This window comes from Sinohyriopsis cumingii, chromosome 4, assembly GCF_028554795.1.
Source record: "Sinohyriopsis cumingii isolate HCF-2022 chromosome 4, ASM2855479v2, whole genome shotgun sequence".
NCBI classification, from domain to species: domain Eukaryota; kingdom Metazoa; phylum Mollusca; class Bivalvia; order Unionida; family Unionidae; genus Sinohyriopsis; species Sinohyriopsis cumingii.
The window spans coordinates 95,048,451-95,192,629 of NC_142964.1; the positions used below are offsets into that span (position 1 = coordinate 95,048,451).

Below are 144,179 nucleotides of genomic sequence, written 5' to 3' on the forward strand. Positions count from 1 at the left end.
GTGAAAAGTAAAATATGCTATAAAAACAATTGTGGGGCCACATTGAGGCTTTCTTCAACAAAGTTAACTGGAATTGTCTTGGTGTGGCTGACCCAAACACAGCTTAATCAGCTTAATGTGGCCAGACAAAATAATACCTCAGTGACATTAAAATTATCTAAATCAGAGGTGATGCATATGCAAAACTGGTGGAATATTTTCCATAACTTGAAGTAATTCCAATGCTATCAGCAGTAGCGGCTATGTGATTGTAAAAGAGCTAGGGGATATCAGAACAGCATAAAGAATGGCTTAGGAAAAGGCGGTTTGGGTTCACATATGAAAAAAGGAAAAGGCCTTCAATTGGCTTGCCAGGAACAAGTCATTGAATACCATCAGGCAGAGGTCTTTGAGTACGCAAAATGCCACATGTTGATTAACCAATCTTGATTCACTCATGATGGTAAAATCAATCAAGCATTTTAGTGGTGTCTTTATGCAAAATGAACTTGCATTGATTGTGCCATGTACTTGTGAAATTGGCATTGTTCACCTGGATTTGACAAGAGGACCTGGTGCTTATTGGGTTGCATATATGGTGACACCTAATCTCTTAAAAGAAGGTCACAGTGACATTATTTGGATGCACTGGTGTGATATAAATTGAGCTTTATACATATGCGTGTGTGTGTGTATATATATATATATATATATATATATATATATATATATATATATATATATATATATATATATATATATATATATATATAATAAACTGGTCATGAACTATAGAAAAAAATTAACCCAGGTCAGTAAAATATGAAATGTAGGTCACATTGAACATTGTTTTTGGTAAGGGTGTTGCTTTAGCCTGCTATAATGAACACCTGTTGAAAAATAACCCATTAACCAGAAAATTTCACTAAATTCATTGCAACATAAAAAATCAGTTACAGTGATGTATATTTGGAAGGAGGCTGTGGTATTAGCAGTGCCTACATAGAGATAATCCAATGTTGTTTTATTATAGATGTGACCACAAATACATTATTTTAACACATAACATCAACCCGTGTCTAAATAAAGGAAGTAACACATTATAAACAGTCTGCTTCTCACTAATATTTTTGCTTAATTTTGGGAACTGATTAAGAGAAAATTTGCAATAGAGAAGCGATTTTAATTTATTCACATCTTTGTACAAAAGGCAATACATTTGCTACTTTAATATTTAACCTTCTTTGCAAAGTAATTTCCTGACAAAACACAAATATGTCTTTTTCAATTCTGTCCAACATGCATCAGTTTTCAAAAATGGGTTATTTGGCAAGATACCAACTGATTCCTGAGGAACAACTTTTTTATTCTTCAGCATGAAAGTCATTTAGAATGAAGAGTTGTCAATGTTGTTCAATACAAGAAAAGATAAACCCTGTAAGAACAATAATTCAAATTAACAAGTTAAACACATATTACAACTGAAGCTGTTATTTAACATTTAATCACTGCTTAGAACAAAACATCATAGAAGCTAGTTATCACATGCGGACTGCTCCAATGACTGTGGCCCAGTGGATAGAGAGTCTGCCTCAGATGCAGGAGGTTGCAGGTTCAAACCCTGGCCAAATTATACCAAAGACTTTAACAAAATGGTACCAATGGCTGTCTCGCTAGGTGCTCAGCATTAAGAGGTTAGCGTTAGGACTGGTTGGCCTGGTATCGGAATAATGTGACAGGGTGGGACAACATGCTACATGTCTGTGGCATGATGCCCCAGTGCTAAACACCAATATAAACTGCCACACTGCAGACATTATAGCGATATGACTGAAAAATTGTTAAAGCTATGTTACATATCCTGATCATACACATGCAGTTATCACATGCCAGTTTAATATATATGCAAAAGTACCAGGGAAGTATTAATGAAAAGTAGATTTTTGTGGTATGATTGTCATATAAAAGATTAAAAAATAACATTATCTGCATTTCAATAATATTATAAAACTCTGTTCCTGTATATGCATTATGATTCAGCAGATAAAGGTTTCTGTTACTGTATAAAATGTTCAATGTGAACAAGTATTGTTTCTTCTTTTTTTCCCTGACGAAGTGTCCTTTTCAATACAGAAACACATCCCTCAATGCCACAAGTCTTCCAGGTATTCCCAATAATCTCTGTCATATCCTTCATGTACATGCTCTAGCACAGCATTTCTTCTTTGCTCACAGTACCTAAAATTTCAAATTTTTTCATTATAGTACATATATGTATTTATACATAAAAATGGTGTAAGATGAAAGAATACATAAGAACACGAATCAGGACTAATATATACCACTCCTTCACTCTAGGGAACTTCATTGTAAGGCATTTTAACTATAGTGTGATGTACAGTTCAATTCTATGGTTCCACTGAAAGTACAATAATGAGGGAGTGCTAAATATAGACACTATGAATTAATTTATTTTTGGGGTATAAGTTTTCATGGAATTGCCAATACAAGTCTTCAATGGGATTAATGCTCTTTTGGTAGGAAAGAATTTTGGTGAATTTAAAATAAGACTGTTTCTTCTTTTTGCCAGAGTGTTTAAACCATGATCTCACACATTCTTGTGTAGTAACACCATCTACAAGATGGTGGATATAAGATTGGTATAAATTTCATTTAGGACCACCTAGACATCATAAAAAACCTTTATGCGAATGTCCAGCATAGATCTGGCTATCCATTCAGGACAAGATGTTCAAGATGATTTCTGTGGTGATAATATTGGATGGACTATTGGCATTGTTTTCATTTAGGACCAACTTATCATCATAAGAAGTATACTGGTCAAAACCACATGTAGAGAAGACAATCCATTCAGGAAGAGTAGTTTTAACAAGAATTGTTTGTCAGATTGATGCCATTTTATAACCGACTAGACATCTTAAGAAATCTACTGGTGATCTGTCAACGTATATATGATTTTCTGTTCTGGAGAACCAGTGATTAGATTGTCAAGATGGCTGCAATGGTGGCCATGTTTAATAGGGTTAGTATGATCCTCATCTTTCACCAACCAGACATCATCAGAAGGCTTTTATTTAAAATTTCATGTTGGAAAGAAGTAGCTGTAACATTATCTTATGTTGTGATGGCTATAGTGGATGTCAGATTGGCACCAGATGCATTTAGGGATAACTAGACATCACAATAGAAGTCTTTTGGGCAAAACCCCATGCTGATATGACCATCTGTTCAGAAGGAGCAAATATATGAAGATTTGTTTTATGTTGGCAGCAGTGGTAACCATATCTGGCAGCACCATTTCCACTCGGATGAATGTGTGTGTAATCCTCATGGCAATCCTCCAAGTACATTAGGAGGACTAGTGACAAAAACCTTATGTAAACAAATGGACGATGAATAGGCCATTCCATAGGCTGTTCTGGTCAATTGTTCAAGTCATGCCCATTTAAAAAAGTTCTACAATATTATGGCCTTCATCTAACTTCAAACTATATCTTATTCCAATTTGCTGAAATTTGATTGTTCTGAACAGAAAGATAACAGCTTCAGCTGATATCATTCTTAACCTATATCCATGATCACTCTATACATGTATTTAACTTTGCTCACATGTAAAAGTTCACATTATCAATATACATGTATATATGGGAGCTAAGTGCCCTTCACAAGGACAAAGAGAGATAAGAACCATTGGATTCTGAGTCCAAAACTCTGCTAAATGTGGTATCATGGTGCTCCAAACTTCAACAAACATGGTTTTACTTTAAAAGACCAAATCCTAGAGTTATTAGTCATAGATTGATTGCATTATTTTCTACATCATACAATTTGGACAGTAGTGCTTTTATAAAAAAAAAAAGAATGTGTGGAAACAAATGGGATGTATGCAATATTTATGGGTTATAACTCTAGTAAATGATAATGTAAAATGCTACCTGGCTGCATAAGTTGAACAACCTGAAGGTGGACATAAAAAATCTGTTTGAATTAAATAATTCCTCATAAAGTGCAAACAGCAAAGTTTTAAAAAGAAATGTTTTAAGATACATTTTAAATGTTATCAATTAGAAGCCTTTGTAAGAAGTCCCCTGGTGAAAACCCCTTTATGACTTCCATTCAGAAGCAGTAGCGATAACAAGATCTTCAAGATGGCTGCCCTGCTGGCCATATTGTATGTCAGATCAGCACAAGTTTCATTTATTACCATCTAGACACCCTTAAGATGTGTTTTAGTGAAACCATTTATTCAGGAAAAGTAGGAAAACAATATATTTAGTTGTTAAAAATTTATACTCAAGATAAGGATAAAAATCAGAGTTACATGTTCCCTTGCCATAGCCATCACTTTGTGATGGGAGGGCATGGCTAGTACATATGACACATCACCGATATACATAATATATAATTGGCTAATGTTTCATTAAAATATATTTTTGGTTCAAAACTTAAAATTCTTGAGGAGGAATATATATATTAAAAAATTACATCTCCCATTACCTTGACTTTGAGGTGATGTTCGACGTGGGCATGGTGGTGGAGGTGAGTGTCTTTACTATGTGACATGCAGTTATGATATATACTGGGGCAAAGTTTAATGAAAATCTCCCCTGCCATTACAAAGTATGAGGCAGACAAGCAAATGAGGACAGATGGACATAGGATGCCATAAGATACTACTCTTGACTTTAGATGGGCATATGACAAGCTTCCTACTTTTTGACCACATAGGCCTTACACAGAAACAGAACAAAATGGTAATCACTGTTATGGAGCAAAAGGCTTAAGAGATCCTATACAATTTCTAATGTGAATTGACTTGGATGAGAAGTTAGTAAAATGTATGGCATTTGTTGTGTAGGATAATAATACATTTAATAATAATAATGATGATAATAATAATAATAATAATAATAATAATAATAATAATAAAAACGTAATGTTAACTGGATGATGTTTTCCTAATATATAAGTTATGGAATTTAAACTGTAATTAAAGCATGTCCTACATATTGATCCCATTACCCCACCCTGGGACATGACCTACATATTGATCCCGTTACCCCACCCTGGGACATGTCCTACATATTGATCCCATTACCCCACCCTGGGACATGACCTACATATTGATCCTGTTACCCCACCCTGGGACATGACCTACATATTGATCCCATTACCCCACCCTGGGACATAACCTACATATTGATCCCATTACCCCACCCTGGGACATGACCTACATATTGATCCCATTACCCCACCCTGGGACATGACCTACATATTGATCCTGTTACCCCACCCTGGGACATGTCCTACATATTGATCCCATTACCCCACCCTGGGACATGACCTACATATTGATCCTGTTACCCCACCCTGGGACATGACCTACATATTGATCCCATTACCCCACCCTGGGACATGACCTACATATTGATCCTGTTACCCCACCCTGGGACATGACCTACATATTAATCCCATTACCCCACCCTGGGACATGACCTACATATTGATCCCATTACCCCACCCTGGGACATGACCTACATATTGATCCCATTACCCCACCCTGGGACATGACCTAAGGGCAGGATAGTTAACTAAAGAAGGAAATATAGTTTGGGATGATGTTGCATTCCTAACACATTGTAAATTCAGTAAGGGCTTAAAGAAATGTAAAGTTATTAGAAGATGTGGAGAAAAGTTCAAGTTACTAGTGCTATTAGCAATGGTTGCATTGTCAAGGGTCCCCACTCATCACAGTTTACTTGTCAGGGTCTTAAACAAAGAGATATGTGCTGGGGAAATGAAGTTAGGAGCATGTCTATTTAGGAGGCATAACTCCTCTAAATGATGATGTGTAATACTTGAAATTGAATTAATTTAAGGTCTCATCAAAATAAAGAAACAGCAAATTTTTTAACCATTATGCTCCAGAAACCAAACCTGGAGGATGGCTATCATGGGCATAAATAATGTTAATGATGTCAAGGGATGCAGGAAATCAACCTCAGTTAAGGCCTGATCAATATAAAGTATGTGCCAAACTTGGCTGACAATTAACCAACCATGGTAAAAACTGTGCTATGGAAACCAAAGCCGGTTGGGCAATCTGGACTCAGAACACCAATAAACAATCTCATGGAAAGCTTAGAATTAATTAGAATTAAACCAATATCTCATCAATCTTAGGAAAACATCACACACAATTTGACTGAAATCCAATTATGCACAGTCTGGAGGTCAGGTATTGCAAAAGCTGCATGGGTCATGTGTGCACATTTACTCATTTCAAATTAAATACAAATTGTTCTTTTAAAATGTAACACTAATTTTTCTTAACCAAAGTCTATTCAATCTTGATTACTGAATGCTTTGCACCTTAACTGCCACCAAGAAACTTCCAGACGAAAATTATCTATCGCTATGGACTTTTACAATGGTGGCCGTGTACTACACTTAGGTCAAAATAAGAGCATATTGAGTGGAATCATCACAATCAAGGATAGTACGAATTTGTTTATCAATATGCATAGCTTTCACTGTGATGTTACAGTGCTCGATGTGCAATCTGGATTGTACTGGATCACACCTTTAAGTTCATTTTGTCCAAAAATGTCTACATACTTGAACATTGATTTTGCCGTATGCACTTCTCAGGGTGTCTAAAAAATGACCTTTCAAAGGAATATGAATGCCACTTAAAGGTAATCAAATTCTAAAACATGACACCCATTACTGAAATAGTCACTGTTGAATGCCTACAAGACCTGTGTGACTCGTACTATAATCAAGGGGCATAACCCCTGTAAATGGCACTTTGAAATGTTGGACATCAAACTTATTCAAGCTTTCATCATTATAAAGCTGCATGCTAAATTTGTTTGAAATCCGGCAAACGTGGCTAAAGTCGTATTGTGTAAAGCAAAGTTGGATAGTTAGGCAAGCAGGGGCATAACTCCTGCAAATGCTGCCATGTTGTGAAAATGAAAGTCTAGACAAATGGATGGATGTAATTACTATAGGGCTATCTTGAAATAATGGAGTTGGACTTTACAGAACTATCCTACATATTGACCACACAGCTGATTCTAACGGTCTGAACCGGGGCTGGAGTGGTAAAACTAGGACAGAAAATATGTGACTCTGTCAAATTTAAAACACAAACTGAGATAGCCATTACTGTCATAATGAGGAGGAGAAAATAAAGAATTTAAGCAAATTATATCCATATTACTTTACATTTTTGAACTCAGATTCCACCCTGGGGCATGATACACACTGCAGGAGTGATAAAATGCATAAGGTTAGTATCTGATGATATTTTATACCAGACATTCAAGCATGAAAGGAATTGGTTAAAGGGTTATGGAAATAAAAGAAATGAAAAATGTTAACCAAATTTGTTACCACAAATATGTCCACAGTATATTTCCCAACTATATATTCCTACTTAAGCGCAGTTGTTCTCAGGACCATCAATGACAAGACATGGACAGAAATGATCTGTTTTAAATCGGATCAGCTTCTCTGCTTTGCTAACATTCCAGCAGAAACAGCTGAGAATATAAAATGCCAAAGAATCGCTCAAATGATGTGAATTTGGTATTTGCAAGGCATCAAAATGGAACACACTTTTAACCATGAGCTAAGGTATTTAACTGACAACTATTGGGATTGCCATCAATCCCTCTCAACATGGTCACTCTAGTCTGACATCCACCATTGCAAGCAGATATCTTTTCAGCATTTTTATTGCTAAAACAAGCAAACCAATAAAGTAAATGTCTTTTTCCAGTTTGAAAGGACTGGATTTCATTATGTATGTATATAGTTTTTGTAAATTTTATTTATGATTGAAAATTGCAGTGATTGTCTGTAGCTGGATTTGGCATACGTGCATTGGGTCTTTTGTAATTTATTTTTTCTGGTTTGGAAGTTTATATGGAACTTTTATTTTTTTTTTTACTTTAATAGAATTTTTTCAGGATTATTTGGATTCATAATACTGTTAAGTTCCTCTCACATTTTCATTTATAAATTAATAATTAAATTGTTAAGTTACTAAACTTGCTGATTCTGCTTTTTTCTGTTACTTAGTTTGTGACGTAAGAATTTACAATGTAGTGCAAGTAAGTAGCAACTCCTAAGACAGAAGGATCAGGTAAAATATTTGAAGAAGAAATCAAAAACAGAAGATCTGCAAATCAAGGGATGGAATCCTGGAAATCAAACTTAGTCAAGGTTTCATCAACATAAATTTACTGGCCAAATCTGCATGAAGGTCAACAATCTGTTAGTTAAATTATGCTGCAGAATCCCAAGTGAACAGGAAGTGCAATCAGGGGCTATAACTCCCATAAAGGATTCTATGAAATTCATGAAAAAAGTGCTAATTCAAGGTCTTATTTTTGCCTGCCAAACTAGTATGAAATCCAACAATCCTTGGTTAGAGTATGATATGGAAAATTAAGTATTGCTATGACTAGGTCTAAAAAATGTAACAGAAACAGCAATTTATGTAACAAGCAAGAAACAATCCATTTCCATAACATGCAAAAATGAAACTTTAAAAGACAGTATTGTAAATTAAATAAAAAATAATACTACATGTCCTATCACAAAATCAAAGAAAATAGAATGTTCCAAATGAATTCTAAATTCTTGAATGACCTGATATGCCATTATTCTTGAATATTCTCATGAAAGTGGTCTTAAATGTCTTGATAAATCAATGGTATAATTTTAAAATTTCTGTAAATGTATACACTATAATCCCAAAAGTATTATACTAATCCAAAAGTCAATGAGCACGTTGTATTTTCCAATGAATAATTTAAATAATTCCACCCAAATTATATTCTGATACAACTTTAAGCTTAATAAATTCTCAGATACTGATCAAAAGACAGGAATGAATACTTTTTTTTTTTTTACCAAATGACTATATATACATATTTTCACTTGACCTAGGACGCAATAGAATTTGTGGGAAACCCAAATATCGTATGGAATTTTCCTCTCAATTGCAAATAAATTTTCTCTCCAGAACCTTCAAAGCATGTAAACAAGGCTAGAATTTGAACTGAAATATCAGTTAACTTGTTTTAAAACTTACACAAATGACAAATATCAGGTATAAAAAAATTTATCCTCATGCAATTATGGAAAAAAAGACAAGAATACAACAGTATAACAATATATTACTATGGAGAAGGGAAATCAGGAGATACAACCCGTCATAATGGTGACACAGAACACTGAAAATGTAAGACTTCTCAGAGGTCATGTCCATATAAAGCTGCAAAACAAATCTAAGCAAGATCCAGTTGCTCCAAATACAGTTATCTTGCATAACCCAAATTTTTATTTGATGGATAACCCGATGGATTGATGTGAATCAGTCTACTGAAATTGTTGAGCAGGGACCAAGTTAACCATATACAAAACCCCCCAAAAATGATTAAGACCTTGACAAAAAAGAAATCAACTGTACTCTTGTTCAAAACTACAGTCTGGTTATCCAGGGTTGATCCTGACTGGTATCAGCTGTGCCATCTATTAAGTACCAATCTGGTTAAAACCAGTCAGGTGCAACCATCAGTGAATGTAATAGGCATCACTAAACTAATTAAACCAATCAGTTAATATTGCATCCTACTGTAGTGTAATGGAAAGCAGCATTTAAGCCTAAACAGAAAATAAAATCCTGATTGATTCAATCAATTCCAGGAACATCACTTGCACTGAACATTACCATCCAGTCTTTCCAGTTCTTAGAACAAAGAGCCATTGAAATAAAATCATTTTCAGAAAATGCAAGAAAATAATAAATAAATTCTCACTCACAAACTTAAATAAAATTTGGATGTTTTCTTAGCTATTAAGACAAATTGGAGTTTAGACTTTAGATTTTAGTCTGCAAGAATTCTCATAAGGGACTGATGCCTGGAGTTAAGATCAGTTAGTGATATTGTGCCAAGTATAAAGTATTTTAACCAGAGTTACCTAGTCTTCTTCTCCACTTTCTCTTTTAAATCCAGAAACGGGAGACCCTTAGAAGAAATAAATCCCTCCAGATACTCAGATAGCAGTTCTGTTGCATACTCGAGGTCTTTCTGGTTATTCTGCAATTGATATAATACTATCTTATAAAATAAGAGATAGTGTCATCCTTTGAGATCAAACAAGGGTTATTCTAGTCAATATATGATATCCACTGAAATGCAAATACATGATTATCACAAAAACTTAAACACAACAAAATCTTGTTTATGTCACTGCCATAGTTGTTACCTCCCTCCATAATGACATCTGCAGATGCCAAAGACAAATAAAAAAATATCTGGAATGGACCGATACTGTACTGGTCACCATTACCGAAAAGATTTTCTGAGATTTCAATATTTAAGACCATTTCTTATCTTTAATTGCTTTTGAGTTGAAAGCAACCCTGATATCACAGAGTGAAAAGGTTTTCAAACTGACTACAATGAGACCATATTTGATATAAGATCAGTTTTATTTTCATTTAGAACATGGAGTCTCCATGAAGTTATGGGTTCAAAAGATCCAATTTAACAAGCGGAAGCCTATGACCAGCTGAAAATTGGGAACAAGGATATGTATGACCTCGTCAATCTGCCCACGAAAGAGAAGATTGGACAAAAGCAACTGTACTCTCCAAGCCATTTTATTAAGCTATTTTAAAACAGTAAATGTTGATATAAAGGCATTCATTTGCATTAGTTGAATATTAAAGGAAGGCACCATGGTGTTAGAAGATTGTGCTGCATTGTTGTCAAAAGGTTTGTACACATACTTATTCATGATAATGACTCCCAGTTAAGATTTTTATAAGGGTTCTTGAGTGGGAGATTAAGGATATGTTCAGATTGCTGGAAAATGGTCCAGGTCAGAATCGATCACTGTAACATTTCTATTCAGTTCCAGCATGTCTAGAAAAGACTTTATCTACATGACAATGGGAAACATATTCATTTCCAGTTCTGCAATGTTCTTTGGACTTCTATCTGGAAGACTGATGAACCAGTTAAATAGAAAACCCGACTGAAATTGAATTTTAGGCTGCCCTGGCCAGTTGACACTTGGATCATGGAACTATCTTTCCAAGCAATGTAGGATTTGGTCTGTGAGCTACAATCTTCTAAACCTGATGAATTGGATACCACTGATACCTGTGGCAATGGTTGTTACAAGGGTAGCATGGAGCAGACTGAATGGGCAATGAACATAGCCAGGATTCCATCTTTGCATCCAGGGCAGAGCCAGGGTTATTGTTACCATTGCTGGGCACTGTCTGTGTCTAGCTGTCAGGATTGGGTATAATAGGAACTATGATCACTGTACTTGGTCCTGGAAGTTGAAAATGTTCATTCAGGCTGCAGAAAGTCCAAAGCCAATTAGACTCTTAAATCTAGGGCTAGAACAAGCCATTCAGGCCAGACTAGGATTGCCAATAGTGCAGTTTCTTGATGGTCAAGGTATCAAAGCTGGAGAGTGAGCAATTATAGGCTGGGTGATGTCTGAGGCATATGTCCTGACTATACTATGATAGCTAGTTGCTGGGGAAGATTCACAGCTGGTTCAGCTAGGTTAGTGTATCATGCTAATACTGGTCCCAGAGTATGTGCCATGATATACAAGTTTGGCTACAGTGCCAGGGGTAATGATGCAGTTGAGACTATGAGACACCCATGATGATTGTGCTATTCAGTCAAGAGAAAGTTGTCTCCAGAGGTGGTGTCAGTGGTAATACTAATTTCATGAATCCTTGTCATTCACCTGGCAAATTTGTTTGGATGAAATGATTGTCCATCTTTCCTCCACCCATTGTGTACAAATTATGCACTCTTATCCCTAATTGCACCCAATCTAATAATGCTGACAATGGCGATGATTATCCTCGGAATCTGTTGATAGCAAAAAAACTGGATGTAGAAATAAATGCACTGTCATCTGTACATGTCATGTCTCATTAGTTATATCTACATGATATCTTGATACATTCAAGTCAAATATACCATAAGACAGACATTTAAGTCAAATATACCATAAGACAGACATTTAAGTCAAATATACCATAAGACAGACATTTATGTCAAATATACCATAAGACATACATTTAAGTCAAATATACCATAAGACAGACATTTATGTCAAATATACCATAAGACATACATTTAAGTCAAATATACCATAAGATAGACATTTAAGTCAAATATACCATAAGACAGACATTTGTGTCAAATATACCATAATACACACATTTAAGTCAAATATACCATAAGACATACATTTAAGTCAAATATACCATAAGACATACATTTAAGTCAAATATACCATAAGACATACATTTATGTCAAATATACCATAAGACAGACATTTATGTCAAATATACCAAAAGACAGACATTTAAGTCAAATATACCATAAGACACATTTATGTCATATATACCATAAAAAACCTGCACATATTTTGAAAAGAGCTCAATGTAACACCAAAGGTCGTGCAGTGTAACCTACCTTAAAGAAAATAGACTGGTTGTTTGTTTTCAGGTAAAATGCAAAGACATAGCTGTACATGAGAGTCTGGCGACAGCTAAAAAGAACATTCAAAACTTTCTTCAGAAACCGAACTCCAATCCAGGACATGTTAAGCTGCTGCAACTTTTCTATTTGTATCTGCACAGCATCATACAGCTGCAGAAAGACATGATAAAGAAATTTAATACTACAAATGTATTGAGAGAGGATATTGGTGCTCCTACCGATATGGAATAATTGAACAAGGGTGATTTTCTGTCAAAAAGGGATTAATAAATGAATGAAATTTTAAGGGTTACATTTATCTTCTAGTGCTAAATATTTAGTTCTACAACAAGTTTGGTTCAAATCAATCAAGTTCTTCAAATGTTATTTGGATACAGGATAGAGAGATGGACAAGAGTAATGCTATATACCTACTTGATAGCACTACCTTACATACTCAAGTATAAGATGAGTCCAGCTGCAAGCATTAAAGACCATGATCTGCCACAACATAATGTGCAGGTAGCTCAGGATTTATGTTCTACTAATTACTCCTAATTACTCTGGGTCCATGCATTTTTCAGCTGAACTCTATTTATAAGCAAATATACATATTATTGCGGGGCACAATGAAAAAAAAAAATGAAAAGGAAATACAGATCTGTTGACTCTGACAGATATCTATCAACAGTTTGGCAAAGAAGTGTACATAATTATAACCACCATTCGATAGTTTATCCAACTTACATGAGCAGTTTGTCTCACATTAACAAACCTTGCCAGTAATAATAAGTATTTGGCTGTATGTATGGTCACTGATGTGTTGATTTCACCATCCACTTTCTGTACCAACTACAGTTTGCATGAATTGGTTGATGCAAGTTCACAATATATCTTTTTTCTGTTACACACTGTGATCATAAATCCTAATGCTTTTTGTCACTTGTCAACATTTCATTCACAACGTCATACTCTTGGACTATGCTCTTATAGTCTGAAGTACATCAGTGAGTGAGTTGAAGGGTCTCATAAATGGACAGAATTCTGATATTCTGTTTCTTTCTAGAAAAAATAGTTTGTCATTACACTTATTTCTGTGACATTTTCCATAGAAATTATGGTGAAATTGTAGCAATAAAAATCTCTGCAAATAAAGCCATAGCAGGAAAAATTAATTTCCCATGGAAATTAAAGAGTTAAACTTTCTTCCAGCCAGGAACACATGTTTCTAATACATCTTTAATGCATCAAAGTATGTTTCCATTTACCCAACAAACATCTTGTTTTTCTCACTATATTTAGAATATTTACAGGGAATATATTAATTTTTAAAAAAAATCAATATATTAGTGGAGATTTGATTTGTTGCCCCCACCCTTTTTGGAACACTTAATGACATAGGATAGGAGAATTCCATGCAAGGGTCAGAATTTTGAGAAGACATGAAGTTTTGCAGAGTGTCTGATGTACAATTCTAGTCACAAGTCCAACACTGATGCCATAATGTAAGATTATTTGTCTCACATTTCTGAATGAAAATAGAGGGTCAAAGCCAAATGGTGTATTGCACACCATTTGTCACACAGTCATATGTAGAAGGTAGATGTACCTATATGTCATCTTTTCACAGACAACAAGTATGCAAAATATCAGAATGGGGTGGGAGGAGGGTATTTGGCAATAGCAACAGGTAAGTATTGCATAATTAAAATTATTTTTACCCCCTTAAAAAAAAATACATTTTAATAGCAGCAATTACTTATCCTGTTGCTATTGCTTAGCTGAATTTGTCAGTAAGGTGAGTAGGCTGATGTCAAAATGATCAAAAACAGAGAAATTAAATGCACTCACCATAGAGGGAGAGGTACACTTCTATAGAATGTTCACGTCTCTTTTGAGTAACATGTTGTGGCATAACAATGGGACCCTTCGAAAAAATGCCTGCGCTCTGTTGTGCTAATGAGCAGAGGTAAAAGGAGGAAAAGGTATTATGAGACAGACAAAAAGCTGCTTTCATAATATCCTCCAGAGAGGAATGAATAAAGTAGGCCCATGAGGTAGCAACAGCTCAAACCTCATGGGCTTTAAGTTTCATAAAGGTGAGATCTTGATCGGTGAGAGATTTATATGCTCGTTTGATTGTCATGACAGTGGTAGTCAAAATGTCTATGGAGCCCTTAAAAGGGAGAAAGAGACATTTCCTACCCTTTCTTTTTGCTTTGGTGACATTAAGATGGAAGTGAAATGCATGCTAAGGGCATATCTTGATCATCCTCTGCACATATTTACTGAGACTGGGAATCTCTATGGTAAGGGTATAAGACAACCATAGTCAATGGACAAGGTATGAATTTCACTTCTTTGTCTCACTGAGGCAAGGGTGAGAAGGAACACAATTCTGAGTGTGAGATCCAAAAAGGAAGCTTCACTCAGTGGTTCATAAGGTGCTTTGGTTAGTGACCAAAGAACACAGGCAGCTCAACAGCCTTTAATAGTGGATACTGAGCATCTTTTGGCCTCAAGAGGAACAAAAGGACACCAGCAATGGATGTTACAGAAGAGCAGATAGGATCAATGTGTTTCCTACTGCACCAATCACGAAAGATTCTCCACATGGCATCATAAACTTTGGATGTAGAAGCTCTCCTGGCTTGAATGATGCAACTGGTGACTCTGTCCGAAAACTTGTTCTGGCAGAGAGATCGTTTGAGACGAGCCAGGTGTGAAGGTGGAGAAGGTCTGGGCTGATGTAGAGAAGGGATCCCCAGTGTTGTGACAGGAGATCCCTCCTGTGTGGTACAGACCTGGGTCGATCTTTCAAGAGGTCTAGGAGAACACTGAACCATGGTTTTGGGTCCACAGTGGGGCAATAAGAATGATCTAAGCAGTGGAAGTTCAGACTCTTTGCAGAATTTGTGTTAGCAGTTGGAAAGGTGGGAAGGCATAAGAGAATAGGCAATCCCACAGGAAGATGAATGCATCAACTGCCCATGCTTTCTGATCCGTGACAGGAGACATGTAAAAGGGATGTTTGCTGTTGAGCTTGGTCACAAACAGGTCCACCAGAGGTCTTCCCCAAAGTGAAAACAGGGACTCTGTTATTGAGTGGTGAAGAGACCATTCTGTAATGATGGCTTGGTCTGTTCTGGACAGGCTGTCTGCTAATACATTCATCTTGCCCAGAATATGGCAAACTCATATTGTGACATTCTCTGAGACAGCCCAGAGGAAAAGGTTCCAGACCTCTACGCAAAGAGAAGGAGCATGTGTGCCTCCTTGATGTTGTAGGTAGGCTACAACAGATGTGTTGTCTGAGGAGACCATGACAAATCAGCCCCTTATGTAATGCTAGAAATACTGCTTTCGTTTCTAGGTTGTTGATGTGGTGGGACAATTTGGCCCAAGTACAGGAACTGTATAGAATTATGCCCTCAGGCAACAAACTCAGAATATCTTATGAATGATTATGGATTGGATCTTGGTCATTATCAGACTTATTTGATCATATATATTCCAAGTCCAATTGAATTCATGTCAGAAATATGACCTCGAGATTGGTAACAATATAAGATTACATGACTCATATTCATGACTCTCATTAATTATCAAATTCATCCATGATTTTAGTGAAATAAACCCAAATCCAAGTTTGATCGAAATTACTGCAAAACAATGTTAAAGTGATGAAGTAAACCAGGTTGTTTCAATCATCCTGTCCAAGTTATGCACCTTTTTCCAACCCTGTTACTCCCATTAACATGGCCACTGAGTGGGCAGTTCAGGATGTGGTAGGGATATTTAACATTAGCATTACGTCTTGTTTTTCATATTATGTGTGATATTTATTAAGTAAAGTGAAAATCGTTCCATCCAGAGGCTTTTTGTTTCTACTCCCTTCGTTTCAATTAACAAGAGTATTACATATTCGAAATTCAAGGGAACATGTGGAAACAAATATATCCAATAGTTATTTGGATTAAGAAACATTAAGACAAAGATAATCTCTATGAACAAGACTTAAATATACATAATATAATCAGTAGAGAACCATGATATGGACTGTATTATTACACATCATTGACAGTGTCAAGACACAAATCAAACATAGTCTTAGTATTGTATTATCTGTATCTCATTTAAATAAATTACATGTAAGTCAATGATCCATATCAACTTATTCATATCAATGTATACTTATCACCTTATACTTATTTTTATGCTGACCTTGTTTTCAAACTTCAGACTCTGCATTTGGTTCATATATCTGCTCCAGTAGAAACGGTAACGCTCTAGGGCAGCACGAGACCTCTGAAAATAAACAAGAAAGAAATCATCATTGCACAAGAGAAAAATACAGGTGAAGTGAATTCTATGCTCTGATAGCATTAAATACCAAAAACTCCCAACTATCTACATGCCCTAAGAACAACCTAAAATTGCTGCTGATTTTCAAAGAAACTAGATCTGTGTTTATTATATATATATATATATATATATATATATATATATATATATATATATATATATATATATATATATATATATATATATATATATATATATATATATATATATATATATATATATATATATATATTACGTATTTGTTGGGACATCATTAATTAATTTTCAATGTAATTATTTTTTGTACTGTATGTTCTGGGATAGACAGAAGTTGTGGGGGACACCTTTTAAATCATTTGAAAATTACATTAAAAATATGCACTCCAACTGCAATTTTTATTTTAAAAAATATAAAACTGTGTACTTAAGATAAAACTTTAATCCACTGCAGCAGCATCTCATCAATACAACCTTTCTCCTACACACATATGATCCGTTCTTTCAGTGCATGAATATTTTTTTAAGCTTTCTCATGCCGTGAAAGATTATCATTATATGCAACATATCTCCTGAAGTGGAAACTGCAAGGACTAAAGTCAGATTTCTTTAAATCTGTACCAGTCATGCTAATTCTCACACTTTTAACACCAATCTTATCATCAGTCCAGCAGGAATGAGATTAAATTACACTAGAATTTCATCCATGTAATGAGCAATGTAGAACAGAACAATTTAGAAATTCTTTCTTTCTTTGATTTCCTGGCAGTAAGTCTAAACAATGTGTTTACTGCTTGCTACCAGTTGTGTTTATTCCCCACCCAGGCTTCTGTACTTATAATAAAAACAGGCATTGATTTTTGTGCATAAAAATAACTTGCTTTGATAGTACTTTTTATAACCCATGTTATCAAAAAGATAGTCACTTGCTCTTAAGTGAATGTTTCTTCAAATAATGATTTTATTTGCAAGATACTATCATATAGTTGACCTTGATATAAGTCAATCTTGGTTATTTTGCACCTAACACTATGTGATGAGTGAATGGCAGTTGTCTTCAAGCAATCAGTTGATAATTTTTCTCTCATTTGCAATTTTATTGGATCCAGTTTTCAGTCAAATAATATATTCAAGCCTTGGAATACCACCAAAAGATGTAAATGAACAATGTGTGGTATGTTATCGGACACAAGCGATACATGCTAAAGTATGGATGCCTATGCTACATACATGGAGTTCATGATATATTTCATTCTTTATTGCTAAAGATGAAACAAATGGAATAAATAACAATACAAGGTTAGTTTCTTTCATTTTGTTCTCAAACAAGCATTTTGTTTATCTATTTTATTGCAACATTCAATAGAGGGGGCACAAATTCAACACAAATTTATTTCTTTTCATAAGTTCTGGGACAGGAAAACTTTTTATTTTATCATGTCCCAATATATACGGTATATAAATATGTGTGTGTGTGTGTGTGTCCTTTATTGCAGGTCAAAAAAGTCATTCAGAAAGATAAAAACGATACCAAGTGGGCCTGATATCTTTCATTTAGCATATATAGCTCAACCAAGAGGCAGGTTTATGTAACATTATAAGAATACAACCTATTTAAAATATCTCCCAAAGTTTACATCATGTCAGCTGTATCTATTTAACGACAGTCTTATATAAATTCTTTCCAAAGATAAGAGATAATCAATATGCAAGGTCTCTGCTCATAATCAAAGTTATCCAAGATATTTAAATCATTGGTTTAAAGTTGAAGATTTAATTTGCAGTTTACTGAGTCAAATAACTTTCACATGAACTGGAATAATAAATCACGTTTTGTTTTCTGGTTTCTTATAAGGTCGTGGGTTTCTTTGCTCATAATAATTAAATTGGAAGATTTTCATACTATTGGCATATTTTGAATTAAAGGCTAAAAAGCAAACTGTAAATTCAAATAATCTGCAAATGATAAGAAAAAATATATGAAAGACTAATCCACAACATTTGTGACATACAAATTGTAATTGTTTCAGGTACTTTAACGTTGCAATACCAGCAACTGTGAAACTCTATTTCACTAAACATATAAATATTGCTTCCAAATATTTCATAAAATCAGGAGTAACAAAATCCTTTTAGAAATAATTCTCTACCAATAAATTTATAAACATAGACATCTTGTTTTTTTATGAAAAATGTGTTTATTAGAATAAAATCAGCATTAGTAATCAGCGCTAAAATATAAGGCAGCCCATTGCCCCTTTTAACCTTGTTCAGGCCACTCTTGCAGTGTATGTTGCCCATCGGGCTTATTTAAAACAAGTGTTGGGGTCCAGGGTGGCTGAGTGGTCTAATTGCTTGCCTTTACATATCACTGCAATCTCACCACTGTCTGCGCGGGTTCGAGTCGGAGGCTTGGCCAGTATAGGTACATGAGAAAGCTTCCTACTGGGATTTTCCTGGTTTCATCCTCATCAAATTATACTGGCTGCCTTATATGGCCTATCTTGCACTGAGAAATGGCATTAACCCATCCCCTCCCAAAAAAAAAAAACACAAGCGTTTTAGTGCTGCCTTTAAAGACACCAGTAAATCATTCATATTTAGTCCCCATTTGTAGGTCTGTCTACTTTATCAAGATCATCTGATTAGTTGTATCTCAAGCAACGAACTCTGTGTACAACACTAGGCTTGTGAACTCTAAATGAGGGAACAGTACAATTATTATATTTGCCACAATTTCATTCATTACATATTGTCCATTGCTCATGCTGACTAGTAGTGCTAATGTATCACTGGTTAAAGTAACTGAGCCATACATACATGACTGATTACATGTTAATTAAGCTAAGCTAGGGGATTAACTACTTATAAAAGCATCCAATTCATTTTTCGCCCTAAATGAGTAGAGTTAATTACATTGCATTTTAATCCATTTAGTGCAAAGAGCTGGTAGCTTACGATTCTATTGATAGGTAGAATTTTCTGTAATTATGAACCATCCACAAGTATATCCTTCTGTGACATGAGGTAATTACAAAACTTGAACTAACTGTTGCTACTGACTAATAAAAAAGACCTATGGCTCTCCAACATTTGGTCTACCAGATTTTATTGAACAGCACCTGCAAATATTTGCAGGATTAAGAAAACAAACTACTCTAAGGTCTGCACCAAATCATTAAAAAGAACATATTGTTCTTTGACCACAGTCTGAAATTGCAGGAGCAGATGTGATAGGAATTCCATGCTTCAATGTACAAAAATTGTAAAATTGCTGGAAATCACCTATGTGATGAGCCCCTCTACCGCAGAATGTGCACAAGGATTCAGTGTCAGGAACAATATAAAAAATACATGGGACCAACCACTTAATTTTTGCAGGGGGTCAGGTTGGTGGATGAACTAGGAATAACTTTCTAACCATAATATATTTTCTCTTTCATCTGAAATTTGTTTTCAACAAATGTAATGGATATAATTAGTTCTTTTCTTCCACAAATCATAGCAGTAATTTTAAAAAAAAATCCCAGTTACTACTCCCTCTGAAAATAAAAAGAGAATCTGTTTAAAACAGGATACAATTGAAATGTTATTGAATATCAACTTTACTGATCCGGTTCTTAAAGAAAATATTTATTGAGCATTTGAACATTAGTGAAATGTGCAAGTAAATTATTTTTCTCTGAGAATATTTACTCAGTCAGATTAATGTTAAGAATGTAAGCTTGTTACCTCAGAGAATCCAGCCCTACAAAAAGACAAGAATAGTCATTTCTGTCGATATCACATTCACAAAGGGCAGTAGCTCATGCCCAGTACCTTCCCTTGCCAGTGCCAGGTGTCACTTGTTTTAAGCTGAATAATATTGAAATGTGGAAAATCGCATGGTGGCTTTTAAGTAATATGATTGGGTAAATATTCTCTGAGAAACACAAATTTTACTGAAAGTTTGTTTTCTCTTTCGAATAAGTTCCTCAACTGAATTAATGTTAAGAGAATGGGTAACAGTAGGAGGGAGTGCTTAGCATCCTACCTATATATCGAGCATCCTTATATGGAAAGAAGGCTGGATTCCCTAATGAAAGATAGCCTGTTTTGGAAACAACATGGATGATGGTGACACAATCCATAACAATTATACCTGGTTATTAAAATGTTTATTGAACACATCTTTTCCTGGTGAATCCAGTGAAGTGCTGGCTATACATTTTGTAAGGCTGCATAGAATTTCACTGAGTCTGGCAGTCTTCTAGGGAGCAAACTTTAGTAACAAGATTCAAATTTTGTCTCTGTGAAGCAAAATCCCAGGGATAAAAGCTTGAGAAGTTTATTCCACATGCGAGCCAACATCTTATTTGATGTCTTGGATCAAAGCTTTACATTTTAACATGAGACTTGAAGAGATTGGTCTAATTTTAGTTTTAATTTTTTGGTTTAATTATAGCCCACTTCAGCCACATGATAGGACCTCAGGTATAATATCCTCTTCCCAGCCTTCACTGGAAGAACAAGTTAGTCATTTTCTTGTGCCATGACTTCTCTCTGTGTGCCTTAGGTAATGCTTGATATCTTACATAGTAGCTTATCGTGATGTGTCTATGGAAAAAAAAGGAATGTATAACAACCCTCTAATTGCCAACTGATGGCAGCCTGTTCTTGGCAAAACCCTAATGATCAATTATCAAATCAATCTGAAGTTAGTTTGGGTCAAATGAAAAGAGCATGTAACTTTTTCACAGTGCGTGCTAAAGTTAAAGACATCAGGAAACACATTTTGCATGACAGTCATTTTTCAGCACAATTATGGACAAAGGCTAAAATTTATCTGAACTGAGCCATGTGAGAGCCCCTGGCAGGTACCATTTCAGAGTGGAGGAGGTTTAACTTCTTTCTTTTGCATGGCTCTCCTGAAGGAGAGGACAGTCATGCTAGAGGTGAAACACCCATGACCACAGTTATTGAGAAGATTCGGCTTGGCCAGAAGCTTCCTGGACAGACTGAATGCCAGATTGAGTAGATCAATGACCAAGGACTTGACCCATTTTGGTAGGGCTATGAGAATCATATTGCAATTATGACTCATCAACTTTTGTGTTATTTGTGGTGCCAAGAATATAGCGGGTAAACAAAGGCTTGCAACCCTACCCAGCTAACTGACAGTGCAATCATTGCCCAAATTTCTGGGTCCAGAAATCGGAGAGGCAATGGTAGGCAATTTGTGATTCCACTATGTCATGAAAGGTTAATTATTGGATGCCCCCAACAAGGTAGTGTTCTAATCTGATGAAAAACCAATTGATGGAGACACCATTCCAAATGCACAACTCGATATGTTCTTGACAGAGAATTAGCCAGGACAATGAGTCTGCAGGGAAGGTGTTAGAACATTGATTCTGCTGGGAATGAGTATGATTTATAGTGATATTGATTTGGAAGAAACAATGGGGAAAATGCCAAACCAAATCATTGGTTAATTTGGTTCCCCCATTTGAAAAGGTAGGTTGCCACCATCGGGTAGTCTGATATAATCAAGACTGTTTTCTCAAAGCGGTGGTTCTTCCAAAACTAAACGGCACTGATGACAGACTTCATATCTGAAAGACAGATGTGCAAAGGTATTTATTCTGGTCCCCATATATCATTTGACCATATCAAAGCATGGCAATAGGTGGGCTCCCCTACCATAGGTGAGGATATCTGTGCACACTGTCACTTCTGACTGGGGTTTCTCCAGAGGGATTCCTGTCATGAGCCAAGCATGGTTTTGCCAATGATGCAGGAATGATCATAATTTGTTTGTGAACCTGACCTGTAGATCAAGAGTACTGACAATGGGTGCCATTAAATTAAGGTCATCTGTAATAACCATGTGAAGATACTGCCAAATGGGATTAAATCTGCTGACACATTGAATAATCTGAGGAGCTGTAATCCTGGGCATGTTGGAAAAAGACTTAATGAGTCTGACAATCCTTACCATGAAACATGGGGACTCATAATAGGTTGAGATCAGTTATAAACTCCATACCCAGATGAACAATAATGGAATGAACGGGGGTCTGACTTTTCCCATTTTACAATAAAACCAGAGATGATACAAACTCAACAGGAGATCATTTCTCCCTTGACAAAAATAAAACTTACTGGGTACCTTATGTTTCTGCAGGTTGCCATCCAAATACACAATTGCTGTAGATGAAGTCAGCCAGAACAGGTGGACAATTAATTCATGATTTTTGCAAAAGCCCAGGGGCTCATATTTAGATCAAGCAGGTGAATTCAAAACTGATAAATATTCATGTGGTATATTGCAAAACGAAAAGTGTTTGTGCAATGCCTGGTTGATAGGGATGAGAGAGCATTCATTGATCAAATCTAGACTGATAGCATGCTTGACCCTCCTGATAAAGAGTAAGATCGATTTCATCATCTTCATCTTAAATTTCAGAAGTATGTAGTGATGGAAGCAACCTAGGTCAGCCACAAGTTGCTGTTGGCATTTAGTATAAAGAAGAACCTGGGGAAAAATCTCTAAGAGATTGCAACTTTTTTAACAATCTCCACCTCCTACTTGTCAATTAAAGACAATTAGATCTCCTGACTCAGAATTTCATCCTTTTTATCTGATCTGATGGTGCTGCCATTAGAAGGGGAAAGCAAGACAGAGGAGGGGGTTGGATAAATGAAGTCTGAAACCCCATCCACGGTTACTTGGATCACCTGCTCATTTGGTTGAAATTGGTTGGTCCAGCATGAAAGTGTAGGAGACTGGCATCCACTGGTAGGTTGTCTGCAGGCAGTGGTGATGGTGAGTCAACTGCATGAATCAACAAGATAGATGGAGAAGAAACCTTGGAGAGGCAATTCTTGAGCTGCCTTTGTCTCAACTTCTTCACTCCAATGCTTCAAAAAAGTAATGGCAACCCAAACAGTGTCATCCATAATGCCAGGGTATGATGTGGTTAGAGTGACATGGAACTCAAATATGCATTAAGCCATATCAGAATTAGATTCACAGAGGCAGTCAGCATATATGGTATTGAATGGTGAGCTGTCCTGTAAACAAATCAGATGATTAGGGCCAATACTTCTCATAGCCAGGCTCATTGTCAATTTTTCAGAAACTGAGAAAATCACTAATGATGCCAAGTCCAACATCAAAGAGGTGGCAATTAAATTCCTGACCAGCCTTGATGTCAACTAAATTTAGTAAAAGAGTGGGCCAGACATGCTGACAGCTGCTAATTTTGTGTCTAATGCTGGGAGTTCAATGTGGATAGCATCCATGGTGGTTTGTACCAGCATGATGAAAACGTTGCAAGTACTTGACTTTCTGAAATAAACACCTTATAATTACCTGAAACATGGTGGTATAGTGAGAGGTGCTTCCCTATAGCAGAGGTAAAGAGTTTAAGCCATGAACAGTAGGGTAAATTTTTCATTCTGGCACATCTTGTTAGCCGATAGACTCGTCAGTATGGTTGCTGACCATGCAGAAGGTTGCATGGACAGCTTTGGAACTTACTTTAATATTGTCAAGTCGAGATGGACAGACCCATCAGTTAGAGTCCATAATTGTAGTTTCAGTGTACCAGTATGTGTTACTGACATGACCAAGCTACAGGCACTAAGTAGGTGATATGGATAAACAGATGACTGGACAGTCTAGGACAGTGTTAGTGTATTATATGATGGATCCACTCGATCCATCAAAAAGCTCATGTGTCTAGATAAACAGGCCCCAAGCTAATCATCAGACATGATCAGACACATTGGAGGACTTACATGACCAGACATGTTGGAGGACTTACTTTCACCACTACTCAGTACCAAATGTATTTATTCCTGATACATGTTACAGTGTTTCAGATAACACCATGTGAACTCTTATTTTTATCATTTCACTTACAATTAACTGAGTTATTTTCTTCAAATATGTTATCTGATCGTATTAGCAGTAGGCATATAATAATTCTGACTGTAACATGTATAAGGAATAAATACATTTGGTACTGAGTACTGGTGAAAGTACTGCATTTAATTTTTTTGTAATGTAAATATGGTCACATACAATTGTTTCATAAATCCACCATTTTGAGAGACGAACAGAAAAATATTCAGTTTAAATTATATATATATATATATATATATATATATATATATATATATATATATATATATATATATATATATATATATATATATATATATATATATATATATATATATATATATATATATATATAAAGCACTGTGTCAAAATTGTAGTTATAAATGTATGACTCTCCTTCAGACAAATACAGTTTCAATTTGGATTTATGAAATGTATTTTCTTTGAGCACTGAATTAGAACAATTATGAACAAAGAGTATTTATAATTGTGTCAGCAGAATTAGATCCTTAATCACACCATTGTACATAGTTTATCCTATCATACATCTGAAAAATCAGGTCAGATATACAGTCTCTGGAACTGGCCGGTAACATATTCAGATTACCAGAATGCAAAATTACTTGATTAATTCATGCGACTCTTATCAATGTGTGGTCTGGATCTTATAAACATTATTTGTTATGACTCTGTGGTATTAAACTATGCAACAGAAAAATTCAGAGTAATTTACAAGCGTCTCAAAATTTAAAGGAAAGTAAAGGATCATGAATTAAGTCCCAAATAGTACACTAATTTTATAATAAATCCAAAAGTATATACAGGTGTACCAATCAGGCATGAGATCGCCTTACCAATCAGGCATGAGATCACCTTACCAATCAGGCATGAGATCACCTTATAGTTTGTGTGGATCTCACTCATTGCTGAACTTGTCTGAGTCCATGATAGAAGCATATAATCCAAGTTTGATAATATCAGATCACATTTATGGCCTCCATCAAGGTTAGCCATTCCAATGAACGATCACCTCATTTATATGCACCTCGTTCATTATCAAGCTTCTCCAAGATTTTGATGGCATAAACCAATATTCCTATTCTGATTAAGCCGAATCAAATTATGATAACAAGCAACTGCTGATGCCATAGAATGGATGCTGGGCTATTCCATAATCTAATTTAAACTTATGGCTAGGTTAAAAATTGGTGGAGGACACCTTCCAAGAGGCAAGAAAACTCTAAAGAATTTCTTAATTGATGATGTTTTGAATTTGCCCTATACTGTGGAATAGTTTGCATCCAATCACATGTGGAACTAGTTACATATAACTAATGAGATTTTGTGACAATCCATCTAAGGGAAGAATAATCTAATCTGACTTCCACATTTTGGCAAACTGATGTTTAAGCCCTTCTCCTGCTAAACAAACCAAATGTAATGAAAAACAAAACTGTTTTGAGCTTGGGAGGGCTGGATTTATGAGGTAGTGGATAAACAGAATTATCTGGTCACATGTTCATATACTGATGGTGCTGATAACAATGTTGATAGTGGATGCATAATTTGGTCAGATAATATACTTTAAGTGCAATACTAGTTCTACTAAATCATCAATAGTTGTAAAAACAGATGCGTAGCAACCACTCATCAGATAAGTTAAAAGTGGTTATATTATTTACGGTTTTTATGTAACTGTAGTCTTTGTGTACATGTAGGTACACTGCGAGAGAAAAAAACGATAAATAAATGAATGATTGACTGATGAATAGTAGTTACAAGAGCGATTTTTAGTTGCACTAGGCAGGTGGTCATTTTATGCAGGCAAACTACAAAAGAAAATGGGATGGGGCATAATAACCAGGTTATCTATGAACATGTTCTTGCTATAGATGTATACAGGTGGTTACTAAATCAGATTCTGACAGCAATCTAAATGTATTTACCTCTTGAGCATCTGTAATGTGTTCTGCAGGATCGTTATCACGTCGACTGCAGTCATGCCTAAAAAATATTACACATCTATCTGTAATGTGTTCTGCAGGATCGTTATCATGTCTGCTGCAGTCATGCCTTAAAAATATTACACATCTATCTGTAATGTGTTCTGCAGAATCGTTATCATGTCTGCTGCAGTCATGCCTTAAAAATATTACACATCTATCAGTAATGTGTTCTGCAGGATCGTTATCACGTCTGCTGCAGTCATGCCTTAAAAATATTACACATCTATCAGTAACGTTTTTCTGCCTGCTGTGAATAGTGCTGACACTGAAATCAATTAAATCTATGATTTACTTTGATGATCAAGGGAAAAAAGAGTAACTAATAAACTGATGGAAGTCCAGAACAACTATTGTAATGCCCACGTATATATGACTAGAAGCCAAATTTCAAGTAGTGTTTCATCCAGACCTATCATTTTTGTGGGTAGTAATTTTTTAGCATGCTGAAAATAAACTGTTAGAAATTACCTGTAAAAGATATGAAAGCACAAGAGTTTAAATTCACTCTTTTAGATGAACATATGTACATGCCAACAATTATGATGTCATGAAACTATAACAATTACAATTATGAACACTTATAATAAAGCATTCCATTAATGGGAGATTTTAACAAGCAGTATTTTTGTATTTTGTGAACAAGGTGCTAATGTTTAGTGATTGACCTTGACCTAGCCTTGGAGACAGAAGCATGCACAGTTTAACTTTTACTGAAATTCAGCAGTGAATTGGAAAAGGGAAGTAAGTTTTGAAGTATTTTCTTACCTACTGCTGAATATAAGATTGATTAAATGCTCAGGACCACTAATTAGTGAGAGTTTTCAAATTTACTGACAAAATAAAGCTTCTCAACAGGATTAAAAAAGTTATTTGAGTAGTGCAGAACATTCAAGTGACTGACGTTAGAGCTATCAAAGTTTTATTATAGTTATATTAATTCACAAGGCAGACAAGAAAATTCTCACTCTCAAATCTCATAATCTACTCCTTTATCATCAGCTGCACCTACCATGATGACCCATGAGGCTTCCATGGTGCTAGGCAAACCCAGCAGAAGTCGGCCTTGCAGTTCTGATTCATGCATATCATGTGATTACAGCCTCCATCCTTCTCAATGGTAACATGACATTTGGGGCACTTCTGAACATAAACAAGAATTCTATGAAATGCTGTCTAGCAGCAGGGAGGGTGAACAGAGTAGTTATGGAGCAAGTCTTCTTTGAAAATAAAGCTTCTTACGGAAAAAATGAAAATACAAAGTCAATAACGTCAAACTGAAGTCTCTAACTAACCAAGATTTTCTCTAATTGGGTTAGCTCATTTTGTTGCTTTATCTTTGTCGCTTGTGTTTTCAAGTTTGTAGGTGTCTTTGTTTACCCACCCAGACACTCAGTGTTGGTCGTCACCCTCCCTGCTGCTGTTTCTTAACCAAATTTTTTATCAAGACCTACACGATATCGCGACTGAGGATCATGCAAATTTATTGTGATAAATCAGTGTGGGGTAGGTAGCTTGTGCACATGAAAAGAAGTTTTTGAACTTAATCGTATCTATATCCCCTGAACACCAAGTCTGATGAATATTTCAGCTTCATGAAACACAACTAAAATATTACAGTTATCTCTGATCACTTTAGGTATTTGTGTATATCGCTGAGTAACACATAACATCAGTATTTTTGTGCTAGCCTTGTGAAAATATCCTAGCTGGATTTGATTGTTTGTCCAGTATCACATCATTGTATACTATGAGATTAATAATAAATCCATCGAGGTCATCCACAGATGGGGCTTCATCAATATCGGTGATAAAATCAAGAATATCATTGCTGTCCTCATCCAACAATTTTGATTTTCATTAAAATCTTTAAGCACATCATAGCAACTCTGATCATCTACAGATGATGCCAATGAATATAACTTATCCCACATGAGCCATCTCATTGTCAGATTAAGTAACAATTGCGTCTTACCAGACCCAGATTGACCTATGATAATTGCTCTGAAAGAATTTGATATAGCGTGTATGATGCTTGACTGGCTCTTGCTTTCATGTCACTGAGAAATCAATGACATCAATGTTAAACAATCATAATAAATAATATGAATTTATATTGTTTGGTGCAGAGCATCCACCCCTACAAGTGGATTAACAACAAAAATAACAAAAATAAAGATCGTGCGCTTTTCAGGCAAATGTATCAAATGTGGTACAAAAAATAAAAATTTATCTCCCCTGACAAGTCAAGGAAAACAGGTGGTGATATTGCTGCTTCACTGGGAAAATTATCGGGAGCGCCATGGGCTAAGTCTTCAGGAGAAAAACATCTTCCTGGATATAATTATTGTGGTCCTGGAACCAGACTTGATATCCAACTTAACGAGCGAGATCAACCGAGACATAAAGAATATCTAATAAATGTAATTGATTAAGCATGTCACATTCATGATGTAATAAGGATTTATAATAATGACACATTGCAGATGTGAAGTTGATTCACTTGTTAAATTCCATAACAAATAAATCTCTCAGAGAAAAACTTGCTAGTTTCCTAGTAAAGTCTGTGATGAAAGGTAAACTAGTATTAGGGCTGGCAATTAATCAACCGATTATTATTTTTATTATAATGGAATCGATCTATTATAGCCCAAGAGAATATTGGAGGGTTACATCAGCAATTAGTAAACTCACTGATGCAGCAAATATCACATGTTCTGTTGCTGTAAATCAGTTAGCATGACAGGCGATATGGCAAATTCTCTAACACCACCTAAACAAATTTCGTACACACGTACTCCCAATGAAGTTCATCAAGGAGATATTTTGTTTTTACCACACGATACCATTAAAACTGGTTGACATCAATCATGTACATATAAATATTAATTGACTGTCATTGATGTTACAATTAGGTATAAAGAAGGAGAACCACTATCAACTAATACAGCAACTGCAGTTGCATCTGCGTTTCAATGAATTTATGAGTGTGGTGGTCTACAATGGCCACAGTTGCTACAGGTTAATCCTGGCAAGGAATTTCTTGGTGCAGTATCATCTCTGATGAAAAAACATAACATCAAATCAGATGAGGACATACCACAATTCATCGCCATCAGGCAATTGTTGAACAATTTAATCAAACAATTGCTGAGTTGTTATTTGGATATCAATATGTAAATGATATATCCACTAACCTCAAGTCTGGGGATAAGAGATCTTGTGAATAGGTTGCAAGACTACCAAGTGTAATAGCTGCATTAAATAATAAAATTACTTGTGAAATTTCTATGAAACCCATTAATGCAATCACAAAAAGACACATACCAATGCAATGACATGATTCCTTCTCAAAACAACCAGTACTAGGTAATTTGACTGTAAGGTATTTATATGAATCTAGTGAACTTGAAGGGGGGTAAAAAACAAGAGCAACTGATCCTATTTGGAGTGTGATGATGCATACAATTTTCAGTGTGGTAAGATCCACAGGTTGACCCACAATCTACAGACTAGATTCAGCTGCTCCTCAATGTGGATTTTTACAAGTAATTCCTTAAGATTCAAAATTACCACTGCATTCACTTTTGTGAACTAGTGCCTCGACATCAATTACATTCAAGACAGGTCAGCATCACATTTTTGCCTGTGCAACCAAGATTACTATTAATTCTATCTACGGTAAACTGTCTTGGATTATTATCTGAATATTGCCACAACATTACAGTGTTACAGCTTGCACAATGATTATTCTGTAGTTGTTTTAATGTCATGATAAATTCAGCATCAAGATCAAAATCGTGTTTATTTTTTTTGTTGCACTGTTTATACCTAATTTTTTCTCATCGTTCATTTCCCGAGTTTGATTATTATTTGCTGTGAAGTCTATGATAACCCTCCACAGCTGAGGTACTCTTCTGACTCAAGACACTACAAGATAAATTAAATCTGACCATTTAATATGATCATCAACAATCAACAATCAAAATATTAGTATCCGGAATAGTTAATCCTTGTGATGAATGAATTGTTATAGCATATCCTAGTGTCCATGGAGTTTTGTCCATCGTTAACACACTCTCAACAACACTTACAGGAGCTAAAACAATATCATTTAACACAAGATTTTGTTTACTACTGCAACCTAGAACCTCAATGCTGATATTTTGCCGTCGAGTATCTGCTGGGTGATAACACAATCATATGGATAGATTTGAAAACTTTACTTTATGTGACAGAACTAATTGTTGTTGAAGTGTATAACGAACTATCTTTCTACTTGAAACTATCAAATCATCTGGTCTCCACATATTCCAACAATTGTTCATAGGAGTTTCTGAAATTATCTCACGCATTATTTCACACTGAACTTTATTTGGTTGTAGTTTTATTAATTTCTTAAGCTCTCTTAATTCTGGATCAAGCGCTCTATGATCATCAGTTATCTCTTCATAATAATCTACGAACTTTTTCAGACATTTATTCATAGACAATCCAACAAAAGGTGGTGGCTGACCATGATCACCGCACATTATCACAGCAGTCATTTTTGTCAATAACCAATCAAGAAATATTTGTAATGTCTCCAATGACATTCTACATTTATCATCCCAGATAATAATGTTTGGAATATATTTCTCACCCATTCATTCAGGAGTCCATGTATCTCCCTTCCATCAGAAGAAGCTGTGATAAGTATGAGATTTAACTCCTTGTTCGTTCATTTCTCTGGTGAGTCTATGTGTAGGGGTTAACACAGTTATATCAAATCCATGAAATAATTCAATCACACATGTTGTTTTACCAAAACCTCCCATTCCATTAAGATAAACAGTATTATATCTGGTCACAGGATCATATACTGATGGTTCTGATAACAATTTTAATATTTGATTATTTTTGTAATAAATATACTTAATTTCAACGTTGGCAGATTCAGAATAACTAAGTATCTTTTCTTATTTTATTCTCCGTTTGCCCCATGGTGCATCAGCACCAACATGTAGTTGTTCTAGCAATCCTGTATTTTTTTATTGATATAAAATGAATCTGTGGTAATAAATTTATCGAAATGTACGCGAGCATTGATGATCTTAAATGAGTAAACTACAGTGACTCACCATCAGTGTAACTCACAATTGTATTTAATTTAGTTCCGTCCGATAAATTAACATTACTTTGACTTATAAATGTGTTTCTCTCTGTTGTATCAGTAATTTTAAAATCAAGTTCAGCATCAGCTATAATTAATCTTGTACAATGTCGTTTATGATCATATGATCTTCCTTGGGTAAATTTAGCAATTATCTTTCTGCCAAGATCTTTTGCGATTTTATTCTCAAAATCAGTTATATCAGGATTTTCATCATCAGAATATTTCTTTTGTTGTGGTAACCAAACTTGCCTCTGTAGACTGTATGATATAATTGCTTCACTTACAATTAACGATATCAATATTTTTTACATCAAGCATATATCGTGATAAAACTACTGGAGTCCAAAAGCGTTTGCTAAAATGTTTTAGAAACCAAACAGCAACAATCGGATGAAGGTTTTTTGGTGCAAACTCGAATGACTCAATACAAGCAAATCCAGTCAAGTCAAAATCTGGTAAAGGTCTGTTTTTGCAACTCTGGTCATCTCGTGTGTTTGATGTCCAAATCTCTTAAAATATGCAGAACACTCTCCCATCCCAAGAAAACGTCTTGGAAAACATGCAACCATATCAAGCAAGATAACATCTTTATAATCATATTTAATATTGCACAATCCACTGTGTCCATATTCAACACAACTGCATTGTATATCTTCAAGAAATTCCAACATTGATGGTTTCCATGAATTTTCCTTCTGAACAAAATGAATAGCAACTGATGGAACAGTAAAACAATTACTCAGTAATTGTTTAGCATCGTCATGGGTATATTTCAACACAAAATTTTTCATTTCTTCATGGAGAGATTCTGTCTCGATAAATATCTCCATTAGGTCATACAAACTGATCATAGTTTCCATCATCGGAACTTTGAAACAGCCATATGGATACAGGATTGTTTTTACTGATATTTCTGATAAAATCAAACATATCACTGTTATAGAACTTAACAGTTTAATTTCATGGAAATATTGTTTTAGCAGAAGTCCTATCATGCGCTTTATGGTCAATGATATTTGTTGGAGCTCCTTTCGATAAATATTTTGGCTCCCTCCTATAATACTTCTCCTGTTATTGTTTTTACCACTATTGGGAATTTTAGTATTTTTTCTAATTTAGCAACATCTTTATTGTAGTTCCTTTATCTTTGACAGATTCAGCACATTTGTTTATTTTTTTTTTCACGTCATAGATCTGTTAGTTTATTTCCACATGCTGCATTTGTAAAATCTTCCATTACTCATTCGGCTACACAATTTATTTCTAAAAATTTCCTGGGTTTGAGACCATAGATGCTAGTTTTATTAATCAGCGGATATATTGCATAAATAACTGCAGTCGCAGGATACGCTTGTTTATAATATGGTTTTTCAGTACCAGTCAACATTCCTGGTTTGGAAGTTTTATTTAACGTAACAATATTTCCAGTGTGACGTAATTGAACAGGGTCACGTTTGTCACAGATAATCCAAGTATTGTCTTCTGCGGTATCTGCAGCTACAATAAATTTTACTCTAAAAAGTAGCTTTGATGGTCGAGATAATTAATAGATGTTGCTGCTCATCGGTCATTCATTGTAGTGCATGATTCTGAATGTTGACCACACATGAGATGCACCATCATCGCGAAATTCTTTCTTGGTGTCATGAATAATTTTAATCAGCTTTCATCAGATCAGCTAGAGCTTGCCTCGGCAAGTCAGGGGTTCTTCTGTCAAGATCAAATCTAGCTTTAAAAGGTTTTATTGTAGATAATCTCTCAAACTCCTCCATATTATAATTAAGACAAATATATAATGATTCAAACAAAAAATAACTATAAATGGTTAATGATAGGCTCTACAACTCCCTGTAACAATGCCTGCGTAAATGAATTCTGTGGACTTTACCTACAAAGCATGCAAAGAAGGACTCTAGGACCAAAACCGTGTTTGAAGTGTAGTGTTGGGGTTAGAGAAGAAACGCAGTTGTGTGAGCAATGTGGTGGTAAAAAATACAGAGAGCTAAAATGACAATATGATTATAAAAAAAATAACGCTGGCAATGAGAAAGTTATTTTTAAAAAACGATGAAGACTATCTCGCCAGATTTTCAAAATAATTATTTAGACAATATAATTATATAAGATGGAGCAAAATGAATTTGTAAAACATCCCATCATCAAGAATTATAAAGCATCTCGAGATGGTGTAATCAGGAACTGTCAACTAAATAAAAAAAAAAACAGTCGGTAATGTCATTAATACTGGTTATCTCATATTCAATGCCAGAAGGAAAAAATGTATCTTTGTCATAAATTTATCTGTTAATGTTTTCATAGATTAATCGAAAAAGGTTTTGTGATCGATCATATTAATTCAGATCCGAAAGATAATTCCTTAGTCAAAATAGCAAAGTCGATGATACTGGGAAATATAAAAAATTTCCCAGGGTGGTTTAATCAACAAATGTAGACACTGGCGAAGAAATAACATTTCAATCAATAAATGCAGCTGGTAAATATTTTTATATTTTTCCAGCTTTGGTACACTTTATCGCAAATAATAATATCAAATTGGCATATTCAAAGAATATAAACAAAAACATTTCAGTATCTCCCAATTGTTTTAGAAACAAACACTTCAGATGAAGGGAGATACCTCTTTTGGGTATAAGATAGAGCGATTAAAAAGATATTTCGCCTGTATTTTACAATAGTATCCGCTTATTAAAAAAGATTGGGGTTCATTTTTTTCCCCATCGTGTTGCCAATAATGTAACCAAATCGGTATTTTCAAAGAAATACAATTAAAGGTATCTTACATCTAAAGTATAGTTCTATTGTAAGACAGAGAAATTCAATGTCAATGACTTTGTCATTGGACAAAGTCAAAGGATATAACTCTGTCAGCTAAAGGTAGAGCCTGTATCTTATAAATAATTTTTATTTACTGATGAATAATCTTTTTTTGATTCGTTATCAAAGAAACATTATCCTTATTCTTCTGAATCTGTCAGGTTTCTTGCTTCCTCTAGATTTTGTCAGCGATAATAATTGAAAGAAAAAGAAAACGACAGTGAATAAGCCAAGTCTGTTATGTGAGCTACTTTTGGATTTCTAAGTATTTGTTAGGTTATATAGCATAGGACCCGTTTTATCATTGGGGTTCACCCCATGCTCGATTTTCAATAAACAAGTACACCTTCCCACCATGACAGCACGTGTTGAGTTCCCTTTTGCACTCCCCGGGGTTGATTATGGTGCAAGTGTGCCGTTTGATGAACGTAGAGAAGACCCATTTGTATTTTGTGCCGTCCTTAGAACTAAGATTGTATATAATGCTGTAAATGGTTTGATATATGTTGTGCCATCTTTAGAGCTAAAATTTTGTATACTGTAAATATTTCGTATATATGTACCTTCTGGACATGCTGGAATGTCGTTTGGCAATCTAGGTATTCACATTCTGGTTGTGCCATCTTTAGATCTAAGATTGTAAATATTTCGTATCACCATATGAACCTGCTAGAATATCGTTCGATAATCTAGGAGTTCTCAAGGGTGCTGTGTTGTGTAAATATTTCGTATCACCCTCTGGACTTGCTAGAATATCACTTGGTAATCCAGAGTTTCACACGGGAGTTGTGCTGTCTATAGAATTAAGTTAGCGTTGTGTAAATAAATTTTATTTTAGATTCATGTTTATTAAATACTGAACTTCAAAAATATTAATGCTATTGTTTCTGCAATTCAAAACTTACAACTTGACGGTATAAAATTATCTGATCAACTTAATCCTGAAAAAAAAAATTTATTTGTGATTTTGAATTAAAATTTGAAGATAGATATATATATTACCAGCAGAATACAGATTCATTAAGCTGATTCAGCAGTCTATGTGGCAATCTTTGGCGACAGTCAATGATACAGAAGTTGAATTCGAAGAATTCGCTTCTCTCACACACGCGATTGAAAAAATTAAATCAGAATTATCTCATGGATACGAAACAAAAAAATTTTGAATATGTGTGTAAGGCAGTTTGGAAAGATTATGTGAGATCGTGAAACGATCCATTGTAAAAGTGAAAATGAAACTAGTGACAAAGTCACTAGTGATTGTGAGAGTGAAAGAAGTGAAAACTTCAATAAAGGGGATTATGAAAGTGAAATTTATGACAGCAGTGAGCGTTTCAGCTTTGTCTGGGGTAACGGATTGTGAAAATCAAAACAATGACAAAGTAACTAGTGATTGTGAAAGTGAAAGTGTTAACACCAAATATTAACAAATGTAATTTTTATTCTGATTAAAATATTTATTCCGATTCAGATTTATTTTTATTCTGATAGTGATCTTTATTTTTATTCAGAATTTTTTAAATTTTATTTTGTGAAGTTATTATTTGTGTAATTTTCTGTTTTAGTAGGATTTTTATTATTTTGTGTAACATTTACCTCAGCAAATTATGAAATCAGTCTCATAATTATTACTATAAGTACCATTTACCCCAACAAATTATGAAATGTGATCGATGATCACAACTTTGAGTACCAGTTAGCCCAGCCAATTCGATAATCAGTGAAGAATAAGATTTTTATTTTTAGTCTGATAATATTTATTCTGATAATCATTTTTATTCAGATGATGATATTTATTCTGATAATACTATTTATTCAGATTATATTTGTTTTTATTCTGATAATAGTATTATGTAATTTTCTGTTTTCAGTAGGATTTTCACAATTTTGAGTACAATTTACCCATCAAATTATAAAATCGAACAGATTTTTTCAATTCTGAGCACCATATACCCCATCAAATTATAAAACCTAACTGATTTTCGTTATTTTGAGTTTCATTTACCTCATCAAACCATAAAATCTGACTGATTTTCGTTATTTTGAGTACTATTTACCTGAAATCTTGATGAGAATCAGTATTTAAAAAAATTCCATTATAACATATTTTATTTCCTCTGATTAGGAATCAGGATTGAAAATCAATCACGAACGTGAAGATCTTAGAAATAATCTTTACGATTTTATAGACAGATTTATATTTAGAACTTCATTTCCAAATCAAGCAAGTGTCTGGTCTGGTCAGTAAACTTGAAATGTATCCTTGATAATAGCAGACTATGACATCACAGATAAACCAGATTAATGGGTTCTAATACAATAAAAAATCCATGCGGTGCTTGAGGTGTGAATGTATATAAAATATGTCCCTGTTGACTAGGACTGGATTTTTCAAGATCTGCTTGATAACTGCCATCAATGGCATCACATAATAGACTGACTGCAAGCATCGATGTGATATTTACAATTCCTGGTGAAAATGCCTGCCGCAGCCATATGGATCATTGTTATACTTGGGAATAGAGGAGGGTCTATTTTTCTCCACCATTCAAGTATTTTTTGGAAAATATTCACTGATGAGATCGCCAGCTGATTTTTTAGCTCATCTGTGTTAAATGTTGGTAATTTAAATGCTGGGAATTCTGTTTTGGTTATTTTATAATGATTGAGAAACAACTGTTTAAGGGTTGTTGCTTGGGTTTTTTCATCATTGAGTTGAATCATATTTCCAATGATAGCTTTATCGATATAATTAAGATCTGATCTAACTTGGTTTTAGATGTTATATTGTTTCAATGATCTGTTAGGTTTTAATTTGCAGCTTGATTTATTATTTTACTAACATTTAAAGGCATAACTTCAGTGCTGGGTAATTTTACTGGCTGTGGTTTTCATTGTATTAATCGTGCTAGTCTATCCTTGATTGCTGAGAATGGCTTTTTGGCAATATCAACAATACCTTTATCACAAACAACATCAATAGATTTCATTGATAATTATTTTGCAATCAGTATTGCTTTTGGGGCTATCCTTCTAAATAGACCTTGAACAACATCACTGAGTCCATCACTGTAGATCACTTTATATGTAGGTAGTCAAGAATTTATCACCCTGACCATTACAGGTTCACGTTGAGCATTATGTATGATCATCTTATTTTCTTGTCACTGATCTAATTGCATACCCTTAATCACTGTGGTGATCATCGGTGATTTCATCAATGAGGGACCGATAAACAGTAATGTCCATGATACTGCCTTTAAATAATCATTGACAAATATCAGCTGCTTCATTGGTGATTTCTGGGGAATTATTACCAGCTTGTTTTCCACCAAACAGAATTTCTAATTATTCAACATCGGCAAGAATGTTGCTAGCATGTGGAGTAACAAAACCAGTTCCACATTTAGTATTACCACTTCCAGTGGAGCCGGTGGTAGAACTACCCCCTGCCATTCTTCTTTCTCATTTGTTGTTTGGACTGGTTGCTGTGATTGTTGTTTTTGTCATTGTTGTGTTGTTTGTTTTTGCTGTTTTTAATTGTTAATTGTTGCTGTGTTTCTTTTGTGTTTTGTTGCTGTTGTAATTGTAGTTGTCATTGTTGTAACAGTGCAAGATAATTACTTATTCCATCAATAATTGTATCATATCTTGGACCATTACTTCAGACCCAATCAACTCCGTAGTGTAAGTGGAATATCCATTTGTACCAGTTATTACGATTTACAGTATCATTAATGTACTCAGGTTTCAAATGTCTTTTTCTTTGATCAAAACTGCACACGGCAAACAAAGATAATTCTCCAGTGTCACTAAGTTTTTTTTATGATGGTAATACTTTCTTTGGTAAATTTATCAGTTATTTCAGTTCTCTTTCTTGCTTGCTCTGATTCTGGTATACAATCTTTTATATCACTATTTCAGCATGAGCTTGGTCAATACCTTGAAGTATTTCTTCCTTGACTTTGTCAAGGGGTTGATCAGGAGCTATTTCACCTGGAAGCTCTTGCAAAATCTTTTTTGTTTTTAGTTCTTTCTGCTATTTATCCAGTTGCTTTAGCGGTTTGCTCCAACGTGGGAAGACGACCTTTGGTAGCCTTTGTAACAGGTTCAAATAATTGTTCTGCACTCTCTGCAAATTCAATCTGAGACTCCTGACACTCCTGTAGTTGTTGCTTGACAGAATCACGGATGGAGAGATATTTCTTAATTGATTCAAATCACTAATCGAGCTAATTTACCTGTGTGAGATTGCATTATTGATATAATAATGATTTAATTACTCACACACTACAGCAGCAGGGAGGGTGATGACCAACATGTCCAGAGGGGTAAACAAACACACGTATAAATTTGAAAACACAAGCGACGTAGATAAAGTAACAAAATGATCTAACCCAATTAGAGAAAATCTAGGTCAGTTAGAGGTTTCAGTTTGATGTTATTAATCTTGTATTTTCATTTTTTTTGTATGAAGCTTTATTTTCAAAGAAGACTTGCTCCAAAACTGGTCTGTTCACCCTCCCTGCTGCTTGTCTCGGCTGCCCAAGAGTGGTATGCTACAAAAAAACATGACAAAAATATAAAGTGTGAAATGAAACTCTCTGTACATACTGTTGATCGTGGTGATAGTACTGTCCAAAATGAATACACCAATCAAGTTTCATGGCTGCATATACAGCTGTGTCAGAAGCCTCAGCTTAATACAAAATTTTATCAGCAAGCAAAAACATTAGTCACTAAAAACTAAAGATTGCCTCTGGTGAGTTGTATTCTCTAAGAAAGACACATACTTTAAGTTCCATGACTACGTATACAAGTGTCAGAAAAACTGAGCTAAATGTAAAACTTTACAAAGATACTTACAACAACAATGAAACTATCATCCCTATATCTTACCTTCACAGGTCAGACATGATATGCCATTATGTACCTGCCGATGTATAAATTTCCAACACTTTCAACTAAAGGTTTTGAAACAAATTCTTAAGATTGTTGATGTCAACACCAAATTCTCTGCCATCATTTTCAAAATGTTCCTGCTAACACATACATTATTATAACAAAAGAAAAAAATCCTACTCTCTATGTTGGACCCACATTCAAAACATTGATTACCTAAAATGTGACTTTGACCCCAAAGTCAAAAGACTGAGCTAGCATGTCATTTTGTCTTAGCTTTTAGGGCATTTAGATGCATCTATTGATCATCCCTCAAAAGCATTATTTACAGAACTCAAATGGTTCACAATATATGACTGGACAGATTTTCACAAGGCATTTCTTTTATATAAATGTCTACATGGAACTGCACCAGAGTATCTTCAAGACTTATTCAGGCTTTTTTCAACACAATACCAGTTGAGATCATATTAATATCACATGGAAACCATCTAGCACCAAATCCAAGAACAGAGCAATTTAAAATGAGCTTCCAATACTCTGGTACAGTTCTGTGGAACAAGCTTCCACTGCATGTAAAATCTACTGAAAATATTAGAGAATTTAAGAAGAGATATCGTGAGCATGTATGTGTTTCTAATAGATAATGGAATTTAGTATTTTAATACTAAACATGCTAAAATAAATAGTAATTTTTGCTCTCTTCATATAATGTGTATTGTTATACTCTCCTTAAGAGGGACTCAAGGGAGAATAGTCCTTAACTATTGAGTCACCCTCTATAAATAAACCATTATTATTATTATCATTATTATTATTATTATTATTATCATTAAAAAATTTAAGAAAATGTAAGAATCTGAACCAAAACCTTGACACAAATGTGCCATGACTTTACCCTGTTCCCAAGATCAGAGAGAAGAAATGAGTATGTTACAAAATACATGGTCTTACCTTCAAAATGATTCATCACAGGTGTGAACAAATTCATATATGGTGTTGTAGGAAATCTAAGAGACAATCCCCAATAAATCTTTCATCTGATATGGATTTCTTTTTTCCATGGTCAAAGAAGCAAGCAAGCAAATCAGAGAATGAATTCTCTTACCTTCATAATGATTAACCCAAAGTTTGAGGGAAATTCATCAGTGAGCTTTTGTTATAAAAGTAATGACAAAACTTTAATACAAACACTAATACAATATCCTATAACTATGATCCTGTGAAAACCCCATGTTGGCAAGGAAATACATTGTGGAGTAGCCATTGGCACCATCCTGACCATATTGCAGGTTAGACTGGCATCATTTTCATGTAGGACCCATTTCATATTGTAATAAGTTTATGTTGATAACCCCATGTAGCTACATCCATTCATTTCAGAGAAGTGGCAATAACAAGAATAAGTAGCTATGTTGGACATCTGATCAGCACCATTATCAATTAGTACCAAGCAGAGATATTGTCTTAAAGTGAAAACCACATGTAGATATGATCATCCATTCAAACATGTTGGTGATAACATGATTTTTAAGATGGCATAATGGTTGCAATATCTGATGCCAGATCAGCGCCATCTGTCTAATGGACCAACCAGATATCATGAGAAGTCTTTTGTTGAGAACCCAATGTTGTTATGAACATCCATTCAGAATCAGTTGTTATAACTTTAAAGATGGCCAGAGTGGCAGCCCTATTGGAAGTCTAAGGAATGTCTGTTGGGCACCATTGTCTTTTAAGATAAAGCAGACATGATGACAAGTCTCAACACAATTTTCAGCTAGTATCAAGTATACACTATGAGTCTTTCAATGAAAACTCCTTGAAGATATGATCATCTATCTATTCAGAAGGATTGATGATACAGTTTACATAATGACCACAGTGGATGCCATATTGGCTACCAGTTTGATATCAATTTTATTTAGGACCAGCTAGACATCATAATATATCTGTTAGTAAGAACCCCAAGTCAATATGATCACCTGTTCAAAATCAGCAGTGAAAAGAGTTTCAACATGACCATGATGATGGTCCCATTGAATACGGAAGAGCATGTCTGATGGACATCATTTTCATCTAAGATCAACTAGGCATCAAACGAAGTCTTGTGAAGCCTCCTGTTGATGCTACTATTTATACATGAAAACTGATAACACTATCTTGAAGATGATGCCCTATCTGCCATATTGGTTATCCAAGAGGCACCATCATCACTATGTATCCAAACATTGGGATGAATGTGTGTTTAAAGGTTTATAATATTCCAGTCGACTAAAACTAACAAATTTGTCCCAACGAATGGATGACAGGCCATCACATAAGCTCTTCCAGTATATCGATGTATGACCAGCAGAGTTAAAAAAGCATGGTGTAATTAAGACACCATCCCTCATAAAATGGTGTTGCAAATCAGAACCATGGGTTTATATTGCTCCATTAAATTAGACTTACATATAAAAGCACAGTGGTGTAAACTGACTTGCCCAAAGAAAAGAAAAGCAACAAAAGTCACTTATTTGGAGTATGTCTGTTACCTTTGTGTTAGTAGTCATCCAATTTAAAGTTTTAACATCATCAACAGATTTTTTCCTCCTTTCACTCGGTCTATCCAATTTGACAGGGCGATGCCAATTCTCACCGCAAGCAAAACTGGAAGCAACAAGAAAGTGATAATATTAACTGACTTCCATAGCATTTAAAAAACCAAAACAGAAGTCACCTGTACACTTTTATATAAATGTGAATCACTTTAAAATTACTCTTTCCTACAACACGATGGCAAAGTATTGAAGTTTTGTTTCTTGTCTATGTGTCCACAAATGAAAGATTTTAATTAAAACAAGGAAATAACTGCAAGTGGGCTTGAATTCTTTCATCTGGTTGACATTAGCCTTTCAGTCACATATTATAGTACAGGCATGTGCAACTTCTCCATGTGCGAACTGGATAAGCAAGTTTTAAGGCCACATCCTGTGATGTAATTAAGCAGATCAAGCCCAATATCAGCATTACCTGATAATCTTAGTCAAATTGTGATGGAAAGAAGTAGTTTAATGTTTTTCTTGCTAAACGTTTTAATAAATGATTAGCGACCATGTTTATCAAATTGGAACAATTGGTACATATAATGTGACCCCTGCAGTAACACAGTAGTTAGGAGCCATAGAACCCAACCGTGTTATAGACTGAACCGTGTTATAAGTAACCAGGTCAGTTAGCTGATTGTATATGCACTACTCCCTCGATAATTTGCACCCTGATAACTCATGAGCCACTTATAATGAAGTGTCAGGCTTGAATCCCATTTTTTTAAATCAGAAAATGACCCCCCAAAAATTGATCTCTATTTACTAAACTTGAAGAAAATCACAATCAAAATGGCTAACTGAAATGTTGGTAGGACCTGGAAATTTTAATCAGCATTTTGAAATTATGTACTTTTAATAAGAAGTCCTATAATTGGTTACATTTTCTTTCCAAACGACAATCTCAGTACACAGCAATTAAGGATATTCAAATTTCGATCAATGAAAATGTGTCTTACAACTAGTGTAGTCACTACATTAATATTTAAATGCCAATTAAATACTTTTTATTAAGTGAAATTTGTGTTTTAATTCTATCTTTTAATTCCTCTTAAGTGTAATCATCATAAATGCAATGTGTATTTAAGCATAAAATGTGTCAGTATGTCTACATGTGTTTCTCTGAGAACCCAATTAAATCCCGACCATGTTTTGACAACTGACTTGCAGAAGTATTTGTTGTATTTTTGCACTGAATTAAAATCTGGCCTCCTTTGTATTATCATGTTAATTATGTCTTTTGAATCAAATAAAGGAGGTGGGACAAAAGAAAAGTTAAAAAGCACACGAATCCATCCTACTTGAAATCTAGCGGCCTTGGTCATATGTCGGGTGAACTCACTTCAGTTGATCAATTGAACGCTCATTATAAATGTTATTGTGTATGTAACCTAAACTACCTTAAATTAACCAATTCTTTCATAACTGTGATCAAAGATAGCAAGGCAGCCAAGCAAAATGAATACTTTGCAAAATAAAGAGCTTGGTTTCACAGATAAAGACCAGTGTGGGCAAGCGATGTTTCAGAGAATTCCTGTACTGGCACTTAGAGATATCCTCAAGGATGATAAGAAGTTCCACTATTACTTCCAATGAAATTATGACATCAATAGTATACTAACTGAACAATACAAAATTTGAGTTTCAGTGTCGATGATCGTGTCACGAAATAAATATCACTAGTTTAAAAGAAAAAGAAATCTTGTTTGCTGGTTTATCAAAAGTTAGTCTTGTTCCCTGCTACTCCAACTCCTAACTTGGCAGTATACTATTAAATAACACTCCAGGAACCAGACTATTTAACAAAACACAAAAGCAGGGACATTAATACACAGATGTTTTTGCATTCATTTGATGATTGTTGAAACCAATTGGAACCACATGTTGGACATTTTGAAAATAAATGTTATTTATACAGAATAACAAACAACACCATTAGAAAAAGTGCATTATTAACAATTATTATCGACACGGTTGTAAAATGAGGATTCAGTCATTAAACAGCCCAGTTCCCTACCCCCACCCGCCCCGGTTTTCTCAAAGTATATAGCCTAAGCAGATTTTTTTTCAATATTTGGAGGTCCCTCGGTAACTCACACCCTTGCTTATAGTGTGGTCTATGTTTGTGAACCTTTTGTGCGTGAGTTATCAAGGGAGAGGTGTACAAGTTTAAACTGCCAACAATGTCAACAATAAAAAAATCACCAGATAGTATATTTTGCCACCAATAAGGAAAATAAAGCACAATTTGTGACATTGGCAAAGCCATGCTGAATAAACTTTTTACATGTTATTTTTCGTACTTTAAAGAAGAAAAACTATTTATTGTGTATGAGAAAAATGCATATAAAATTTCAGGAGCCATTCCATGATCATCTTGTATTATTCATACGCGATCTCTTCCCCAAAATGACAATAAACTTTATATGTTTTTTTGTGTACTTTTATGAAATTTTGGTAGCCACACAACAACCATGCTATATATGAATTTGTGTTATAATGGAGTGTGGTCACACTGTATTTTGAAAACTGTTCATACTACGACAGCACTTCCCAAATGCAGTTAAATCTGGCACAGAATTGAGTTTTAATAAGTTCTATAAAAACAAAAACACAACACCAAAAAACAAGGATGAGTGGTATCATGAAATCATTTGATTTTACAGCCGGGTGAGTTATAATGAACGATCAAAATGTCAAGTGCCTACCATAAAAGTGAGAAATATGACAACCTAGATGATATTACATACATACAATTCTATGATTTACGTAAATCACTAAGCTGCCTTATGTCATAGCATTAGAAGAATACCTTATGTAAACTACCTCCCAAACTTTACATCATGCTTGTTTTACCTATTTTACTGTATCCTAATAATGCTTCCTAGTCATAAATTTGCTGTGTCAGTGACTTGGAATCTCAGGCCAAAGAGAAACCCCACATCAAAACAATGGCTGTACTTGGATTATCAAGGAATATGTGTCTTCAAATTATCATAATTTGGCTGATACTGTGATATTATTTTTAACGTTAGGAGTTCTTCTATAAATATAAAGCAAAGACTGTATCCTTTTCAAAGATGAAAAGACTCACAACAATTAATAACAGCTTAGGAGGAGGTAGTTCACTCACCAGAAAGTATGTCCACACCTTGACGTTATTGGCTTGGTATCTTGAATGGCATGGCTACAGTCAAGTGCTGGACAGAAACGTAATAGACTATTACACTGAAATATTAACAAGACATACATGTACATTGTAGTCACATCCACTATGAACCGTCTAAATGGCATGTATGTATATATATTTGTATAGTGTTTTTATGACATTTAAACTTAATCCTGGCTAAATAGTGCTGACTGAAAGTTTACTTCTTAAAATATAAAGGGAACAATATAGTACCTCAGATGTATCTACACTGTATTGTCTGCAAAGGATTTCCAGGACCATTTCTTTCTTTTAGCTGCAGCGTTGAAACAATCATTGATATTCATCAGCAAAATCAAGATTTTCGAAATAAGTACTATGGTAAACATACTGGGTGTCAACTTGGCAAGATGGATGGTCATATTCTATATCCGACTGGAACTATTTATTACCAGCTAGACATCAAAAGAGGTTTTTTGGTGAAAACACAATGTCGATATGATTTTCAAGATGATCTTTTGTGGCAGTCATATTAGATGATACCATTTTCATTTATGAACAACTAGACATCACAAGAAGTATTTCAGTGAACACTGCATGATGATATGTCCTTCCATCCAGGACTATGAGGATCTGTTTTCGTTTAAACAACAATTCAGTTGTTCTAGTTCAGTCTGTGGATTATCAGTAACTATCTTGTCAGGCAATGACATCACTTTCAAAATCGTGTTTATATAGCCAAAATGCAAAACTGGGCCGCTTCATAAAATTTGCGATTTATAATCTTACTAGGTAGCTGTCAGTTGTCTTTAAAAATTTTCTTTCTGGAATGGCGGTTTTTGCATTTGTGGTCCCCTTCACATTCTTTAGCATCATCTGGCATGTTAAAGATACTGCACATGATTTGTTTGGATGCAATAATGACATCAACAATCTCCAATTACAACTTCTTAATGAGATCATTTACTATCATGACATCAACAATCTCTGATTACAACTTCTTAATGAGATCATTTACTATAATGCCATCAACAATCTCTGATTACAACTTCTTAATGAGATCATTTACTATCATGACATCAACAATCTCCGATTACACCTTCTTAATGAGATCATTTACCATCATGACATCAACAATCTCTGATAACAACTTCTTAATGAGATCACTTACTATCATGACATCAACAATCTCCAATAACAACTTCTTAATGAGATCATTTACTATCATCTCTGTTTTCCAAGTGCATCTTAAACTTTGTCATTACAGAATTTTTGGAACACTTCATATTATTCAATTTCTGACTCCAACACTGTATCCAAAATGAAAAACTTTGAGTATTAACTAGCAAATGCCAACTCCTCACCAAATGAGCTAAGTGGGGTCACATGGTCAGTAAATGTATAACATTCTTTTCAGTTAACACCACAGTTTAATGATGATGTCACCAAAACCCCATTTCTGCAAGTGATGTTGTTTGTTATCAGTGGAATAAAGCCAGCATTATTTCTTACTTGCTTGGGATCAATTTATAATTTTGTTGTGGCATTTTAGGTATTTGCAGGAGCACCTAGATATTTGATTTGAGCAAACGTCATGTTGACTCCAGTGTTAGTGGCTTCAAATATGGTCTAATTCACATTTTGATTATAAAACTTCTTGTGCTTATACGATAATGGGTGTGGCATTAGAGGACCAATGAACAAATAATCTTCTTAATTGCGAACTAAACATTACAGAGAATTTTCCACAGCAATATCACTCAGGATTCTGATGTTACTATTATCTGCAGTAGCTGGCAAATTCAACTGCTATCTGACAGGTCCAAATTTACCACTAGTGTTGTCATGGATATGTTCTTATGTATCTGCATCATTACTTGTAATTTTGGGGAATTCATGTTCATATCACCAATCATTGTGCCGCCCATGTTTAGCAAATTGGCAGGTCCTTATGTCATCGTATTACAAATCAAGTGCAATGACAGAAGATGATCCAGTGCCTGCAGAAAGGATATTTGCATTTGGAAACTCCTGTGAGTAGTTTATAGTTACCAGAACTTGCACATCAGAATTTGTGTCTGCATAATTTTTGTTAGCTGCGTTTGTATGCCTATTGTGTGTAGCTACATTTGTGATTTTTTGGGAATTCATGTACATGTTGCCAGTCATTGTGATGCACTTTAGCGACAGTAAACCTGGCATAGATAATTCAAGAGCAATCTGACTTAATGTAAACATTTTGCAGTCCAAAATTTTCAACACCAAAAACATATTAGCATTTGTAAAACAAGAATGAACAATAGTTAAACAAAAAAAACTCATGCCATGGAATGTTTATCAGCATAATCATTGTTGACCACAATGGTGCTGTCTGTGGATGTGGCCAGATTTGTGACCTTTATGACAGCCATACCAAGTGGCTCAGTCATTGTAAAGCATTCTTTTTGCCCTTGCCTGTCAAATTCTTCTTTGCAAACAACAGATGGTTCTTCAGTATTTCTGTTAGTTAGAACAATAATCAAGGCAATTTACAAATAAAAAACATGATAAGCAAATTCAAGATAAAAAAATTAATGATGCAGTTGTAGCAAATTGATTTTTGCCGCTAAATACCAAACAGAAAAAAAAAACAAGGTAGATATCACAAGAGTAATCTGAAGTGTTGAAAGAACTAATCAGATGAAGTGAACAACACTCTGTGCTTATCAAATGCACCATCATCTGAACCCGAATAAGAAAGTTTTGAGAAAGTGATGACAGAAGTGTCTGGTGGTCTCATAATGACCTCAGAACTTGCAAACTCAAATGAGAAAGATTACAACAATGTATTATGCAAGCACATATTACACTTGAAAAACTCAATAAGGCTTAGACTGATCAACAATATCCTTGGACAAAACAACTATGCTACACAATAAAAAAAAATTCTTCAGAAAAGCAGAATGTTCTCAATTTCTTCGCTAAGAAACTTGTTATGGAAGGCACATATGTGAGAAATGCTCTTGATATTTTTATTTTTGGAAATTTGGAGGAAAAATAACAATCTGCAAAAATAAAGCATGGACTGGCATTAAACATAGCAGTGGTAACTTTGTTATAAAAATGAAAGGTTCTATCGTCTAAGTGACAAAAGTCCAGCAGAATTAGTGTTGTGGATAAAGTTGTGAGCCAACAGTAAACATGCAGGAAATGATATAGTGCACATGGACAACCATATCATTGAGATCATAAACAGAGTGCATCAGAAAATTTTCTTGGCACTGATGACATCAAAATTTTAGAAAACATCTAAATTGGGATTTAAAAAATACAACATGAGTACCAAAAATTCTGTGCAAATAGTTTCACATTCATGCTTCTCCCACAGCTATCTGATAACTCAATCCTGGTATCATTAGATGTAACATCACCATATACCAACATTCCACATGCAGATGGTATTGAAGCGTGTAAATATTTTCTTGATAACAATCCTAATAATAGCACACTCTCTAGTGAAGATATTTATAAAACAATAAAACTTATCTTGAAAAATAATTATTTTCAATTTAATAATACGAATTACATCCAAATAATGGCTATGGCAATGGGTAGTCCTATGGCTCCTTCATACGCTTCCCTTTTCATGGGTAAATTAGAAAGGATTTTCCTCAAAACGAAAAGTTTAATCCATCTGTTTGATTCTGATTTTTAGATGACATATTTATGATCTGGAACTATTCAACTGAAGAACTGAAAAAAATTAATGATCGCCTAAATCATTTTCACCTGATGATGAAATTTACTTATACTGCATCTAATACGCATGTTTCATTTTTAGATGTAAATGTAATAAAAATTATTGATAACACTATCTCTACAAATATTCATATAAAGGAAACTAATATCCACCAATATGTAGAATATTCTTCATGTCATCCCATGTAATGTAAAAATGGTATACCATATAGCCAGGCTAAAAGATACCGACACATTATTTCAGATGATTGTCAATTACAAAATTTGTTGAATAAATTACAAACACATTTCTAAAATAGAAATTATCCTACACATATAATTTATTCTGTGCTGAACAAAGCCCGTAATCTTACTCAACATAAGGCTTAAACACAGCAGAATATAAAATAGAGAAAAATATAATTCCTTTCACAATACAATATAATTCTTCATTAACTAATATAGATTGTATAATTAATAAATATTATAGTGTCCTAAATTTATCAAATAAAACCAGCATAAAATAACTTTACAAAAATAAAGCAATTCTCGCTTATAGAAGACTCAAGAATTTGCAAGATTTTCTAATTAAAACTAAACAGACAGAAAATAAATAAAGACAATTTTTGCCATCTAAATGTAACAGACACCGGTGCTCTCAATGTGCAAACATAAGAAAAAGTACTTCTTTCAGTAGTGCTAATACAAAACAGGTATCTTCTCTATATGATAACACTAACTGCATACCAACTGATGTGATTTATTTGATAACCTGTAAAAAATGTAGCATGCAATATGTTCGGCAAACACTTCAACAAGTTTCTAAGAGAATGAATAGTCGTTGCTTTCATATAAAAAATTATAGAGATCCTCAGTTTTCCTCTAATATTTAAACACACTTTAACACCAATAATCACTCTCTACTTGATTTTTCTTTTTTAAGTTTTGACACACATCATGCTAGAGGTAATAGCAAAAATGTTACTGTGACCTACATGATGCCAATTTAACTGCCCCATTGATTAACCCATGTGGAGTTACTTGTGCAACATGGTCTAGACTGAATTAATACCACAAGAGCTGCAATGCTGATCTTCAAGCTGATCTGTTGTTGTTGAGTTTAATTATAGTGGCGTGTGCACAATTGTGCATGTGCCACTTTTTTCTGACTGCACCGCAGCCTGCTAGTTGTTCCTGGGGAAGGGGATGGTGCCACCTCCCCAAGGCTTTTATGGATTCAAGGAACCCTGATAGTTTGGCCTCAATCTGTGGGTCAATAAAGGTCCCTACAGTTGAATGGTTGGCTGTCATTAGTGGGAAGGAGAGCTCGGGAATGGTCCTGCTTGCTTTACATCGCTGGTTTCTTGTTGCATTTGCCTGGTGTTTCTTGCAATTGTTTTTTTTTTTTTTTTTTTTTTGATTTTTTTTTTTTCTTCTTCAAAATGTTCTAAAAGGATGTTCTATGCTGTTTATAGAGGTTCTTAGTAGAAATCATGTATGAAGAGAGATTTTCAAGGTTATTATGGTATTACTAGTCGAGGTGTTTAGGGTGTGTTTCCTACGTTATGTTATTTATAAGTTTTTAGATATTACCTCTTTAAGTTATTTATTAATTAATGTTTTTAGAGATTGAATGTTATTTATACTTTATTTAGCAAGAGACCGGAGTCCTAGCTGATTACTCAGTTCGTTAAGGACATCTAGGACATCCGATTTTGCGGTTTCCTTAGTTTTTTAAAGGTGCTTCGTAAGTGAATTATTTATTAATACTTTTATAAAATTGAATGATATGTTATGGGTTTTTATGTGGTGGCTTCTAAATTTATTTAGCTAGTTACTGGGTCTTTTGGTTTTGTGGGGATAGTAATTATATTTTGTTCCTAAGTCCTGCTGAGTCTATGAATTGATTTATATTTTTATATGCTGATTGTTTATTTTTATTAGAGTCCATAAGTAACTCTGGGTATGTGTGTGGTGATCCAATCTCTTTTTGGTTTTTGATAAATATTTTCCGAGCGGGTTGATATTTTGGGCATATATTGAATATGTGGTGTAGATCTTCGGTGGCGTGGCAGTTAAAGCAGGTAATGGTTGCTGGTTTGGGTCCTATAAACCTTCCAAAACTGCTTGCTAGTTTAGTTTTTCCAGTTATAATCCTGTTTATGGTTTTCTGTTCTAAATAGGTACCCTTAGGTAGCTGTATGTTCCTATCTACGTTTTTTGGGGTTTCATGGTGCTTTTTACCTTTTGTGAAGGAGTTCCAAAAATCTTGCCATGTTTGGTCTATATATGTTTGTGCGAAGCTTATTGCTTCTGTAGAGCTATAGTTAAGCTTGATAGTGTTTTGATCTCCTAGTTTGGTTTTTGCAACTTTGTCTGCTGTTTCATTGCCAGAGATTCCAATGTGCAACGGTATCCACATGAGCTCGACTAATTCATGTGCTGTGGTGATATCGTCGATTAATTGACATGCTCTGTCGAGGAATTGTTCCCTAGAGTGTGTATTGTGATTTTGGATCGATTTGATTATCGCTTATAATGAATGCTTTAGGTATTTGGTTATCTTTGATCCATTGTAGTGATTCAAGTATAGCCCAGAATTCAGTGGTGTAAATGGAGCAATAGTCAGGTAATCTGGATCCCATTTGTATATTGAATTCAGGGATGACTATTGCTGCTGCTGTTCTTGGTGGGTTGTTTGTTTTTGATCCATTGGTATATATTTTAACATAGTCCGGGTATTTTTGGTTGATTTCGTTTACCAGTACAGGTTTTAGTAAGTTTTCTTGTCCTTCTTTATTGCCTAATTTGGTAGCTTCAATGTTAATCCTTGGTGGTTTTTGTAACCATGGTGATTTGTTCTGGTCTGTATTGTTTGTTACCTGTTTTTTTAGAAGAGGTATCTTTTCTCTTAGTTCAAGGATAACTTTGCCACTTCGTGTGGTGGGTATGATTTTGGGTTTGAAGACAACTTTACACTTGTTTATAGCTATTTTGGTGGGATGGTTGTCTGGATGGGTATCTAATCGAATGGAGTATCAGAGGAGCAGTTCTTGCCTATGTAATTTTAAGGCTAGTTCTCCTGTTAGTGTTTGTAGTTCTTCTAATGATGTTGAGGGGAGTGTTCCTGTGCATAATAGTAAGGCTTTTCTCTGGATAGTGTCAAGTTTTTGTAGTACAGGTTGCTTAGCCGAGTTATATGCTTGGCAACCATAATCCAGTTTTGATCTAATTAGGCTTTTATATATCGTGAGGAGGGTTTCCTGGTTGGATCCCCAGTCAGTCCCTGTGATGTTCCTGAGTAAATTGAGATCTTTGTTACAATTCCAGGTGAGTTGTTCAATGTGCTGATTCCATGTGAGGTAGTTGTCAAAGAACATTCCTAGGAATTTTACTACTGTTACGTATTTGATTAATTGATGTTGTATATAGAAGTTTGGATAGACTAGGTTGTTATTTCATTTGGGGGTGAATATGATTGCCACAGTTTTTTCATGAGATATTTTGAAACCCCATTTGTCCGCCCATCTCCCTATGTTGTCTAGGCTCTGCTGCATTTCTTTAACTACTGTGTTATTGGCAGGATTTCCATTCCTCCATATGCCACTATCATCTGCAAATTGTGACAAGTTTATTTTTGCAGAGGCTGCATTGAGGTCAAGGTCGTTTACCATTAGGTTAAATAGTAAGGGACTTATTACACTGCCTTGCGGTGTTCCATTTTCAAGTGAAAATTCTTCTGAATGGGTGTTGCCTATTCTTGTGGTAATCTTCCGGCCTGTGAGGAAATCGCCAATCCAGTTGAACAAGTGTCCAGTTATTCCAAATTGGTTTAATTTGGCCATTAGTCCATTGGTCCATACTAGGTCGAACGCTTTTTCTAGGTCTAAAAAAAACGCTATGAGATTGCGATCGGTTTTTCTACGTGCATTGAAAACAAGTTTGATGTCTGTTTCCAATCTGAGAAGTTGGTCAGTGGTGGACCGTTTGTTCCGAAAGCCACACTGATTTATGGAGAGTAGTTTATTGGTTTCTAGGTGGTGTTTTAACCTATTTGCGATTATTGTCTCCATTATTTTGCAAATATTGTTTGTAAGAGAGATGGGTCGGTACGAATTTATTTTGTTGGGATCTTTACCTAGCTTGGGGATTGGTATTACTATGGCCTGTTTCCATTTGGTGGGTAGTTGGCCTTTATCCCATATCCTATTAAAGAGTTTGATTATGGCTATTGTTATATTGATAGGTAGTTTTTTGTAGATAATGTAACCTAACTGATCCTTACTAGGGGATGTTTCGTTTTTGGATCGTAGGGCTATCTTCCATTCATGTACTGTGATGTCGCTATTTAGGTGAGATTCTTTTGTTCCTTGGTCTTGAAACATTTGAGGTTGGGTTCCCTCCATTAGTTTTTTGTGTTCTTGAAAGTTTCTGGTGTGATTATTGTTGCTACTCATGTTAAAAAATGCTTCGCTAGGAGGTCTGCCTTATCTTTATTTGTTATGGCATTTTTAATTTTTGGGGCTGAGGTAGTTGCTTTCCCTTTTATGGCTTTTATCTTGTCCCATATTTGTTTTGAGTTTGATTTTAGACTCAGTTTAGAGCAAAAGGTTTGCCATAGATTAATGTTAGCAGTTTTTATAGTTTGTTTTAGTGCTTTTTCTTTATCTTTATATTGCTGGAAGTAGATAGAATTTTTGGTGCATTTATATTTATTTAAGGCCCTTTTTTTGTCTTTATGTGCTATAGTGCACTGTTTAGTCCACCATGGTATAGGGTTTTTATTTTGGATATTAGTTGCCTTTGGTATGCATCGGTTAGCTGCTTCTATAATTGTGTCTGTTATGTTATCATAATACATGTCAATACTTGGGCTTTCTAAGTTATCTGGATTTACTCTAGCTAGTAATAATTGGAATTGGTCCCAGTCTGCCTGTTGGTACCTCCATTTGGGTGGGGTTTCGTTTGGAATGTGTTGAGTTTTTGTTTGAATATTGATTGTGATGGGAAAATGGTCACTTCCTAACGTATCTTCCTGATCCACCCACCAATTTATGATCTGAGCCAATTTTGGGGTAGTGATGGTTAGGTCTATGGCTGAGAGAGTGCCATCCTCAGGGTTTAATCTAGTGTTCGACCCATCATTTAAGATGACCAGATTGTTCTCAGTTATCCATTTTTCAACCATTTTCCCTCTTTGATCTTTCTTTTTACCTCCCCATAATCCACTGTGTGCATTGAAGTCGCCACAGATTATTAGATTGTTGTTGTTGTTATTAGTGATTGCCTTTAGTGAGATTAGGTTGGAAGATCAGAAGGTACCCCCTGGGTCGTATGCGTTTATTTTTTGAATGTTTGTGGTTCCTATATTTATCATTACTGACATTATTTTGATGCTATTATTGATGTTTAGGTTAGGGGGTACTTCTATTACTTCATAGTAGATTAGTGTATCTATTAAAAAAATTGCTAGTCCACCCCCTTTCTGCCCCATGGCTCTGTTTTTAAAAATTCCCTGGGTATAGCCTTGTAGTGGGCAGGCATTTGTGTTCTTGTGTTATGAGGGTTTCCTGTAGGCAGATTACATCTGGTTTTACGGCCGTATTATTCAGTTTGTTCTGCAGTTCTTTAAGATTCCTCTGCAGTTCCATTGCCAGATGGTGATTTTATTATTTTTTGTACTATTCATTTTTGACGTTGTCTTTATCTGTTAGTCTTGTGGTCCAATCAGCTAGTATGGTGAAAATGGTTTTGAGGGTTCTCATTATGCTACTGAGATCTTGCATTAGGGTTCCTGTTGTTAGGTTCATTCCTGTATTAATTCTGTGTTGGGGTGTGGGTTAGGTTTGGGGATGTTTGGGGTGACAGTTTTGTTTGTATCTGGAGTGTTATCAGAGTGGTCATGGTTTGTTACAATGTGGTTTAATAGTTTTTGGTTCTTTTGTTTCCTGATTCGAGGGTATGTTTTGTGGTGCAATGTTTTCCCTTCTGATTCTGCATGGAGAGTTTTGGTGCTCATTGATTGTTTAAGCTGATCTGTACAGAATCTAAAGATAGCTAAGTTTTACTAATGTCCTTTATAACCAGAGTTAGACCTTCTGGTCTGCTTCCCAACTTGTATTTACCAAGATGGAACAAAATAAATGTATATACATTACAAAAGCATTGATACGTAACAATGTGCACTGGTCCCAAAGTCCAAAGGCTGAGCTAGAATGTTGCACAGTGACTTGTCTAAGCTTCAAGGGTTTTATGAAATAGAACTAAATGAAACAAAAATTTCTTGAAGGGACCGATGCTCCACTGGGCTAAATTAATGTCCATGAATTCAAGATAAAACCATTTCTTTTAATTGTCGAGTGTTGAAACCATCTCTGATATTCTTTACTGACAAAATAAATTTCCACTTAGCTGCTGTGGTGTATATAATGGATGTTAGCATGGAATCATCTTCATTTAGGACAAAGTAGACATCATTAGAATGATTTTTGTCACATGTCCATGTCATAATCTATTCGAAGAAGTGACAACAAGACTTGTAAGACAATCATCATGGTTGCCATATTAGGACCAACTGGGCATAAAAAGGTCTGTTGGCAAAACCCATGTAGATATAACCATCCATGTGGAAAGGAGCACAAAGAACATAATTTGAAGATACAACGTTTCATTCAAGAGGAATGGCAAAAAAGATTTTCAAGATGGCTGCTGTGATGACCATGCTAGACATCTGATAGCACCATTTCATTAAGATCAGCTGGATGCCATAAGAATCTTGTGCTAAATTCAGATGTCAGCTTTTAAGGCATCTGTGAAGGCATCCATATTGGATGTCAGATCAGCACCATTTTTGTTATTCAGGACCACCTAGACATCAAAATAAGTCTTTTAGTTAAAAATATGGCAGCGATATTGGATATCAGATCTACTATTTTCATTCAGGATCAACTGAACATGATATGAATTATTGTACAGCAAACCATAAGATGAGATGACTATAGAGATAGGAGGAGTAACAATAACAAGATTCTAAATATGGCTGATGAATCTTCCTCATTTAAAGTCAGATTGCCTCAGTGTTCATTTTGGACCTTTTGACATTGTATGAGGTCTTTATCAAGTGAAACCCAAAACGTGATTTAAATTTCTTATATAAACCTCAAGTCCTTATAAATTCCAAACTTTTCTAGGATGGTACTCTTCGTACAGTTTGTTCAGGCAGTTCACATCAAAATACTTTTGTCTCGCAGATTCATTTAAGACCATTTAGGCATCATAAGAAAACTTTTACTGGAAACCCCATATTGATATGACCATCCATTCAGGAGGAACAGCAGTTATAACAAAACTTTCAAGATATCTATCATTACAACCATTTTTAAACTCACACTGGCACCATTTCCATTCTGGATAAACCCCATGATAAGAAGTCTTTTTGTGAAAACTCCATGTTTATATGACCATTCATGCAGGAGAAATAGCGATAATAAAATTTTCAATATGGCCATTATAAGTGGAGGCAAGATTGGATGAACATTTGAACATTTGTGACTAATGAAACTATGTGCAGAGTCTGTCTGTAAAGATTCATGGCAATCCTCCAAATGGTTTAGGAGGAGTAGCAATAAGAGTCTTTCATTAACTTACAGATGAATGTCAGATGTCAGATCAGTATTGTTTTCATTTAGATCCAACTAGAAATAATAAATATTCTTTTTTGTAAAAACCCTATGTCAACAAGACTATCCAACATGGAAGAGAAACAATAACAAGATTTCAAGCTGGCTGCAGTAGATACAAGTGGTACTTCATACAGTTTCTTGAAGCAGTTCATGTCAAAATATGTCTGTTTCACTTGGGACCAACTAGACATCACAAAAAATCTTTAGTGAAAACCCAACATTGATATGACTATCCAGTCCAGTACCTCAAAGTCAAAGGGGCAAATGAGTATATATGTAGCAGAATCTATTATCTTAGATTCATCCCAAATGTGAGAAAATTATATCATGGGGTTTAGGAAATATAAGCAAAATACAATTAAAACAAACTTGTATTAAAACCCAAACACAACTTTCTATGTGGCTTTGTCCCATGGTCACAGAATGAATTCTCTTACCTTCATGGATCTTAATCCCACGTTAAACAAGACATCGATGGGTTTTGTGAAATAGAGACATTAAAACTTTAAGTAGAAACCTTACCACAAAAATATCACGTAATTGTGAACAGCCATAGAAGACATTCAAGACGACCATCATAAAATGTCTTTTGTAGAAAATGTCATATTGATATTAACATCCATTCAGAATAAATAGTGATAACTAGACTTTAAAATTGGATGTTTGAGGACCATTGTCTTTTTTAGGACCGAACAGACATGATAAGAATATTTATGGCAAAACCCCATGTAGTCAAGGTAACCTGTTTATGAGAAGTAGCAATAAGAACAGTTTGTGGCCATGATACTCACAGAGCTATGATTGGCCCAATTTTCAGCTAATACCAGGTTAGAGATTAACAGTCTATTACAGAAAACCTCATGTTGATACTATGACCTATACATGAAGACTGATGATGCAATATTCACCATGGCTTCTGGTCTAATATGGCTGCCATACTGACTGTCAGATTTCTGCTGCCAGTCTCATTTTGAACTTCATCAGCCCTTTTTGAGTAAACACCCCATGTCACTGCAACCATCTGTTCAGAATCAATAAAGAGAAGCATTTCAACATGACCACCAGATGCACATATTTGTTATACAAATGCATGTCTGATGGGTGCTTTTTTCATTTAAGAACATCTCTACATCATAAGACATCTTTTCATGAAACAATATGTTAATGCAAGCATTTGTTCATAGGACATGATAAAAATACTTTCAAAATGGAGGTCTAGGCTGCCATATTGGATGTCTGAGAGGCTCCATTATTATTATGACCAATTAGACCTTTTGATGGATTTGTGTTTAAAGATTCACAGTAATCTTTCAGTAGTTCCATTGGAGAAGAGGTAACACGTTTGTTCTAGCAGATGGATAACAAGCTGTCACAAATGGTGTAATTAAAACACCATCCTTCCAAAAACAGTCATGCAATTCTGAGCCAATATGGGTTTATATTTCTCCAGTGAACAATGAGTGCAGAGCTATAAAGTGTAAGCACTGTGTCTATATAAGGTACAATGAAACAAATGATGCCCAATGAGAAAAGAAAACTCAGTTATATAAAAATCTATTACCTTTGTCTTAGCATCAAACCATTTGGCAGTTTCCCTATCATCATCACATTTCTTTATCCATTTTTTCAGCCAGAAGCATTTGACAGGGTCATGCCAATTCTCACCACAAGCAAAACTGGAAATAACAGATCAATGATAATATTAACTGACTTTCATTGCATTTATTAAATATAAAGACATGTATTGTGCAGATCTCTGATGTGGAATTGATGTTATATGGATCTGAAACAATTGCTTATTATATGAATTTCTTCAACGATCAATAAAAAGAAGTCTTGTTGCTGATTTGGAAGTGAGAAATATGACCACTGAAATGATATTACACATATATAATACTATAGTTTATTTAACTTACCAGTTGATCATTTCACTAGGCAAGCATAAACAGTGTTCTAACAATAGACCCTATCCAAACTACTTCCCAAACATTACATCAAGATTATTTTATCAATGTTTCTGCATTCTGTAATAAAAATTATTTAGGAGGATAAAGGCATAATTAATATTCACATTTTGTTGCTCATATTCAAAGTCACTTAAGATCTAGAGGATATTCGGCAAGTTGTATAAAAACTGGATGAACTAGGCTATAGCCTCTAGAAAGTAAACAAGTTCATTGATCAGATGCAAGGTAACTCATTCATGTCCATAATTCAAGTCATCCTGGATCTGGATCACCTGTCTACCAAGTTTTACAGAAACTGGATAGGAAATATTTTCTCTAGATCAGGGCATAACAAGATTAGCCAATCAAGTATACATCATTAATATACAATTATCTCACTTATTATGGAAACTGTTTATGACGATAATATACGTTTAATGTAAGGAAAATTCCAATTGGACCAGTGGTAAAATGTGCAGTGAATCTGATACAAGATTATCATCATTAATATGTGTACATCTTGCTCTTACTCAAACATATCCAACATCTTGATAATATTGGCACAACTTTGATCAAAATTGGATCAGAAATATATTTGTTTGATCATTCACAAGCTCAGCCAATCACATGCAAAGTCACCTCATTAATATGCATGGTGCCTACTCATAATTGTAATCTACAGTATAATCCTATTTTCCTTGAGAGATAACAAATTACTCACGCAAGATCTAGATGATATGGGGAAATAACGTTAAGTTTCAATGAAATCAGATAAAGTAAGATTTTCTTTGACCAGCTTAGTCAATCACATGAAAGATGACATAATTAATATTTGTTGAGCTTGTTCACTTTCAAAATTGTTCAAGAAATTGATTTTGCAAATCCATATTGAAATTTTGATCAAAACCAGATCAGAATAAATACCCGTTAAAGTATAACATCTTTTATGTAGACCTATATTATGTGCACAGTGCGACCCTTCTATAATGCACCCCATGATAGCGTGAATTTGAATATAATGCGGTTGTGGTGTGGCTCCCAAAATTTCATATATTCATTCACAATTTTTTTTTCTTCTTCAAAGTACATGAAATAGTGTATAAAAAAATGTATTATCATTTTGGAGAAGAGATCATGCATGAATTTGAATATAATATGATCGTGGCATGGTTCCTGAAATTTTAAAATTGTCTTCTGAAATTTAACAATTTCACCAGGTTCTTGAAGTGTTATACCAAAATAAACATTATTGGAAATGTTACTTGTTACTGATCCATGAGTAAGACCAGGAAGTCATCTTTGTGATTGTCTTGAATTAATTCTGTATACATCATTGCTCAAACAATAGGCAACATGTGTTTCTTCTTTAACTGCATACACAACCAAGCATCAGACAATGCGATGGTTGATAAAAGGTTCTCACAATTTAATAAACATAAAAAAACGAAAGCTGCCAACATGTTTGCTGGGCTTGGCAGTGTTATTAGACACAATCAGTTGACCAGTAAATAATGTCCACTTTATTGGCTGGAAGCTGAATGGGCATAAAACTGTAAATGCGTTCAGCTTAAAAATCTTTATAAAAGTATTTGTCACATGTTTCTTTCGATATTCACATAATCTGAAGTAAAAGTTATTTGCACACTGAAAGCATGTGTTGTTTGTTAATTATTCTTGCTGTAGTCATTCAAATGAATAGGCATACAAGTGTTAATTGTTGGAAATTTACAATGTATATGGAAATGCATATGATAAAACTTTAGCAGTATGAAATTTGTACAGACACAGCTCATAGACCCTGGAGTGTAATGAATTGTACATGTGCTTCATCTTTCGTAACCTAATTTTTCTGCTAATTTTTCCCACTGAGTGTGTGTGTGATTTGGATTTTTAATGTAGCTTTAAAAAAATTTCAGTCATATTGCTACAATGTCTGCAGTGTGACAGTTTATAATGATGTCTAGCACTGGGGCTGTAGTGTAAGCCTTAATCTAATTAGCTTTGAAATATCACTTGACAGTAAAAGTAATCAGACATTCCACACTGGAATAGAACTGATACACACCAACAGCTGGTTTATGTTATACATTCACTAGGGTTTAAGTTCCATGGGAAATAGACACTCAGGGCAGACTTTACTCACCTTCCAAGCTGTATTGATGTCTTGTATATAATAAATACTATAGAACGCCTTCTAGAGTTATTCTTCAATAACAAATAACATTACATGGTGGCAGCGGTAAAAACACAGGATTGAAATTATCAGAGTTGAAAATGGCTTCATTTCAATTTACAAATCCGGACAAATTTGACTTTTCGAGACCTGAAACTTGGGAAAAGTGGTTTCAGCGCTTTGAACGCTTTCGTCAAGCGTCTGGACTTAGTGAAAAAAAGGAAGAAATTCAAGTGAATACCTTGGTTTATTCCATGGGAAGTGAGGCTGATGACATTTTGTCTTCGTTCAACCTGACAGAGGAAGATCAAACGAAGTGGAAGCCCGTGACAGATAGATTCATGCAATATTTCATTCCAAAGAGGAATGTAATTTTTGAAAGGGCAAAATTTAATCAAAGAAAACAGGAAGAGGGAGAAACAGTGGACAGTTTTGTTACAGCTATCTATGTGTTAGCAGATAATTGTAATTTCGGGCCACTACATGATGAAATGATCAGAGATCGACTTGTAGTTGGACTGCGAGATTCAAAACTGTCAGAAAAATTGCAGTTAGATGCAAATCTAACTCTAGAGTCAGCCGTTAGTCAAGCTCGACAAAATGAGGCTGTGAAAAAACAACAAACAACGATACGAGCAAGTGGAGAACGAATGTCTGAAATGGATGCAGTAAAATCGTCTTCACTGAAATATGGGAAACAGAAGCATAAAATCCCAAATGTTCAACAAAATAATGTCAGCAGAAAAGGATGCATGAGATGTGGAAAGAAAATTAATCATTATCGAGACCAATGTCCAGCAAAAGAAGCAGAATGCTACAAGTGTAAGAAAAGAGGACACTATGCAAAATGCTGTCTGTCAAAGTCAACAGTTCGCACAATAGAATCTAGAGAGGAATCTGGATTTCTAGGGACTATTAGCACGAAGAAGGGTCAGCCGTGGATAACGCGTGTGAGATTAAACAACACTTCACTTGTATTCAAGACTGATACTGGAGCTGATGTGACTGTAATTCCTGAGAGGGATTTAAGAAAAATCGGAGACCAAAAACTATCAAAGTCTGATCGAAAACTGTATGGACCTGGAAACTTTGAACTTAAAGTGCTGGGAAAATTCACATGTGGACTTGAATCAAACGATGTATTCAGTGTACAAGACATATTTGTTGTAAAGGGACTGAATCAGGCACTCTTGGGCAGGCCCGTGATTCAGGCTCTCAAGATAATTGAACAGGTAAATATATCCTGAGTAAATGCCTCAGATAAAAACTCATAAAATGCAAGCAAAATTCACGATAAATCCATACATTTAGATAGGGATTATCGCGAGAAATTTCCAAATTTGTTTAAAGGTCTAGGGAAAACAAAATGGTTCTATAACATAACTCTGGACAAAAATGCCAAACCTTATGCCTTATCTACCCCAAGAAAGGTTCCTATCCCTTTATTGAATAAAGTTCAAGAGGAGTTGGATAGAATGGAAAAAATAGGTGTTACTTCAAAAGTAGATGAGCCCACTGAGTGGTGCGTGGCAATGGTTGTTGTTCCGAAACCAAACGGTATGGTACGAATTTGTGTGGATCTAACAAAACTGAATGAATCGGTTAAAAGAGAAAACCACCCACTACCATCAGTTGAAGAATCCCTTGCAAAACTAGCAGGTGCAAAGTTTTTCACCAAACTTGAGGCAAACTCAGGCTTTTGGCAGATAAACCTGTCAGAAGATTCACGCCGCCTTACAACTTTCATTACTCCTTTTGGAAGGTTTTATTTTAATCGCCTTCCATTCAGAATCAGTTCTGTGCCTGAATTTTTTCAGAAAAGGATGTCAGAAACGCTGGAGCGACTTGACGGAACACTCTGTCACATGGACGATGTTCTTGTCTTTGGGGAAATGCAGAAACAGCATGACGAAAGACTAGAAATGGTAATGAAATCAATTCAAAAGGCCGGTGTCACTTTGAACGCTGAAAAGTGTGAATTTTCGAGACCATCAATAAGGTTTCTTGGGCATGTTGTTGACGAAAATGGTTGCCGACCTGATCCAGAAAAAGTCAAAGCTATAACGGAAATGGAAATACCGAAATGCGTAACAGATATATGACGATTTCTCGGTATGGCAAATCAGCTTAGCAAATTTAGTCCAAATTTGGCAGAAAAATCAAAACCATTATGTGAGCTTTTGAAAGGTAAAAACTCGTGGACTTGGGGTCCAGATCAAGAACAAGCTTTTAGAGATATCAAGCAAGAAATGATATCTTCACCAACTTTAGCACATTATGATCCAAATAGAGAAATAGTTGTATCTGCAGATGCATCTTCATTTGGACTAGGTGCTGTGCTACGGCAGAAGCACGGTAGCACTCTGAGACCGGTGGCGTTCACATCATGAGGTATGTCAGAAACTGAGCAACGCTATGCTCAAATAGAAAAAGAGGCCCTTGCAATCACTTGGGCTTGTGAACGCTTCAGTAGCTATTTAATTGGGTCACAATTCAAACTTGAAACTGACCATAAGCCATTAGTACCACTAATGAGCACAAAAATCTTGGGAGATTTACCCCCTAGAATTCAACGCTTTAGAATGCGTTTGATGAGATTCAACTTTTGTATAGTTCATGTTGCTGGCAAAAATCTTTAACTGCTGATGCTCTATCCAGAGCACCTTTAAGTTATCACTCTGAGAGTGACAGAGAATTTCAGGCTGAAACTAACGCCTACGTTGATTTCGTAGTTAGCAATTTGCCTGCATCAAATACTCGACTTGAACAAATAAAGTCTGAATATCGAAATGATTTGATTTGCAAACAACTTGTACAATTCTGTGAAACGGGGTGGCCAGAGAAATCCGCTTTTGACGGAAAACTTCAATTGTACTGGGCAGATAGAGGTAAATTTACAATTCAAAATGGTCTTTTAATGAAAGGTACACGCCTTGTTGTACCAGAATCACTTCAAAGAGAAATCCTAGAGAGAATTCACGATTGTCACCAAGGCATAGTTAAATGCCGAGAACGCGCCAAAACGTCAGTTTGGTGGAAAGGACTAAGTACTCAGCTAGAGCACTTGGTAAAGTCTTGCCAAAATTGCATCGAAAACTCACGAGATCAAGCTGAACCAATGATACCAAATGAATTTCCAAGTCGACCTTGGCAAAGAGTCGCTTCAGACTTGTTTGAACTGAATGGTCAAACATATCTCTTGGTGATTGATTATTTCTCACGATACATTGAAATAGCAAAATTGCAAGGCACAGGTTCGAAAGCAATTATCAATCATCTCAAATCAATCTTGCGCGACATGGTATACCAGAAGTTTTAGTTTCAGATAATGGTCCGCAATACACATCCACAATACTCAAAGATTTTGCAAAAAGTTATGGATTCAGGCATATTACAAGTAGTCCAAAATATCCACAGAGCAATGGACTTGCCGAAAGGGCTGTTCAGACAATTAAAAGAATGCTTAAAAAAGCAAACGATCCTTACATAGCTCTTTTGACATATCGCGCAACACCATTACCAAATGGATACAGCCCTGCTGAATTACTGATGGGAAGAAAATTACAAACTACTTTGCCAATGGCACCAAACAACTTAGAGCCGAAATGGCCAGATTTAATGAAACTGAAGAAATCGGAAAACTATCTAAAGCAAACTCAAAAGAGAAATTATGATCGTCGACATCGTGCCCGAAATATGAAAAAACTTCAGGTAGGGAATAAGGTATGGATTAAAGATCATTTTTCTTCAGGGATAATTAAATCTGAGGCATATACACCTCGTTCATACATGGTAGTAACTGACGAGGGAGAGATACGGCGTAATAGGAGAAATTTAGTTCCCATGCCTGCCACATTATCAGAGCCTCTAAAAGTGACTGCTTCAGACCCTGATACTTTGACTGACTCAGATGAAAGCAAAGCAGTGCCAACCAGTCAAAACGGATATTTCACACGTTCGGGAAGATTGTCGAAACCACCTGAGAGACTGAACTTGTAAAATAAATTAAGCTGATGTAGCTTGTTTAGAAATGCGGTCATCAGATCACGTTTCGTTTTAATGTAAACTTCTCAGGAAGGGAGATGTAGTGTAAGCCTTAATCTAATTAGCTTTGAAATATCACTTGACAGTAAAAGTAATCAGACATTCCACACTGGACTAGAACTGATACACACCAACAGCTGGTTTATGTTATACATTCACTAGGGTTTAAGTTCCATGGGAAATAGACACTCAGGGCAGACTTTACTCCCCTTCCAAGCTGTATTGATGTCTTGTATATAATAAATACTATAGAACGCCTTCTAGAGTTATTCTTCAATAACAAATAACATTACAGGGGCAACATGCCTCAGACATGTAGCATGATGTCCCACCCAGTCACATTATCCTGACACCAGGCCGACCAGTCCTAACACTAACCCCTTAATGCTGAGCGCCAAACTAGGCAGCTGTTAGTACCATTTTTGTAAGTCTTTTTATATGACTCAGCTGGGGATCGAACCCACAACCTCCCTCATTTTCCCATTGAATTCAGACACATAATGATCTGTGAAAAAATTACTGAATAGTTTAAATATGTATGCAAGTTTTGCAACGGAATTATATGTATTATGGATTAACTGCATGACACGACAGTATGATATCAGACAGTAAGTAAACAGTGTTAATACTCTGTTCATGCTATATATTAGACGTTGAATTCAGACACAATGATCTGTGACAAAATTATTGAATATTTTAAATTTGTGTGCAATTTTTCAATGGAATTACACGTGTTATGGATGAACTGCATGCCACGAAGGCATGATAGCGAATGGTGATGTTGTTGTTGTTGTTGTAGGGTTTAATGCCATTTTTCAGCACAATATAGGCTATACATGGTGGCCAGTATAATTGGTGGAGGAAGAACCCTGGAAAACCCTGGGAAGAACCACCGACCCACGATAAGCTACTGGCAGGCTTTCTCACGTACTCGGGGCCCCAATGGTGATGATACCCTATTCACAATACACATTAAACATGAATAAACGTATATGTGCCAATGCGTTGTTCTCTTAAAAAAAAAAAGTAAAATACTGTAAAACCCCGAATTAACAAGACCCTGCTATTAACGGAATCCAATTTCTTGGACCACAATAATTGCATTATAGCAGGGTTCCACTGTATTACGTTTATAATGATAGATTTGTAAGGGTCATTAACTTAATGACATTTTTAATGATAATATCCTATGAATGAGTTTGTACTGTAAGATGAGTCATGTATCAAATGTGTAAACTGCTTCATTTATAATCAAAATAAGCATCACATGGTTCAACAAAGACATTATTTCTTGAAATGGGGTTCATAAGTTTTTTAAAAAAAAGAAAGTGACCCATTTTCTGATCAGCTTGAGTAAACAACATGACTCTTGCTTACTGAGTATTCTGTAAGACCAGATGATTCATTTAAAGCCCCAGTATTGCATTTTCTCTCTATTGCATAATGGCTTTATATATAAAAGAATTGTTATATGAAATTATTCATTCTTAATAGCAGTGGTGGTCTTGTAAGCATTATTGAGAAGACATGCATTTATTTAATTTGAAAAATTCATTGGAATTATATAATGCTATAACTTTCATTCAAAGACATTTGGATATATAACAGCTGTATAGATTACATTTTGAGATTTAACATAGTGATTGTTCAATCTTGTTGGTACATTAGTACAATACCGACATCATTTGGAATACCTTTTAAACTTATTTGGATTACTTGGAACTATGGGAATTGTCAGAAAATGTTATTATCTTAGAAATTCATTCACTACACTATAAGTTTCTAATTCTTTCACTTTGTAGTTTAGTTAAATAAATTATATTTTTAATTATACAAAACTTGTTGACTATCACTCTTACTTCTTACATTTATTATAGACTCTAGAGTCGGAACACAGTTCAGTCAATCAGATAAAACAACACCTCATTAATATACATCACTTTTGCTTGTAGATATTTTTTGCTGCAGCACCAGCATCATTGTCACCTTCCTCTTTTAAAGTAGCCTCTGTGATTTTGAGTGTAAATAACACTTATTTCCTCATTACTGTCATCTTCCCTTTCCATCCAAGTAAAACATTTCTACCAATCCTGCCCGATTTATCCTCCATTTTAAGTAAGATCTTGAGCATCATTAAAGTTCAGTTTATCATCATTGCTTTAGTCCAGTCTAGATTTCTATATTTCAGTCTGGTGCCTCCATGGCAAGAAGTTTTTAAAAGATACCTTCTGAGTTTCTTTTCACGCCTCTTCATTTTTAGTCCTGCATCATATAAGATATCAATCTTAAGATAAAAATCAACCCTGCTGTACCCCTAGTTCTTGTCATAAGAAGCATGATGAGGCTTGTACCTAATCATGATCAGTATAATCTGGCACTCTGATCATCTAAAACAACATGAATAATGATGGTACTTAAAATAATAATAACAGCAGGTTCAAGTCAATGCAAAGATTAGCATAAATATTGCACAACCATCTAGAACATTCTCATATATCCACTACATGTGGTCATGGTACAACAGATGGATCTTGTATGTTATCTTCTTCATATGTTTATGTAAATAATCACGGCAATGTAAAAAAATCTGTCAAGTCTAAAAACAATACATTGCATACTGCCTTGTCTGAAGATCAATCCTCTGATCAAAATTGTCATGTATTTGGCCTCCTCAGAAGAGGTCTGCAAGTAATCAACCTAAATATTCAACACATCATCCCGAAACTGAATGAGATAAAGTTAATATTACAGCAAACTCGATCAGTCAATATTCTAGGTCTATGTGAAACCTTTCATTCTGATGATACTGATGATTTGGCTCTCCAAATACAGGGGTTCAACTTTGAAAGAAAAGATAGGGAATCCATAGGGGGTGGGGGTATTCTTCTCTATGTAGACAGTTCCATTAGTTATAACAGACGTGTTGATCTAGAGACTATTGGGGTAGAGAGTATCTAGATTGAAGTAACCCTTGCCCAATCAAAGCCAATACTCTTATGTTCGGTTTACAGGCCACCTAGTTCCACAGCTGATTGCATTGATAGATTTGAGGTTCAAATTCAAAAAGCATTACTTAAGGAAGATTTAGAAATTATGATATTAGGTGATTTTAACATTGACTACATGAAAACTCCACCACTAACATGGATAAGTAGCTTTGAAACTTACAACTTTACTCAATTAATTAACACCCCAACTAGAGTAACGGATAAAAGTGCTACTATCATTGATCATGTCTATACTAATAAACCTGAAAACGTAAGTGAAATTAAGGTACCAGTGTATGCACTGAGTGACCACTACCCAGTCTGTATAACTAGACATGTTCCGAAATCATCTAAAAATGGCCAACACATTGAAATACAATACAGGGACTTCAAACAGTTTGATGAGGAAATGTTCTTAAATGATTTAGTTTGCAAACCCTTCCAATCAGTCTGCACTATAGCTGATGTCAACACTGCCTTGGACAAATGGTATCAGATGTTCAATGCAGTCTTAGACAAGCATGCCCCAATTAAAACAAAAAGGGTTAAACACCAAATTACACCCAAGTGGATTACCCCTGAGATCAATGAGGCTAGGCACCTAAGAGATAATTTCCACAAGAAAAAAGACATGAAAAGCTATAGAAAGTGGAGAAATAAAACCAAGCACCTGATAGATAAGGCAAAAGAGAACTACTATAAACAGGCTATTAATGAAAGTAAGAGTACCAAAACATTGTGGAAGCATCTAAAAGAGCTGAACCCATGCAAGAACAGTTGTCTTCCCCCTAGACTTAAGCAAAATGATGATATAGCAACATCTGTACAAGACATTGTGGAAATGTTCAACAATTTCTTCATAAGCATCTCCAGTAAGAGTATTCAGAACCAGACTAACATCCCAATTGAACTTGATGCTCTTCTATTATCTATAAGAGCTAAAATTCCTGATGATAATTATTTTTCAATAGCTAATGTTAGTGAAGCTGATGTTTTTGATATGCTAATTAAGGTTAATGTTAATAAATCCTCTGGATTGGATGGTATTGGTCCATGAATTCTTAAAATTGCTGCACCAGTAATAACAAAGTCACTAACGCATATCATAAATTTAAGTATAATGAGTGGTAATTTTCCAGAAACATTGAAATGTGCAAAGGTTACACCTATCTTTAAGAAAGAAGAAAAGGAGGATCCAGGAAATTACAGACCAATATCAATTCTACCTGTATTGTCAAAACTATTTGAAAAGCATGTAGCCATTCAGGTCTATAAATTTTTCGAAACATACTCTCTATTCCATAAAGCTCAATCAGGATTTAGAAAGTACCACTCATGCCAAACAGAACTTACCAAATTAATTGATCTTTGGCTGAAGGAAATGGACAATGGACATATGACTGGGATTGTTTTCCTTGACTTCAAGAAAGCCTTTGATCTTGTTGATCATGAAATTCTGCTGCAAAAGTTGAACTGTTACAGGTTTGACAATCCTTCTTTAAACTGGTTTAGATCATACCTAAACCAAAGTCTCAACAAGTAAGCATTGGCAATATTAGCTCTCAAACTCACACTATTCATTCAGGAGTCCCTCAAGGCTCAGTTTTGGGCCCTCTCCTCTTCCTTATCTATATCAATGATCTACCATTAAATAATGAATCCACAAACACAGATTTGTTTGCAGATGATGCAACCTTGTATACATCTAGTTCTGATACTGAAGTTATCCAAATGAAATTAAACTCAGACCTTATCAGAGTCCAAAACTGGGCACAACAAAATAGGATGGTAATTAATGAAGGTAAAACAAAATGTATGATTTTGGGGACATCACAAAAGCTACACAAGTCAGGGAACCCAAAACTGTCTCTTGCAATAAATAATCATCCATTAGAAAATGTCAAACATGAAAGGCTTGTAGGTGTGTCTGTAGATAATAATTTATTATGGAATGACCATATTGATAAGCTTTGTAAAACACTGTCATCCAAAATTGCCTTTCTCAGCAGAATCAAGAAATATTTACCTATGGAAACTCGCAATCTTTACTACAAGTCATATATTCTTCCAACAATGGATTATTGTTCTAATGTATGGGGAAACTGTGCTAAATCTGAGCTTGACAGGATTTATAAACTTCAGAAACGAGCAGCACGTGTAATTTTAGATGCATCTGTTGATCATCCCTCAAAAGCATTATTTACAGAACTCAAATGGTTCACAATATATGACAGGATAGATTTTCACAAGGCAGTTCTTTTATATAAATGTCTACATGGAACTGCACCAGAGTATCTTCAAGACTTATTCAGGCCTTTTTCAACACAATACCAGTTGAGATCAATATCACATGGAAACCTTCTAATACCAAAACCAAGAACAGAGCAATTTAAAAAGAGTTTTCAATACTCTGGTACAGTTCTGTGGAATAAGCTTCCACTACATGTAAAATCTGCTGAAAATATTAGAGCATTTAAGAAAAGATATCATGAGCAAATATGTGTTTCTAACAGATAATGGAATTTAATATTTTAATACTAAACATGTTAAAATAAACAGTAATTATTGCCATCTTCATATAATGTGCATTGTTATACTCTCCTTAAGAGGGCCTCTGGGGAGAATAGTCCTTGACTAATGAGTCACCCTCTATAAATAAAGCATTATTATTATATTATTATTATTATTATTATTTTAATTTCATTTGCAAGATTTTTTTCAGCTACTTTTACAGGTAAGTGATAGTCTAAGATAACAGATAGAAATAGATGGGTAAATGTAAGAGGCAATTCACGCTGAAGGAATCTGACGATGTAGAGGGCGGGGAGATCAGCATGACATTTTTCATTGATACTGTGGTATTATTAAAAGCAAAAGGTGTTTTTCCATAAATGGAAATCAAAGACCGTAGCCTTCCCAAACATATACAGACTTAAAACAACTCTGACTGATAGGATAAGGGAGATCACTCACCAGAAGGTACGTCCACACTTGCATGTGACTGGTATGGTATCATATTGAGCAACTGTAACTACATGTCCACACTCAGGTGCTGGACACCAACGGAATAGTCTATTACACTGAAATATTAACAACACATAAAGTATACACATCCCATATCTACCTTGTGAAACATACAGTATTTAATGGCAGGTCGGTACAAGCTTGGCTATGTAGTGCTGATTAAAATGTTACTTCTACAATATAAAGGGAAATTGCAAACACATTTGATAGATAAACCCTCGATATAAAATAAAAGATGTTGTCCTTCAAGATAATAGGCCTAGATTCCTATAATGCTGCACAAATATAAATGTTGAAGATTGATAGAACATACAGGAAAAAATCCAAATAATAGTAAATATTTTTTGTAAAACTGAAAAGGAAAACATATCAGAGTTCCTTAAAGAGTAAACAAAAGAAAGCAAACGTTTAGAAGGGTAAGGTCCATTAATATACATGATCAATTTTTTTTATTTCAACTGCATTTTAATAGAAAGTCAAAGAGTTTAACATCATAAAAACGCTGCATGATCGCACTGATATAATAAAATTTGTCTCGTAATTTTGAATTCAATACACTGTACAAACATATGCACTAATGGCAGTAATAATTCCAATTAGGGTTCCCTCTCATGGAGTTATGGATCAGTGAGGTATATATCTCCCATTAGCGACACAATGCCATCTCATATCTAATTTGTTCAATGGTGGGTTGGATGTTTTGAAACTTTGTTTATGGAGTTTTCATTCTGTAAATATTGCCAAGTAAATACCAAAGAATATATCAACTGACCTAAAACCCAAGGTCCTCGCCTAGGATCTTCTTATACAAAATGGATGAGGATGACTACAGAACAGGTTTATTGCTCTCTTATTTACCCTTCATTCTGATGTCACTGCATAATCAATAGTATTGTATGCTTTTTCCAGACTCTATATGAAGACCATTTATCTATAAAACTTGGTAAATTAAGGGTACATCAAACTGAATATTGTGCAATATTTTCTAGACAGCCTGCTGAATGAACTGTGTTTGCCACAATGAAAGAAAATAAATGTTACAATGGAATCCGAAAGTCATTGCGCCATCTTTATGACCTTTCACTTTTTGTTCTCAAAACTAATAAGTTTCTTCTGTACCCTAAGTGTGAAAACAAAGTTCTATATCTGCATATGGTGGAAAACTGGAGAAGCCATTTTTCTTGATAAATCACGATGACCTTGATGGTTTGACCACAAGATCCATAGGGTTCTCTCCCCCTTACTTGCAAGTCATCCACAAAATTTGTTAGCTGTAGATGGTGAACAACTTTAGTTATTGTGCACAGATGAAATTGTTTTGTTTTTTCTATATGTTAATGGCATAGTTAACACATTATTGGCTCGTGCTGAAGAAATGGAATTCAGGTGCCTTTCCCAAGGACAGATGGATGTAGAGTTAACATCATCACACATTCAGTGGGTTTATATAAAAGTGAATATTAAACGTTTTGCTACAAATAACTGTAACTCACCTCCACAAAACTTTCTGTTATTATCTTTTGGTACTTTAATTTTGCTTGGGGATCATGTACTACTTTCCTGAAAAGAAAAATATTCATGTGAATTCAACACAGATATGGAAACCAAATTCATTATTATTACACATGAATAAGCTGTAACAACATATTTATGTATACATTTTAAAGAGAGTTTCATAGAAGCAAAAGTTGCAACAGAGGCTAATTTGCAAAATGTTAGATTTCCATACACCTTTTCATTTGACACACAGTAGATTTAAGAGACTCTAAGTTATCTTTAACACATATTCAAGCAATCAAATTACAAAACCTCATTAAATAATCATTATTATATTTCAAAACCTAATTAAGCAACACAAAGGAAGAAGGCGTTCAAATTTGCAGGGGTTTGGTTCAGAAAAAGCAAGATAATGGTGGTTAAGAAGTTCAGCCAATGATGCTTCAACAATCTCATCTATAATGTATATTAGTACCACAAAACAGAATGTGTTACAAAAAATCCCAGGGAATTTTGCACTCATATTTGAGGCTATTTGGTCACCTGACTTCAACAATATACTTGTTAAAGGAAAACTTCAAACAAGGAGCACAGGGACTAGATGTGGAATCCATGCTTGAAGAATTGCTTTGCAAAACACCCTTTTTGTTTGAGCTACAATGACCATGATCAATGCCATTTTGACCCTTTGGCTTCTTCCATACCTTAATTGCAAGCTCTTCACAAACTTTGATCATTGTATGTCACATGGCATATAACTAAAGTTACTTTTAAAAAAAAACTATTCTGCTTCTTTATGTCACTTTAACAATGATCTCTGACCTTTTTACAATAAAGACAACAAAACGTCTTTCTTACCGAAGATCTTTAGTCACCCACATGTCTTAGTAAAGGTACATAGTATTATATTGAAAAGTTTATGATAAAGCTTTGATTTTTCTTTACAGTCACAGTGTCCTTGGGGCAATATAGATGATGTGATAATTACAACAAGGATACTCGATATGCCAGATAAACATCATTTGAATTAAGACAAACTAGACTTCAGAAGTCTTTTAGTGAAAACCCCATGTTGATATGACCATCCATTCAGGAGGTATAGTTATTACAAGATTTTTAATATTGCAATCATGGTGGCCATGCTGGGTGTTAGACTGGCACCATATCCATATATGACCAACTAGACATAATAGAATGACTCGAAGCAAAACTTACATTAGGTTCTGATTAAGATTAGTAATGAATAGTTTCAAGATGGCCACAATGGCAGCCACATAGCAGCCATATGTGACCACTGTATATATACAACCATCTAGAAAACAGTGCATGACTTTAAGTCAAAGCATCAATATAAATCTGAATGAATATCAATAACACTATTTTCAAGATCATAAACCTAGCAACCAAAATGACTCTCCAATCTGCACCATTTTCATTTTGTACTACCTAGACATCGTCAGAAGTAATTCAGTGAAAACCCGATGTCATTATGACCATCAACTCAAAAGAAATAGTGAAATGTTTTTCAAGATGGCTACCTTGGCAGCCATGTTTACTGTTTGAGGGAACAAGTTTCATTTGGGTTCAACTAGACATTTGAGGAAGTCTTTCAATGAAAACCCAAAGTTGATATTACCATGAACTTGGATGAAGTAGCAATAGAATTATTAATAATAATACTTATTGGTGCCATTGGACTGATTTCTCATTGTCTGATGGAGTTTTGTCATTTCTGGAGACAAAAAATCAGTAGCTTTCCATTGGTTGGGCTGGGTCACATGAATAGGCAAAAATGAACATCAAATGAGTAGTGTATTCTGTCTATTGCGAAGTACAGTCGCAATCAATGGTATATATAAGGAGAGAGTAAAGCAGTCAGATTCATTCTGTTTTTTGAGTCATTCTCACTTCTTTTGTTCTCGTTGCAAGTCTGCAGACATGTTTTATTTTGTACTTAGATATTATTCAAAAGGAAAAATATTTGTTTGGACTGTTCAGTGGAAATAGAAAGTGCTCATTTTGGTTTATAATATTATTTAGGAACTATGATAAATTATTAGAAGGAATTCTGGACTATGCTATCTTGATGTCACAGTTCTTTAAGAAGCAATACATTTCCAGTTTTTAAATTTACAAAGAACATTTTATTTAGTTAGGACTTTCATAGACCTTTATAAAGATTGGGTTGGATTCACTTCAGAATATTTAAGTTCCTCTCATATTTCCATTTATATTATGAATAACTGAATTATTTGTAAAGTTTTACGAAAATTGTTTGTTCTGCTTCTTTCTTTGTGACCACAGAGTCATAACAGACATCAATACCAGTCTCGTAATGTAAAACCTATGTCAGTATGTGGTAGTCATATTGGTTGACAAATTGACAAGAAGTTCAGGGAGGCAAATGTTGCAGCCATGTTGCATATCACATTAGTACCATCTTCATTTATGACTAACTGAACATTACAAGAAGTCTTTAAGTGAAAACTCTATGTCAATATGTGTGTGTGCTTTGGATATTTAATGCAGCTTTTAAATTTTTTCAGTCATATCACTATGATGTCTGCAGTGTGGCAGTTTATAGCGGTTTCTAGCACAGGGGCATCATGCTGCAGAAATGTATCCTCATGTTTCACCCAGTCACATTATCCTGACACCAGGCCAACCAGTCCTCACACTAACCTCTTAATGCTTAGCATCATGTGAGGTAGCTGCTAGTACCATTTTTATAAGTCTTTGGTATGACTCAGCTGGGGATCGAACCAATGACCTCCTGCATCTGAGGTGGACACTCTAACCACTAGGCCACCAGAGCGGTTGAGTATGTCAAAATGACCATCCATCCAAGATAAGTATCAATAACAGTGGCAATGATCTCTGACAGAACCATGAGCTAACATCATAAAAGGTCTTAAAGTGATTCATGAGGATAGTGATGCAATAATCATCATGTCTACTTAACAGCTACTGGATGCACAAACCAGACCTATGCATGAGTGAGTAAAGTTTCATGGCAGTCCTCCTAGCAGGTTAGAAGGATTAGCAATAACAAAATGTGTATCAATATACAGACAACTGATGAATGACAAAAGGTCATCACTTAGGCTCCTTTTGATCAGTTACCATTACACCTAAACTAATAAATAATGAATTGATTTTTGAGTATTAATATAAACTGTGATGGTGTTGAATGAAGCTAGCAAACAAATTGATAAATATTTCCAGAAATGAAAGCTATATGAGAAAGAAAGAAAAAAGATGTTTCCTTCAAGAGATGAAGTTCCTAAAACTCACTTCCATAGTTGAAAGCACAGTCAGAAGTAGAATTTGTAGTATCTAACCAGTGAGGGTTTTGTGTGCCCATCGATCCCCATATCCAAAGGGGGAATAATATCATCTGATTCCTTTAAGCCCAAGGAGATGACCGTATAATATTACTGTCGCTAAAAGAAAGTCATGGTCATAACATCTTTCTGACTTGGGGAGGCTGGATTTAACAGGTAGTAGCCATATTATGACTGGGTAACAAAAATTAAGGAGAAACTAGCTTGTGAGTTAGTTTAATACTGCTTTATTTGTTTTAATTTATATAATCCTAACAACAATGCATTTCAATATAAAAAATTTCGGAGTAAATATTTTGACTACTCTGTTACTTTCAGAAACCACTTACATAACAGTTACATCATCGACCAGAATATCACAATCATATGCAGCACAGGAGATGGCATGGCCCATGCCTTTATCTTCGATCTTGGACGTGAGGTATTTGCACCAGCATTCTGAACAAAACTTGTGGCCACACTCCATCCCTGATGCATCCTGCAAGATGATGCTAAAACTTTTTGTACCCTTAAATTCTTTTATCAGTACAACACATATTATTAAATGTGTCATATTCTTTTGCAAAATCAGCTTTGCATTTTTATCAAGTCCTTTAAATTTTCATAAAATGGGGTCTACTGAGAAGATTTACATTTGCAAAAAAAGAAAGAAAATACTGCAAAATGTTTCATAAAAATCAATGAAAATTATATACTATTAATGTTATCTTTTATATCTGTATTTTTACCTCCAAATCCTAATGTGTTATAACTGAATCAAGAAGAAAAGCTCATATTTCAGATTGCTTTTAAAATATACCAATATACAATTTAGATACGTCCAATGAACAACGCATTGTTTCCTAAGTATGTTACATAGTGGTTAACTCTGTGTTTTTAAATGATGCATTGAACAATGAATTTTCATGTTCTGAAAAGACTTTTTTTTATGAAAAAAAAATGACAAGACCCATGGTTTATTAAGAGCTTTCATGTCACTGAGTCATTATGAATTTTATATTAGGCAAAAATCAGAATGCAAATTCATGACTATTGCAAGATAGAAGTTTACATTATCAGCAATACTAACAAGCTATGAAGACATGGCAAAACTAATGCATCCATGCCAGCATGAGACTGACCAATTTCAAATATTTTTTAAACATCAACAAGCATCAAAATGATACTGTTCATATCCACAATGTATCCTTCACATTTTGGACCATTTTGGATGAAACTGACTTTATAATTAACGAAAAAGGAACTTAACTTGAAGATTCCCATGTCTGAATAACTTTGATAAATTTCAACACTTAACTAACCAGCTTTTTATCAGGATTTTGTACTGAGAGTTCCATCAAAAGTCCAGTGTTATCTTTATGCATAATAGTTTCAAACAGACTAAACCAGTGAAATCGGTAATCAGTAGCTGTAGTTCTCTAACCAGGTGTTATGTGTCACTCAGCTGTACTTAAAAAGTGGATCATGTTTAACCAGTTTGTAGATGACCTCTATAATTCTCAGCGAAAAAACGAGACATAAATCAATAAAGCCTGTTACATAATGATGGATCGTAACTGAGAACGGCACAGCGTAATTCAGGTATGGTCCACCTTTAAATAATAGAAATTTCACTGCGTGGCAGTGAACTTCAGTGCTTATCACACACACATAAGTGAAGAATGGCCAATTGCATGTTCTATATACAGTAAAACTTTGATTATCTGTCAGAGTGTGGGACAGAGACCATGATGGATATAAGAATAGATGGATAATAGAATATGTATATTAAAACTATTATACAACAGACTGGGTTATTAAAATCATAATATCTACATATGTACATGTACCTGTTTTTAATATTTTGATTTACAATGCCGTAATGGTTAACAGAGACTGATGGTGAATAGGATGCCAGATATTTGAAGCTTTACTATAAATAAAAAAGTTAAAAAGGACTAAACTGAAAACAAAACATTATGTGGAACACAGTTTCTCACCCGTGAGTGGCTTTATGATGAGATATTGGGGATAAAACCTGGAATACTTCCCCCACAGGATACAACAAGTAGTAATACTGTATTAATGTTCCAAATGAAAACGGCATTTCATGTAGAAGATAAAAGACTTGAAAATCTTGCACACCCTAACGTGATGTTGTTGATGCTGTTGCTATAGTTACCACTGGCAAAGTGATTCCTTTGTCTTGCTATTCTCATACAAGATAAAACTCAGACTACTGATTATGGATTTTAAGATTCATTAAAATCAAATATTTTCTTGCCATTTTATTTTTTAACATACTGTTTGCTTACAGAAGTGTTCTTGCCACAGATTTCACATGTGGTGTTATCGGAGGAAGTGGGGGCATCTAATCTTGTCATTCTCTGCAAATGAAGAAGGTTGATCTTAATGACTATTTGCAATTTGTACAGGGGAGGGGGTGAGTTAAGGGGGTGGGGATGGAGGGCTATGGCAAAGCTTATGATCAGATAAATAAAGTATACAGTCTTTGCATTTTGACCTAACACATAACAGTGTCTCAAAAATGAAGAGGTGTAATATACAGTTTTTACAGTCGCATTTTAATTAGATCTCAAACTTAAATTCATTAAAAATTAATTTTTCAGTACTCCAAAAACCAGATAGCCAATTTATGCCTAGATTAGGTTCTTCATGTATTCTTGTTTGTCCTTAATGAAATACAGGGAAATTTTATGAATTTATGCAGCCACTTACAGAATGGGGCCAATTGGCACCCTTCATTTGATAAAGTGGGCTAATGGTGTTCCCTAATGGGCCAACTTCATAATTAGATATTATTTACAAGGACTATTTTACATGCTATTTGCATGAATTACCATATCAATAATCAATTTTATCAGATTTTCATTTTGATGCCTGACGATAGCCTAACAGCACAGGGGAAGTCAAAGTCTACAACTCTATGCCCTTCAAATTTATGGTTATCAGACTTTGCCAGGTTTCAGCTTTCAAGAGATTTTTTAAGGGTGTGAGAACATTTTCCCCACCTTTGTAGAATCCAATTCTTCTTTCTGTTTGACTTTTGTCTTGGTTTTGTGGGTTGTCCATTAAAGTCCTGATTATCTGCAGTAATTGTTATCACTTTCTCAGTGAAACTGGGGCAGATAAATCAATTATTCATTATTTCACATCTACCTCTAAACAAGCTTCACTGACTTTACAAATCACAAAATTGCGCTATCACATTACTGGAATCACATGCTTACTAAAGTCACCAAGACAAGAAGACTTTTTTGTTCAACAATTATAATAAAACAGGATTGGAAATCACCTTAATACTTTACTTAATTTATTTCATATTTTTGTCATCGAGAGTATTGTGTTGTGTATGTCTGTACCATGTGCTTAACTTTTGTTCATAAGTGTAGATTGTAAACAATGATCATTTTGTAACAACATATTACACAGCTAACTTTTGTCCATGAATGTAGACTAAACTTTAAGATAATATATATTTTTGCAAACGTTTACTTGGATTTGAGTTTAGGACATTGGTTTTCCTCTTGTAAATTATATAGCTGACATGATTTCAGACAGGTTGACTGCTAAAATTTAAGGAAACAAACCTGACCTTGCTTTGAATTTGAGTTCCATTAACATTAGATATTATTTTCATAAATGGTTATTGCGACATAGGTCAAAATGGGATGTATATAAAGTTGTTTACATCAGAATATTGTATTCCTATTTTAACATCTGTCAAGATAAATCAGTCTTTTAGCTGTGTTCAGTATAATTTGAAAGGATTTCTGTATTTAAACTATTCATTGGAATTTTAAAGTGCTCATTGACTTTTGGACTTAATTATCCCTTTGGGATTATTGTGAATTCATTCAAGAAAATTCTGGATTATATTATTTGTGATTCAACAAGACTTTTGGCATGTTAGCACATTCAAACCTACTGGTACATCAGCACTTTCAAGATTGAAATTCATTCGGAACACAACTGGACTTCATTCAGAATATTCTATAATTTTGGATTTGTGATTAAATTTTTAGGACTACTTGTGATGTAATTCAAAATAATGTAAATTCCTTTTAAATTTTCATTTTGTATTTTAAGGGAATAAATTATTTGTTGATTTTTACAAGACTTGTTGCTTTTGCTTCTATGATACTTAGTTTAAGACTATGTGTTCGATAATGGTCACATGCCAATCGTATTTTTAACCTCACAACCAAGGAATATTATGGGTTACACCAAATATCCAGCTATGTATAGAGAATCCTGGACTTTGCTATATATGGGATTAGGAAAATGGGGGGAATATATAGTCCAAACATAGCAACCAGTGCACTCGAGAAAGATCATCCAATGAATTTTCTTTCTTTTCATAAACTGAATAAATGAGTATTTCGCATATTTAAAGATCGGTTGGCACATCTGTATCAGATAATAGGTAAAAACAGTGCCTCTTAGTTTTGTTTTAGCATCTTTTTGGGCACATTAGATTTCTTTTTCTTGCAGAATTTTGGTGTCTATTTTGCACCAATCACACTGATCTACTAATAGTCAGGTGAATGTATGACAGTCCAAATAAGGTTAGAAATAAGTTGCTTATCAGTGTGCCTTCTTTAGCATTAATGAATGGTGATCATTATTTTAATGCATTAGTTTACACAGCTACTAGCAGATGATTCTACTGATATATGAACTTGTCTTCGTTAATTGTTATGCATCCACTAAGCTGTAATTATTTCGATAACTCAAATTGAACCATAATCTGTGTGCATCAAGCCACATTTAAATTATTCCGGAACTACAATGTAAAGCATAAATTATTTTTCATACTGGGTATTAGCTCACCTCAGAACCTGGATGAAACACTGCATTAAATGAAAAGGAATCAAATGTCCGAGTTAACAAAAAGCACTTTTTTTTGCTTGAAGTACATTATAGTTCAAAAAAAGAATTTTTTGTACTTCTTTCTTTAAGCCATGTCAAACTAAAAAGCTAATGACCTTTTGGAACAATTGAAAGTTTAGTTCAAGGCAAGTTATTATTTAAATCCATGTGCCCTGGGCTTGTGTTAAAAAAAATCCTATATTGTCTTGTTTAATTAACAATCATACTACTCACTTCAAGCATTTTGTGGTATTTTGAAAACATCTGACTGGAAGTATGTAATACTAGAGAAGCAACCCTATGATGATAAGATTAACATCTGGGACAAGATCTGCATAACCAAATTTGACCATGCAAATTAAAAGATACACAAGGGTCCACTTGAAACTAACTCGACAGTGACAGTTCACTCCCAATAAGATACTTTTAAAAAAACTCTAATGAGAGCAAAACCATTGGGCTACCAAGAAAGCAATCTCATAGCCCAACTTTATCTATCCTTACCACAGACTTTCCTACAACAAAAGCAATACCTAATAATTCTAAACGGATGAAGATTATAACCAGTGATTTGATGTTCACCAATAAGAAGTTAAAGTTACGAATTGAATTTGGATTTGAACATATGAATTGCCCACATGATGCATTATTAAAGTCAAAGCTTTCTTCAAATGGTCATACATCTACAAGAGCGAGAATGGTGTACAGCCATATTTCTGCCAAAACAAGTACATGTAGTAAAAGTCATAATCAATCAATATGTAATTTTACAAAACCCATGCTTGACCAATCAATGGTTTTGAACAGCACTAATGATCTACCTACTTCAGTCTATGTTATGTCATATTCAAACACCCATGGTCTTCCTACTTTCCTACTGCAGTCTATGTTATGTTATATTCAAACACCCATGGTCTTCCTACTGCAGTCTATGTTATGTCATATTCAAACACACATGGTCTTAGTACTGCACTCTATGTTATGTCATATTCAAATGCCTGTGGTTTTCCTGCTGCAGTCTATGTTATGTCATATTCAAACACACATGGTCTTTCTACTGTAGTCTATGTTATGTCATATTCAAACACCAATGGTCTTCCTACTGCAGTCTATGTTATGTCATATTCAAACACACATGGTCTTAGTACTGCACTCTATGTTATGTCATATTCAAACACCAATGGTCTTCCTACTGCAGTCTATGTTATGTCATATTCAAACACACATGGTCTTTCTACTGTAGTCTATGTTATGTCATATTCAAACACCAATGGTCTTCCTACTGCAGTCTATGTTATGTTATATTCAAACACACATGGTCTTAGTACTGCACTCTGTGTTATGTCATCTTCAAATGCCTGTGGTCTTCCTGCTGCAGCCTATGTTATGTCATATTCAAACACCCATGGTCTTCCTACTGCAGTCTATGTTATGTCATCTTCAAACACCCATGGTCTTCCTACTGCAGTCAATATAATGTCATATTCAAACATTTTCATAGACACAACTATAGAGATTTATGCTGCTCTCATTGTCATTGGCTCCTGCTATCTGCTAATTACAAGTGACACACTCAAATCAAAAGCAAAGCTACATGGTAATCACAAACCATAACTCATTAAAATGTCTTCAGTAAATGGTGAAAATCAAACTTGATAAAATCACGTTAATGTCGAGATTTCTACCAATCCATAAATCCATCTAAAATTACTGAATTCAAACAAAATGTGTGACATTTGTGAGGATACATGATTGACATGGTTAACACTTCACTCACATTTCGTGAATATATTGGGAACATAAAAAGAAAGTACATACTTTGGCAGGTCTTGATCCTTGATCTTTTCTGAATGGACTGATGACATGAACCTCTGCAAACAAACTGTCCAGGTCACCACTATGATACCTAAAATGCAAATGTAATTATCAGTACTGAACCGACAAGTACTGGAAGAAATAACACAAATTCCATCATGCTACCCAATAAGAGTACTAGAATTGCACCAGTGTTTAATGGAGAACTCGTGTTATTTTTCTTGTTTCAATCTCAGTGACCTTTGACCTGCTGACCCCAAAACCAAGAGTTTTTCTTTACCCTAAGTGTTAGACATACACAAAGTTTTGGTTTTTAGCTGTAGATGATTATAAGAACTCAAGTCATTGTGCATACACCAGTGTTATCTTCATTCAGTCACAGTGACCATGAAATTTGTGTTTTCTGTATGTATGTTTGTATGTATGTATGTATGTAATTGATATTTGTGAGAGCTTAGCACTGGCTGGGGTGTATATATGATTCAACTGGTACTTGTGTGAGCTTAGTACTGACCTGTGTGTAATTTATATGATTCAGTTGGTAGTTGTGTGAGCTTAGTACTGACCTGTGTGTATATATGATTCAATTGGTACTTGTGTGAGCTTAGTACTGACCTGTGTGTATATATGATTCAGTTGGTACTTGTGTGAGCTTAGTACTGACCTGTGTGTATATATGATTCAATTGGTACTTGTGTGAGCTTTAGTACTGACCTGTGTGTATATATGATTCAATTGGTACTTGTGTGAGCTTGGTACTGACCTGTGTGTATATATGATTCAATTGGTACTTGTGTGAGCTTAGTACTGACCTGTGTGTATATATGATTCAATTGGTACTTGTGTGAGCTTTAGTACTGACCTGTGTGTATATATGATTCAATTGGTACTTGTGTGAGCTTAGTACTGGCCTGTGTGTATATATGATTTTATTGGTACTTATTGAGAGTTTTAGTGCTAACATTTATTTATATATGGATTTAATTGGCACTTGAGTTTGGTACAAGCTGGTGTGTATGTAAACATGGATTTAATTGGCACTTGTGTGAGTTTTAGAACAAGCCAGTGTGTATGTAAAAATGGATTTAATTGGCACTTGTGTGAGTTTTGGTTCAAGCCAGTGTGTATGTAAACATGGATTTAATTGGCACTTGTGTGAGTTTTGGTTCAAGCTGATGTGTATGTAAATATGAATTTAATTGGCACTTGTGTAAGTTTTGGTACAAGCCAGTGTGTATGTAAACATGTATTTAATTGGAACTTCAAATAATTGTTAGAGTATTTCACCATCATTGTTGTTACTTTGAATCAAAAATGCATGGATAACATATGTGCTATCAGGAGCACTTGCATTTAACAATAAAGTTTCTTACCAATACTCAGAAATGTACATTTATCTACGCTACATGTATATTTTTTATTCAGGTTGAGTACTACTGTACTGTAAATCTTAAGCCATAGAGAATTTGCGGAGGAGAAAGTAAGAATCAATAAATCTGATTTTTCTAACATTATCCTTTCTTTAATTTTCAATAATACTACCACTTCAATACGATATACTTTTGTTTCTTTCTCCCCTTGTTACTGATCTTGTATATCAATTTAAGGCAGTGAGAGGAACCAAATACTGATACATACATATGCATTGCAATTTTTTAAAAAGCCTTAAATTTTTGTTTTTAAAAAGGGCTGAAAAAATCAAACATATGCAAAAGAATAATTTATTACAGTAATGAAGTTGAATTATCAAACATCGGAGCTACGTTGATTGCTAATAACAAAAACTGGGCATTATATATATATCATGTGACTCATTTTTCATTGGGTCTTTATTTTTGTGTTTGAAGTAACCATGAAAACATGAAAATTGGTACCCTCAAAGCACGAGTCCAAAGATGGGACTGGCAATATACTGGCCAAACAGAATTTCCAGGAAATTAAAGATAGAAAGAAATTTCTTTTGTTTAACAGCTGAGTGTGGAAACCATCTCTGATATTCTTCAGGAATAAAAATATTTTAGAATTAGCTGCTGTGGTGCACATATTATACATCTGATTGCAACCATTTGTATTTAGGACCAATAAGACATCAGAAGAAGTATTTATATGACCTTCTATTTTGTAAAAGTAACAAATGACTAGATTTTCAAGATAGATGCCATGTGGCCATATTGGATAACAGGTTGACACCAGTTCCATTTAGGACCAACAATACATCATAAGAAGTCTTTTGGTAAAAAGTATCCTATCGATATGACACTGGAATCTAGGAAAAAAGTAGCATTGAAGAGATGTTCAAGATAGTTATTGTGGCACCCATTTTGGAAGTCAGATCAAAAACCATTTTTGTTTTTAACCAAGTAGACATCATAAGTGGCCTTTAAGTGAAAATTTCATACTATTACCATTAATCCAGGAGATGTGATATGATGTTTGCTATACTCGATATCTAAGTAACATCACATTCATTCAGGACAAAATAGACGTCACAAGTAGTAGTTTAGTAAGAACCTGACACGTTGATACAGACATCCATTTGGGTACAGTGATAACAAGATTTTCAAGATGAGAACCGTGCTTACCATCCCAGGTGTGCAAATGGCAGCATTTTAATTTAGAACCAGTCCAGGTGCAAAATCCCTATTTCAATGTTACTTTCATTTGTGCAGGACATGCAGCAAAAAATGGATTTACAGAATTGAAACTTTGCTATACTGTACATCAGATCAGCAACACCAACTAGACATAATATGTGTTTTAGTACAAACCCCATGTTATAAACATCCATATGAGCTACAACATGATTTTCAAGATGTTCCTGATGATCTGCAGCATTTTCATACAAGACCAAATATACACCATACAAAATCTCCTATTGAAAACTGTGGCCATATTGGAATCAAATTAGCACCATTTTGATTGCGGATCAACTTTTAGTGAAAACTCCATGTTTACGTGATCTGTTCTGGAGGATTAGTGATAACAAGATTTTCAAGATGGCCACTTGATTTAAAAGTAATACTCAGTGGATTCTGAACAGCAGTGACCACAGTTCCATCTGTGATGAAATTGATATAGGCATTGAAAAGATTCTAGAAATGCTGGAGAAATACACCAATGCAGGATTGGGATGGATTCTTGAATTATGCAAATCGAGGTCCATCTCTCACTCTATCACCCATTTTGTGGATCCAGTTACAGAGCAACACCAAACTGGGTCCCGCCAAATTCAGTTATCAATGTGAAAATTTTTGAAAGCATGTTTTGAATGGGCAGTTTTGTCAGTGCTATATCTGGTTAGTGAATGCCTTGAAAATGTTGACAAAGCCTGGGTGTTCTCAGTGTTGGTGATATGGAATTTCCTCTGCAGATGACCAAAGGTACTGAAAAAATTTGAAACACTTAACCCAAGTATCGCTGTTAATGTGTTCACATATGACAATAGATTTTATCCACTGGCACAATCTTCCCATGTACAGAACGGATGAACTCAGATTGATTAATTGTTGCTGAGTGAAATGAAAGAATTGGAATTGGTATCATACTATGTTTGAATAAAGACTGGCTACTTAACTGACAGTGTCAACATCATAGCAAGAAATATCCATGCAAAAACTGCTCACCGGTCATGGCTTTTACATCAGCTGTATTGGTGAAAAACTACAGGGCACAATCATGACTGGGACTGGTAAAAATTCTGCATTACAGCGAAAGATGAAAGTCCTGTATACCAGCTACACGGATTTTGAATGCATGAATGTTGCAGTAAAAATCTCTTCTTTTACATACATGAATGTGTCCAGCTCTTCTACCAAGACACAAATGTGCCCAATATTGATTAGACTGAGCAAACTGCCACAAAAATTCTGTACAGGTTTTGCTTTATAGTGGTTCAATGTGATGGCAAGAGAGAGCAGCAAATCCTTTATTGTGCCCAGAGTGCAAGCTTTCTAAAGTTGAGTTATTTCTCCGATCAATCGAAGTTACAGCAAAATGAATTCAGCAGCAGATTCACCAGCAGATATAATTATGATGGGTGATAACATTCCTGAAGTTTCTGCAGCCCCTCACCAGTAGATTTGTGAAAAAGCTTTCACTATCAAGAGCAAAGCCTTCCTTCCACCGATTTGGGTAAAGCCCTGGTTCCAAAGTTTGTGATAACTGAAGAATCATGTGAGCTGTACTGTATACCAAGGACCTGTCCTTAATGGCTAATAAAAAGTTGCTAGAGTGCTCTCCCTTCTCATGTTGATAGTGTAATGCACGAGAAGTTAATCTCATTGAATATTCAATTGATTGTTTGACAGTTACACCAATGCAAAGGGAATAGCTACTTACCAGTTGCTTCAATAAACAGTGATCATTATTTTAATCCATTAGCTCTGTTTGAGGTTGCTGTCCATTGATTTAACTGATACATGTCCATTAGCTCTGTTTGAGGTTGCTGTCCATTGATTTAACTGATACATGTCCATTAGCTCTATTTGAGGTTGCTGTCCATTTGATTTAACTGATACATGTCCATTAGCTCTGTTTGAGGTTGCTGTCCATTGATTTAACTGATACATGTCCGTTAGCTCTGTTTGAGGTTGCTGTCCATTGATTTAACTGATACATGTCCATTAGCTCTGTTTGAGGTTGCTGTCCATTGATTTAACTGATACCTGTTTTCATTATGTTCCTAATGGAGATGAACTGTTATGAAACTTAAAGATATTGTTTAAAAAAATGAAAATAGCACTGATTGAAAAAATAATAAAAAAATTTAAGTAAAATATTAAAGAAAACGTCAATAATTAGCACTGCTTACATCCAATGAAAAGTATACAGTATTTAGGTACAAGATACTTGTTGACATAACAAGTCATGCAGATGACCCACTAAGACCGGCTTTGAAAGAGGTACTATGACTGCCTGAGGTGTAGAGATTTTCTGTAATGGTAACTTCTACAAGTCTGTCATTATTTAGCATGACACTTAGTCAGCTGTTTGCTGAGATAATATTAATCTCATGTTTACAGCAGATTAGTCATTGATATTACATCCATGTTATTTGAATCTCAGTAAACATGTATTTTTGATGGGGGAGGGGAAAGGGGTGGGGAGGGGAAAGGGGTGTAAGACTAATTGAATTTTGTAATACTTTCCTGCCACTACTGCTAAACCGGCTCTTTTCACAATAAAAAAACCTTGTCCATACTAGAAGCACCATTCCCATGTTTTCGAAAGTTTTTAGAACACGCACATCGACCTAGTCTGACTACTCATATTGGCCCATGCGCAATAGTGAATCCTCTTTCTTCTAAAGGACATTGGCTAATGAATGACATCATAGCAGAGTGTGAGGAAAATATTTAGTAGTGACAAGTAAGTATTACATTGAGGGTTTTATCAGCAATAACAAGGTTGTTCTACGTGAGAAACCCATTAGCTTTCTTGATGGTGTGCGAAATTCATCTTGAGAAAGTTGATGCTGAAATATCAGCAGAGTCTCATAAAGGGAAAAAACATTTTCCTACACTTACTTCTCCCTTTCACATCTGATAAATAGAACATATGTGCCCTAACTGGGCACATAAGTCTATCCTGATCATCGGGGAATGAAGTACTGCCGGACAGATGATGTAAGGGGGACTGTTTGCTGCTGTTAAGCAGTCACTCATTGAAGTACAGTGTACTGGATGAGTGTAATGCATGGATACCTCAAGTGCGCAGCATTAACAATCTGGTTCACTGAGGTTAGATCAAATGCCATTGCTCATAACTGAAATACCTGGTGTCTGATTGAGAACCAGAAGTATTTCTTGTGTGGAGGAAAGATTGGGATATTGGAATAATGAAATACACATCCTGAAGACTGATGTATCTGTGAGTCAATATGTGTGATAGCATTCCATATTGATGCTGCATTTTCCATCCTGAAGGTCTCCTCTCATGCAAATTTGTTATTGTTGGAAAGATTTATAATTAACCTCAGTTTCCTGCCCTTTTTGGGGACCACAAATATCCTGGAGTAGAAACAATGCTGGCGAATGGATACTTTCAGCCCTCTTCATTGCAGCCTCCTGACAAAAGGTGTGCACTTCTTGACAACATGGATGGCTTTATAGGAGGGAAGGGTGTACCCTCTTCTACTGATCATCTGCAAATTTCTGAGATCATCTGGAAGCATTCAAAATTGCATGCTGTGTCTGGTAGTCTGTGACCAATACTGTGACTGGTGATCTGTACCCAGTAAATTGTGTCCAGTCAAATGACCAGCCACTTAAAGTCATTGGTGATGGAAAGAAATCTCCTCAGACCTAAAAGAACTAGAATGACATATTACCCACTTAGGGTTGTGTGAAATTCTCATTGCCTGACCTCGGGTACATTCAGAATTTTGACCCTCTCCTTAATTGGGGCTGTAGGTCACAAGAATACTCAGAAACATGGATCATTATTTCCCCCAAACCACGGGTATGACTTGCTTGTGCTTCCTCTCCATTCTATAGCCGGTGGGGAGGGTGAGGGGAGCACTCAATCCCAGTAAGCTTAAAGCCCTAAAGGGTAGATGTTGCCTTTTTCTTAGAAGACACGCTATCTTTGATGAGGATGCTGTTGCTCCTCTCTCTTTTATTCAGGAGAGTGCAGTTGATTCACTGATAGGTATCTGTACATACTCATGGGTGGAATAAATAGTAATTAGTTTCTTCCTGGAAGATGCCCTCTCTTATTGGGGCAGATGCAATTTCAATATCAAGTACATTAAAAACAATCTGAGATCTAAGTGATTCAGATGGAGAGAATGAAGAACGTACTTCCTTCCTCTTCCTATATGTACACCAATTTCTGGCCTAGGTCCCATACATTGTAACACCATAAAGAAGAAAGGGTCCTCTGTCCATTCGTGAACATTTTGTACATGAAAGACGTGTGGCATGAGTGTCCCATACATTTTTTGTGCTCACAATCACTCACACTTTGTAACACGAGTAGAAAAAATTATGAAATTTATGTTTATAATGCTCACTGCATTAAATCACTTTAACGAGACTAATAGTTGAACCCTTGTTCAAAATGCAAACACTTAAAGTGGAACCAATGAAAGGATAACTTTGACAATCCGTTAGTAATTTTACATATTCCTACAGCCAATTCACAAATCTTTAAAAGGTTCGGGGAGTGTATTTGTTTCATAGTGCGAAGCACACTAAATAAATTACCACAGGACTGTCAAGTGATACTTTAATAATTATGGGTTCAGGGATAACTTTTTGCTTAAACGAAATAGAATATCAGAACATCTGTTATAGCGAAACCATCACTGTTGGTATTTTATCAAGCAAGTACTTTTACCACATCTGACTTTTATAATGTTGTCCAACAAGAGAATGAAAATATATTATTGTACTTGGGCCGACAATGCACATCTTCTAAGAATTTGTAAAACAGAAGGCTAGGGCATCTAGCATGGATGATGTGTTTCTATTGTAGAAATGGTAATATTAATAACGGTGACAGAAAATATATTACTGACATTTAAAAAGTCAGTCTTTCTCTACAAACATATTTCATCACTGTGGAAAGTAATTTTTTGCCACAAGCACTACATTGGTACATACAAAAAGTTAATTCTCAACTGTATGGATTATAGAGAACACAACTGGCATGGATCCAGAAAAAGGTGGCATGTCAGTTTTGCATATGATAATGCACTTTTTTTTTCATTCTAATGCCCTCCTCTTTTTTCAAACTGAATATAGTATTCACAGAAGAACAAAATGCACCAATTATTGAAATTTCTGCCAGATCATTGAAAGTTCTATTATGGAAATCCTGTGTATCGATAGCAAAAATATCTAATCTCCAACTCTTCACCTTAATATTGATAATACTGCATTTGGAAAGGTGATAACTATGATATTGTCATACGCAAAATGAAAAACAAAAGTAAAAGATTACTAACCTTTTCATCAGTTTTCCCTTGTCCCATTTAAAATGATTTAAAAGAATTCTTGCAATGGTTGAAGGTATCTAGGAATATAAGAAATATTAAATTAGGCATTTAAAAGTGTAATATTCTACTTCCACTCATGTTCTAAAGCCAAACTGACTGTATTTTACTATGCTTTAACAAGACCACCAGTAATGTTACATACCAGACCCATCACTGTCTTGGAAATGGTCACAGTGACCTTGACCTTGACTTTAAAATCTTAAATCATAAGGTTTTTTGTTATTAAAGGCAAACTACTTTTGAAGTTTGGTGAAGATATGTTCAATATAACTTAAATTATTATCCTATTAAAATTTGTCCATAGAACACAGATGCCCATACCCCTTAATTTTCACCATTGTGGTGCATGTTGACAGAGCAATAACTCTCAGATTATGCTTTTATGTAAAAAATAGAACATACATGTATATATATATATATATAAACAAGAATCTCTTGAATGGAATTATGGTCTATTGTTAGAAAAGAATTTCTAAGAGCTCAAGATAAACCATTTCCTGATAGCAGAATAATGAAACCAGTTTGAACATTCTAGAACTACAAGATTTTCAAATTAGTCACTAATATATGGCTGCCATTTTGGATTTATTATCAGCACCATTTTCATTCAGGCAAACAAATCACTAAGATGACTTCTGTGAAAATCTCATGTGAAAAAAAACTCTTCCATTCAGGAGAAATAGTGACAATATTTTCAATATGTTCATTGTTACAGCCATATCAAATGTCAGGTTGGCATCTCTTTCATTTAGGTCCAACGATACACCATAAAATGAATTTTGTCGAAAGTGCCAAGTCAATATGACTTTCATTTCATGAGGAGTACTAGCAAGAAGATTTTCAAGATGGCTGCCATGGTGGCTATACTGGATTTAGTTCTAGCTAGATATTATAACCAGTCTTATGGTGAAAGCAAAATATCAATATGACTTTCCATAGTGTTGAAATTATTAATAGTCCACTCGTCCGAACTAGTAGTTTTATAATTACAAAAGTCTAATGACTAGTAAAGTTTTAGTTGTTGCCAGTCCGCATTTCCTAACACTATCTTTGATAATTTATGAAAATTTCAATAACCAGATGATGTGCCAGTTCTGGAAAAGTGAATAAGATGTTTTTCTTTTCTTTTTTTATGTTCAACTAAAACTCTGTCAGGATCCTTTTAATTGCAGATGAAAAAAGTATCGTGGTGTGAAAAGCTGTATAAGAGAGGTGTTTGGAGTTTTCAAGGAGGAGATTCACATGCTTGCATCAAATTGCGATTGTGTGAGCCATCATTGTTTAAATTTGTAGCCGCCATTTTAAAAACAAAATTCTTTATCCGATCTGCCACCAAAGATAAACATTAGTGCTAATAAATACACAACCCACTCAACATCAGGTTTATTATGACAAATAAAAATCAGGGTAAGTAAATAAAGAAGTGTACATATGTATAACTTGCGGAAAGAAATTTAGGGATGAATCAGACAAGATAAGTTAGTGCGAGTATTGACGTGAATGTTACTGCAGTGTGTGCTTGAGTTTAACTCTAGTATGATGCAGTCACAAATCTTTATCTTTGTTATGATGTAATATTTTAGGAATTTTTAGTTAGTATGACTTTTGGAGTTTTAATTTGCATTCATATAATTTTCATTTTTGGGATTGTAATTTAAATTCATATAAGAAAGAATGATTGTTAGAATTTTTGTATTATCTGATTTTACTATGGCGCCTTTAACAAAGCCATCAGTATTGCAGCTATATATTGTAAAACAAGTAGATCTATTATTCACTGTATATTGTGGCTCTATGCCAGCTTCATTGTAAGACAACAAATGTATCTAATAAAACTATATTCAGTAGAAACTATGATTTACAAATTCCCAGACATTGATTAAACAAAAGTTAGTCAGGGTCAGCAGCAGAGAGGGTGAACAGACCATTTTGGGGAGGGTCCATGTATGAAAAATAAAGCTTTCTACAAAAAAAAAATGAAAAATACAAGGTCAATGACGCTGAAACAAAGCTTCTAATGACCAATATTTTCTCTAATTGGGTTAGCTTATTTTGCTAGTTTATTTTTGTTACTCATGTTTTTCAAATTTATATGTTTGTTTGTTTACCTGTTGGACATTTATTGTTGGTCGCACCCTCCTGGCTGCTGTATTATGTGCATAATTAAATCATTATTATATCAATAATGGAGTCTAGATTAGCTTGAGAGCAAATAGAGGCAATTAAAAAATATATTCCAGTCCATGGTTCTGTCAAGCAAAAAGTAAAAGAGCATCAGGAGTCTCAGGTGGAATTTGCAGAGGGTACAGAACAATTATTTGAACCGGTTACGAAGGCTACCAAAGGTCTTTTTCCCACGTTGGAGCAAACTGCTAAAGCAACTGGAAAAATAACAGAAATAACTTATAAAACAAAAAAGATTCTAAGAGAACTTCTAGTGAAATAGCTGCTGCTCAACCAATGTGAGAAATACTTGAAGGTATTGACCAAGCTCATGTTGAAATAGATGATATAAAGGATTGTATACCAAAACCAGAACCAAAACAAATAAAAGAAAAAACTGAACTGATTAATAAATTTACAAACAAAAGTATGCCATCATAAGAAGTACTAAAAGCCTGCGTCAATTATCTGAAATTGCAGCAAAAAATTTTAGTAACAGAGAAAAATTTTTTAAACCCGAGTATGCTAATAAGCCTGTGGATCAAAAGACTTGGCACAAATGGATGTTTCAAATATACAATGATGTCAATCGGGCCAGAGATAGTGATATAAAATATATTGCATTTATCGATGGAACACATAGATATCTATCATTTTTACAATGAAAACCACAACCACAATCACCACAGCCACAACCTAAAACTAATTTTATTGATAAATTTATGGCTGAAGGTATTAGCGCTATCAGGGATCCGGAACAAATAGTAAATATTGCCGCATATGGATATGATGAAAGAAAAAAATACGTAAAACGTAAATATTTTAATCTCTGAAGTGTGAAAACTGGATTAAAGATGTATATATCATTGCTAATAATCTTCAGTCTATCAAAAAGGATGATAATTTTTTTACTGAATTTAACCAGGAAGTAGAACAAAAAATGGAACACTAAACACTAGGTGCAGAAGAAAAAGAATTATAAGCAATGGAAGATGCGATGAGGGTTATGGGAGAAAGAAGAAGAGAAATACTGTCTGGCCCTAATGCCACTAGAAGTGAATTCGGTACTCGAGGAAGTGGTCTTATTACTCCAAGCCCCAGCAACGTCCTTGCTGATGTTGATTGACTAGAAATCCTCAATGGTGGAAAATGAGCCGGGAATAATTCCCCAGAAATCATTAATGAAGCAGCTGTTATTTGTCAAAGATTATTTAAAGGTGGTATCATGGACATTAGTGTTTATCGGTCCCTCATTGATAAAATTGTTGATGATTACCATGATGATGAAATCGTTAATGATTGAGGGTATGCAATTAGACACAATGACCAAAAAAGATGATCATGCATAATACTCAACATTGACCGATCATGGTCAGGGTGATAAATTCGCAATTACCAAGATATAAAGCATCCTCAGCAATTAAGGATAGTATAGTGGTCCCACTTCAGCCAGTAAAATTACCCAGCACTGAAGTGATGCCTTCAAATATCGGTAAAATAATAAATCAAGCTGCAAGTAAAAAATTAGCAGAGTTGGCTGATGTACAACTACCAGAAAAAAAATATAACTGCTAGTCTGATAGCAGGAAGTGGTCTTCGTGTTAAATGATAACAAATATAATAAAATGCTTAAACATATATCTGATCCAGCATTTGACATGGATGCACCAGTTCTCAAAGATGAATCAGTGCGTGATTATCAATCTTATTTTTATGACTCACATGTACCTAACACATGATAAGGAATCGAGTTCAGGATGCAAAGAGATATTTTTTGCCCACTGAGTCATTCATTGAGATCGAAGGTAGACTTTTACAAGCAGATGATGCAGCATACGGAATTGGTGATTGAGTTGGTTTTGTTTATAATGGTGTCATGGCATTATTTAACAGTGCCACATACATCATTAATGGAAAGAATATTGAATCATGCCTGGAAAACGTTGATGCTGCCATGATGATACATGGCCTTGCAAGATACAGCAATAATTACTGAGATCAGCTGGTCCATCAATGATGTTTGCAAAGGATACAACTGATCATCCAGAAAATAGAAATGTAACACTAATGCGGCTGGAACTGAAGTTGCATCAATGAATGAAAACTTGTTGAACGAAAATGAAGAGCTCTCAAGTGTGTTCCACATTCGCATATATTTGGATTTTGCAGAAATGTTATAAAGGTTATATTTGGTGTTAAACACATCGTGGTACTTGTCTGAAATGCCACCAACAATGATGCAATATGACATGATGCTTTTGTTTGTGCTGGTAAAGTAACACTAACAAAATTGTCGCTGTGGATGCCAGTAATGACTCCATCCCTTTCTGAAGAACACGGTTGCTCTCTTATAGATCAAGGTGGTAAATCAACATTATCATGGTTGGCAATGACCACAGGCAGTATTCAAAGTAATGCTGCTGGTTTATTCACATGGCAGATAGCATCACAGAAGGGGATGTCAGCACCAAGACATATATTCATCACACTTCTGTCATGCATATTTAATTTAATTTAAATTTGATTTAATTTAATTGTCTGTTTGTAAGTTTTAATTTTTTAAAAAATATTTCATTATATGTCAAAATACTATAATTTTGTTTGCTAGGAATTTTATATTTTCCAGAAAATAGTTTGACCATAGAGTTAATCGTAAACACCAAACTTTGTGTCTTATGCTGACCTAGTTCCCGACCTTAATTCAGAAATCACTGAGACAAGTAAACAACTTTTTATTTTTATCTTATTCTTAGAGTAAAATGAGTGGTTTTTGTCAAGGTTATATTGGGACTTCATGCTTTTAGATGTAAATACTTCTCGAAAAGTCTGGAAAGTTGACCCTGTTCTGGGAATCTGTTTTGCATTTCAAGTTACTGAATAACCTGTTTATAGAGATATTTCTCAGCTGGGCTTTTTTTCTTTACACTGGAAAGTGTTTATTGTGGCAGTTTGGAGTTATAATTTTTATTCAAATTATTTGGATTCTAAAGGATAATTCTTTTTTCTGGAAATATTTGAGTGCTCATACAGAATTCTTGGACAAAGACAATTAAATAAATTTTATTCGGAAATGCAAACATTGGAATATTATTTTCTGTGGTTTACAAAGGAGTGTAAACATCAACACTAGACTGACTACAGTATATGTTATCCCCTTCCATTTTGGATTTTTTGTCGGGACTCGAACTTGAATTCATTAGAACATTTTATTACTAGGACTTCTAAAATTTAATTCATGGATTATTCTTGGATTATTTTTGGATTTGATTTTTAAAACCGTAAGTTCTTATGTTTTCAGTTTTTACAGTGTTTTTCCAGGGAAATAAATTATTTGTCAAATTTTTCAAAGCTTGTTGTTTTCATTCTTTCTTTTGTTACTGTTTATTACAGCCTAAATAAGTAACATAAGACTTCAAGAAAATACCAGAGTAGATTCGCAAGAATGAAATCCAATGGTGTTTGACACACTTGGGGTTAGTGAAGTTTCTTTGAGGATAAATGGACATCAAGAACCTTCTGAAGAAGTTTTGCTAAATTTTGATCAAAATCATGTTGATGTGCTTATCATTGATTGATGACATTTGTGGGGCGTGATCCGAATGTTGATTCTGTTTTGCAGATATCTCAGTGGGATTTCACAATGTAATGTATCCAATCTATTATTTTTCACTGGAACAATTGGATTTGTTCAGGCATCAGTCATTGATATACACTTCTGAGCTTGTTTAGCTCGACTGCCCGCTGGTGGTTACAGAGCAATTGCTGTTATTTACTCAGACAAAACAATGGTACTTGAAGGTGTTGGTGGACGAATGAGAGTCATTGATGCCCCAGTGGAAAACATGTAAATGTTTTCCAAACATGTAATTAAATCGTTCATAATATTATAATGTCATATCATTACGTTAGTGTCAGTCTGATTCCTGGTCAGATTAAAAAGCTACAATCAAAATCAGCAACGCTACTTGAAGGTGTTGGTGGATGAATGAGAGTCATTGATGTCCCAGTGGAAAACATGTAAATGTTTCCAAACATGTGATTTAATCGCTTATAATATTGTAATGTCATATCATCACGTTAGTGTTACACTGACATGGTCAGATTAAAAAGCTACAATCAAAATCAGCAAATAAATGTGGAACAAAAATAGCGCTATTAGAAGAACAGATCGCAGGTGGTCTAAATAAACTATCACTGACAGAACGTCAACTCAGGCACTTCGATGAAGCCAAACAATCAAAGATTGTCGCAGGTGCCATTAAAGACGCAGTCAAGATGGGTGGTATATTTATATTTCTTGCAGCTATACCAGCGTTAATAGCCGCTGAAGCCCCGGCTGTTGCAAAAGCATCTGCACTTGGTGCTGTTGGAACTGCTGCTATGATGGCACTGAAAAAAGCAACAGGTCAATGAATAAAATCTTCCAAAAAGACGCAATACAAGGAATTTCATCTAAGACTGCCAGGACACACACACCCATTGGTACGGAAAAGGTCTGAGACTTTCCGGAACACTTTGTTTGACATAAAACGTCTCCTTCCTCCGATGTCCAATTCTGATTTAATTGATGCTGCTAAGCGATCAAATATATAAAAAAAATTCAGAGGTTTTTTATGTGTGACCAATTACCTAAACAACCAAACCGTGTTGAAACTAGTATTGTTAATCTCAATGGAAGTTCTGGTCCTTCCACTAGTGGAATGGGTACTCATTGGGATGCATATGCGATTGATCCACGTTGAACTGTTTATTTTGTTTCATATGGGTTGGCACCACTAAAAGAATTTTTAAAATATGTCAGCAGAGTGCAAAGAACTCCTCTTCAAAATACTCCGATCTGGTATTCAACATTACCAACACAGACAATAACTGATCCGCCAGTATGTGGCCGTGAAGTAATTGCCGTACTCAACGCTGTGTCAAGGTCCATGACATTGTCAGGGACACCACCTCATAAAGTCGTGCATGAATATACAAGTAGAAGGTATAGCCGTCCACCGTCTTATTAAACATATCTGAAAGTATAATGGCAGATATTTACGGAAGACCTTTTCACTTGAGTTAAACGCAGCAAAGCAATTTTTCTAAATATGCAACCCTTGACGAGGTCAAGGTGAACTCGCTAATCTTTTAAGTATAGCAAATGTAGACCAAAATGAAGTCGTTGCTTTTCAGGATAAACAAAGACGATTAAAGATGAGCAATGTCCCGTTGATATATATTATTCTGAAAGCTCCAGATGCAACAGAAGACAATTTAGTTGTGTTTGCTAAAAACGGTAAAATTAAAAAATCAGAAGAATCGATTTTAACACTCATGGGAGAGGTTACTGGACGCATCAGAAGAATTGGAGATATTATGTATGGTGATCTCAACATGAGTAAAAATGCAATTATTAATGCGAGAGAACCAAAATCAGATGATGATGTGACAACAAAAAGATACGTAGACAGCAACAACAACACGATCAGAACTGAGATCAATGATCGTTTATTAACTGCAGGTGATACAATGCTTGGTTCTCTCAGTATGGCTAATAACAAAATTACTAGTCTTGGAGAACTAGAGTCATGCAATGAAGCTGCTCTGAAGAAATACGTTGACAATAGCAACCTCCCAATGATGAACTCATTAATTTCAATTAATGATGGAATGATCTCGTTTAGATCTGACTATTCTAATCATATAAATGCGTTTATAAATTTTCGCAAAAAAATATACGGAATTGTTGATGATTTCTTTGGAAATCCAACAGTAATCGGTATTAAACTTTCTGCCATCAAAAAGATCACCGACAGTGTAATATATACAGTAGCGTCTGGATCAGCATTATGGTTACCACTTAATAAATCCATCAAACATCGCACTGAGGTTACCAGTATTTACAGGTTCTCAGTAATCGAAGATATAAAATTTACAGCATTTTTACCTCAAATTTACGCCGTCTTCAACAATCTGGACCTTCTGTATTGCTAGTATTACTAGATCAAAACGACGAAGTAACATTTACAGAGGAACCCGAAGAAAAAATTTAGATCTCCCACCTACTTAAAATATGAGCTCCCCAATCAACGTTCCACGTGATGTTGCAACACATTACAGATACAATCAAGTATGTGAGTGGCAAACCAAACTGAAAAATATCTTTGACGAGTATACAGTAAAAGTAAAAACATATCGCAGACGTGAAGTTGTCGTTGACATAATTGTGTATTCAGCGTCCACTGTTATCGCTGGAACCGGCGTATTGCTAGCACCAGTAACAATGACATCACCAGCAATTATAACAATTTGTGTTTCAGTTGCAACAACAATTGCTGGTATTCTCAATAGCATCGCTAAAAATATATCTACATGTACAAATACAAAATTTTATGAGTATATATTAAAGTTGCATATAGTCAGAATTCTCTCTGACCCTTGCCACCCCATTTTTTATATTCGGACATATATGTTCGGGTACGAATAAATATAAATGCACTCTTAATTCTCAACATATATATTCTGAGAACAACGACCAGAAACCTGTCAGTATCGCAGCAGGGTGGAGAAAATCGTTCTCAAGAAGTACGAGCACGTGCCAGCGATGCTTTTGTTGGTATCATGTGACTACCACAGTGACATATGCTCTCTGCGTAGTGAATCTGGTTTTCTTTAAATTGCTTCAACATTTACAAATTTTCGGTCGTTGTCTTCACAAAAAATATTTTGAGAAGATTGTGTTTTCATTTTTCTAAAAACTTTTTTTTTACGTGACTTTCATTTATCTGTTCGATTTGTTTTCTAACAGCAACAATAGAAACGTTTATTGTTGATATCACGTGACTACATGACCTCTGATGTATCATTGACATGTAGGTTGCGAGAGTTGTTTAGTCACGTGACTAAGAATACAATGGCCAGATCCAGGTCAAATTTCAACAACGATGTACTTTCGTCTCGTCTGTCAGCAGATTAAATACATAGCGAATGATATGATCGCAATTTCTGAGAAAATAAATCAGAATCCTATCGATTTCATGCAGGTATATCTAGATGAAAGGTCGTTCAAGGTTGCTGGACGGCTACTAAGCGGCTACCCCACGTCAACACTAAATGGTGTCGGTGAATTCCAACTTTTCGATAGGGAATGGATTCTAACCCTACACCACAACATAAATGTTCAAATATCAAAAATGGGGTGGCAAAGGTCGGAGGAAACTCGGACTAAGTTGCATACAGCAACACTAGCATGCTTCAAATTGTCTTCGCTGATATCATCAGGTCTTAGCAATGGAATAATATCAGAAAGCGAGTACACAGAAATGATTAGGATTTACAACGAAGGCATAAATGTACCTTTGGAGACTGTATCAGAATCTACGTCTGATTTAGAGAATAATAATAATAATAATAATAATAATAATAATAATAATAATAATAATAATAATAATTTTAATAATAATAATAATAATAATAATAATAATAATAATAATAATAATAATAATAATGTCAATGTCAAATGAATTACTACAACAGATCGTCATTAATACAACTCCTTTGAAAACCATGATGTTATCAGCAAGCTCAACCAATCCTGAATTTAGCGTCAACTTTCAAACTGCGATTATTGCGAAAGAAATAGCACCGGCACAATTACGAGTAGACCAAATATTAGATCAAATTCATTCGGTGGATTGCCAGCAAATAATTCTCTGGTAATGGCATATAAAAATAAATCCGATGGAATTCCCGATTGGCAATTACAAGCATTATCAGATCGAACCAACTTACTATCACTGTTCATGAACCAACATTGTCAACAGCAATAGAAATAAACATGCTAGAAAACGCCGTCGATATATATTCTTCATTGATCAGAACCATACTAGGATGGCTTGAGATACCACCTGTTGATCAAGGACTGTTAGAACCACGGACAAGAACATATTTCTGAAGCTTCCAGAATATCGAAAAATAGTGTCATGGAGATACGAACGGTAAAGTAATTTATGTCTAAATTAAGAAAAAAATTATGTGATGTTCATTACGAAACCGATAATCCATTGATCGAGGAAAAAATTATCAAATCATTTTCTAATGATATTAAACCTTAACACTCACGAAATGTATTTTCCAGTGTCGCACAATACTACAATAGCGACGTAAAACAATAGATCATTGAAACGATACAACATCTAAACCAAGTTTTATCATTGAATCAGTAAGTTTCGTCGAAGAATTATTGTTCAGTTTTGAATACCCTACATACAAACTAAAAGAATTGTTTCTTCATCATTATAAAATAACCTCAGCAGAATTACCAGCATTTATACTTCCTGGATTTAATACCGACAAACTAACAAAATCAGTCACCGATCTCATCGATGAAAATTTTCCTAAAATTGTTACCGCATGGAGAAAAATTAACTTACCAGTGAATATTCATAAGTATAACAATGATGCATACGGTTGAGACCGTCATATTTCACCAGTTGTTGTTAATATAACATCAACGATTGCAGTCAATCTTGTATGTGATGCAATTGAAGGCAGCTATCTAGTAGATCTTGAAAAATCTTGTCAGGCCAAGCAAGGATATATTTTATTTACATTTACACCTCAAGCGCCTTCCCATGATTTTTCATTGCATTAGAACCCGTTTATCCGGTTTATCTGCGATGTCATAATACTTTATCATCACAGATCCATGTCAAGCTTGCTGACCGAACCGGACACTTACATGATTTGCGATGTGCAGTTCCAAATATAAATCTGTATGTAAGATCGTACAGATCTTTACGTTCATAAAACCTTATCATAGATCTTTACGTTCATAGAACGTTATCATAAAGATTTTTTTCGCAGATCTTCACGTTACATTTATCTATTTTTTACTTTTCTATATTAACTTTTTTCTACTTTTACCTTTCCGAGTTTACCTTTCCGTGTTTACCTTTCCATGTTTACCTCTCCATGTTTACTTTTCCATATTTACCTTCTATATTTGCCATTCATAGAGCTCTCTGTGCTTTACCGTCACCTTTTTAACTTTTTCTTTTCCACTTTTATTTTTCCACTTTTACTTTTCCACTTTTATTTTTCCACTTTTATTTTTTTTTCCTAAATATATGCCACGAGCTCTGTATACCTGTCTCCGATCGATGAACAAAAAAAAAAATAAGTTTACGTGGAAGTGAATTACCACAAAAAATTGCTAAGACATTTCATATTGGCTTAAATTGTCTATATAACATTTGGAAAAAATCTATACAAAGATAGTTTCCCATCGTTAGCACTGGATTAACTAAAAGTCAAAATCTTACTGCGCAAATTCAAAAGCTTAACGAATCCGTTAATTTTGCAAAAAATGAGAATAAGAATAGAACAGATTTGTATAATCAAATCTGTGCTACACATAAAAATCTCGAAATAGAATTATCCAAAATTAATGCTAAAAATCAAGAGTTTAATTTTGCAAAAAAATGAAATTAAGAATAAAGCAGGTTTATATGATAATATCTGCGCTAAAAAAATCTTGAAATAAAATTATTCAAAATCAGTGCCAAAAATCACAAGCTTAACGAATCCGATAATTTTGCAAAAATATGAAATTAAGAATAAAACAGATTAATATGATAAAATCTGCGCTAAAAATAAAAATATCGAAATAGAAGATTTATTCAAATTTAATCTTAAAGCAGAGTTGGATAAAGCCTTTTACAGAACAAAGGAATAAAACAAAACAAAATCGTCTTCGACGGTTGTCAAAGTGGTTCAGCCTGAGGAGATTCTACTGAAGGGGCGTTAATTTAATTTCTTAAAATATTTCTTAATATAGCTGAACGATTATTAACAATCTTTCTTTTCTCGTATTTGCTAGATAATATATATTTAACATGTTTAATTGCACAAGCAAGGGCGGTGGTCTAATTTAGAAATATCTTCCACTGATATATAAAGTAATGATTTTTTCATTGCCTCTTCAAGCAATTTAATAATATGATATTCATTTGATAATTATTATATAGTCGTGATGTCTCTATTTAGTTAAATTCACCTTTGATATACTCAGGATTAAGTATCTCATATAGAGTTTTATCAGTTTGATTATTGCTAGGTGTCAATTTTAACAATCCTGTAGATTTTAATTTTTCAAATTCACTTATGATAGCATTAATATTTTCTTGATTCAGATATCATATTCAACTATCTTATTGCCTGAATATGATAGCAAAATTAAACATCATAAAATGATATACACTGATTACATTTTTTGAAAATGTTAGGTAAGATCTACCGTCGGCAACGTATTTTACCAAACATGATTTAATATCAAAGTATTTAGCAGAGACGTATATTGATGGAAATTCAATTTCACTAACTTCAACGACTGCGATAACTGGTCTGTTAATTTTCCTAAATTTACCAGTTTTGCCATTTTTACAATTTTGACTCTGGGTGACAGCTCTCAGATCGGATAGAGTAGTATCTCTTGGATTTGAATTAATATGATGAGTCACAAGACCTTTCTTGCTTAGTCAATTGAAACATTCGTAAATAAATCTTTAAGCAAAGGTTATTTTAATCATGAGCATAAAATGAACAGTATTAATGATAGTACCAATTTATCGTTTTAATCTACAATTTCTAATGATTCCATCGTGAGATGTTTCATATTCCTTAATTATTGGGTGTTTTACAAATTCCTTTTTCCTTTGCTATGATAATATGATATTCAAATATATACTTGGATATTTGTTAGTATAATCCTTGACGCTTTTAATAACATCAGTATTATATTTCCTTTTATAGTACCGCATTGGTTCTCGATTTTTTTTACCCCCGCATTTTGCATATAATTGTGTTTTTCCTAGTACCCCACATTTACAATTTACACATGGAATTGGTCATTTACTTCCAGGTTTTATGTACCGTGTGTTAGATGCACAATATTCATTTATACAGTTACGACTACAAAAATCAGTAGAACCAATTAACAACCATTTACATTTTTCTTTTGCTCGCTCATTATAATAATATAAAAAGTATTAATTAGATATATACTTGCTTAAGTATTATATGGATGAATCCTTTTCATTTGGACTTAACGACATTGTTTACAGATTTGATCTTGATCGAATAGACCAATTATCGGTATTAAGATCGTTACGTACATCATCAATAAATAAATATTTTATTGACCGTTTTCGTAAAGCAAAGAAAGAATTTTATAGTCATGGTGCAACTTATGTATGGACAACATTCAGAATCATGCGCAACACCAAAGGTGTTACCGATGGTGTCTATCGATGCTAGAATGAACGATGATCGAGCAGCAAAAATGATTAATTATCTCGACAATCGAACATACTTTTTTAGAGTAAAATTTATTGTTGCGGCAGATACCCCAAAAGACGATTCTTGGATTATCCGTGACAGACGTGACCCTGTCCGTGTTCACAATGGAAATATTGTTACGTTAAATAAAAATTCCAAATCACGAATGTTCACTGGCATTGACAAACCGTATTATGAACGAGCGTATCACGTGACTGCAAATAGTTACGCAATATATCCGATAAATGAAAATCCTAATACTGGCGATATAATGCCGATGATATTTTCATCTTTGACAAAGTCAAAGATAAATTATGTTGATGAACGAGTTACAGAACGATTCACAGATGCGATACGTGGAAACAGTTAAACGGATTTACAACGTAAGAGACAAATGAGTGGGCAGAAACAGTTAAGGATACCGGAGCATCCATCAATGACGTCGCTGAACTGGGAAAGAAATTAAAATTCCCAATAATGATAAAAACAATAATCGGAGAGATTTTGTAAGGATCAAAATCTAAATCGAAAGGAGCTCCGATAAATATTATTGATTATAATGCGCATGCGTGGACATCGGCGGTGACAATATTTCCTCGAGATCGAACTGTTAAGTTCTATAACGGTGATATATTCGATTTTATCAGAAATATCAGCAAAAACGATCCTGTCTCTGTGTGGCTGTTTCAAAGATCCGATGATGGAAACTATGATCAATTTTTACGACCTAATGAAGATATTTATCGTACAGAATCTCTCCACGAGGAAATGAAAAATCTTGCCTTGAAATATACCGCGGACAACGATGTTGTCAAAGCTGAACAACTACTAAGTAATTGTTTTACTGCTCCGTCAGTTGCTGCTTATTTTGCTCAGAAGAAAAATTCATGGAAACCAATACGGTTGGAATTTCTTGAAGACGTCAAACGCAGTTGTATCGAATACGGCACGGCGGATTATGGAATACCAGATACATTTATAAGGATGTTATGTTAGTTTATATGGTTGCATATTATCCTGGAAGATTTCTCGGAATGGGAGAATGTTCTAAGTATTTTAAGCGTTTCGGTCATCCAACACACGAGATTACCAGGTTTGCGACAAGTGTCCCTTTCCAAATCTTGACTTGACTGGATTTGCACGAATTAAATCATTTAAGTTTGTCAACGGTCTTCATCCGATTTTTTAATCTGGTTTGGCAAACGCTTTTCAGAAAACAAATGTGGGCACCAGTAGTATTAATATGATTTATGGTTGATACAAAAATGTTAGAATCGGCAACCATAAACGAAGCAATTATATAATATAGTTCTCAGAAACAAGTTTGGTTACCACAACAAAAGAAATAGTCTGATGATGAAAATCCTGATATAACTGATTTTGAGAATAGACTCGCGAAAGATCTTGGCAGAAAAACAATTCGTAAATTTACGCAAGGAGGATCGTATGTCCGCAAACGACATTGTGCAAGATTAATTATATATGACGCTCAGTTGGATTTTATAATTCCTGATACAACGAAGAGAAATATATTTATAAGTCGAAGTAATGCTAACTTACCGGATGGAACTAAATTAGGTACAATTGTGAGTTACACCGATGGTGAGTCACCACAGTTTACTCATTTAAGATCTTCGATGCTTGCGTACGTTTCGATAAATTTATTATCGATGATAAACAGATTTCCTGATGCCGCTGTTAGAGTCGCCACAGATTCATTATATATATATATATATATATATATATATATATATATATATATATATATATATATATATATATATGCATTATAAAATATATGAAGGATTGCTAGAACAATTACATATACATAGGTACTAATGCATCATGGGGCGAGTGGAGAATAGAACAAGAAAAAATACTTAGTTATTCTGAATCTGTCGACGTTGAAATTGAGGATATTTATTACAAAAATAATCGAATAACAGAACTGTCATCTGCACCATCTGTATATGATCCTGAGACCAGACATAAGACTGTTTATCTTAATGGACCAGGAGTTTCTGGTAAAACATCACGTGTGATGGAATTTCGTGGACTTGATATAATTGTAGTAACCGCTACACATAGACTCGCTAGAGAAATGAACGAACGAGGAGTTAAGTCTCGCACTTATCATAGCTTTTTCCGATGGAATGGAGATCCATGGACTCCTGAACGAATAGGTGAGAAATATATTCCCAAAAATATTATCTGGGACGAAATATGTACAGTGTCGCCGGAGACGTTATAAATATTTCTTGGTTGGTTGTTATTGAAGGATACAGCTGTGATGATGTGCGGCGATCATGGTCAGCCTCCACCTTTTGTTGGATTGTCTCCACATGAATGGTTAAAAAGATTTGTTGATCATTATCAAGAAATAACGGATGATCATAAAGCGCGTGATGAACCACTAAAAGAGTTTAAAAAGTTAATCAGACTACACCCAGACAAAATTAAACAAGAAGTAATGTGTCATGTAATCCCAATTAACGTTACAGAAAGATTTTGTCAGATTATGGAAATCTGGTGATTTAATCGTTTCAAGTCTAAACAATACACGTGACAAACTTCAACAACATTTGCTTTTGTCAGCTAAAACAAATTCCAGAATTACCCGTACCGTTATGTTATCGATCATCATATCACGACGACACATATCGAAATTGATATACCAGGCGGAGGACGACAAACTCTCGTTCTTAATGATATTGTTTTAGTTCCCTTAAATGTGGTCGACGAGGCGCTAAAAAATAAAATCTGGTCATTAGGATACGCCGCAACAATTCATGCGTCACAATGATTAACCATCAGCGAGACAAATATATGGATCACTGACAACAGAATAGATTGGCCCAATTTAGTTTATCTCGCAGTGTCTCGTGTTAGAAGAATATCTCTATTACAAAGAATTATCCTGAAGGAGCTGTAATCTCGTATAGTCATTATTCAGCAAGATGTAATTTTTTCATTCATTTCCATATAATTCGTGTCTAAATGCTTTTGCAAGTGCCTGAACTTGTTCTTCTGTTTTAGCCTGTGACTCCTGGTGAGCTTGTAGTTGCTTTTTGACAGAATCACGAACAGGAGTATATTTATTACTTGCCTCTTGTCGCTCTCGAGCTAGCCTTGCTGTGTGATGTTCCATTATTGGTGATGCAGCTGGTTTTGCTGAATTAGCTGACCCAGCCGATTTAGTTTTTTTTTAAGACCCTTTTGATGACATTTCAATAATCATGGTGTTAGATCCGTTTCAAATTTAACAATTATGGAAAAATTACTAAATCTGATTTATCTTGTGGATTTTGCGAATCCGACAAGATTTTTAGACCTTCCATGATCGATTAAATCCCTACGATCGACTACACCCTACAGAGATTACACAAATAAAAAACACACCCAATTAGAGAAAAAAATTATTTTCGTAGGAAGGGTTATGTTTTTTTTTTTTAAAAAAAAAGCCGGAAATCTTGTCGGATTGGCCTCCTCTGCTGCTGGGTCTGAGTGTACAGGAAGCTGTTCTGACGAGGCCAGTTATCATTGAACCACGAGGGTCATGCGTGATCCAAGGTTATAGTGAAGCTAGAAATTGTAAGGCATGCCCTATTATGGTAAAGCTGACGTCTCCCAGAATAGGGATCACTACATATACCACACGTCCGTACGGCTTCGTCAGGAATTGCTGCCATAGACTTAGACCTTGACTTCCTGTTTTCCAGGTAAGAGGAATGTAATTAGAGATTTTTCTGTGCATCGACAAGTAACACATTTGGAGACTATTTCTTCTGCCTCTGGAAAGCTTGTAGCATGTTGTTGCTGTTATTATTATTATTATTATTATTATTATAGAATATGAATTTTTAAATATCGTGTTTCTTGGATTGTTTAAATTTATTTAGAATTTGTGTTAATTTAGAATACTAAGTTTTTTTTTTTTTTTTCGAAATGGTTTACTACTAACTTCATGCATGCTATGAAATAATTTATTTTGAAATAAAATGAATTCGAAATTACAGGAAATATTATTCTAGTTTAGAATTAAGATTTAATGCAATATAGTGATTGAAAATAACCATAGTATTAAATTGTAATATTTTACTCTTGATCATTTTTGCACTATTGGCAATTTATTTGGCTTTTAATTCTGAAATACGGAAATTATAGGATAGTGTGATGTTGGCTAGCTCTAATTGAATGAAACATTTTTATTATATATTTTAAATGAATTGTGTGTTATTTGTCTTCCATATCTTGTGTAGTTTTGTATCCCAGTGCCTCTTCTCACATGTTATCGATGTAACACCTATATCGCTAGAGTGACACGTCTGCTTAAGGAAGTCAAAATGACAACTCTCTCTCTCTCTCTCTCTCGATCTGAGAGTGGTTCCATCTAATGGGTAGGAAATGAAGAAAGGACTTTATGTACAATATACTGGTCATCGCCAAATGTGTTAAATTACCCATTAACTATGGGAAAAACAATTATTAACATATCTTTTATCGTGAAATCTTCACTAGTTCTGTCATAATTGTAAGGATAAAGTCATGGCAAACATCCGTACTGACAGAAATAGAAGCATGCTGCAAAGTGTTTCTGCAAGCTATGAAACACGAGGTAAGCAAACCAAAGACAGAAACGAGTACCAAAGTTAACTCTAATCAGGTAAGATACATTTTCAAAGAAACACTTGACAAAACATAATTGAGGGCTTTGTTTTCGATAAAAGAATCCATGACCAAAACTGCATCAGAAATGCACGACAGCAAAGATCATAGGAAAATAGTATTATTATCCACGGAGTCAAGGAAGCAAATGAAAGTGACAGTTCTGCTTAATAGCAAAGAACTACAGACTATATAAATGATTCGGCATATTTAATTATGGCCGACAAACCCGGCGTAAGAAACGTTACAAAGATCGGTAGGTGTAAGGAAACTAAGGGCGGGACCAATTACGAGCCGAAAATTTGACCGATGATTTAACAAAGTCTGACGTTGAAACATTGAAATCTTTCATGAAAAACGTTTCAGACTGAAATATATTGTGAGTACAGCCATTTCATAAATAAGCGTAACACATGACATAACTAGAGATTAATTAAAACTTTATAAAGACAAATTGCACGAAACCAAGAAAAAGAACGAAAATGAAAAATCGGAGAAATTCTATTTCGTGGCGATAGGCACATCTTGGTCCAGAAAAAACAATAAGGATGTGCACGGGAACGTAAACTCCGTAAATCTTAATCGTGCAACTAAAACTGTAAATGAGTTAATTCAACGTTCTTTCATTACTGGTGAAAAAGATTTTAACTTTGACAAGTTCTAAAAATGTACGAAAAATGAACTAACATGCATGTATAATAATGCTGGTAACTTTTATGTATAAGTACGATGAATTTAAATTACGTTAAATGAATGATGAAAAGTCTATGTCTCATAACGAAACTTTTACCAAAGAACTCTATGTTTAAGTTAAACAAAGATGCGCTAGTTATAAGTGGAATAGTTAATAAATATTTTCAGATAATTTTCCTGTAGTTGGAAGACGAGAAATTTTTGCAGATCTAAAATTTCAGCTGATTTATAAAAAAGGTATATGAATTCAAATCAACTTGAAGGACAATCACAAACTATTAGTGAATTGTATTTACAAAAGCCCGTCATTAATAAAGGAGAATCAGAAGCAATAAAATGATCAATTAACAAGTGTATGTAAATTAGAGTTGTAATCCATTCACGTAATATTTACATGCAACTTTCATTTCCGAAAATATACTGGTCAACATGGCATTCAAGAAATGATTTTGAGTATATTAGAGACTGTTATTTCGAACAAATATCTGAAAAACCGGCAAGATAACAAATAAATCGAGAAAGGTCAACATCGGATTAAATTTAGTTAACGACAGTAACCGTGTTGCACAAGTCATATAAGATAATCCGCTTGGGTCTAGCGACCACTGTTATAGACTTTACTTATCAAGACTATGTAAACTATGAATATATGACTGGTTTGAAGTGTCATCATTTTAAAGCAGACTATGACAAACTAAGGAAATAATAGATATAGACTGGTCAGCAGAATTTGAAGGTAAAGGAACAATATACATCGAGGATTTGTTTATAAATAAACTGATTTTAGTAATAGACACCAACATTCCCAAAACTAGAAATATGATAAGGCAAAACCTGGTTATCAGCTGAAGCAGTCAGCTGTATACAAAAAATACAGATATTGTGGACAAGATAAATGGAAGCCAAAGACAATGGCAGATTAGAAAATTATTGTAAAGCCAGAAATAAGGTGAAATTAGTCACACAGGAAGAACGAAAACAGGCATGAAAAACAAATTTCTGAAACCCTATCAAAATGCATTAACATAACACCAGTAACATGCACATAGCACGACTCTATGATTAAACTAAGTGACAGAAAAGAGTAAAAACAAACAAGTTTTGCAAAATTTAACTGTGAGCGCAAAGTGAAAGTTTAAAAAGACCTTACGTTCGTGAATTAATACCAAAATAGTCCTAAACGTTCTGTCACAAGTTCTGATGAATAAAGTTCTAATTAAATTCCAGTGATATTCCAAACAAGCTCCAACGCTGAATGTATTTGATGTGCCTGAAGTGGCCCGAGATGTAGTGATGTGCAAACAGTCTTTTGATGCATCACAATAATATAATCCAAGATATCCTTGTCTGAATCTACTATAATTCCAAATTTATGTCTCTGTCGAAGAATATTTTTAAGCACTTTGTAATTCTAGTGAAAAATAGTTTTAATAAATAATTCCACCAAAGCAAATACTGAACACAACAAAAAGACTGAGTCTGCTTCAAGAGGTTACAGCAAGAATGAGAAATTTTCAAGTAAACAAGATTATAAAAAATACACAAAATGAAAACTAGTCTGAAGGTCAAAGTTCATTTCTAGAAAATTTCAACAAGATAGAATGAGATACTAAAAGTATAGTAAAGAAACACCAGGTGGATCAGGTTATTTCAAAGGGAAATTCCAATGTTCTAGACTAAGATAAACATGTTTACACTAATAATGGGCCTAATATTTAATTCGCGCTCGCATTAACTATTATTGTGTTCTTTAGAAAATCAAATTGCTGGTCAGTTCAACAGTGAAGTTGATTTTGGACAAGTTCAGGTCCAAAATACAATTAATTATACATAACACAGAATCGTAGAGAAAAAAGACTAAAAAAACAATACAACTTAAATATATATACATAACACATATATTTAGACCGTACTTTCCATATAGCGTGTACCGACGCACAGAAGACTACTGTGATAGGTAACTTTTTTTACAGCGTCTTTACTGAAGAAACTGATGAAGAATATGTGCATCTGGCATAGCGATGCTATAAAACTTCAAGAGACGATTCATTCACTTTTACTGAAAATAGATTACTGAAGGACTGACATCAAAATCATCCGGTACAGACCAGGTCCACTAACGTTTGTATGTGTCATGGATATATTGTGTGCCTAAGTTTTGTCTATGATTGCAAGTTGTATTTTATGCAATGTAAACAGAATGTTTACATAGGTAACTATTGTACATAATTGTAAGCTGTAAGTAGAATGTTTACATAGCATTTGAGGTTGGGACATTCTATACCTAGGGTTATTTACACTCAGATTTGAAGTTTCCTTTGGAATGATTCACATTATTTTACGTCGTAGGTCAAGTGAAAATGTGTATAAATAAAGATTTGATAAGCAAATAAATCACTTTCATTTTAAATCAGTCTGTGGGAATCACATTTTGATCAGAGTTTACAGTTGTTGAAGTCAGAAATAGTTCGAGAGGACTTGTATATTTAAAGTATTCATTGGAATTACCAAAGTGCTCATTGACTTTTGAACTAATAGTTTACATTGAATTTGTTAACTCATTCAAATACATACTGGATTGCATCATTTGTATATCAGGACATTCAAGGTTATTAGTATATCATGACATTCAAGACTATTGGAATTCATTCGGAACATTATATGTTTTTGGACTTGTGATAGGACATTTAGGATTATTTGGAACTTGATTCACAATACTGTACGTGTCTTTTGAAGTTTCTACGCGAATAAGTTACTTGTTGACATAACCTCCAGATAGTGAGAGTTTTCGATCGATGAACAGAAATAATCGACAAAGGTGAAATTATACAATTTATATGGATCATAACTTCCTTAAGGATATTAAACAACGAGTTCATATCTACAGTAATTACTCTACATTGAGAAATGTTACTAGTGGCATACCACAAGGGTCACTAATGGGACCAATACTGTTTGTAATCATTATTAATTATTTGTCCGATTGTTCAGTTTCTGGGGTTTTCCTATTTGTTGCCGATTCTAAAAGATATAGAGAAATCCATTCTCAAGATGATGTAGACATTATCTAGCATGATATATACAATCTGTCTCACTCGAGTGCAAAGTGGTTCCTAACTTTAAATTCCTGAGAAATGTAAATGCCTTAAGACATGCAGCAAACAAAAGGTATATGACAAGTCACATTACACTATGAACACCTATGATGGAGGCGTGACTGATTTAGACGTGGTGGAGATGGAGAAGGACATTGGTATTAACCCTGGCAAGCATTTAGCATTCGACAATGGATTCAGATTCAGGTAAACGAAGTCAGTCAGACAGAGAGAACATTCATCTGTCTAGATTACGCATCAGTCTGTCTACTATTCAAAACACTCATCAGACCTCATTTAGAATATACCAACATTGTGAAGATTCATATAAAAATAAATGAATCAACATAAACTGCGCAAAAAAGAGCTACGCAAATGTTACCTCATCTAAAGGATAAAACTTATAAAGAGAGAGTACAAATTATAAAATGATCTATTCTAAAATATCGAAGTTTGTGTGGAGATACGATAGACTTTTAAGGACTTGTCTGCAATTTATCATCAGAAAACATCAGCTGACCTGTTTAAGTTCAACCCTTATAATACTACTTTCAAACTGGCTTTTGTCGAGAAAATATTGGATGTCAAATTGGCAACATTTTCATTTAGGACTAACCCGACATCACAACAAGTCATTTAATGAAATCCCCTTGTTGATATGATTATTCATTCTGGAAGAGTGTTTTTTAAAAGAATGAAATTTAAAAATGTCCACTTTGGTGGTCAGAGGTGGCGCTCTACAGTTTTGTATTTTGCATAGAATTTAAAGAAAAAGAATTTCCCCGGGTTTCCTCACTGGTTATACTGGCTATTTAAAAAAGACCTTGTGTATCATAGGTATTGTTCAAAGAAGCTTTAATTCCCTTTATTTTTGGTGTATGGTTGATGGATGTAATATGGGTTACAGACTACATCGCTTGGCCTTACTCTAGATTGTACACCTTTCAAAAAACTGCTAGCTCCACTTGGTCATTTTCACTTCCTGAACTTCAGAGGTAAACTGTATTTTTTTTAAAAACAGAGCCCATAACTTTTTTTAATTTTACGTATTTGGTAATTTATTCATTGCACTTTCAGAAGCTGGTATTGTCTGTCAAAATTCATTTCCCTATTTGAATAGATGCTAAGGATAGTGTACTTGAGACTAATTCAGGCTGATCTTTTAGCACGAGGGAGCAGTAGTTATAGTTAGCAGTGTGCTTAGATCATATACAATTTCTTAAAGTACAGTATCCAAAGAAATGTCAGCCACATTGCATCAAAGTAGCATAGAAGTATTCCAACATTCTCTCCAATGTGCAGGTTTTAGATGCAAACAACTTCACCTTACATACGTCACTCTCTCAAAAGTACATAACAACTGGTGAACGCCTCCCCCCCCCCCCCTTTGAGGCTTTGTCAGACCATTGTTTCGTGACCACTAGTCAACGTAATTAGTCTTTTGGTGAAAATATCATGCTGATATGACTTTTAGTTCTGACTGAATAGCAATAACAAGAATTTAAAGATGGCTCTTGTGATATACATATTGGATGTAAAAGATGGCTCTTGTGATATACATACTGGATGTCAGATCGGTGCCATTTGTATTTAATACAAATCAGATATATTGAGAAAGACTTTTGCTGGAACCCATATGCTGATGTGACCACCCATTCAGGTAGAACAGTAATAATATCTTGGTAATGGTGGTTCAGGAAGCACCATTTTCATTTAGGACCACCTTGACATAGACGTCTTATGGTGAAAACCCCATGTCAACATGACTTTCCATTCAAGATTAAGATTTTCAAGACGACTGCCATGTCGACCAGACAGTCACTGAGATCAGCGGCTATACTGCATTTCATTTAGGACCAACTAAACATTGAAAAAGTATTTTAGTGAAAACCTCATGTCTTGCTATAGCCGTCTGTTATGGAACGGTGATGATAATATTTTGTAGATGGCTGCTAAGGTGACCATATTGGATGTCTAAGCAGCACCAGTTTACATTTAGGACCAACTAGACCCCGGGATGAATGTGTGACTAAAGTTATATGGCAATCTGCCAAGTAGGAGGACTATCAATAACTTTGTAAAAACGGGTGGACGGGGTACCAGACAACAGGCTATTCCATAAACTCTTCTGGGAACAGAAGTGGGGTTTTCTTGGGAGGAGGAGAAGACACCCCTCTATTTATTTAGACAACAGGCTGTTCCATAAACTCTTCTGGGAACAGAAGTGGGGTTTTCTTGGGAGAAGGAGAAAACACCCCTCTATTTATTTAGACAACAGGCTGTTCCATAAACTCTTCTGGGAACAGAAGTGGGGTTTTCTTGGGAGAAGGAGAAGACACCCCTCTATTTATTTAGATGGAGCACTGATAATTTACACTGACAATTTGATGAATTATATTTGCGCCATCAATTGATGTTGGAAGATAGAATGATTTTTTTACAGATTAAATAAACTGAACCAGTTACTTAGGGCGCTATGCAAGCATTGATGTAAAAATGTCTGCATTATTAGCTTTTCTGCCTTTTTTTGAGTTGACAACAGCACAAATTTAATTCAGCTTATTAGCCACTAAGATTTCAACTCAAACAGGCTGACATTTTGTTCAACGGTAGTTTTAAGTATAATCCAAGATTTCAAACACCGTTCTTAAAATTAGCTTCTATTTTACATTTCCTGTCACTAATCAAGGATTGGATTGCTCATTAATGGAAACAGTTGTTATCAATCACCATAATCATCCTTAATGCTAAAAGTACAAATGTATTATTCCAAACAGCCAATAAAATGGCTAAAAGAAAAGAAAAATGTTCATGTACCAATATTCTTCTGCCCTCCAATGTGAAAATCACTGACAATATTCGTACAGCAGCCATTTTGTTCAATGGGTCACAGGTACTGGCATATAAGATGACTTCTTATCATTTACTAATTCTTCTTTAATGTTTTGATTTATGTTATACACAGATTATATTATTTTCTATGCATAATGATGTTTCACCATTATTATGTTGATGGACCGTTTATTGTATGATTTTATTGCCAATGACATTTAGCCCTCGAAGGTTATACCTCTGATACATCTGCAATTTTATGAGTGGCCATTGACTTCAAGTCTTAATCACTTGTTCACTTTTTGTTTGGACTGAGGAAAGAATGGTTGGATTTTAATTTCAACCATGAATAAAACGAGCACTGTCTTTGGATTATCGTAGGCTGGTCACATCGATTACATTTTATATACAACACCATCTGAAAACAATCTAAGTGTCCCAAGAGTTGCTGCTCAAACTTGGTTATTACATTACAAGTGCACAAACATGGCATACGTCTCAAGCAACATTCAGGGAGATTTCGTCTTCATTTCCATATATTCCCAAAATATAATAGCTCAATTAAAAAACAATTTTCAGTATTTCGTGCAGGTGGGGATCAAGTTTGTAATCTGGACCAGAAAATATAAGGTGATATCAGATGTATGCACGCAGCAATAGCATATGCACTTTGAAATTTATTGGCCAACTCTATGACACTACGGTTATAGAAGCATTATGTATGTTGCCAAATCAAACCAACCATATTGCAGATATAGGTTTAAATACTTGTCCTAAAGTGTTCAGAATATTATCGTGTTACAAATTCAATGTCAACTCAGAGTTGTGACACCTCATTGATTAATACTCAAACTTTTGCCAATAAATTATGTTGATAAAATTAAACAAATTCAAATTGACTGTAAACGTTTATACTTTTTGGGAGATCTGTTGTAATGGTCACTTGAACCTTAGGATACATCCCAGGATACAAACCTGTACTACAGCAATGACTTCTTCAATACGGTTAACCATAAACTGCACGATCTGATCTGCTGTCAGAACCTCGTACTTAAAATCTTGCTGATTTTCGTCCCTTGATGGCTCCTGTTCCAACTCAGAGTCGCTGAAGTTATCATTTAAATAGTCGAAGTCATCATCCATGGAATTTTCTGCATCGGGTTCTTCATCATCTGTGTCAGAAGCATATTCGTCATTGCTATCCATGTTTCACTGATGTCTAAATGAAGAAAATGACATTTGGTTTTACTATGTTCTCGACCTCTAACAGTTTCTGTGGCCATCTGTATTTACATTTACTTCGGTGGCTTACATTTTAAAGGTGCATTCAAAGAAAGTGTGCAAGCTGATTCGGACCAAATTTCATTCTGATTCAGCCAAAATACCAGGATGAAGCGAAGCATAATACGGGCTTATTTGCACTTTGTGAAATGCAAAGTTTTGTCTTACACTTAAAAGTGACATTAAGAATTGTTAAAAATATGATACATTTCATACTTTCTTCGTTGATTGCTTAATGCAAGGAAACAAAAGTCTGACTTTACCTGAGATAATAGCCAATTAGATTAAAATCATATATCTGCTGTCCTACATGAAGATGTGGCGAAGACCGCTTAAGTGTAATGTTCTGGTGACCTTTAAACTGAGTAAACCCTATTGATCTGCAGTCCTTCTTACGATTTCGGAAGGTCTCCTTCCGGTCTGAATTGTAATCACGCCCTCTCGCGGTCTGTCAACATGGGGACAGATAAAACACGCCACGTTAACCTCGAGGAGTTTCCATTTTGATCCTTAAACAAGCCTTTAACATACAGGTGTGATAACGTCAAGCCTTTATTAAGTGACGCGACCGGTCGCCTTTGCCGACTCAAGTTTCCGGTCTCTGGTTGGTCATAGTAACCTTGCGTAAGAGTTCAACACTAACCCCTGAGCAATCTTTACAGATCAAACACATGGCCGCGGTAATATTCCCAAGACAGGTACATTATAGCTTATACATGACTTTAGCTGGGTGCTTAGCAAACCAAGACTAAATTAATGGAAGCTTTTTATTTTTTCTTCTGTTTATGCCCTTTTAATTTATTTCACAGCATAATATTTAATCTGTAATAATATATTTCTTATCTGTTACTGATTTTGAATTCTTGACATTGGAAGGTTTTGATGAACTGTATTTGATCAATTGTCATTAGTTCCATTTGCTATGTACAATTTACAGAAAATTTTCAAATAATTACCCGCGTGGGCGGGTGAATATATGATTTAAGTAATAATGAGACAGTTGTGTCGATCTGTCATGTTTTCCTTTTGCGTTACTTTAAAATGTACCATTTTTGCGAGCAACAGCAGTAACATATGTGTGATATTAGATTATTACTTCATGTTGTGCCCCCACCCCCATTCGTTGCTTAATCTCCATATAAATCAATATCCAGATTTGTTGGTAGTGGACCTTTATATGAGATCATTTTGGTCTCATTTGCTCCAACATCTGAAAGTTTTCTTTTTCTAATGTTTTATTTCTTAAAATATGTTAAAGCATATTGCTTATATACATTTCAGTCAAAAACAACCTATAAGAAAAGTAATTACTAACACGTGTAAATCAATTATTACTGTTTGAGCCACAAGAACCTTGGCGCCAATGCTTAGGTATGTCAATTATTTTTAAAGATGGGTGAAATTTTAGATCGCTCAGAAACGAAGACTAAAACCAGTGCAAAACCGGCACATAGAATACTTTAAATATTCAAAGTATTTAGAGAGAATGTGAACTCTTCCAAATAGTCAAAACCTCTGCCATTTTATTTTGTTTTCACTCAGTTTGCGAACCATGTCCTTTCATGCGTTGCATGGTATTTAATGTAAAGACGAAATACATTAATGATGTCGGTGCTTGGAAAGTAAATATGCGATTATCTAAGAGGCAGAAAAGTTTTGTGCGAGTCCTTTAATGTGATGTTAGTCCAATGTCTTGCTTGCAAATTTCGCAATAACTTTTCTAATCACTGTAAGGGGAATGAAGTATTTGTCTTGTCAATTGTTTTGCTGATAAACAGATCAATGAGCTAGTGTTGCCAATGATTTTCATTACGGAAGACTGTCGATTCGCGAATTCAATGATGGTGTAGGGTAGTTATTGTGAATTGTTGTTCTATTTTGTATTAGTGCAAGCAAATAAAAGGAATATACATACTTTTTCTCTGTGTGTGTGTGTGTGTGTGTGTGTGTTATATTCAACAAATCAAGAATTTTGAATTCGATGATTTGCGTAGAAAAAAAATCTGATAGGGATCTCTATCATGGCGTTAGACTGATAAGCAAGCCATCACTAGAGACCGAATGCGGAATTGTCTTTTGTTTTGTACACTTTTTATAATTAAGCTTAGAAGTGTGAATATTTGTAAATAAACATATCGATAACAAATTTCTGCTGATTCTGATGCAGTACAGTTTACCAGTTTTAACTGACAGTATAAAGTACATTTTTTATTTGAGAAATTAAAGTAAAACAAGAATTTAAAATAAACCTTTAATGGCAAATATTGACCCCCCCCCAAAAAAAAGTAGACAAGTCTAAATGCAGTAACAAAATAAATATGTACAACTCTTTGATGTTTTAGATTTTTATCCACTATATTCACTTAAATCCTTATCGAAATATTTTCTTAAAATTTAAATAATAAATACAAATAAGGGAGAGATGTTACAACATTGGTAACTATTAATATTTGATCTGTTCATAACGTTTCCTTGGAAACCCTAGAAATACAAAAATTTTATATCCTGGCATATACTTGAATATAATGTTTAAAATAAGAAATTCCACCTGCAAAGTGTTATTTTAGGTGACTTACCTGTCACATATTAATCAGTCTTTTAAAACATCTGGTTGAAGAGAATTTTTCAAAATGTTACAATGAGCTATTGAAAAAAGAAAGCTGTAAGTATTAGCAAATTTAAACAAAATTAATTAATCTTTATACAAATACATATATAAACATTAAATAAATTAAAATAACTCTAAATCGTAAGTGTGGAGGCTTAACTAAATAAAATGTTATTGACCTTTTTCATTTTGAAATCTTCTCATTACTATGTATTTGCCATATCCGATACTTTATGTCAGATCTGATGATATATCTAATTACATAAAGTTGCACAAAAATTTCAACCTTCAATAGTTGACCTTGGCCTTTCACCTGGTGACCCTGTTATCCTCAAGGAGTTTACACCAGAAGAGATGAAACGTTTAGAATAGGACGACTAGGGAATAGGAATACGTGATACACGGGTCACGAGAGGAAGGTGATGCAATCAGTCGTAGACATTGCACTATTTTCACCAGTCGTTATTATGATGAAATAAATCCAAATTAGACACTGCTATTAAATTTTGTTGACATAACTTAGATTGAATTTGAGTTGCCGCTATCAATTGTTATTGATTAAATTTTGCTATTTTTTCTTGTCTAAGTGGGCTCGTATTGCATTATTTCTTCCCAATAGTCCTGCTCAGTTCTCTGTTGACATTCTATCTATCCACTCCCACCGGGCTATAAAATCGAGGGAGGTAACGACAGCCAAATCCAGTCAACCACGCCACCTACTAAGAGGACGACGTTACATTCACTTTTGTGTCCTTCCGTAACAAATCGTTTTCCAGCGTTATTCGCTTTGCTTGAATTCTTAATTCCCCCCTTGCTGTCCTCAACTTAAAATTTAAAAAAAAAAAAAAAAAAAAAAAAAAAGCTATTAATTATATTCCAATTGCTCATATATATTGTACCAAGATTTCTTGTTATCCTCTCTTACACACGTCATCATAAAGTAGACTGGTTTATTCCTTTCGTGTACAGTAGTTAAAACTGGAGTCAATATGACAAGTTCTTGCCATTATCAAACTGTGTCCCACTCAAAAAGAAGCAAAAATAAATTGAAAAGTTATGCATGAAGACAATAGTGTTGTTTTTCTTTTCAGATAAAATGTCTTAAGGCATTGAATCTTGTTTAAAGCAATACGATATTTTGTGAAGATCGATACTTTTATTAAGGTTTTTAATTTTACAGTTAGGCCTCAAAAAACCAAAATGCAAATCTTGCTTATATATTAGAACCATCTTATTCCTTGGGGAATAATGTACAATGGCATTATTTTTCACGATTGCTTGAATTAAATTGAGTTATTTTGTGAATAACAGTACATCAACACATTCTGTTATTTGGGGACACACAACCGCGCCGACCCTGTTTTGTCTCTGTAGGATTCGAACCCGGACTCTTCTGGTCGAGAGTCCGTCGTGCTAACCATTGAGCTATCACGGATCCCTTACATAAAACTTACATTTTGCAAAATAAGGGTGCCCTTTAAATACGCAATCCTGACAATACAACATTATGTTCCCCGGCAGTTAATTTATGGGGTAGACGTAGACTTTCTACGGAATACTAAGTCATCTCTTTCTCAGTTAATACATTGACTCCATTGAAATTCACACATGTGTATGTACAGGTAATACTAATGAACTTGATCTTTAAAATATATCATGCCAAAATCATATAGTTAGTTTTATAATCATATAGATAACTGATACTTACAAAATTTCTATAAATTCCTTAAAAGGCAAGCTTCTATAATTAACACGTGTTCTCTCTTCAATGTGAGATACTTGTCTCTTTATCCCAGACACAGTCTTGTTGTTATGAACAAAACGACCAATCGCTGCAGATAATTTTTGCAAGTACAGGGCAACGAGTTGTGCGTTATAAAAAGTTGACCTAACCCAGTAAGATTTTAGACTTGGCAGTGGAGGAATTTTAGTATAAACTTAATGTGTCAAACTTGAAGAGGTACATCTCGTTCAAGTGGATTAGTCTCAGATAGGATAAGGAACACGGAAGTGACAAAGATAAAACAGACGATATGATACATTACAATACTGGTCGGCCTGATGTCAGGATAATGTAACTGGGTTGGACGTGATGCCACATTTTATGGCATGGTGCCTCAGCGATAGACATCACTATAAACTGCCACACTGCAGACATGGAAGCGATATGACTGAAAAATTGTTAAAGCTACTTTATAAATCAAATTCACACACACACACACACACACACACACACACACACACACACAGACCAGCTACGTCCGTCGTGTACTGATTAGCTCCGAGACTAGCATGAATGTAAAGTGTGACACAAATATCAGAGGACATTGATATAAAACAAGTGATTAACCAATGCGTAGTAAATTATCGCGTTACATTTCGCAACTAATGCCTTTGATCACGCACAATACGCGATTTAATATAGTTGTTGTTGTTGTAGGGTTTAACGCCATTTTTCAGTACACAACAGGCTATAAATGGCGGCCAGTATTAATGGTGGAGGAAGAACCCGTGAAAACCCCGGAAAGAACCACCGACCCACGAGAAGATACTGGCAAGCTTTCTCACATACCCACATTGGCCGAATCCGAGACTCGAACCCACGCAGACAGAGGTGAGATGGCAGTGATCCGTAACGGAGAGCGCTTTAGACCAATCGGCCACTCTGGGCCCCGAATATAGTTCTAACGCGCCGAAATATTCTAGCTTAAAATTTCGTACGGGTTAGAAATGTTGATGACGCCTTACAACCAGTTTATCCCGTTGCGATGTATAACCCATTAGAAAGTAATGGTTAAGAGATTTAAGTTCTCTCTAATAGAATCGTATTTCTTGATGATAGGAATCGACTATCTTCAGTCTCTGAATTTTACTGCGTTAGAAATAGTCTTCAACGCGTTAGAAATATGTTTCAACGACTGTATTTAACGCGTTACAAACGTTTTAGTGACAAGAGCGAGATAGCATATATAACGCAATGTTTCATGAGAGCAGTTGAATGTATCGTCACTCATGGCATGGCCTCGCCACTCGTGACGTTTCGAAATTGTTTTACTATATGAGGGAAACATTTCCTTATATATCTACTCAAAACAAAGAGATTTTCATTTATTATCGAATAAAGTGTAAAATAAAATACAAATAGTTCTGAAACCGTACGATAGTTTAGGACCTTTTTTCTGTTTACAAATGTATCTCTTTCTGGTAATGCTTTTATGTATATATTTGTTTAATGGGACGAATAGAAAGGATTTTCATTTTCATCGAAATACTCTCTTCCGTTTGCCTCTACAAAGCATGCCCTAATACGGCATTACAATTGACGCACTGTCAGTTCACTTGTAGCTCCGTCTCTTTATTACCGCAGCAAATTATTTTAAGCTAAAAGTCATTATTGTGACATTAATTTCCAAAATACAGTTCAGTTACCGAAAATACAGAGAATTGCATGAATGTTCGAATGGAAATGCTATATAGTGGCAATTATGAATAAATCGGAGCTTTTTTCGACAAGCTGTAATGACGTAATACATCTAGTCACTGATAGCACTGGCCATTCTTTCAGCCTGTTTCTTATTACGTAACACTGATGCCTCGCCCATAATAGCAACGGCCAGCCTCCAGCCTGTCTGTTATTACATAACACTTACACCTAGCCAGTGATATCAATGGCCAGTCTTCAGCCTGATCGATATTACGTAACGTTGACACCTCGCCAATGATAGCAGTGGCCAGCCTATTTCTTATTATGTAATACTCACACCTAGTCTGTGATAGCGGCAAGTCGGTCATTCTTTGTTATCAAATGGATTTGGTTAGTGGTAGATCATCAGATAAAAGATAAAGTAATTTGGAAATGATATTAAAGAACACGGATGCAGCAGCCAATATCTCTAAGTCCGTAATGCCTTTTTTTCTATCATCATTACACTCTGGGATTTCAATAGTGTGTGTGACTTTTCCAGTGACTTCTTTTTTTTTGGTGATTTTTTTTTCGCTCTGCCCTATTGTCAAAGTAAAAGTGTGACTTGCTGCTTGTCACTTTTTTCTCTTTTTCTCCGTTTCCTGCTTATAAGTGGTTTACAATAAGGAGTGCATTTGCCCTGTACAGCTTTCATGCACGCCTAATTGTTGATTGGATGAACAGTTTGAGAAGATCATAACATGAATGTTTGTGTTATTTAAAAATAATACGATTCAATTGTTCGATAATCATTCAATGAATCAGATTATGTTCATTTGGTACGTATAAAGAGACTGTATAACGAGAATACACGCATCACGTATTCTATTCTTCAGTCACCTCTGTAAGAATTTCTGTAGATTTTGTTTTTCATTTTTTTTTATCACCCGGGCAGGTCTACTGTATATGTCCGTTTATGTCCAGTACACATTTACAGATATGCGGAGTTAAGTTTTAAATGCGTATCAGTCTCTGTCTTAGTCATTGTGTGTCGTACTGTTTGCTGCCAATGTCGCTCTTGCCTACGAAGTTCACTTCTTTTGTGCTCTTTCACCTTTTTGACGTTCGAAACTTCTACTCTGAAATTACTCTCGCCTTTGTTATCTTTAATTATCTTAATAGTTTACAAAGGCCACCGCATCACTGCTGCTCACGTATCCTTCTAACACCACTCATGAATACCAACAATGCCGTTCGTCCTTCCCACATAAGATAAAGGTACGTGACTTTATAACGAACTTTTGATTTTTAGTACAACATATACAATGTCTGATTCCTTGATGTACCGAATTTCATTCTATAAGTTATCTAGGACAGGATTTAAATGCTTCAAACTTTTGTTCGTTTACCTGCTGGTCCAACATTCATTTTGCTGACTGATTGCTCTTTTATTGCATCTCATACTAATGTGTGTTGTCTCATGTTAACTGTCGATTCTAAACAACAACAAAATCAGTTACCCACCAGCAGCAGAGGGGGTGAACAGACCGAAACTAAAATAGTACTGAATAGACAAAAACAGTTTCGGTTTACTTATTTCGACGATAAACCTTTCCATGTAGACCATAGAATAAAAAAAAAATATCCCTGAACGTCGAATAATTTCTCTCGGAGAGACTCTTCGACGACCCGGGAAATGCAATAACATCCGCGCGCTGACGTTCTTGGTTTACTTCAATAAATCTGAAACTATTCCCCCGCGGGTCGTCATTGACACGGTCGGTCGGTCCAGCCCCCCCCCCCTCTGCTGCTCTACGAAATGAGTTTCCAAGGAAACATTTTTATGTTAACGGAATTAAATCATTGATAAATAAATAATGGCAAATATCGGAGAAGCACTTACAACTAGATTGGCACGACAACGACTAGCCGCGATTAAAAAATTTCTTCCGGTTCGTGATTCCGTCAAAGAAAAATTAAAAGCAAGACAAGAAGCGCGAGTTGAGTTTGCAACATCTGCGGAGGAATTATTTAAGCCTATTACAGCAGATACTGGTGAAGTCAAAACTGCAATTGTAGGAAAACCTGATCCTGCTGACCCTACCAAATCAAAACGAGGGCTACTTCAAGCAATAGAAGAACTTAAACAGCAGCAGGCAGATGCAGGTGCCGCAGCTGATCCAGGTGCCGCCGGAGTAGTGACAGTTGCTAAGGAAACATTTATTAATAAATTTACCGAAGATGGTATTACTGAAATAAGAAATATTCCGCTTACTAACATAGATGAGCTTAGGGAGTTTTCTACTTGGATTGTCTTAAATTATCCTAACCGGCAAGATTTTCTAAAACCAGGAGCTGCCTCGGGTATGACTCAGGGTGAGTGGCGGGATTATGTTTATAAAGTAAACCGAGGCATTTCTCGAATAGCTAAAATTGATGATACCTATAATTTTATAAAAACTGGGATAATCGGGGTTAATAAGGAACTAAGAGACCGACGAAAGGAGGCAAAGGAAAAGGAAAAGCAGGCAAAAATACAGGAAAAGGAAATGAAAAAGCAGGCAAAAATACAGGTAAAGGAAATGAAAAAGCAGGCAAAAATGCCGGCGAAGAAAACACAAGCTCTAGAACAGCAAATGACACTGTCCGATCCAGTGCCTGAATTTTTATCGCGTGAACCCGTGGGTGCTAGTGCTCCCGATGACGATGATGATTATACTACTTCTGTTTTGTCGACGCCGCAAACTCAGTCGTCGTCTCTCGACGCAGCAATAGGAGAATTAATCATGAAAAGAGATAAACTGATTAGGGAACAGTTCGATCTTTTAAGAAATAAACAAAAAACAGAGGAACTGGACAAAAGAAATCCGAAAAATAAGGCTGAGCACAAAGCCGCAATTACTGCATATAATGAAAATAAAAGAGAAATTAAAGCAATAGAAGAACAAATTGCTGAATTAGAACAACAAGAAAAAGAGAAAACAGGCAGCGGATACGACCACATCTGTCCTGATAGCATCGTCAATGACGTATCACGGTTGGAAGTTCTCATCGGAGGAAGACGTGCCGGAAACAACTCTCCGGAAATAATAAACGAAGCCGCAGATATCTGTCAACGACTATTTCAGCGTGGCATCATGGATATCAGCATCTACCGGGGGCTCATTGATGAACTCACGGATGGTTACCACAGCGACTAGTAAATTTAGTTAGAGAAACAATAATTAAATAAAATGATCGTGCACAATTCTCAACCCAGACACGCTAGCGTGTTACCAGTCCGCGTAGTGAACTCACGATTACCAGTATACAGAGCAACCTACGGAGATGGTCTCGGCGATACAGTTACTGGTTTGTTTTCAAGAATAGCCCCTAAGGCATTACCGATTGCAAAACAATTGTCGATGAAAGCTATTGATGTCATTAAGGATAAAGCCCTTGGATCTGTTGGTGATCTCGCCGGGAAAGCATTCGCGTCAATCAAGGACAGACTGTCACGGTTAATTCGCAGATCAAAAAAACCACCACCGGTGAAACTGGCCAGTACTGAACTTATGCCCGCGGATGTCGGTAAAATAATAAATCAGGCCGCCAATCAAAAACTTGCAGAGCTTGTAACCCAAACACCCGAACAAATAAATACAAGCCTGATATCAGGAAGCGGATTTCGTTTTAGAAGACGATAATTTTATATAAAATGTTTAAACGTGTATCTGATCCAGCATTTGATATGGATGCACCAATACTCAAAGACGAATCCGTGCGTGATTATCAGTATTATTCTTACGAAGCAACAGTACCTAATCAGTCGGGGCGAATTGAATTGCGAGTTCAGGATACAAGTAGATATTTCTTGCCCGCTGAAGCATTTCTTGAAGTCACGGGGGGAATTGTAACAAATGTCCCCGCTGATACGCCATACGGAGCTGATGTTCGAGTTGGTTTTGTTAACAACGGTATCATGGCGCTGTTCAAAAGTGCTTCATATAGCATTGACGGGAGAGAGATTGAAACGATTCAGGATAATGTTGGCGTTGCTACAACAATCTTGGGATTAGCACGATACTCAGATGATTACACTAAATCAGCTGGTCCGACTATGATGTTTGCTAAGGACAATTCTGATCATCCGGATCATAGATCTAGCATTGTAAGACGACCAAGAAACTTTGCCGATAACGCTGATGCTGATGTGTGGCCGATAGTTCATCACAACCCTGATTACAATCTGGGGTTTGCTACGCGTAAATTAATGTTATCAGGCAATACCAGAAGATTTTCATGCGCAATTCCACTGTCTCACATCTTTGGATTCTGCAGAAATGTCAGAAAGATTATTTTTGGATCTAATCATTCAGTTGTACTTGTTAGACACGGTACCAGCAATGACGCTATCTGGTGTGAAGCCGGTGCTGCTGAAGGTAAAGTAGTATTATCCAAGCTTGCGTTGTGGATGCCAGTGATGTCTCCATCGATCACTGAAGAGCAACGGCTACTCTCTTTCATGGATACAGGCGGTAAATCACTGTTATCATGGTTAACAACAACAACAGATAGTTTTCAGAGTAACATTCTTGGAAATTTTACGTGGCATATAGCATCACAACAGGGAGTATCAGCACCGCGACATATTTTCGTTGCACTTCAGGGAATGGATCGATTAAACAATCGAGAAGAAAATTCAATGGTATTTGATAATTGTGACGTCACTGAGGTTTCGCTGCGAATAAACGGACATCAAGAACCATCTGAAGACATTCATATAAATTTTGAAGAAAATCAGGTCGCGCGTGCGTATCATCGTTTGATGACATTTATGGGACGTGATCAAAATATTGATACCGGGTTGCAGATATCACAGTTGGATTTCAAAACGTTATATCCGGTTTATTACTTTTCGCTGGAACATCTTGATCTAACCAAACAATCTGTCGTTGATATACACTTTAAGGCTAGGGTGGGTGTAGTTCCTGCTGGTGGTTACAGAGCGATTGCTGTCATACTCTCCGACAAAACAATGCTTTTGGAAGGTGTTGGCGGACGAATGAGAGTCATTGACGCTCCAGTCGAGAATATGTAACCTAATTAAATTCAGTCTTTGAAATATAATGTCATACAGTCATGTTAATGTCACCTTGACTTCCGGTCAAACGAAGAAATTGCAATCAAAGAACGCAAGCACGTGCGGGACATCAATAACACTAAAACGAGATCAACTTGTTGGTGGTCCAAACAAATTGTCGTTGACTAATACTCAGATTAAACATTTTAATAAGGCACTAACAGCAAAAACCGGTGTCCGACTTAATTTCTCTGCTGCAGCTATCAAGGACATGACCAAAACCGGTGGAATATTTCCTCTTCTCGCAGCAATACCGGCGTTGATTGCCGCGGCAGCACCAGCCGTAGCAAAAGCCGCAGCACTCGGTGCAGTTGGAACAGCGGCCGGAATGGCACTAAAGAAAGCAACCGGAAATGGATACAAAAAAAAGGGGAGATCCGCTCGCGGATCAGGGCTAAGACTACCAGGAACTCCGGCATCATGGTACCCAAAACGGGTTTAAAAACGCTTCGTGAGACGCAGTCTCCAATGAGCAATTTTGATTTATTAGATGCTGTTAAAAAATTGCGTATAAAACATTTCAGAGGAGTATTTATGCGAGATCAATTACCGCAACGACCAAATAATCCAGAAACTGGCATTATCAATCTCGACAACAAAGACGGTCCTGGAACTCACTGGGTTGCTTACGCGATCGATCCACGTGGAATTATCTATTTTGATTCGTACGGTTTAGCACCGCCAGTTGAGTTTCTCAGGTATGTCAGCAGATTTTATAATGTTCCAGTGTGGCAGTCGACGCTACCAACACAAACATTAGTTGATCCGCCCATTTGTGGGAACGAGGTTTTAAATGTTCTTGATGCAATCTCAAGAAATCCAGCAACGTCTCCGCATCGAGTAGTGCATGAATATACCGCATCGAGAAATGCTAGGCATTTTCATGCTCGCATTTAAAAAACAGCAATAAGAATAATGGTGGATATTTACGGAAGACCTTTCACACGAGGAGGTAAACCAAGCACAGATGCTGATCTCTCAAAATATGCGACCAAAGATGAAGTCGATAATCTTTTGAATATAGCTGGAGTTGACCCAGATGAAGTTGCTATTTTCCAAGACAGGCAAGGAAAACTAAGAACGAGCAACATTAAGTGGAATGATATAATTCGCAGAGTTCTTGGAGCTACCAAGGATAACTTCGTCGCATTTAGTGATGGCGGCCGGATCAAGGACTCGAATATATCAATCGCAAGCATCAAAGACAGTATTGATAAAGGTGTTGACAAGTGCGTGAAAAAAGCCGGCGACGTAATGACCGGAGAACTCAGCATGAATGGAAACAAAATAACCGTACTCAGAGATCCATCCTCGAACGACGATGCAGCAAACAAACAGTATGTGGACACAGCCGACAGCGTCATAGATACCAAATTATCCACGTTACGAGCTGAGTATGATGTTCATGTGACCCAGTTTGGAAGACTTCGCAGAAACGTTCTTAACACCGTAGATGAGTTCTTCGGGAAACCTAATGCCGTCAGTATGAAACTCACCGAAATTAAGGAAACATTAGATAACGTAGTAAATGGAATTCCGCAGATAATGGAAAAATTTAATTTAATTAAAATTCCTGCCGGAGTAACCCCAAAAAACCTTGTGTGTACGATAAAATCAGGAAGGGAAACATGGTCACAACAAAACAAGACTATTACACATACTGCAGATGTTACTGGAATATACAGACTGACAGTACTCTCTGCTGTAGAATTTAAGATATCTACCAGACATGATTTAACTAGCAGGTTTTCCCGAGTTGCGTCTGTGGTGATAAACAAAAGAACCGAAGAAACTTTTACGCTGGAAGCCGTAAATCCGGAAGGATTAGCCACAGTCAATTACTGGTATTGTCTGGAATTTGTCGCCGAAACACCTTAATTGGTCACCGGGTAAAGTAATAATGGAAGCATCCGCGTATAGATACAATCAAGTCCGTGAGTGGCAATCTGAGTTAAAAACTGTCATCGACGCGACGTCCCAAAAAGTAAAAAAATACCGCAGACGCATAACAGTGTTAGACGTTATGGTTTATTCAGTATCCGCCGTTGTTGCATCCGCGGGAGTAATACTATCAGCGGTCACTCCGGTAACAGCAGTAGTCGCTGCCACGATTTCTGTTTGTGCGACCACAACCACGGCAGGAGTTTTCGGCATCATAGCAAAAAAAATATCCTCGTGTGCTAACACAAAATTACACGATTACACGACAAAAATTAAATACAGCCACGACCGCATATCAGAAATTATCATCGCTGATATCATCATCGTTAGACGCGCAAAGTAGCGATGCTGCGTTGATATCAGATTCTGAATTCAAACTAATGTCAGATGCGTACAATGACTATTTGAAAACTAAACAAATAAATAATGTCACAAGAACTGCTTCAACAAATAGTCACAAACACAACACCGGTAAGGACCACAATGATCTCAGTGTCCTCGACGACACCAGAATTTAGTATTAATTTTCGAACTCCAATTCATGTGAACGAAATCGCGTTGTCGAAGCTCAGTGTGTATCACAGCTGGCCCAATATCAGGTCGGAATCATTTGGTGGTTTGCAGCCGAATAATTCGTTCGTGTTCGGGAGACCAAGCACGGACCCACAACAACGTGAATTTGAATGGGATACAATTACGCTACCCACTGGGAGTTATCAGATCGAAGAAATCAACAATGAGATACAACGCCAAATAAAACGAATCACCGGCAAGGAAGCCAAAATATCTGTGACCGCGCACGAACCAACGCTGTCTGCGGTCATTGAAATCTCAACACCGGGATACGCCGTGGATATTTATAGCAGCTCTCTTCGAACAGTATTAGGATGGCCACGAGAACGACCCGAACCTGAACCGGCCCCCCCACCACCCCAAAAATCAGATTTCGAGACCGTTAAGCAAGACCCACACGACCTCGTCGGGGATTATTTATTATTTGCAGATAAATTAATATCCGGAGAAGCCTGGTTTTCAACATCACCTAGAATTCCCGTAGATATAATAGAGGCAGCTTTCACGGGGGGGGGGGAATACCGTCAATACCAGCCAGAAGATATAGAAGCTCATTTTTTTAATCCGATCAAACAAGCACATAAACAACAGCTAGAACTGTTGCGAGTATATTTTCAAGATTATATTTCTGATTTAACAAGTGGAACTGCAAGCAGTTCGGGAACTGGAAACGCTAGCGTTTCTACAAGCAGTTCTCGCGATAAAATTATCACAACCATAGAAAAACTAAACAAACTCGCATCCGCGATGGAAATTATAAATCAAAAAATAATTCAACATCTACTGAATCTCAAGGGCGATTACGGAAACGAAAAAAGATCGAATTTTGCATCCCAATTTGGTATTCCCGTGGAGAAGATTTCAGAATTTACACTTCCTGGATATAACGCGCGCACGCTACGAAAATCAGTCCAGGATCTCATCGATGAATCTTTCGAAGATATTTCTGCCACGTACACGCGAACAAAACCACAACCTGTTATTTTAAGACACGACAACAGCACTACCGCGGACGGCAGACACATCTCCGTCGGGATAGTTTCGATCACAGATGTTATCGCGGTCAATCTTGTATGTGACGTCATCGACGGTAGCTACAGCGCATCAGATAATACTACACCCCAACAGGGGTTTATCCTGTATACGTTCACACCAAAAGATCCGCCCGGGTTTCTGATTGTGCAAGAACCAATCAATGTGGTCTATCTACGGTGTAATAATCCGTGGTTGTCAACGATAAATTTCAAACTCACCGACCAACGGGGAAATTTGTTGGACCTGCGTGGCGAGACTGTCTCCGTGAACTTACTGGTGAAATCCTGAAATTGGCGATGCTAGCATCGCTTGCGCAAAGCACATTTTGGAAATGCATAGCGTTTCACAATTAAAAAAAAAACAGTTGTGTATAATGGAACACGAATACATCCACGCACGAGTTCATATTCATGATAAGCAAATTCTTCACACGGCAATAAAAACCGCATTTGGAAACGCACACGAACAGTATTTCCCCGTTAAAATAATCGTTGACGTGTACGGCAACGAAGACTTCTTGTTAACTCCGTCACAATTGACGCAGTTACAGCAAAATCATATGATCACAGCTTGGTGTCAACGAGAACAGATCATGAACTATTCTCATTGTTGTATTGATGCTGAAGCGCTCAAGCAAATCCTGGAAGGACTTCTCATGTAAAACATTTCGAAAATCTGAAATTGGAAATACAAAAAAAAATAATACACTTTTTTTTTACCCGGGAAATGTCAAGTACGCTGTCACTTTCACACTTCTTCGGGGTCACAAATACTAGCAGGCATTTCCGCGTCCTTTATATAACCTCGCAACAGTCTCACCCTGGTGCTAATTAATTTTCGAGTCTCATACTCTTGTGACAATCCAAGACGAATCTTCTCAACTGCACGGCACAGTGGAATAAATTCAGATACCTGATTGGACGTTATCGTGGCAAGTGATCTGTAAATGCGATCTTGCAAACCCTTAATGAACCTATATCTGGCAGGGAGATTGTTCTTCTTCGTTGATAGCTCATTCAAGGATTCAAAATCTGACATAATTGTTTCAGTGTCTAGTAAAATATTAAAACCACGATGTTGTAATTTTTTAATTTCAACAAGTATGGTATTTATATTTTCGTGATTCATATTATTATATATTTTCATATTTTTAAATGCGTGAAAATTCTTTGCATGAGCGATGCTTTGTTTTTTTTTCTTGGTCTTGTATTAGACCTTCATGTGGACCCGGGTCCCACCGTTTATTTTTTTGGAAACGCTAGCGTAACTCTTCGAGTTCTATCTGGGTTACAACATCGGCGGAGTTATATAACAGAATGAAATCTTCTGTTTGAGCTTCTTGGAAAATGCTGTTTTGTAGATCCCGGTTGCGACATGCCGTACAGCAGGTGGACAAATATCGAAATGCTTACTGGCGGCGTTTATTGACTGGAATACAATTTCTTCACCTGTAATTGTGTTTATAGATTTGATAGCTCTTCTTGCAACTGTTTTACAACGCCCTGTGTTACCCAGTAGGCAGTTCTTGCTCTGAGTGACCATGCGAAGATTGTTTATAGAGTTATCAAGTATATTACCGTTAATGTGATCAATAACAAAACCTTTAGGGATCACTCCAAAGAAACATTCATAGACGAAACGATGACATAAATACCTCTTTGAGCACGTGGCAGTAAATCGTGAATAACCACAATTATCAACTCCACCAACTGGTCGTCTTCGCGTGCAGTGTCGCACCGTGCCATCTCGGTTTGCCTCATAATTTGGAATAGTTGGATGTGGAACAAATTCTTGTTCGGGGGCGAATTCTTGATTCATTATAATATAAGCAAAATTATTTGTCTAATTCATAATTTGTCTGAAAACTTATTTATGTAATCACGCTCCGAGAGAGTGTTATCACAGTCTGGATATTTTTTATCATAATACCGTTTTAGTTCTCGATAGCGTTTTCCACCACACGCTGAACATAATTGCGTTTTCCTCGTACTCCAATGCCGCATCTGATACACGGTATCGGTCCTAGACTCCCCCCGCGGACCTGTTGAGCATGTTGTCCACAGTATTCGTCTCTGCAACGTCTGTTACACGGCGCTGATGAATTTAGTTTAATCCACTTGCATGAGAAACTCTTTGAGTTTCCGTTCATTATATATAATATTTTTGTCTATTTAAATACTTGTCTTAATTATAATATGGAGGAATTTGAAAGACTATCCAGAATAAAACCCGTATCAGGTTCTCGATTCGATCTTGACCGGTTAACCGCTGATCCACGACGAAGAGAGTTAGCAACGGTAATTGGTGTTATCAAGAACGCCAAAGAAGAGTTTCGTCGTGATGGTGCCGGACATGTGTTCTCTACGTATAAAATTATCCCCGACGCGAGCATTATCATTGATGCTACCATGAACGACACAATCGCGCGTAACATAATTGGGTATCTCGACGATAGAAGATATTTCGTACAGATAAAATTTATTGTTAGAGTCGACGACGGAAAGTGGATTATCAGAGACAAACTAGACCCTGTTCTTGATGCCAAGGGGGTTCGTGGAAAAACCGTTCTGTTAAGTAAAGACTCAAAACCGGGAGTACTTGTTGGGATTGATATACCATATTATGCCAGAGCGTATCCTGTGACCGCAGTCATTTATGGAATTTATCCGATGAAGAAACCAAGCGTTGATAAACTCAAACCGATGAAGGTGTCGCCGTTGACAGAGTCAAAGATGAATTGTGTAGCTGAGCGAGTAATGGAACATTTTAAAAATGCAATGCGAGGAAACGGCCTAACACCGCTAAGACAAACTAAAATAACAGCGTGGGCGACACACGTAGCGGATAAAGGAGCGTCAATAAATGATGTTGCTGAGCTAGAGCGATTACTAAAATTTCCTATAACGGTTTCATCGTTAACCGGTACGGTATTGTATAAGTCAAAATACAATTCCCGTGGAACATCAATAACTATTATCGATCATAACAGTCACGCCTGGACTGACTCGGTTAGGATATTTCCGCGAGACCGTGTTGTGAAGTATTATCCGGAATTGCCGAGCAAGGGAAATGCAAGCATGGGAACCGCTAACGGTTCCACGGGTATGTTTGATTTTATTTATCAGATAAGTAAAACCGATCCAGTGTCTGTGTGGTTATTCAGAAGTACCGAAGATGGAGAATATGATCAGTTTGTGAGACCCGACGGGGAAATATATAGAACAACGGCGTTACAGCAGGAAATGAAAAAACTCGCAGAAAAATATCATGCGGGCAACACTGATACATTACTGACACACTGTTTTACTGTCCCGGGTGTTGCCGCACATGTAGCCCGGGAACGAAATTCATGGAGACCAACTCCGAAAAGTTTTCTTGCGGATATCCAACAGAGCTGTGTTGAATACGGACACGGCGGTTTGTGGAATACTCGATATGATCACCGCGGTATGATATCCGTCGACATGACGGCGTGTTATCCAGGAAGTTTCCTTGGGCGTGGAGAATGCAGCGAATATTTTAAACGGTTTGGCCACGTTACAAACTCGATGACAAGAGTTGCTGTAAACGGACCATTGCCTGATTTTGACCTGACAGGATTTGCTTGTGTGTCGTCGTTTAAATTCGCTAAGGATTTACATGTTGTGTGTTATGTTTGGTTTGGCAGACATTTCGTTGAGAAGCGATGGGCACCGATAGTGTTATTGCGATACATGCTTGACAGTCGAATACTGTTGTCGCTGACGGTCAGCGAAGCGATTATATGTTATTGTCGTCAAACCGAAGTTTGGTTGCCAACTCCAACGCGGGTTACGTTAGAAGAAGTCATCGAAGATTGGTCACGAGAACATCCAGAAACTTCCATCGACGATATCATTAAGAAAGCTCCTGAAGTACTTAAAAAAAAACTCAGAAATGACGAAAGCACAGCAAAAGATCTAGGACGAAGAATAATAGGGAAATTCACTCAAGGTGGAGCGTATGATCATAAACAACATCACAGTCGATTAATCATGGACAAGGCTGAATTGGATCTTGTTGTCGCTGATGCAGCCACGAACAACATGTTCTGTAACCGCGAAGATGTGTTTCTGTCAAACGGGGAAAAACTAGGGACTGTTTTTAGTTATATCGACGGAGAATCATCTCAGTACACACATTTGAGATCTTCGATGCTAGCTTATGTATCCATAAATTTGTTGTCGATGATTAATAGATTCCCTGTTGTCGCAGTGAGAGTTGCAACGGATTCATTTTATATCGATAAAAAACACTCAGCGCTGTTGGATAATGTTATATCGGATGATCCATCGTGGGGCTCGTGGAGAATAAAGAATGAAATGTTACAAGGATATTGTGAATCAGCTGACGTTGAAATTAAGGATGAGTATCGCAGCGCAGAAATGTCTTCGACGGTTTCGTTGTCTCCGCCGGTGCACGATCCTGTTACAAGACACAAAACAGTTTATCTGAACGGGCCTGGTGGTTCTGGTAAGACAACTCGGGCGATTGAATTATTTCGCGGTTCTGACCTGGTCGTGCTGACTCCCACACACAGACTTGCCAGGGAGATGAGACAACGCAAAGTAAAAGCTTGCACGTATCACAGTTTTTTCAAATACAGTGGTGGTACGTGGACACCATCGCGGATGGGGACGAAATATATCCCTGAGAAAATCATCTGGGATGAGATAGACACTGTGCCGTTAGATATATTAAAACAGTTTCTGGATTGGCTGCTAAAGAAAAATACCGCAGTGGTGATGTGCGGCGATCATGGTCAACCACCGCCATTTACAGGTGAATCTCCACACACGTGGCTGAAAACTTTTGTAGATTATTATGAGGAAATAACTAACGATCACAGAGCACTCGATGAAACGCTGAAAGAGTTTAAGGCGTTGATCAGGCTACAAACCAATAAAGTCCAGTGTGAGATAATGCGTGAAATAATTCCAGAGACTTCGCTGAGCGACTTTTGGGAAACGTGGAAACCAGGTGATTTAATTGTGGCAAGTAGAAAGATAGTCAGGGACACACTTCAGCAGCGGTTATTTCAGTTACATCAGAAGAAATTTCCCATGTTGCCAGTGCCGTTGTGTTATAGACCAGCTGATACGCGATTGCAGAATATTGACGTTGATATTCCAGGGCGCCTGACTGCGTCGGGGGGGGGGGGGGGGAGAAACAGAATTTAGTATTGAATGATATTGTCACAGTTGATGTTGATGCTGTCGAACAGGCACTGAAAATGAGCAAATCCCCGTGGACGCTAGGATACGCTATGACCATCCACAGTTCGCAGGGACTAACTATTTCAGATACAACAGTTTGGATTGTTGATGATCGCATCGAGTGGTCAAATTTAGTTTATTTAGCCGTGTCAAGAGTAAGAAGGATAGCTCAGTTACAAAGAATTGTATTAGATGATGTTATCAACGACAGCATCAACAGATCAATCGCTGATGATACAATAAGAAAGAAATTAGCCGGTTACAAACAGAGCGACAAAAAAAATGGCAGAGAGTTTGATCTCGACGAAACATTTATTATACAATTACAACAACAGCAGAATAATCACTGTGCGAGTTGTAATTGTTTATTGCTGTGGCAGTATTCGAAAAACGACCCAAGACAATTTACCGTAGATAGAATAGATAGCAGTCGTGGTCATACACGTGAAAATGTGATGTTGACCTGTCTTGAGTGTAACCGACGCAGAGGTGTTGCTGCAGTTATTTAAGTGATCGAGGTGGTAATTGTGTATCCGTGGGAATCACCTGAAGTTGCTCGCGTGTGAATCCACGCTGAGGAGCAGTCGAATCTAATCTGTAGATTGCGTTTCTCCCAGTTGATCTGGTTATGCTGGATATCTTATGTGTAGTAACACTCCACGTGGGATCGGTTGCTCTTTTTTTTCCTCCTTCTAGTTCGCCTGGTTCGTATAAATACCTAACGGTGACATTACCCAGCAACGGGGACGCTAGCGTTGAAACATGTCCACGGACGCGGGGTATATATTTTTTTGTGATTGCATTTACAGGTCTCATGTTTGTTGTTCTGGTAATTTCATTATTCAGCGCGGCTATCACGTTTGGCAGTCTTGCAACCCATTCACGAGATCTCGTATCGTAAATGAATTCCCTCGCGTACTGGTATCCGAATAATCTCTCAGCGAGTGTTCGGTTAAATCGCTCAACAATTGCCTGATCCCGATGAATTTCAGTATGCCCTCGTCGTATGATAACGTTATGCTGCTTTGTCAGTGATGATACCGCGCCCTGAAATTCTTTACCAGGATCAACTTGTAATAATCGGGGCCAGCTTAGAGGTCCTCGTTGATAAATTCGTTTAAACGCAGAGGCGACTTCGGACGCTGTTTTAGTCGCTAACGGTTCTGCTTCTTTGTCTCTACTAGCAACATCAACTACTGTTAGCGCGTATTTGTATGTTTTTCTACGGACAGTATCATGAGGCAGGAATAGTATGTCAGCCTGATGAACTTCATTGGGGGTACTAACATCAAAATGTGCAAAATTGATTTGTCGAGGTGGTGGTAGGTAGATTTGCCATATTGCTTGTTTTGACAGCCATTTTTTGGCAACCTTGCGTGTTACTTTTGCTGCGCTGGCGAGTTTATTAATTGCTGAGTTACCTCTCCAGTATCCGGCCGGGGAATAATAAATCGCTTCCATTGTTATTAATTATCCAGCGCCTAATGCTAATTTAGATTTCATCGCTGATCTTATTAACCAATTAGCGAGTGACTCCTTAAATGATTTATTTTTTATGGCGCTTAGTGCATGAATTAATTTCACATCCGCGATATGCCTGTCTTGTAGATCTTTACTTCGATAAGCAACATCATGTATGTGACACGCTGCGTCGATAGCGTTTATCGGATACTCTCCCGGTTTTGGTTTAGACTGTTCATCAAGTCTGATATCTAGTCGGGTCCCTGGACCGCAGTAATTGTATCCCGGAAGATGTTTTTCTCCGGGATATTTAGCCCAAGGGGTACCTGGAAGTCGTCCGAGGGTTGCTGCGATGTCACCTCCGCTGACTTTGTCAGGCTTTTTTTTTGAAATCTAAATTTTTTTGTGCCACATCGCGCACACTTACCAGAGAGTGCTTGTCTGTTATTTTTTGTTGTAATGGTTGTTATGTCGTTTGTAGGGGTTCGTGCCTTACACTTTACACAATATAGATCCATAATTATTATTCCTTATATACAAATGGAAATTACAGATTTTTCTGCGACGCGAAGGAAAGAACCAGTCAAGCATAATTCCGTGCTACCAAATTCTATCAGAATGATCATCATAGGACCGTCAGGATCGGGTAAAACGCAACTGCTACTGAACATGATAATGAAGTGGATGAAGTGGGATAAGCTGTATTTGGTAGCACCATCTGTAGATGATCAGCGATGCTATAATGTTATAAAAGATTTTAATGAGAGTGCAAAAGCGCTGAGTGAAGACGGCGAGGAAGTAGTTGAATTTATCACTGATATCGAAGAAGCTCCCAGCGTTGAAGACCTTAACGGGGAAATAAATAACCTAGTAGTGTATGATGATGTTATGTTGGACAAGCAAAAAAATCCCGCAAGAATATTTTCACGGGGTCGTCATAAAAACACCGATGTCATTTATGTTACTCAACGTTACACACAAATACCAAAAGTAATCAGGGATAACTGTAATCTTCTTGCTGTGTTTAATGGAGTTGATGTTCACACGTTGAGAAATATTCATCAAACCTGGTGTAGCGGCGATATGGATATTAATAAGTTTAAGAATTTCTTTAGTCACGCTCAAAGAAACCAGCACGGATTTGTGACAATAAATTTACACGACCCGCGGACACGATACCGTATCGGACTTGATACATTGTATGGTTAACATAAAAATGTTTCCTTGGAAACTCATTTCGTAGAGCAGCAGAGGGGGGGGGGGGCTGGACCGACCGACCGTGTCAATGACGACCCGCGGGGGAATAGTTTCAGATTTATTGAAGTAAACCAAGAACGTCAGCGCGCGGATGTTATTGCATTTCCCGGGTCGTCGAAGAGTCTCTCCGAGAGAAATTATTCGACGTTCAGGGATATTTTTTTTTTATTCTATGGTCTACATGGAAAGGTTTATCGTCGAAATAAGTAAACCGAAACTGTTTTTGTCTATTCAGTACTATTTTAGTTTCGGTCTGTTCACCCCCTCTGCTGCTCCACCAGTGAAATGCTCGTCTACATAATGTTCATTATGGGCACAGAGCTGACTTCAAGACCATAAGCTTAATGGGCGCAAAGACGTGCAAAATATGCGCCAATTATTCTGACATTGCGCGGTGTGGACGTGTCTTTCACATTTAAGTGGGCGAGAGATGATCATTTTGCACGACTGATTTGTAATGCGAACTGATATGCCAGGTGTGTGCTTGAATCCAGCTAGAGTTTTTTTTTTTTTTAAATCTTCATTTGTAGCATATTGATTTCTTTGAAATCTTAAAATAATTGCTAAAGTTAACGCATCATAACTTCTTCAAAAAGAGATACACACTGCTGATTTTCAAATTTCATGTTATCAATATAGAGCACTCACAACAGTCACAAATTTTGGTTTACATCCACAAGTCATTGTAGCATGAAAACACACCTGACAGCAAAGGGGCCATTACCCTTCCAAATAGCCATGAGAAATGCTGGTTCTCAAACAAATGGACTAAATGACAGCAGCTAGTTGATATAAAACTGGGCTTATGTCTAAAATGTATCTATGCATATGATGGACTATACGCAGCGTAATAGATATTGCTAAATCATCATGTGTGTGTGTGTGTGTGTGATTAAGATTTTTAACGTAGCTTTAACAATTTTTTAGTCATATTGCTACGATGTCTGCACTGTGGCAGTTTATAGTGATGTCTAGCACTGGGGCATCATGCCGTAGACATGTAGCATGATGTCCCACACAATCACATTATCCTGACACCAGGCCGACCAGTCCTAACACTAACCTCTTAATGCTGAACGCCTAGCGAGGCAGCTGTTAATACCATTTTTGTAAGTCTCTGGTATGACTCGGCTGGGGTTCGAACCCATGACCTCCCGCTTCTGAGGCGGACGTTCTAACCACTAGGCCACCGGAACGGTCTAAATCATCATGTATGGCCTTCGAGCAGTAAGTATGATGTCAGAATCGTTCCAAGGTGTCAGACTATAACACAATTGTGACTTTACTACCTTAAAATGTGACGTTGTGCCAGTCAGATAACGCATCATTGTCTTTTGTTTTACTGTCTGTCACGATGCGGAAATACACATCTCTCTCTCTCTCTCTCTCTCAAATGGACTGTAGTTATAATCAATAAATAACTTCCCTTTTACAATAGTGGATGTGGTGTTGTGGGTTTAACACACTTTTTTAGTAGATGATTGACTATACATGCCGGCCAAGAACCCGGGAAAACCCCGGGAAAAACGACTGCCTTCAAAGTGGACTAAGTTTCATTTCCTCAATGATTCACAAAGAAACCACTGTATATGTTGTCCTTGGACTCCAGCGTTATATAATATTCTATTTTTGAATTAAAAATAAATTCAAAGATAGTCTTTTTTAAATGATTTTCCTTCTTTAGCAGTTGGATAAGGAAGTGAAGTGAAGAGCCTACTGTCGTCTGACTTTTTTTTTTGTTTGTTTCACCTATGGAACGCTTGTAAGTTTATTGACTTTTCATCCAAAATGTGTTAGAAACATTTACTGTAAAATAATAGCTAATGTAGAAGAAAATAATTGAAAAAGGAATACAGATACGTTCCATCAATTGTCATATTGCAAGTGCAATATAACCTCTTTTTCTGCGCCGATGAAAAATTCATCAAGAAGGTCTAAGTAACAACAAAATTTCAATTCTGTTTAAAGATAAAACAAGCATTTCGTTTTAAACATATAAAATTATACTCTTTATTTTGTTTCATAAAAATTGTCACATTCTTGTAAGGATCGAACCAAGGACGAACTAGTATGTTTTAAAAGGACTATAGCGAATAAAAGCCATTTTTTCTGCCTCCCCTCTCCTAATTTCTTCGTATGATGTATATTACATGATTGATGTGGTTTCATCTAATAGTTTTGTGCTCATGTGCTGGTTGCCATAGAAACTATGTGTTTAGAACATATGAAGATTTGCACATTTGTCATCTCTTCCAAGTACAACTAATTTATCATGTGGATTCATAAACTATTCACTAAATTTAAAATTACATCCTGTATTAATGTCCCATTTCCGGTATAACATTGCAAACAACAAGATTTTAATTTGCTTAAATTTTACTAGAAATAAACTCATGATGAAAATCCTACTTAGAATTAAAAATGACACAGTTTCATGTTCCTTTGTGAAAAAAGACGGTCATCGGTAGCATCAAAGTGTGCGTTTGAAACATTGTTGAGAGAGAGAGAGAGAGAGAGAGAGAGAGATTGATTGTTTAGTATTGTTGGCTCATGCGATTATGAAGCCTTTTTAGAGGCTTCTGAGATCCATTTTCACTAAAACTATTGATGTTAATCCACTTTCTCTAGGAAATAAAAGATGTGCTTTTACAATATTTATCTCAATTTCGTGTCAGCACACACACACGATTTCACAATTCAAAACCGGGTTGAGTCATGTGGAGTTATTTTGTCTTCCTTTTCAAAAAACTTTTCTATACCTGTCTAGTTTCATAGTTGGTATCTTGAGATTACGTATTTATTGATTTCCCAAGTCAAGCTTCCTCGTTCACGAAGCAATGTCATCTCGCACTGAAGGTATGTGCGCACCGCAGATTCTTGCTACCCTCATAAAGGTGCTCGCCAAAAAAAAAAAAAAAAAACCACAAAAAACACTAGTTTAACCTTACATGTTCTTTGCATATTTAATGTTTAACACATAGGATCACAGTAATGTATAATGTTCTAAAGTGTATCTCAAAAGACTTTATTTTGTTGAAGTTGAACACATTTCACATATTAATCAATGGAAGTAGAAGAGGAAATAACACATGCTATATGGCTCAACCATGATTTTATAATAGTTTCAGATATAGCGTTGGAATAAATTCTTTTGTTGGTACTTCATTCAAAATTGCTAATTTGTCAGGATTGGAGCAACATATCAAACGGAGAAAAAGGATTTGTATCGGAATAATAGGATGACACTGATCAACAAACTATAACTCACTTTTGTAGCCTTTTGAACTGCACTTATTAAACATTACTCTCGGCTAGTAACTTGTTTAAAGATGGTTGCAAATATTGCATGCTTATATTAAAGTACTTCATACCTAAATTCATGGCCCGTATTCTTTAAACTTTTCACAAAAAGAAACCTCAACCAAAAGCTTAAAATTAGAAAACTTAGATGTATTATAACTTTAATGAAACTGATGTTAAATTAGTACAAAGTTCAGGATCTCCTAAACTTCGTTTCCGATTTGCCTTCTATATTTCAGTTACGACGTTTTCGCAAATACGGGGACTGGTCTTCTTTGCCTGTATCAAATAAGCAAGCCATTTTGATTTAGGTTTAATGTGGAATATTACAAGGACTTGAAGTCTGATCGACAAAATAAAATGAAACATGTACTAGTATTAAATACATATAGTTTTGTCAACCCCAGGTTGAAATACTTGCCATGTGACAAAGTAATACAAATATTTGACATATAAATACGGTCGATTGCAATATTTCACCCACAAATAATATTGGTTTCAAGGAAGAAGATGAACTTGAGATCTGAATATATTGAAACAGGTCTAAAACTTCATTCTAATTTCCGAGTGGAAAAAGCTACGATATCCATCCCCTTAACCCATTTCATTGTGTCGGTGCTACTAAAGAAATCTTGTTTGCTAAAAAGTGCCGTTTAAAAAAAAATAGATAAATAAATCTTCATTACCATTATCTAGTATGTATCACATTCCAATATACATATTTTTAAAAAAATGCCTTTCCGAAATTAGAACCTGGTTTAACCGCGTGGCTGTCGGATTCTGACAATTGCAATATTTTCCCCTAAATTATAAATTTTGTTTTCACATGAGCTCGGACTTGTCTCAGAGTAAAAATTCGCGAAAATCGCACGTTTCGGAGCCTGTAACTTCAGTTTGGTACAACGCAGAAAGGTCAATATGGCTTGATGGATAGAGAAATATCTCAGGAGTAAAACAAGCTATATAGTATGGACGTGTGCCTTTAAAGACGGAAATAGCAGAAGGAAATCGAGGGTCATGGGTGGAACGAAGTATTTGAAAGTTCCTTATCTTCTCTCTTAAATATTACGATAGAGAGGCTCCTATGTCAGAACGGGTCATGGGGGTAATCTAAGGTATTTTTGTCATGCAGTATGATTTTTTCCTTTAGATTATTGTTTTCTCTCTCAACATCAAGCTCGCTTCGAGCACCTGTGCAAGGGATCAGATAAATCCGTTCCTCCATGTTTGATGTGGTGGAATGGTACTTGCAATTGAACGCCTCGTCTTGGGGTAACCATTGGGTCTGCTGTGAATATAATTTTATAGTTACCAATATCTAAGGTACCAGTCATGTTATCTCCAGCCTTGGAGGCCCTCTCATCGTCTTGGCAATTTACATATTCGTTTAAGGTTGCGACTGTGGAGTCGAAATATTGTCTCCTAACCGCACCAGGGTCACTGATTCGTGGGGTCATATGGATTATGTATGCTTCTAAGGTTGCAACCGCGGCTTCGACGTTCTGTTTTCTCACGGCATCGTGCTCCAGAGGCGGCCAAGCCGTTATTCTTTTTTGCCGGTATGTGTAATCGCAAGTCAAGTTGTCGCCAGCCTTGACCTCTCAGAAAGCGACTTGCTCTGCAACAAATTTTATCTCGGTCATTTCACCCATCCGCGCGATCGAGTCGGTGGCACTGACACAGTTGCTAACT

The 144,179-nt window shown here is 35.6% G+C and overlaps 1 protein-coding gene across 1 annotated transcript; it reads right to left on the bottom strand.

The window, feature by feature from the left end:
- Window positions 1-1,150: 1,150 nt before the first annotated feature.
- On the bottom strand, window positions 1,151-120,984 carry LOC149801708 (E3 ubiquitin-protein ligase arih1-like). Its single transcript, XM_089955988.1, has 17 exons — window positions 120,870-120,984; window positions 116,248-116,491; window positions 90,455-90,522; window positions 82,510-82,597; window positions 78,114-78,185; window positions 76,149-76,297; window positions 72,472-72,538; window positions 70,928-71,034; window positions 58,366-58,480; window positions 45,391-45,485; window positions 42,207-42,321; window positions 27,790-27,920; window positions 26,721-26,778; window positions 16,767-16,850; window positions 12,537-12,713; window positions 10,000-10,118; window positions 1,151-2,217 (listed from the first exon to the last, which is right to left on the bottom strand). Exons 2-17 carry the CDS (start codon window positions 116,476-116,478, stop codon window positions 2,124-2,126), a joined length of 1,770 nt encoding a protein of 589 aa, XP_089812114.1. The 5' UTR covers window positions 116,479-116,491; window positions 120,870-120,984; the 3' UTR covers window positions 1,151-2,123.
- Between the last annotated feature and the right edge of the window lie 23,195 nt (window positions 120,985-144,179).

Coding starts and splice junctions, on each gene's coding strand:
- LOC149801708 (XM_089955988.1), bottom strand. CDS start 116,478: ATGGATAGCAATGACGAATATGCTTCTGACACAGATGATGAAGAACCC. Junction 90,523..116,247: donor AAGTCATTGCTGTAGTACAG/GTTTGTATCCTG, acceptor TTATATTCCTAG/ATACCTTCAACCATTGCAAG. Junction 71,035..72,471: donor TAACAGAAAGTTTTGTGGAG/GTGAGTTACAGT, acceptor TTAATATTTCAG/TGTAATAGACTATTCCGTTG.